Here is a 144,179-nt window from a genome sequence, read left to right as displayed (position 1 = left end):
ACAGTATTTTGGTATTTGTGTTACCATAATAAAAAACCTTTATTTTTGTAACACTGTGTGGCTCTTTCATGTATGTAAGTGCTGTGTGACTAGAATAGTATTGCATATGTTTTGCATGTCTCCTAGATGAGCCTTGGCTGCTCATCCACACCTACCTCTAGAGAGCCCTGGCTTTCTAGACACTGACTATAACTCACTAGTCGGGGATACCTGGACCTGGTATAGGGTGATAACATCATAGGTGTCCACCACACACCAGGCCAGCTTCCTACAGTGGCCCTGATGCTTTGAATCGGCTTGCATATGTCAACTGTTTTACTTTTCATTTTTCCCTTTGTGTGTCTTCTTCGCGATCACGCTCATGGTGGCAGTGGCGCTTTGTATCGGCTTGCCTATGTCAACTGTTTTACTTTTCATTTTCAATGTATATGGCAAGAAAAGTCCAGTTAGGAATTTACAACCCCAATAGCTCTAACTCGAGCAAACACAAGACCCATTGCATTGCAAATGCTTGCTAATACATGTGTCACCCCTAGGACTGGCCCTGGGCAGCTCAAAGGGCAGGGAGCAATATATTTAATAAAAAGTAGGATATGTACGTTTAAGATTTACATGTCCTGATAGTGAAAAAGTCTTGTATTCGTTTTTCACTACTGCAAGGCCTATCTCTTCCATAGAGTTCCCTTATTATATTTTTATAAGTGTAATTTCCAAATGGGAAGAGATAACCTCTTCAAGTTTGGTGTCTCTAGAATTCTAATTTAAAATCCTAACTTGGGAAGTTGGATTTTAAGTTACAATTGTGAAAATGCCACATATAGAAAGTTGTTTATAAAAGGAAGAGCAACCCAATTTTCCCTGTGGAACTGGATAATCTAATAAATAAGACAATAGTGTTCCAAGAGAAATTATTTCTATAGATATTCATAATATTGAGTGTTGGTCAACATAGTGATCCAACCAGAAACATGGCAAAAGCAACATATAGGGCCTGATTATGACCGCCGTCCGCCTCGCGGGAACCGCCATATGGCCGCTCCGCGGTCGAAAGACCGCGGAGGCCATTCAGGCTTTCCCGCTGGGCTGGCGGGCGACCGCCAGAAGGCCGCCCGCCAGCCCAGCGGGAAACCCCTCCCCACGAGGAAGCCGGCTCCGAATGGAGCCGGCGGAGTGGGTATGTGCGACGGGTGCAGTGGCACCCGTCGCGTATTTCAGTGTCTGCATAGCAGACACTGAAATACATAGTGGGGCCCTCTTACGGGGGCCCCTGCAGTGCCCATGCCATTGGCATGGGCACTGCAGGGGCCCCCAGGGGCCCCGCGGCACGCCACCATGGGGGATTCACACGGGCAGCGGAAAACCGGCGGGAGACCGCTGGTTTTCCGCATCTGACCGCGGCCGAACCGCCGCGGTCAGAATGCCCTGCGGGGCACCGCCGGCCTGTCGGCGGTGCTCCCGCCGACCCTGGCCCCGGCGGTCTCAGACCGCCGGGGTCAGAATGACCCCCATAGACTTTTAATCAAGCATGAGAAACAACAAACAAGGATTAACACAAACATCAATGTACAGTGTCATGTATAAATAAAAACAATTTACTTTTTATATATACAGTAGAAAATATCACAATCTTTTAAACTTATAAAGATTGCAACCTCTTTTTGACTCTCAAATCGTGACCAAGTATCCGAAGAAAAATAAAGTCCTAATCATGAGGAATACAAATCATTAGTCCAAAGTAGTCAGTGTCCTTATCTTCAGGCTTTCCAACATTAGAGCACACAAACATATGATGAAATAACTGTAGTTAGGACCCACAGTTGACGTTTCGGTCCCACATGGCCATACGGCCCACGAGACCATCATCAGGACTCTGTGTCAGCAGCTCCATGTGTATATTAATACCGAAGTGCTGAACAATGAAGATGTTAGTGGACAGCTGTACCACCAAAATATGTACTGATCCATAATTAGCTCATCATGTGCACCTAAAGAACAGTCAGGGCCATTTAAGAAATACAAACTCCAACCTGTGTTACTATTCACTTTACAAATGAAATACAAAGAAACCAAAATACTTCACAAATCAGGGTTAATCTCAGAAACTGCTCACAGGGGAGGGTGCTTCTTCTGCCTGCCTAGCCCCCTCACCCTGGTGCCAAGCGTGTCTGCCTATTGCCAACCCACTTGCACTCCTGTGCGCCATGGGCAAGGACAGGACTGCCAGGGGCGTCCAGCAGACTAGGATAGACCAGTACACTGCACCGAACACTGGTTGTTGCCCTCAGCCTGAGCTAATGGAGCATTAGGGGACATGCATGAGCCCTCAGGGGCCTAGATCCTGACAGCAATTGAGGCCTCTGGCCAGGCGGTGCAGGCAAAGATCGCAGCCATGGTAGTAGATGTCAACTTAGATCGGATCTACCTGGAGTGGCCGAGGGATCCATAGCCACTGAACAACAGGTGAATACAATGCAGGCAGACTTGGATGTCTTGAAAGCCACTGTGACCAACCTTGAGGTTGTGTCGTGCAAGCTAAATGCGAGGGCAGAGGATGTGGAAGGTAGGTCCCTTAGGTGTAATCTGAGATTTGTGGTGTTCCCTAAGGGACCAGAGGGGAACACACTGGAACTATTCCCGGAAGGTTGGATCAAGAGGTCGCTGCCCTCTGCAGACTTGTCGCTGGTGTTTGCGTTGGAGTGGGCACACAGGGTGCTGGTCCCTAGGGCACCACCTGGTGCCCCCGAGGACTATCATCGCTAAGATCCACAACTCTAGAGATCGCGATACCATACTGCAGGAAGCACGCAAACATGGAGACCTGTCCTATGAGAATCACACCATACGCATTTTCCCGGACTACACTAGGTCCATTCATCTCCAAAGTGTGAGAGAGGGCCTCTTTTTGACATGGGTATCCCCCACTTTTTGTCTGGTGTAGATGTGTCCTAGAAATTGTAGCACCCAGGGCCTCTGCTAACCAGGTTCCCTGGGCCACAGCTCTTTCCTTAAATCTGTTGTGATCATTGGCACAATTGGATATACCCTTAACTACCACTTTAAATCCCTAGTTAGTGGGTACCTATGTACCCAGGGCATGGAGTACTAGGGGTAGGCTCCTGAGAGCAGGAAAACTGATTGTGCCACCCTCTAGGGCCTTGCATCCAGATGCACCCAGCACTGCCACTGCAGGCTGAGTGTTCTGGTGCAAACCTAAAAATACAAACTCGACATTGGCACATGGCCTGTGTGCCTGTCCACCATACACTGCATTTACTATGGGTAAGACACCCCTCTGGCAGGCCTTACTGCCCTAAGGCAGGGTGTTTCATATTATATATGAGGGCATAGCTGCATGAGAAATATGCCCCCACTTGTGTCCTTGCCAAACTTGGTATATAGTGAGTGAACAGAGCAGCCATTTTAATACATGTGCTGGACACTGGTCAACATGAGTTTCCCAGCTACATGATGACCACTCTGAACCCTGGGTTATTTGGTATCAAACAACTCAGACCGATAAATCCAAACTGGTGCCAGTCTTGGATTTATCCCTAAATGTACCCAGGGGCAACCTTAGAGGTGCCCCCTGTAAAAGCTAACTATACAGGCTTGATTGCTGACTGGTCCTATCCAGCTGCCACCTCAAGGCAGCCAATATACAAGCCTTGGGGGAGAGCCCTGCCTCTCCGGTTTGTAAGACAGTGCCCTTCCTGGGTGGAGGAGCTAACACCCGCTCCCTCAGGAATGTGCACAGTCCTGGCGGTGCAAACCCTCACTTTATGCAGGAGCAAAGGCAGGAAACCTAACAAAGGGTAGGAGGAGTGGCCTCACCTGACATGCAACATCCCTAGGGTGTTGCCTGCGAGGTGGACCTTCTTTTTCATTTTCCTCCATTTTGAATAGAGAGAAAGTAGCCAATTAGGTTTAGGGCAGTGACCCTTCCCACAGGAAGTGGTCACTGTAGTGGGTGTTGCCACCTAAATGTAAGTGTCCCATTGGACACTACCAGGTTCCCTGTAAAATGCCCACTAAATTCAGTATTTAGTGGGCGTCCCTAGACCAGATAATCAGATTTGAAAGGACAAAGAAGACCAGCCCAAAGAAGAACCAAGGCACGAGAACTGTGGACCTGCTGTACAAGAAAAAGGCATCAAACCCTGCCTGCGGCACCTAGGACCGACAATCACCACTGCGGAGGAGCTGAACACTGAACTGACATCAAGAAACCCAGAGGACCTCCAGGCTGCACAAATCACCTAAGATCTCTTTTCGGAGTAGAGGTACAACTCTGCAACCAACAAAGAACCAGCAACCCAGTGAGGGTCACTTCACTGACCAGCTGATATCTTCAGGACCAGAAGTCTCAGCCAGACCCGTTGACCTCCAGGACAAATCCTGCAAGTGTGCCAAGTTTAGTGGCACTGCGTCCCCTGGTGGCCGGACCACACCAATACCCTGGGTACTGGTCAGTGAATGTCAGACACTCCAGAAACCAACTCCCCCAGAGCTGAAAAAGGATTAGGAGGAAGCCCTAGTCGAGGGACTTCAGGAACACCCCGGACGTCCCCCCAGAGTGCCCCTGTTGTCCTGTAAGCAGCCCTCAAAGAGACTTACCTCCAGCTCCAAAGGACTTCGTTGCGCACAGCTCCTGGATCAACAACTCGCTCTGCACCCGGCACCCTGCAACGAGGAACCAGCTGTGCCCCCAGGGTCTCACATCCTCTGTGACCTCAGCACCCTAAGGGAACCCCAAGGCACCACCTTTAAATCTGGAAGAACACCCCTTTTCCAAGTGGTCCCTCTGAGTGGCCCTGTACCTGCTCCAAGAGACTTTCGAACACTGCTCCTGCCAGAACTGGGAGCCGCCTGAGCCTCTCCAGCTGGCACAGTGTGCCTACCAACCTCGACCAACCGGCAAAAGGGGAACCAGGTAACATAACTGCAATTTTGTATGCATTTTTAAAGTGACTGCCCATTGATTCCTATGGTGTGTAATTACACACAGAAAGACTGCATTTATTAAAACTTCAAAAATTCATAACTTAAAAACGTACATAACCAATTTTGATAATCTTGGTCTTAAAATGTATATAAAAATTTGAAGTATTGTTATAATTGGTCTCAAGTTATTCCTTCGAATGTGTGAGATGCATGATTGATACTGTGAGTGCAACAGATGCTTTGCACCTCTCCAAGATTAGCCAACTGCTCAACCAAGATACCAAAAAATTAGAGTATTAATTGATCTAGTTTTTGCCTCTGAAAACCAACATGTGGTTGCCTGGACCCCCTACACAGTGTGCCTATTTTTTTACACTACATAGAGGGCCAGCCTCCTACACAAAGACAATCCTTTAGTGGAGTCAAACAAAAGTTGAAAAGAATGGGACTCACATATATGCTGCTGTCCTCTGATATACTGAAGGTTCTCCATGCAGGCCGCTCACATTTTTTCCAGACGCCAGAAGCTGTGTGAGACTGGCTGGAACTAAGAGGAAGGCGGCGACTCCCTGCAACGCCCTCAAGGGAAGTCCACAGTGACACCCAGGAGGATGGGGGCATGATGACCACTACGCGGAGAAAGAGCAGGCGTCTGTGTCGTTCGTGGGAGGCTCATTGAAGACTAAGTAATACTTGAATGGTGCTTTACATAGTGCTGTTTATTGTGCCTTGACCCCCCCCCCCCCCTCTTAGGGAGGGACATTTCAACCTTGAGCTCCTGTTGGGTTCTGAGGGCTCCTCTTCTCTCCTTTCTCCCCCTCCCCCCCCAACCTACTCATATCCCCTTGGGGTTGCGGGGCTCCGGGGCTGCACTATGGATGGGGCTTAGACCTTGTATAGTGAACACCCCTTTCATCTTTTTTTTCCTTTCCTCTTTTCTTACCTGCCTTGCTACCCCACTCTTTTTCTCCTTTCTTTAAATACTGTTGCTGTTCAGATTGTTGAGGGAAGGTGTGAGTGTAAACCAGGTGTTCGTTGGGAGTGTTCTTGGGAGCTCAGATTGCACACTACCCTGTGACACCTTAATCTCTAGGACATAGTGGAATGAAATCTAACATGCTGCTTCCCTTATAGGTTTGTAATTGGGTGGGCTACATGGTTTCGTACACAAGTTGGGGAGACTCTAGTTTAGTTGAGTGGTGTGGGAGGATACGGGAGGTCGGTGCAGTTTTTTCCTTGGAGATGTTCTCTAAACAATTGGCAAGTTACATGCTTTGCACCTACAGACACTCTAGCAGAGACCGTAGGGGGAATGCTCTCCTTTCTTGCTCATTTGTCGATATGGCGGGCACTGTGCCGGTGTGCGGAGGGGACGGAAGTGGGGGAGATTGGCTGACGGGGGAGGAGGAGTGCCACCATTGTGGACCGCAATACCTAGAGATGGGTGATTCAATATGTTTTCTCATGTGGAATGCGAAGGGACTGAACACCTTTGTCAAACGTTTTAGAGTGCACATATACCTCATGCAGGTCGGAGCACAAATTACACTCCTGCTGGAGACACACTTACTGAACGGTAAAGCCCAAAAACTGCAAAAGAAGTGGAGAGGACAGTTCTATTCGTCCACATATTCCTCTTATGCTAGGGGAGTCTCGGTTTGGGTTGCTCCTGGGGTACCACTGCAATTAAGAGGTCAAGTGGCAGATGTGGTGGGTCGCTATGTGATCCTTCTTGGGATACTCGATAGGTGAGAGCTCTGTATATTAAACGTCTATGCCCCTAACTCTGACGATGACAGGTCCTTTAATGACCTGGAACAAGAACTTCTGCCCTACGTTGGGATCCCCATTATCTGGGCTGTATACTTCAATTTTATCCTTAATGGCTGTCTGGATAGGTGTCCACCTAAGCTGGGCACTAAGCCCTGCATAATAGCTAGACCGTGGCCAGGCTTCAATTAATTAGTGGATGTGTGGCGAGACCTCCACCCCACGTCTGAAGTGTACTCGTGCTATATGCCTACTCATGGGGCATATAGCAGGCTGGACCACTTTCTATTGGGAAATTATACCACTTTAAATGTTCAGAAGGCAGCCTATCAGGTGTGGTTTTGTATCAGATCAAGCCCCGCTGTTGGAATGTAGGATCCACGCCAATAGACCAGCAATCCTTCTGTGGCGTCTGAGACCCGAGACACTTGAGGACCCTGAGTATAGAACAGATGTGCTCGGAGCACTGCAGGGTTATTTTGTCCAAATTGGAACACCTCCCAGACGCGAGGTGCAAAGTATGGAGCTTCTGATTATAAGAAGCCAGAGCCTTGGCAAGTCCTATGGCAAGAACTTACACAACAGGAGGAAGCCCTCATCCAGTTGCAGAGCCGGGGAGGAGATTGCACATTGGCGAGGCAGAGTTTCTGGAGGCACGTGGGTAGGTTGAGGCCACCTGGAATAGACTGGGTTGTTATGTACTTAAGGATTATAGACAGTGGCTGCACCAGGATGGTGATCGGTCAGGGCGCATGCCAGCCTGGTTGCTTGAGCTTGAGAGACACCCCACCACTGGTCCTGTCACTTCGCGGACCAACTGGTGAGCTGGTAGTGGGACAAATGCCAGTCAATTCGCTGTTTCGGGACAACCTAATGAAAGTAGACATGTCCCCAGCGCGTGCGGATAGCCCTATGGTGGGTGAGTTCCTTTGTTGTCTTTTAATCTCCAGGTTGATGGCAACACAGGCTGAAAGTCTTGAGGGAGACATACAGTTTGAGGAGCAACAAGAGGCACTCTGGGCAAAGTCCCATGGTAAATCCCCAGGACTTGATGGACTCCCGGCTGAATTTTTTCAGGCGTACTCGGCCTCTCTCCTCCCTGGCTTATTGTAGACGCTTTGTGAGGCGCATGGGGAGGATATGCTACCAACGCATCTGCTGGAAGCTTTAATAGTTATGATACTAAAGCTAGATAAGGACCCAACTGACACTGGCTCTTATTGGCCACTGTCTGTGCTCAACAAACTCCTAAAATTACTCACAAAAGTACTAGCAATGCGCTTAGGCTGATTGATTACCCACCTGGACCATGAGGACCAGTGTGGATTCATGCCAGGGAGGGGCACCCATATGAACCTGCAGAGGCTCTCTCACGTTATACATGAAACCCGGGGCTCAACAGTGCGGGCCGCATTGATTGCCCTATACATTGAAAAGGCATTGGACACCCTGTCCTGGGAATATATGTGGGAAGTGATGGGCCGATTGGGCTTTGGGTCAAGCTTTCTTTTGTGTGTGCGTCTATTATACATGGCACCAAGAGCCAGGGTACGCACGCAGTTGGTGATATCTGACTCCTTTTGTATTGAACGCGGCACACAGCAGGGATGCCCTTTGTTGCCCCTCCTGTTCGCGCTCACCAAGCAGCCATTTATCAATACATCTCAGGATGGGCCTTCGAGACTGGGGTATACCAGTGGGCACTACGACGCATATAGTGACCTTGTATGCTGATGCGTCCAACTCGGAGCATTCATACCCTCTCCTCATGCGCCTTATGGGTGAATTCAGAACAGTTTCTGGTCTCCATGTCAACCGACACAAGAGTGTGCTTTATCCCATGGTATCACTGGCTGGACTTGCAGCTCTTGATCTTCTGCAAGTTGGTCTGGCATGAGAGACCTATGCTTTTCAACATCTAGGGATTTGGGTGACTCATTCCCCTCAGCTGCAGTATGATTTGAATATGGGCAGTGTGCTAGATGGTCTCAAAGCTTCTGTTCAATTCTGGACCATGCTTCTGCTCTCTGTTATGGTTAGAGTCATGCTAACTAAGATGATCCTGCTCCCTCGCTGCCTATACGTCATGCAGAATCTGTTCTGCAAGTTGCCATTGTCTTTATTTCACCAGCTCGACAAACTACTGATGTCTCTGATCTGCACTGGGAAGAGATGTAGAGTCTGCCTCGCAGTCTTGAAACTGGACTTAATGGAGGGAGGGCTGGGGCTCCCGGATCTCCATTTATATTAGATGGCAGGCCCGCTCCAGTATGCAGCCTTGTGGTCTGATGACAACCCCAATTGGGAGAAAAAAACTACTGGAGGGCTCAGTGTGCCTACTTAAGCTCCCGAAACTGCTTATGTGTGGCTCTAGACTCCCAGCAGACACCCCCTTCGTAGTATCACATGTGACCCGGATATGGGAGCAGGCAGTCACACAGATGCTGTAACAATCACCCTACGCTCGTCTTCTTCCCACTTGGTGGCTGCGCTCCTTTGCGCGCATCAACAACGCAATGGACATCTCGAGATGGCGGACAGGTGGCTGTAATAGGGCAGGTGACCTATACCAGTACGGCTTCTTTGTAACCCTGGAGAAGGCCGGGACCCATTTTGGAATTGGCCAGGGACAATTCTTACAATATGCCAGCATATCAACAACAGCTCGGGAGATCTGGGTATCCTTCCCAGAGGAGACAGTCAAGTCTCATCTGTTACCGATGCTGCTGGACCCGGGCTCTGCCAGGGGTGTCCTTTCCCGACTATATGCCGCCCTTAAAAGCGACAGACAGATGTATGTGTTGATGACACATGGGGCCTGGGATGCAGATCTGGAGATGCCGCTCACAGATGGGGAGTGGACCAGGGCCCATGTGCTGGTACAGGACGGGTCTAGTAATGCTAGGTTTAAACTGATGCAATTTTACTACTTACATAGAGCGTACATGACATTGCAGCGACTCAATAGAATTTATTCAACACGTCCAGGCACATGCACACACTGCGGCACGGCCCCAGCCACATTTGGCCATGTCACATGGGTATGCAGGTCTCTGCAGCCCTTTGGCATGAAATAACACAGGTGCTAAAAAGAAAAACAACAGTTAAAGTGAAATTAACAATGCAGCTCTGTATACTAGGATTGCCACCTCTTCCTAAGAAAAGCCGTAAAATGTCATATCTGTTTGCGCAGCTGGGGTTGATACATGCAAAGCGGTGTATCGCCATTCACTGGGCCAGCCCAAACCCCCAACCAAAGACAAATGGTTGACAGATCTCTTAGAATGGTCAACGGCCGAGGAATGCCAGCTCCATAAAGTCGGTGCGGACGATCGTGCAGAATGCGATGTGGAGCTCTGGGGCAGCAAGGTGGAACACTGGAGGGAGGGGAATGCAGTTGAGGTGGCTGTCGACTCACTGACAGAGGTCCCACACGAACCCGAAACTGGCCACTCCCCAGGCGTTCTGTATAGTGGAAACACCTAGGTGGGATGGAGATAACAGTTAAGGTCACTAGAAGACGATCGACTCCTGTATGCAAGAGGGTTGGATGGATCAAAGTGGAAGATATCGTAGGTTCTCTGCCCCGGTCCTGAGATTTTACTGAGGGTCCATGTGGCAATCACATGGGCATAGACTTGCGGCTCATGCTCTGGAGTGTGAGGTGTTGCTCTCCCACCTTCTCATCTCCTTATGCCCCCCGAATCAATTGACTTGCATGATTGCTGTTTGCTCCCTTTTTCCTCCCTCCTACTCACCCCTCTTTTCTTCTGGGCCAGATCGCTGAGAGACTAATGATGTTTCCCCCTATTATTGGTTCTGCGAGACTGTATGTTAAAAAATCTGCCATACTGTTATTGATTATCGTTCTAGCTTCGCAGAGTTTTTTTTGCACTGTTTGCAACACTTTATTTAAATGTGAATAAACACATTTCCCCCCCAAAAACCTCAGAAACTGCACAACCATATGTCAGAGAAAGCCACGAGCTCATGAACCTATAGTGTGGCCAATGTATGCCATTCCACCTGCTGATTCAGTCCCTTGTTAACTGTACAACTGTACTGGACAACCAGATCTACCTATTCTCCTTTATTGTAAGGAGATGATGCACATCATGTCTGCGTCTCAAGCATTAAACTAATTCCAAAACAAACCATTTCATAGCATTCAGTGCATGAGACATCATAAAATAATGATCAACAAGTGGTGCATTTTGAAAATTTCAACAAATGCATGCCTGATGTTGTATAATGCGTTTTCATACTTCTTGATTGCCTTTACCAATATAGAACAAGGCACGGGGGCATTCACTACAATATATTACATTCTTAGATCCACAATTGGATACATTTATCGAATTCCGTGTTCTTTCATTTAAAGTACATGTTTTTGTCACACTCTTAGTGGCACACACTGTGAAATTCCCACAGCGATAGTGCCAAAATACAGGTCCCAAGCCCCATAGTTGATTCAATGAGACTGGCTCGAGTTAGACGATCGTTCACATTTCTTCCTCTTCTAAAGGCAAATAAAGGTCTTTCCCAGTTAGTATCAGTCGACATTATGAAGTGGAAATTTTGTAGTATGATTCTTTTGATCTCATTGGATTCACTCCCAGATGTGCTTACACAAGTTACTCTTATATGAGCCTGACTTTCTCTAACTTGCAACAAGTAATTTCTGTCATAATACTAAGGCCTGTTTCATTGATCGTTAACCAAGCGATATGGGTAATCTCTAGTTACCAGTTTGGAAAGTAGAATCTTTGCCTCTGTAAAATAGTATTCCTTCCTGGTGCAGTTACATAAAAACTGCACAAAAGGGAGATTATCTCTTAAATTTATTTTATGGTAACTAGTAGATTTGAAGAGTGTGTTCCTTGAGGTAGGTTTTGTGCATAGACTAAGAAAGAGACAACCATCATCTTTAATAATTTTCAAATCCAGAAAATTAATGGAATGATTGTTATAGTTCACCGTATACTGGAGATTATTGTCCTTATTTGTAGGAAAGTAGCCTCTTTCTAGATTGGTTTCCCCCACGTTTGGCCTGTTTGTCAGTGTGTTTCACTGTGTTCACTGGGATCCTGCTAACCAGGACCCCAGTGACTGTGCTCTCTCTTCTAAATTTGGTTGCTGGTAACTTTTTGTCCCCACAATTGGCATACTGGTGCCCCCATGTAAGTGCCTGGTATATGGTACGTAGGTACCCAGGGCCTATGGGCTGCAGCAGTTATTCTGCCACCCATAGGAGCCCATGCAAAAGGTTCTCCAGGCCTGCCATTGCAGTCTGCGTGAACCGGATGCACGCACCCATTTTCACTACAGGTCACTGCACCATGTCACTGTAAGTCACCCCTATAATAGGCCCTCTCAGCCCAGAGGGCAGGGTGTAGGTACCTGTGTGTGAGGGCACCCCTGCACTAGCAGAGGTGCCCCCATGAACTCCAGCACCATTTTACTGGACTTCGTGAGTGTGGGGACACCATTTTACGTGTGTACCAGACATAGATCATTACCTATGTCCAGCTACATAATGATAACTCTGAACCTGGGCATGTTTGGTATTAAACATGTCGGAATCATACCCCAAAACTGTTGCAAGTATTGGAAGTATGATTCCAGGCACTGTGGGGGCTCCTTAGAGAACCCCCAGCATTACTACCACCAGTCTTACAGTGTTTTCTGGGCAGCCCAGCTGCTGCCACCCCTCAGACAAGTTTCTGCTCTCCCGCTGCTTGATCTGATCAAGCCCAGGAAGGCAGAACAGAGAATTTCCTTTGGGAGAGGGAAGCAACTCCTATGCAACCTTTTGGCATCCGGAACCGCAACTGAACCCTCCAGGAACCTACAAGCTGCAGATCCACCAGGAAGACTCTTCTGCAACATTGTATCCAGAATTCCTGCCAGCTTTGCAACATTTCCCTGGCCGTGCATCCTCAGAAGACTGCAACTCTTCAGCCTGCACAAGAAGAAAGGGAATCTCCCTTAGGTTGAAGGCATCAGTCCCCTGCATCTGCAGGTACTTGGCTGCATCGACAACCGGCTGCGTGGACCTCCCCTCATCCTGAGTGGCGTGGGTCCTGCATCACGGGTGGTGGTCCGGAGAGTCTCCCATGGTCCTCTCTCCCAGCTGTCACACTTTTGTGGTGGTAAGTCCTTTCCACTCCACGCAAGACAGCACCCCCATGCACCGCGTCCTTTGCAGCCGCGAAGGCATGTTTGCTTCAGCTCCAAGGAGACCTTCAAGCCACATGTAGCTGCAAACCCCAGCACTCCCTCCTGCAACTCCTCGGCCTCTGCATGGTCCTCCGGAGATGTGGGAGCAACTTCTATGGTGCTGCGTGGGCTGCATCAGCTACTTCTGTGTCCTTGTCTTGTGGGACTCCTGTGGGTGCTGCCTCTGCTCCTGTGGTCCTCCTGCGATGCGGAGGGCCCGTGTGACTTCCCCTCCTGGGTAGAGTCCTCCTGGATCCCAGAGTGACTCAAAGGGCTAGTCTGCTGGCCTCCAGATCTGAGCCTCGGGAGATAACAGGCACCCCAAAGCTCCTGGATCTGTCTTCAATGAGTTTCTGCCCCCCAAAAGGCACCTCTCATGTCTTGGACTCTTAGTGTGGCTCTCGATCTCCTAATGTCAAGCTTTGGGCTCTGCGCGACCGCGAACTAGCCTGTTCGCACTGGAACCATTGTTCATGTTTTAATAGCAAGCAAAGGCCCCAACCTGATACATAAAGAGAACTGCACATAGAGTCATATGTTCACTTTCAACGTAACGTTTTGTTTTTTGTTTATTTTATTTATCAGTTGGGGAGCATTACTGGTAGATCTAGAGTAGGTTTAAATTGCTTTAATCTTTATATTTGCTGTTTGGCATACATGCCAAGAAGGAGGAAAAATGTCTGCTTTCTGTGATTTTTCTATTTGTTTCTACCGGCTGGTAAATTAAAATACTGGACATGTAGAAAACCAACCAGGTTGCAACTCTAATTTGAAGCCAGTCACCAGCACTCCTCTGCAGCTGCCTTACAGGGACATCTTAAGATTTTGGGGGCCCTGGGCCAACCATATTTGAGAGCCCCTCTTGGCAACAGCTTTGAATTTATGATGCAGTAGCAACTCTTTCATGCCTTTTTTTTGGCCAGGTCACTGACAGTGCACAGGCACACTCGTTCAAATCCTACATGTTCAGGGATTGTGACATGTTATTTCAATAATGTAAAGCAGCAGCTCACTAATATACTGCAAATAATCTCTGTGACACACTCCCTTTCTCATATGTATCCAAGAGTCTGGAGCAGTCTTTGGTGCTCTCAGTGACCAAGAAGAGGAAGCAGAAGCCTGCCTTTGTGCGCACTACCAATCCCCTGAGCTCCCATGCTTTGCCTCATGTCATGATTTGTTGTACTTGGTCCTCACAGGGGCCTCGCCCATCCTGACCTGAGCTGCAGTGTTGAGCCACTGAGCTGCAATACATTGCATGCTGCCTCAACTACCTTACAACTGTATAAACCCGTGCAGGCGCCAGTGTACTCGGAGCCGCTAACGATTTGGAGTGCAGGCTCTGGCTTTGCGAACTCTGACTATGGAGGATTGGCGCTTGGCTGTGCAAGGGGAGATGGCAGGTGAGGTGAGCCAGAGTAACACGCTGTTACTTGCACCACGATTGTTCACTGTATTAAAATATGTCCATTGTCTTATTCTTTGAATGTGTTATCTTGTGCGAGGAGCCTTGACAGTGTCGGCTGCATTCTAGGTTCAAGAGTGTTTAGCGGATGGCAGTTGCCTGCTGTCTCTCAACCTGGAAGGTTGTCGTTGCAATCGTGGGTCCATTCTTATAATAAATAAACTTACTGAAAACTACAACGTGTTCCTGTAGGATTTTGTCACTTGGAAGTACTACCTTTGTTGGAGTCCACTCAGCGCGCTACATTATATGCTACCAGGAGTGGGGTACAAGTTTCTTTGCCTGAGGGAAAAAAAAGAAGGACCCACCGACCTGGATTTTATTATGTTTGGAACAGTTGCGGTTTAAGCGGTCGTCTAATTTCCTGGTTAGTGGCAGATTTTATTTCAGAGGACGCCCTCTTGCCAGAACTGGTTGCCTGGCTGTCACGTGACGCTGGGGGCGTGAGCTGGTTCCTTGGATACCTCGCAACACACTGTACGTGACTACGTGCGTGGTATGAGCTGGTTGCTGGGTTACCTGATGACGCGTTTCACACGATTCAATGCATGAAATCTACTAGGACAATGTGAGCGTGTTTGTTTCTCTTGCAACAATTTGCCGGTTGCTTGGATACCCCGATGCTTCAAGTTCTTGGCTACTACATGCTTACGGAAGGAAGATGCCTGCACATATCGTTATGAGATGGTTTTGAATGAAAGCAAAAAACATTATTGACTGGATACGCCTGCTCACAGAGGAAGATGCCCGGACACATCATTACAAGTTTGTTCAAGGAAAATAAAGTAAGACATAAATAATATTTATAATACTGGCTGGAAACGTGTTTTATATGCTGAGATATTTCAGTAAACGCTGAGATATTTCAATTAACAATTTAGGACATCTAGTAAATTAAGGAACATCTGCAGTTGTTTTCCTAGACGTTTGGGGGGTGTTATTGCAACAGTATAAGGTATTTACTGTGTTTTCCTGTTTTGGCTGTATGGTTTAAGGGATTAGTGCGGCTTTACTTACATATTCAAGTATTGTGTTTGTTAAGTCATTTATATTTTATCTTGGGATATGACATCAACTCAAGGGGTTGTTCAACCTCCATCTTTCTTACAGAAGGTTGAAAACCAGACTTAAAGTGGTCTGAATGGTTAATTAGCTTACAGCAATTGATGCTAATGATTTTTCACCAGTTAGGAAAATGGCCCTATTGTTTAACCATTTAGGTGTTGCTGGACAGCACATTTTTGACAACGTGCCACCTATTCCTGCGCCTCATAGTGAAGATTCTGTGTGGAATGTGTATGTAGAAGGAAAAGAAAGAATGAAAATGCAATATTCAGATGAAACCAGTATTCTATTAGAAAAGTTTAATCTTGCCATGAGCAGGCAGTAAGCTGAAGAATCTGTTGAATATGTTGCTATGTTACATGTAGTAGCAGCCAAATGTGATTTTGGTAACAATGTAGATATGTATATATAAGAGACCAATTTGCTTTTTATTGTTCTTCCAAAAAAATAAAAGAACGTCTTTTAGCTTGTCGCAACCCCACATTGGCAAAGATGACTGATATTGCGAGAAGCATTGAGAGGTCTATTGTCTCCTCTAAAGTTTTATCTAAACATGGCTCTCACTTAGCGGTTAGCTGTGTAACAGAAGATGATTCGATTTGCGCTGTTAATGATAAGACTTCAAAATTTAGAAAAGGTCCGGTCCAAAAGACAAGTGTTTGTTTCTGGTGTGGCTTGCACAATCATATTGGGAATAGTTCTTTCTGTCGGGCCATAGGGAAAAAATTTACAAAGTGTCACAAATCAGGACACTTTCAAAAAGTGTGCAGAGGCACAAAGTTCAATCCGGGCCTAACGAACAATTTACAAATTATCAATGTATGTACAAAGGGTTCCGAGGATGATGTCCAGGAGTGTACTAGTAGGTTGTCTAATGTAATTCTGACTGTGGATTTACCCAGTCATCCAACTGTAGGGACAAAAAGGGAATGTGTCAAGGGACCTATATGTGAAGCTTTGACAGATGACAAACGAGTGACTGTCATGGCAGATTCTGGAGCGCCAGTGATGATTTTGTCAGAAAGTACTTATTCTTGCTTATGGTCCAAATCTAATATTTTTGAATGCCCTGCTATAAATCCAAAGGCATTTGGTGACCAAGATATAGATCTACTTGGGTTTTTCTGGACAAAATTAGAGATCGTGGCAGACATGTTATTACCAAAGTATATGTTGCAATCAATGGGAGAGATATTGTGGGCTAGAAGGATCTACCAAAGCTTGGAATTATTTTATGTCCTGGTCAAGACATACCAATTGTCCTAGGAGACCTGCCAGGTGATGCTGATTCAGTTTTGTCTGTTTTGTCTCCTAATTCAATATTTGAAGAACTGAAAACTACATTTCCCAAAGTCTTCTTAGATAAAGTAGGTAATGTTCAAGTTTTGAACATTATATTAATCTCAAGGAAGGAGCTTTACCAGTAATACATAAAGTTAGACAAATTCCTTTGCGCATCAGGCAAAACTTGAAAGAATTATTGAACAAATTGGTTTCTGAGGGAAAAGTTACGCCTACTGACTCTTCAGAATGGGTTTCACCTATTGTTCTTACTAAAAAGAGGTCTGGTGACCTTAGATTGTGTGTTGACTTAACCTCCCTCAACAAAAATATATTAGTTGACTGTCATCCCCTTCCCCACACCCAAGAGATGATTACAAGTATAGGCAACTCTAAAATCTTTTCAACCATAGATCTACACTCAGCATATCACCAAATTCCACTTAGTGAAGATTCTCAGATGCTTATCACGTTTATTACTCATTTTGGTGTATTTAAATATTGTAGGCTTCCATTTGGGTTAGCATCCACTGCAAGCGTCTTTCAGAAGATGATGGACACATTTTTCTGGGATATAGGTAATAGTTTGGCATTTCAAGATGATATACTTGTTCATATTGAGACGGCTGCTGAGCATGTATTAGTCTTGAAGATAGTTTTTGACATTATACAATCCTGTGGTATGACAGTTAAAATGGACAAGAGAAAGCTTATGGTTGGAGAGGTTGAGTATTTAGGTCATACTGTATCAGGTGATGGTATAAAACTAAAGCTTTGCAATTTAGAAGCTATCAAAGATGCTCCTCCTCCCACTGATAAAGATGCCCTACGTTTGTTTTTTGGGTTTGTGCGAGTGCAATGCACGCTTCGTGCCAGGATATGCATTAATGGTTCAAGCTTTAAGATCTTTACTTAAAAAAGGCCATAAGTTTGGCATGAGCAGGTTAATACAACGTTTCAAAATGTCAAATAATTAGTCTTATCTGCTCCTTCTCTAAAAGCTTTCATTCCTTTTGGAAAATCCTTTATAACTGTGGATGCCAGTTTAAAAGTCTAGGTGCCATATTTGGACAGTGGATCAAAGGACAGGAAAATACTGTGGCTTTTGCATCCAGGAAACTTTCTGCAGTGGAAAGCAAGCATAGTACCATTAAAAGCGAGGCTCTAGCTTGTGTGTGGGTCGTACAAAAATGTAAAACTTATATATGGGGAAATAGCTTTGACACATATACTGACCACACACCATTAGTGTATCTACTCAGTGGGAATGGTCTGAGAAAGGCTTCTGGTCACCTTGTACGGCTACTGTCTAAGTTACAGGAATATGATCTAAGAGTAAAGTATGTACAAGGGGGGGAAGAAGACTCGGGCTGATTGTCTTTACGGTATGCCATTACAATATTTCGATGATGGGAAAGAAAAGCAAGATACTGAATATGTGGTTGGGCTAGTTGATGCTATTTCAGCCTGTGATGGTAATATAACAATGTATGAATGGAATATAGCTATCTCAGAAGACAAAATATTATAACAGGTTTCCCAATACATCAACAGTGGTGGTCTTCAGAAAAGAATCTCAGTAGTGAAATGAGAACTTTCAATCAAATAGCCAGTGAATTATCATTTGAAAATGACATATGTATGAGAGGTAACCTGTTTGTTCCACCTAATGGTCTAAGAAACAAAATTGAGAAAATTGCTCATGAAGGGCATTTGGGAATTTCTGCTACTGTTAAAAAATTGAAAGGAGCGTATTGGTGGCCGGGTTTAGATAAACTGGTTTCTCATTTTGTGAAAAGTTGCTCACATTGTGTAGTTTCCGATAAACATTGGAAATGCATAACTAAATGCTTGGTTCCTTTTCCAGTTAAAGCTTGGGATAATATAGCCATTGATTTTTCAGGTCCATTTTATATCTTGCCAAAGGACATGAGACATTTAATTGAAGTAATAGATTATTTTTCCAAATGGATTTATTATTCATTTGTTGAATATGCTAATTCTGACTCTGTGATTTCATTTCTTGAAAAACTCTTTTATTTAGAAGTTTCGCCTTCTTCGATTGTTACTGATAATGGAGTACACTTTACTTCAAAGAAAATGGAAGATTTGTTGAGGAAATATAATATTAGGCATTCTCCAGTGGCATTGTACAGTCCTGCATCCAATGGCTTGGTAGAAAGAGCAAACCGTATTTTGAAAGAGGGTATACAAACTGCTGTTGCCACCAATGTTGTTTTCTTCAAGAGAAAATATGGGCATACCCCACTACTCCCCATTTTACTACTGAGGTGTCTCCATTTATCCTACTTAGAGGGAGGAAAGCAAGAACCAATCTGTTACCATCCTCGCTTATTCAAAAGAGTAATTACAAATTTAATGGAATGGAAGACATTGATTTAACCAAATTGAAGAACACAGTGTCAAATAAACAAATGATACAAAAGATGAACTATGACATTAGAAATAGGGTCAAAGAAACTCAAGCGAATGTGCAAGACCATGTGTTGATTAAAAAAAACCGCAAAGGGTACTGAAAGGGGAATCCAAGTTTTCTATGTCCATTAAAGTTATTAAAGCGACCAAGAGTTCTCTGTTGTTCGAAGGAAAGGGATGGTGGATTAGAAATAGCGTAGTACCGATTTCTACAGATCAAACTGAAATATTTAGGAGAGTATGGGCCAGACGTAGCAAAAGACAATTTTGCGAGTTGCAAATTGCGAGTCATACCGACTCGCAATTTGCAACTCGCAAAATTGTATGCAGAAAGATGTCTCAGACTCCTTCTGCGACTCGCTATGGGGTTGCAAAGACCCACCTCATGAATATTAATGAGGTGGGTCGCATTTTGCGACCCCATAGCGAGTCCATGCACTCACACGGATGGTGGCCTGCTGGAGACAGCAGACCTCCATGTCTGTGACTGCTTTTTTAATAAAGCAGTTTTTTTTTTATTTTTGCAGCTCGTTTTCCTTAAAGGAAAACGAGTTGCAAAAAGAAAAAACTTCCGAAACCATTTGGTTTCGTTTTTTTCAGAGTAGGCAGTGGTCCATAGGACCACTGCTTGCTCTGAAAAAATATTATTTTCGACATTCACAAAGGGGAAGGGGTCCCATGGGGACCCCTTCTCTTTTGCGAATGTGTTACCACCAGTGTGACACTGGTGGTAACTGCGAGTTGGTTTGCGACCGCATTCGTGGTCACAAAGCAACTCAGCATGGCGATGCGGTTGCAAATAGGAAGGGAACACCCCTTCCTATTTGCGAGTCGCATCCTCAAATTGCGAGTCGGTACCGACTCGCAATTGGAGGATGTGCATCGCGTTAGGCCTTTTGCATGCCGCAAACTGCGTTTTTCGCACTTTGCGACATGCAAAAGGCTTCCTACATCTGGCCCTATATTCTGACCGAGATATCCAATTGAACACAGACAATATGATTTCTACTGACAATTCTATTGGGGAAAAATAATCAAACTGGTGAGCATGTTGCTTCGGTTGTTCCAGAGATTTCTTCAAATTATGGAAAGGATAGTATTGAAGGAGTTTCTAGTTCTGGTATTATTCAGAAAGAGGATTCCATTGAAAGTCAAAAGACGTGTGATGTATTATATACACGCTCTAACCATACAGTTAGATTGCCTTCTAGGTTTGGCGATTTTCTGCTAAACTAAATATCTTCTGCAATTCTGTAAAATGTATTTTGTTGTTATGTTGTTTTGTGAGGAGGGAAGCTGATGTAATATGCTGTTACTTGCACCACGCTTGTTCACTGTATTAAAATATGTGCATTGTGTTATTCTTTGAATGTGTTATCTTGTGCCAGGAGGCTTGACAGTGTTGGCTGCATTCTAAGTTCGAGAGTGTTTAGATGATGGCAGGTGCCTGCTGTCTGTCGACCCAGAAGGTTGTCGTTGCGGTCATGTGTGCATTCTTATAATAAAAAAACTTACTGAAAACTACAAAGCGTTCCTGGAAGATATTGTTATTTGGAAGTACTATCTTTGTTGGAGTCCACTCAGCGCGCTACAGCCAGCGGTGTGGAAAGAAATGGGAAGAATGGTACGAGAGCTCTCCGTTGGTGGGACCGTATGCCCTAGGTTAACCTGCTCTTGCACATCTTGAGGGGGAGGAGGTGGCCATATCCATACCACATTCGCGCTTACTGTACCCCGCTGAGCAAGACTTTCTTCAGGGGTACTCTTTGTTCCAGGATAATTCACGCCAGAAGGTGCCTTCACACATTGAGGAGGAGTGCTGAAGTGAATTGTGCTAGCAGAGGTGAGATTGGCTGCGGTGTTAGAGCTGTGATCGAGAGCTAGGATAGAGCCGGAGTGGCACGGAAGCGGCCGGGCTGGGATTCGCAGTGCAGCTTGCTCTACTCTGTGAGCTCCCCTACTCCCCTGTTTATCCCTCCAGCCCCTCCACTAACTGCCCTCCACCGCCGCCCTCTACAGTCTGATTAATCTTTCGGGCGCATTTTAAAAAGTAAGACTTGCCTTCTTTATCCTCCGACGCTTGCAAGCAAACCCTGGCAGGCTTTTGTCGGCACACAGGGTGACCCATAACGAGGGCGAGTCAACTTGGAATACAATATATACCCTAAAAATAAAAGGGGGTGGGTCCATTTGCTCACTAAAACAACATCGACAAAGCTACTCAGAGTATTATATTCATCCTTTATAATACCCTTTGCTCTTAAAAGGCTGTTATCTGTACTGTAGGGCAACATGCATTCTGGGCAGGTGAGGGCACTGCCACCCAAGTTGCAGAGGAAGAAGCTACAAGCTCCTGCCGTTTAAAAAACTAACTAACGCGAAAGTCGGACGGGAGGCCCAGTGTCTAATCTCCCTGGTGCCACGGCATGTTTGATAAACGCTCCCGATTACCTTCCACTTTTGACTGTTTAAAAGACCCAGCTGTATCTTTACTCTCAGCGACAGTTGACATAGTAGGCCTTCCAACACCGTTCTCCCCGACAATAAGCCTCACCGGCCACAAGAGCACGTCCCATGCGGCTCCTCCTGATGCAAGGGCTCAAGAGGCGGTTGGTGGTATAGCAATATCGCCAATTAAACCAGTCAATAAAGAAATGGTTTGGGGTCCGGTAACTGACATGGAGCTACTTTCCTTTAGATCAACATCATCCTGCACACACCCTAAACTATTGCTATTGTGTGGAGCCCCAGTACCAATAGAGGTTAAAACCCTTGTGGTGACAGGTCCAGATCACTTGAACAAACACTCAATAAGAATGCCTAAAACACAAGGAATATCTCTACAGGAGTCAGCTGAGCTCCAGCAGCACTACCCCTGCGTATAGACTCTAGTCTCTGCTCCGCTCAAGTCGTACACCTCTCAGTCTCTGTTCTGAAACATCAGGATCAATTCAAGATACAATCTTGTACGCACATCTAAATTAAAACAGAGGGGAACAGAGGCTCAACAATAGGGCCAGCATCTGTGGGAGACCTAAAAAAAAACATAACTCTCCCACTAATGGATCCCAACCTCTTGCCCGGAGCTCTGCAGTAGTAGGGACCCAAACAGGATCAGCCAAAAAAAAGCCTGGTACATCCCATGAATATCCCTCAGACACCCTTTCACAGGGGGTTCAGTGGCCAAATGGGACCAGGGATATATGGGATCTGCTCCTCAGAACTTCACAGCTGGCCACAGATGCCCTATCCTACTATTGACATAAAATGGACGTTCAAGCGGACTTGTTAAGCACCTTAGCAGTATTCGTTTCTCTGTGATTAATAATAAGTTGTCAGACCTAAATAAGTTAATAATTAGGGCCCAAAACTACGCAGTGTTACAAACTGAATGCTCCTGCACACTACTGATCGACAAACTCTGCACAATGCCAAATGCTTTAGGAACACTAATTGAGGACCAGAAAGATAATCTAGTCCTCCCATTTTCTACACGGAATGTAAGGTCACCAGAGCAACATACCGGGCAAGACACTGACATAAGGGTAGTCGGTGAAAATAATAATAGTTCTCTTTCCGGGACAATTAAAGAGCTCCATGGGCCAACAAAAACTAGGACCAGCCTAAGGGGGTACAGATTCAGCCTGTTTCCAGGCCAACAGACCTATCTCAGGTGCAAAACACACCAGAAGCCCTGGTGTGTTACCTACTCTAAAGCCAAGAGTACCCAACGAGATGAATAAATTGACTGCCCAAACACCATTGGAAAAGGGAATGTCAAAAAAACAAAGAAAGAAGCAGCGTAAGTCCAGGAACAAAGTTAAACACAGATTGGTTCTTCTACCCTGCACAAGTAAAAATCAACCCACAATACATAGGGGGTCATTCTGACCCTGGCGGTCATGGACCGCCAGGGCCAACAACCGCGGAAGCACCGCCAACAGGCTGGCGGTGCTTCCATGGGCATTCTGACCGCGGCAGTACAGCCGCGGTCAGAAACGGGAAACCGGCGGTGTCCCGCCGGTTTCCCGCTGCCCCAGGGAATCCTCCACGGCGATGCTGCAAGCAGCGCCGCCATGGGGATTCCGACCCCCTTCGTGCCAGCCTGGTTCTGGCGGTTTTCACCGCCAGAACCTGGCTGGCGGGAACGGGTGTCGTGGGGCCCCTGGGGGCCCCTGCAGTGCCCATGCCAACAGGGCCCCACATAGATTTTCAGTGTCTGCGTGGCAGACACTGAAAATCGCGACGGGTGCAACTGCACCCATCGCACCCCTTCCACTCCGCCGGCTCCATTCGGAGCCGGCATCCTCGTGGAAGGGGGTTTCCCGCTGGGCGGGCGGGCGGCCTTCTGGCGGTCGGCCGCCAGCCCAGCGGGAAACTCAGAATGACCGCCGCGGTCATTTGACCGCGGTGCAGTCATTCGGTGGCTCCCGCCAGGCGTTCGGTTACCGCCGCCGGCGGGAGTCAGAATGACCCCCATAATATGGTGTCAGATGAGGAAGCGACCAATCGGGCATCCCCAGCTAGTAAGGATTCCTCCCCCAAGGAGAAGAAGACCTTCCCCATATTTATAAATAGACCAGGAAATACAAAGCAACTCTGTGAAATCACTCCCTCAAAGCTGCAGGAACCAAATTTAAGTGGCCAATTAATTTCAAATCCAGCTATGACAAAACCAAATCTGTTCGGCACAGAGTCAACATCGATAGAACCACTTCCCACAGACATGTCCACAAGTGAAGCTGCAGGCATAATCATGTGCTTAGGATCAAGGAGTATGGAACCTTGGGTGATACATCCCAAATCATACAAATGCAAGTTCCTGTTCACCTTCCTACACTTTAGAGAGAGACCGGCCTCATACCGAAAAATCACGATATGCCAGTCCCTCTATACAAGCAGACTGCTGCATGTACCCAAAATACAAAAGGTACTGCATGTCCAAATACTGTCCACCATCTCCAGTGCCCTATATATTGCAGACACATTTCTGCATACATGCAGGGGAACTCAACCCACAGCATGTACATGGTCATAATCCCAGAATATCAATCTAGGGGCAGGCAGGACATATTGGACATATTTTAAAACTAGTTTGCCCTATTCCAGCCCTATCAAACATGTCTTCGGAAGACATTGAGTCAATTGAATTCCTAGATCCTGCAGAAAGCAACTTCCGGGAAGCCACCCTTGTGGCATGTGCCTCATGTGAAACGGCATGAAAATTTCTCTCCTCCAGGAAACTGACTGCTTCCGCAAACTGGGAATTAAGATAAGCCTACACATGCCAACATTATACTCATTCTCGCTTCAATACCAGAAAAAGCCAGCACCTCTACTAATTGAAATCCAGTTTCTTCTGCTCTTAAATCAAACACAGCCTTACTTTCTCTTAAGAATAATATTCAACCATCAATAGATCAATTCAAACGAATGCAATTAGAATTTGGTTGCCTCACAACGGCTCTGCACCGTGGTAGGCAATATTGACCTATGGACAACCGAAACAGCAGGACAGACCAATCACTGGATTCAATAAAACTCTGTGCTTGGAATATAAATTAATATAAACAGCTTCCAGAGCAAAGACGACAAGAAAGGAGTGGCTGATTACTGAAGGGGTTTTCATATCATATTGCTGCAAGAAACTTGGCTGTCCCAGCCCTTCCCTCTTGAAGGATTCGTGGACTATATAACCAAGGGTATAAAACTAAGAGGTTCTTCTGCTCAAAAGGAGTCTTGGCAATCTTTGTGGCTGCTTTTCTCAACCAAGAGAGACAATTGGTGGAATCAGGTGATGAAAACATACAGCAGGGATGTGGAATTCCTATAGCCTGATGCCCAGGACATATTATTTGGGGTCCAGGATGACAAGTCTTCATGTTTAATTTGTCCTTGGGACAAGCAGGCCCAAATCCCTGCAGCAGAACCCCTTTGGCTGCCAGTTGACAGTACCACATGGCATGATGGAGCTGGAAAGGGAATTGTCTGCAGTTGATGTAATATTTGTGTCCATATGTTTATTCTGTTCGAGCTTGTATTGGTGGTTTATTAATGCAAAGCCTTTATAATTAGGGTGAGTGCTCTAAATGCATGTTGTAGGCTCGGACTGAACCACTTACTGGTTCCAGTAAACAAATGTGTGCACACATTTGCAAAGTTTAACAATATGAGGCTACAAGTAATGCCCTCAGAATGCTCTCTGATTAGATGCATATATTTACAGAAGTTTGAAAGCAAGACTAGTGATTCTTTGCGTTCAAAACAGAATGTTCACAAAACAATACAACCAGTAAAAAAATGTTTTGCTAAATTACTGTGAAATTTCAAGTACCATTTCTTTGAAGCACCCTTCCGGTAAATGTTTTGATGAATGCTAGTATTTCCCAAAAATATTCATAATGGAAAATCATCAAAACCCGTTTCAACAAGTTTATGGCAAACATGAAAATAAACAAGCATTGGCAAAGCCAATAGATCTGAAATTGGTGGTCAGTGTTTTGGTTTTGTCAATGCATGACTTATTTTGACATGGCTTTTGTAAAACGTTATTGTTGTGAGCGCAAACCTTCCCCCCACCCCACTTTTTTCGTGTGGCACACAGACTCTGGGCACACTGCAGCTACGCTTGGCAGCCCCCTCCCTCCCAGGGCTTCGGAGGTCACCAGAGTGTGAAGGGCTGCACATGCTGCTCACCTTGTGGTGTGTAAGCGGGTCCTGGGCACCTCCTGTGGCACTGACTGTAACCACGTGATTGGACCTATGTAAAAGAGCTCCCGTTGGGGGGCCAGAGCAAGGCACTGAGATTGGGAACCACCTCGGGCCCTCCCCGGCCCACCTGGGGGGCTGGAGGTTGCCTTGGCGGTCTGCCTCTGGGGACTCCCGGTGGGGCGCAGAGGCGACTCCAACATCACAACAACTCCTGAAACACACATGGGGGTGGTCTCGCCTTCCCACAAGACCGGAGAGGATAACAATTCCAGGCCTATGCATCATGGTATGCTTTGAAAGACACTAACCGCATGGCCAGGACCCAGACGTGAAGTGTCATTCTTCCCGCACTCAACCGCAGCGCTCGACTGCTGACACCAGGCGAACATGAGAGACACATCATGGCTAAATGCAAAGACAGAGACCCTAACTGCACCCGCGACATGGACGGATCCGGCTGGCCAGAACATTCCAGATAATGCAACCATACTACAGGCAATCCATTCTTCCAGAGAGGCATTTAAGGGAATGATTGGGGGAGTGAGGTCAGATATATCCCTGATTAGACAAGATTTAAAGAACATATCTGAGCGAGTCACCACGGCAGAGAAAAGGAGGACACACCTCAAAACCTCAGACAGGAAGTCTTGGAAATCTCGCAGCATGGCAAAAGACCTGCACTGGAGGATGGAGGACGCAGAAAACTGCACCAGGAGAAACAATCTTTTGTGGGCTTCCAGGATGGGGCAAGGGCCCCAATACTGGGGCTTTTTTAACCAAATAGCTGTGGGGCTCCCTCGCAGTGGAACAGTTCTCCTCTGGTTTCATTATAGAGCGTGCACACAGGTCCCTGAATGGAGCAATTTCTAAATTTTATAGACAGAGATATGATATTAAGGAAAGTTCATCACTGGGGGGAGATCCGCTTTGAAAACACTAAAATCATGGTGTTCCTGCATTACTCATGTGGCGTACAGACGCAGAGCTGCACCTTCAACTCTGTCAAGGCCAAACTGCAATCTATGAAGCTGAACTATTTGCTGCTATTCCCAGCAAAACTGAAGGTCATATTTGAGGGAAAGGCCTTCTTCTTTCAGTCTCCAGAGGAGGCCTGGGAGTGGCTGGATGAGCACCCCCCCCTTGAGGCAAAATAAAAAGGGACTGTCAGGAAGCAGTGCTCCCTTCTTGGGGGGAGCGAGGCCCAAGACGCAGCAGTCCAGGCGGGGGGGGGATGAAACTGGGAGGGAGGCCACAGGGATGGAGGCACACTGTGGGAGCTAAGGGAACGGAGAGAGGAACTAGAACTATCCTCAGAAGCAGAGGGGGACGCAACCATACACATGAAAGAACCCAAGCACACCCAGAAGCGCAACAACCTGACCCCCGGAGATCCTGAAAGAGACTTGTCCTTAGAGTCAGAGGACGCTCATCCAGTGGCCCAGGAGATATCACACAATTAACTAGACCAAGCTGATGCGGCCTCTCTGGTTGGGGATGGTGCGGTACGAGGGAACGGATCGAACGATGAACGGCGATGGCGACATGTAAAAACTAATAAAGTCAAGGGGGAAATCAGGAGCCCCTTTAACACTCCTTCTCAGATTTAGATCCCTGATACCCCTTTTTCCCCCTTTTTTCCCCTTTTTTCTCCTTGTTTTGGTTGGTTTAGACAACTGTTACCATTCCTACGTCGGGGAAATTGTAAATAATGATGGGTGAAGGGCTACAGACCTCTCATACTCTCTCAAAACTGTGACTTGATACGGGGAGGGCTTGGGAGGTGGGGTGGTGGGAAGCCGGTTGTGGAAATGTTTAATGTGTTCTGGTTTCAGCTGTTTAATGTTGTTCGAAGGTGTGCAGCTGCAGTTTTATTATATGAGAGCCACACACAGACTCACAGAAATGCATACAACGACCCACCAGGGATGGCACAGCCTAACACAGTAGAGGACCAGCCCTTTACACCTTTGACCTGGAATGTCAACGATCTGGGTAATAAAATTAAAAGGGGGCTAGTGACAAAATAAATTAAGCACATGCAGCCTGATATAGTCTTCTTGCAGGAAATCCACCTGCAGGGGTCACACTTTGTTTTTTTGGGATGGGGAGCTTACACCACCCTTGCTCACGCAGGATTTTCCAGGGAGCATGGGGTGTTGCTATTCTGATGAAGAAAAACCTTCCTTTCTGGGAGGCGCGGACCTAGATAGACCCTGACAGCAGATAATGGGGGGGTTCAGGGACGTAGGGGACAGCCCGAAATTACTTTATTGAGTGTATATGCCCCACCAAGACTTCAAACGCCCATCCTGGCCAAAGTGACAAAAATCCTTCTGAAGACTACCTTTGCGCTACATATAGTGGCTGGGAACTTTAATGACGTGATGACCCCTGAGCTCGATCGCTCAAGAATGCAGGTGACGCCCCCACAGGCTACCCCCTTGGGGCTGTTCTTGGATGAGTTGGGGTTGGTCGATCTTTGGAGAAATGTGCACCCGATGGATAGAAAGTACACTTACTTCCCGGGGCCCCACAAGGCTTACTCAAGGCTGGACTACATCTTTATACCCCAGAGGGAAATAGGAGAAATACAGAGGGTAGAATATCTGGCCAGAGGTCTGTCAGATCATTCTCCCTTGGTTGCCCAGATAGGGCGCATCAGAGGGAGGAAACAGACAGAATGGAGGCTAAATGCGTGGGAACTGCGGAACAGGAACATAGCACATGAGCTGAAAACAGATGCAAAACTCTACTTTAAGGAAAATGAAGGGAGAGTGGAGTTTAAAACAACATTGTAGGAGGCATACAAAAGTGCTACAAGATAGGGCCCAAAGTAGAATAGGGTACTAAAAGAAGAGGGAGTTGGCAGAACTTGATGGATTAGAGAATCAAATACTCCAACTTGAAGAGTCCCCAGAGGTGGAAACCAACCCTCTAGCACTCTGACAAATTACTGCCTTGCAAGCTGAATATAGAGTCTTAGCACAAGAAGGGGCAAAAACACAGATGATGACTATGGTGCACTGCCTCTACGATGCAGGAGATAAGGCCAGCAGGCTTCTAGCATGGCTGAACAGGAAAGAGCTAGAAGCCTGTTCGATACACACCATCCTCAATCCACTCAGGGTTGCACTAGACACAGACACCCTCATTGTCCAAGAATTTGCTTGCTACTACAAGATCACTAGACCTCTCCACACTGCGGAGGACGTAACCCACTATTTGGCCACAATTACCACCCAGTCCTGAACAAAGATGCCCATGACTTGCTAGAAGAAGAACTTACTTTGACCGAAGGACAGCCTGCCATATCTAGACTGCGACCCGGTAACTGGATTCCTGCAGAACTATACAAAAGCTATATATATGTACTTGGGCCCCATCTCCTGAATCTATTTATAGAGGCTAGAGACGTGGGGGACTCCCCCAAGACCTGCGCAAAGCCGCCATCATGGTTCTTCTAAAGGAAGGGGTACCCAGGATCCTGCTTCCTGATCTCCCTACTAAATGTTGAGACTAAATAGTTGGCCACAATCCTGGCCACCAGATTGTTAAAAGTTATCACCCCCCTGATACACAGGGACCATTTGGGATTTATGTCGGGGAGGTAAACTCGCCACAATTTGACACACACACATAACTGGCTAAATATAGTGCAAATATGTCCGGCCCCACATGTCTTCCTCTGCTTAGATGCAGAGAAGGGGTTTGATGCGATCCACTGGCACTTCTTTGAACAGACACTATGGAGATTTGGATTCAGGCCTCATGTCCGGCAGCGTGTGGCATTACTTTCTAAAAACCCGGTGGCGGCGGTCAGAGTAAATGGGAGAGTGTCAGCAGAGTTCTCCATCATAAGGACAGCCCCCTGTCCCCTCTCCTATCTGCCCTGACGGTGGAGCCCTTGGCAAGTGAGGTAAGACTTCACCCTGGAATCAGCGGGTTCCATACTTCAGAGGCGGATGGACGGGAGGAAAAAAATCTCAGTGTACGCCAATAATGTCCTTCTGTGCGTTATCAATCCAGGCCTCAATCCCAACACTTTTTCAACTACTAAGTGAATATGGGGCACATTAGGGGTATACAATCAAACTGAAACAAATCAGTACTATATGTGCGGACTCCAGGCCCAACTGTCATTACCACAGGGGCTCTGGGTAACAGACAAGTGGTTTCAATACCTGGGGATGTTCACCACAATACACAGAGAACCGTGCGCAAGGCGCAATGTGGGGAAAACTCTTGCAGATTTTCAAGCAGATGTGACAAGGTGGAGGGGGTTACCACTTACCCTGATGGGGTGGGTGGAGATGTTTAAAATGATGACGCTCCCCAAATATCTATATGTGTTACAGAACATGTTACCTGGTGCCTCAGACACAGTTTACCAAAATAAACAGGGAACTGCAGAGCCTGCTGTGAGACGGGGACCACACGAGAGTTGCGCTCAAAACTCTGCAACACAACCCTTTACCTGGGGACTTGCTCTCCCAGATATCGAGGGATACTACTGGGCAGCTCATCTGATTAATATTAATGACTGGATCTATGCCTCACAGGACCACCCAACATTTCGACTCAAAACACATCTACACTATTTATACGGATGGGCGCTCAGGTGCTCCTGCCAGCAACACGTGTGGCGCTGGAAGCCTGGGGTAATGCCACCAAAACGTTGGGCTGGGATCACAAAACTATTAAAGAATCACCCCTGTGGCAAGGGACCTGGCTTCGGGAGATCACTAAACTACAGGGCTTTGAGCAACGGGACACCATCTGTATCTCTAAGGTGAGAGATATCAGAACACAGGAAGATTTTACGCCCTTCCCAGCACCACAGAAGGAATTTAATATTCACGTGTCCCAATTCCTAAAATATACATTACTGAGACATGCCTGGCAGGCGGAGAAACTGGTAGATAAAGAAATACCCGACTGTGCCCCATTGGAGGGCAGAATACTGCTGGACGAGTTAGGCAAAGGGGCAATCTTCGCCACATATAGAACGATTAATAATAACATGTAAGATATACTAGGCCACCCACGTGCAAGGTGGCAGAAGGACATAGGAGAACCTGAAGAGTGACTGGGAGGCAGCACTGATGCATCCACGGGTAGCTGCAATCAAATCACATGTCTAGTTTATACAATTTAAAATCCTACATAGGACCTACGACTGTATTAAGCTACACATAATGGGGAGGGCGTCGGCCCGAATCTACCTAAACTGCAGAGAAGCAGTGGGGACATCCATGCACATGAAAAGGGACTAACCCTGTATTAAAACATATTGGACTACAATCCTTCAGAAACTTTTAGCCATTTTGGGGGTTCCCCTAACACTCGAACCATGGTTTGTGTTGCTGGGTATTCCAACTGGCGTAGATTTACCATGTTTCAAGCTACTTTTTAGCTCCCTGGCCTCGGTAGTGGCCAAGAAGGACAGTGCCAAATATTAGAGAGGAGCAGAAGGGCCTGCCCTGCAGGAAGGCAATGAGGAATGGATTTTTATATGGCAGCAGAGAAAGTGACATACAGTAGCAGAGGCTACCCGCGTAAGTTTGGCAAGATTTAGGGGTGGTGGAGAACTTACTATGAGCTAGGGGTCCCTGGAAGGAGTCACCACCTCAACGCTGGATCAACCCCCCCCCCCCCCCCGGGAGTAGATGTCAACAGACTGGTCATCATCAACAGTACTCATTTTGATATATACATGGAGCGTGTGAAGTATGAGTGTCTTATTTATGAAATTCCAACATCAATTTGATGTAATGCTGGATCTTAGCGGGCAATGTAATTTGATTGTATTTCATACGAAGAGTGTCTGCATCGCCTTGGTGTAGGAGGCTGGCCTGGCTTATAGTGGGTACCTGATGGTACTTACACCTTGTGCCAGGTCCAGTTATCCCTTTTTAGTAGATTAGTAGTGTTCTAGCAGCTTAGGCTGAACTAGGAGACATGCAAAGCTCCTACTATACCACTTACATCATATAGGTACTATATCATAAGAAACACAATACTCAGAGTTACTAAAAATAAGGGTACTTTATTTTAGTGACAATGTACCAAAAATATCTCAGAGGATATACTCCCTTAGGAGGTAGGTAAAATACACAAAATATACACACAAACCAAAATCAGGTAAGTAAAAAAAGTCAGAAAGTAGTGCAGACACTGTAGAATACAATAGGATGCAATAGGCCTAGGGGAACACAAACCATATACTAAGAAAGTGGAATGCGAACCACGAAGAGACCCCTGTGCTAGTGTAGTGTGTAGAGGGTCACTGGGAGTGTAAGAAAACACTAAGGGTGTCCAAGATACCCCAGCCAAAGACCCTGAAAAGTAGGAGTGAAGTACTAATGTTTCCCCAGAAACACACTAAGCTTGTGATAGAGTGTTCTGCAAAGACCACAACAGACTGCAAAGCACTGAAGACGCATTCCTGGACCTGTGGACCTCCAAAGGAATGGGACCAAGTCCAAGAGTCGTGAAAGTGTCCAGGGGGGGCAGGAGCCCACTAAACCCCGGATGAAGGTGCAAAATGGCTGCTTCCAGATGGAAGAAGCTGAAGATTCTGCAACAACGAAAGGCGCTAGGAACTTCTCCTTCATGCAGAAGATGTCCCACGGAGTGCTGGAGGATGCAGAGTTGTTTCTTTGGAGAAAGACCGCAAACAGTCTTGCTAATGCAAAGGTCGCGTTTGAAGAAAAAGGGTGATGCCCAGGCCCAGGAAGGACCAGGATGTCGCCACTTGGGAGAGGAGACAGAGGGGACCCTCAACAATACAGAGAGCCCATGCACACGAAGGTAGCACCCACAGAAGTCCCTGAACACGGGTTCAAGAAGACTGAGCACAGCAGTCATCTCAACACAACAGTAGAGGGTCCCACGAAGCCAGAGGTCAACTCAGGGAGTTTAGCAAATCAGGAAGGAGTGCTGGGGAACTGGGCTTGACTGTGCACAAAGGATTCCTTGCAAAAGTGCACAGAAGCCCTAGTAGCTGCAGTTCACGCGGTGCACAGGATTACTGTCTGGAGAAGGGAGGCAAGGACTTACCTCCTCCAAATTTGGACAGCTGGACCACTGGACAGTCTGGGTCACTTTGGTCCACCACCTGTGTTCCAGGGGCCACGCTCGTCAGGATGAGAGGGGTCCAAGAGTATCGGTGACATTGAAGTTTGGTGTCTGCTGGAGCAGGGGGAAGATTCCGTCAACCCACAGGAGATTTCTTCGTGGCTTCCAGTGCAGGATGAAGGCAGGCAGCCCCCAAAGCATGCACCACCAGGAAACAGTTGAGAAAGCCGGCAGGATTAGGCGCTACAATGTCGCTGGTAGTCTTCTTGCTACTTTGTTGCAGTTTTGCAGGCGTCCTGGAGCAGTCAGCAGTCAGTCCTTGGCAGAAGTTGAAGAAAGAGGTGCAAAGGAACTCCAGTGAATGCTTGCAAGTCGTTATCTGAGGAATAGCCCACAGGAGAGACCCTAAATAGCCCTCAGAGGAGGATTGGCCACCTAGTGAGGTAAGCACCTATCAGGAAGGGTCTCTGATGTCACCTGCTGGCACTGGCCACTCAGACGCCTCACACCTCTGGATTCAAAATTGCAGAGGTCTGGGACACACTAGAAGAGCTCTGGGCACCACCCCTGGGGTGGTGATGGACATGGGAGTGGCCACTCCCCTTTCCTTTGTCCAGTTTCGCACCAGAGCAGGGACTGGGGGTTCCCTAAACCAGTCTAGATTGGCTTATGCACAGAGGGCACCATCTGTGCCCTTCAAAGCATTTCCAGAGGCTGGGAGAGGCTACCCCTCCCCAGCCTTTAACACCTAGGGCCATATGTACGAACACTTTTTCCCATAGACACAGAATGGGTAAAAACCTTTGCTACATCTGGCCCCTATTTCGAAAAAGGGAGAGGGTGTAACACCCTCTCTCAGAGGAAATCCTTTGTTCTGCCTTCCTGGGACTGGGCTGCCCAGACACCAGGAGGGTAGAACCCTGTCTGTGGGGTGTCAGCAGTGGTAGCTGCAGAGAAAACCCCAGAGAGCTGGTTTGGCAGTAACCGGGGTCCATAGTGGAGCCCCAGGGATGCATGAGATTGGCACCCCAATACCAGATTTGGCATGGGGAGACAATTCCATGATCTTAGACATGTTACAAGGCCATATTCGGAGTTACCATTGTGAAGCTACATACAGGTATTGACCTATATGTAGTGCACGCATGTAATGGTGTCCCCGCACTCACAAAGTCCGGGGAAATTGCCCTCAACTATGTCGGGGCACCTTTGCTAGTGCAAGGGTGCCCTCACACTTAGTAACTTTGCACCTAACCTTCAGCAAGTGAAGGTTAGACATATAGGTGACTTATAAGTTACTTAAGTGCAGTGAAAAATGGCTGTGAAATAACGTATGTGTTATTTCACTCAGGCTGCAGTGGCAGTCTTGTGTAAGATTTGTCTGAGCTCCCTATGGGTGGCAAAAGAAATGCTGCAGCCCATAGGGATCTCCTGGAACCCCAATATCCTGGATACCTAAGTACTATATACTAGGGAATTATAAGGGTGTTCCAATGTGCCAATTAGAATTGGAGAAAATGATCACTAGCCTATAGTGACAATTTTAAAGGCAGAGAGAGCATAATCACTGAGGTTCTGATTAGCAGAGCCTCAGTGACACAGTTAGTAACTACACAGATACATACATCCAGGCCACCTACTATGAGCACTGGGGTCCTGGCTAGCAGGATCCCAGTGAGAGAGGCAAAAACAAACTTACATACATGTAAAAATGGGGGTAACATGCCAGGCAAGATGGTACTTCCTTACACTTGGTTGGTTGGTTTAAACATGTTTATGAAAAACAAATAAATATATAATTTTTAAAAACTATATAGCAAAAAAGAAAGGAAAGCAATCATGCCCTGCAAAATAACAGAGCTAAATGTCATCAACAAGCAAGTACCCTGTCAGGGGATATAGGAACAGTAAATTACAAGAAAATCAGGTGGTCCGGAGAATCTATTGGAGCCATTGGAAAAGTTGCATTTGATCTTAATGAACTTTGTATTACTATAAAAATCTAAACCTGATTTCCAAATGGGAGTGTTGTGCTAAAAATATAATGAATAAATACCCATCTAAAAATGGTACAAGGACATGCCAAATTATAAAGGATTACCAAGGCCAAAAGAGGAATTGAATATCTGCCATGTGTTTAAAAGCAAAGAGGGATCTCAGTAGAACTCTAAGAAGAGCACTGAAGCAGTCCAGTAACCAATCGATCCAAGCCAAAGTGAGGTGCCTAAAAAAGCATTACAGGAAGATGATATGGGAGGAAAACCTTATAGCAAGACAGTCTTTCTGAACTAAAGCCCTGTACCGTAGCAGGAAGAACTCAAGAGATTTCTGGAGGTTGGTGAACAGTTTAACTAGCCTTCAAATGACATGAGTAATTCAAACATTAGGAAAATAGGTGACCGCTTTAACAGATATTGGGACAGACCTTCACTAATCGAAAATGAATTAAAAAGTCCAACATTTATCACATCATTGGATGTGTATAGTCTTTTCTTCTTAGAAGACCAGTCTGCAAACATATCCAGGAGAGTAGACGTGATGGAGGCCCTGGCCCAAACGGAGTACGCTAGGCTCTTTATAAAACCAACCCTACGTCCTGGGCTGACCTTTGTCTTCAATAGTTCATTTCAGCTAGAAAGCATACCTGGCTCATAAAAAAGTTCAATTATTAACTCCATATTCAAGGGAAGTGACTGAGCACAACCAGAAAACTATTGTCTGATCATCCTCATGGATACCGAAGCTAAACACCTCTCTGGCTGCCTACTAACCGAGCTAATATGCTGGGCAGAATGGAATAACATAAACCCTCCAAAGCAAACCAGGTTCATACAAGGTGGGGAAACGTCAATGAATACCCTGGCCTTATCAATCATAATAGATACATTAAAACTAATTAAACAACCATGACACCTCTGCATTATGGACATCAAGGTGCATTTGAATGTGTCCAGCGTAATCTGCTCTGGCAAAAACTGTCACAACGGGGAATACCATCAAGCCTTCTAAAAGCAATTCAGATGCTGTACAATGGCACTTGGACAAGAAAAAGAACTGGGAAAGGCTCTTACATATCCAGAAAAAAAAAATATACCTCCCAGGGCCTAAAACAAGGCTGCTGACTAGCGCCATATTTATTCTACATGTTTTTGGCAGATTTGACCACAGCCCTTGATGAAATAAATGCTCATGCCTCAATGCTAGGGGACCTTCACATCTCCAATCTTCTATATGAAGGGATGTGGAATTCCTATAGCCCAACGCCCAGGACATATTGTTTGGGGTCAAGGGAAACATGATTTGATGTTTATTTTGTCCTTGGGACAAGTGGGCCCAACCCCCTGCAGCATGCTGCCAGTTTACAGAGAGAACTATCTGCAGTTGAGGTAATATGTGTGTCCATATGTTAATGCGGTTCAAACTTGTATTCATGGTTCATTATTTAAAAGCCTTTATTATTAAAGTGAGTGCTGTAAATAAACGTTTTAAGGTCACACTACACTACAGACAGTGGTTCTAGTAAACAAAAAGTGTTCACAAATGTTTGAAAAGTTTAACAATGTGAGGCTAGGCATAATGCTCCCAGAATGCTCTCTAATTAGATGCAAATGTTTGCAGAAGCTTGTAAGAAAGAGTGATGATTCTTTGCTTTGAAAATGAAATGCTCAGAAAAAAAAAACATTTCGCTACTATGAAACTTTAGGTGCTATTTCTTTGAAGCATCATTTTAGTAAAATGTGTTGATGCATGCTAGTATTGCCAAAAAATATTTCTAAAGGAAATCCATTGTAGCCATTTTCAACACGATGATGGGAAGCATGAAAATAAAAAAGCACTAGCAAAGCCAACCAATCCGACATTTGTTATGAGTCTTTTGGTTTCATCAATGCGTGTCTCGTTTTGACATGACTTTTGTAACACTTTATTGTTGTGGAAGGTGTCAGTCTCTCACCATTGTAACGAACACTGGCATAAAGCAAAAAAAGTTTTTTTGTCTCAAAAAGCAGACATTGCCACCAGTGGTGTAACAACGGCCCCCACAGCCTTGCAGTGCGGGCCCTCAAGGGGGCCACGTTAGCACAGCACCTGCCCTGAGTGAGTCTGGAGGTGGGACCACAAGGTTCTTAGCAGGGGGGTTCCCTCAAGTTCATTATGCCACTGATTGCCACAGTAGTTCCTGGAACTGAGGAAAAACTACTTTGTGTGCCAATATGCTCCTTGTAGAAAAGCAGAATGTGATCACTCACAGTAAAGTCAGCCGATAGATAGAGAGAGAAATAGAGGTTTAATAAAACAAAATGTCTTGGTTAACACCAGACCTAATTATGGACCCAATTGTTAAAAAAATTCACAAAAGTGCACCCATTGTATATGTCTTTGAAGTAGTGGCTTTCATGAATTCACAAGAACTTACATAAGTAGACCAGGAAATTTTCCTCCTAGAAAATATTTCCGAGCTATATTTTAGCATAAGCAAATATGCCTGTGTAGATTTGCTCATGCGAAAATCTATTGAGTGCTTACAAGTTCACATTTCCTCCAATCACTTTTTTCCCAACCCTGGAAGAACTTCTACTTCTGCCCTGTCTGGAGTAAGTTTCCAACCTTTTTTCAGTATGGGAAAATATTGGGGAAGAGCTGGTGAAAATCCTTAAAACATGCAAGTTAGTAGGTTTGCAGACTCAAGGCATTTGCGCCCTGGAACTATTGCTTACTACGTCTTTCAGGCCCAGTATGTAGATCTGTGGAAAGGTGGCAAAATAAAGAAATTGCTATACTAGGGACTGACACTGCAAAGTATTCAAGCCCTACTATAGTTTTAGCCCTGGCATAATCAGAGAGGCTATTATCAGAGCTCCTACATAATGATATTGCTGCCATAATTTGTTGCCGCACTACATGGCACTAAAGGGACAAGTAGATTCTTTTTTGGCAGGACAAATAGATTTAGAAGCAACCTGTCCCATGGACAAGTAGATATTTTAATAAATTCAACACCCCTGATATACGGATGATGTGATTCTCCTTAGCCAAACAAAAGTTGGCTCATAGGTGGTCATTCTGACCTCGGCGGTAAAAGGCGCCTACCGCCGATCAGAAATCCTCCATAATTCCGCCGCGGTCGCGGTAATCCGCCACGGTCATTCTGACCCGCAGCAGCCAAACCTCCGAAAATCCGACAGCCACAACAGACCGCCAGACCAGCGGTCGGCGGAAAAGTGGAGGTGACCAAATCTCCACCGTCACGCCAACAAAAATACGCCCATGCCATTACGACCCACGAATCCACGCGGCGGTCTTTCAAACGCGGTTTTCCATTGGCGGTACACACCGCCGCGGTCAGAATACACACAAACGAACAAAACTCAGCCACATTGGACGATTTGAATTCCACACACCTGATACACATACACACACCACTCCCACACACACAATACAATATAAAACACACACCCACATCACCCACAAACCCCTTCGACCAAAATCCAAAAAAAAGCACTGAGAGACACAGCAGCGATCACAGAACACCATCACACAGAGGCACACTACACCATCACCCACACAATATCCACACACAAAACAACACACACCACCACACTCAACACACTTAACTACACATACTCCACCCCACACATCATACACACCACTCCATGGCACCCCAAAGACACCCCCGCTTCTCAGACGAAGAACTCAGGGTCATGGTGGAGGAAATCGTTCGGGTAGAGCCCCAGCTCTTCGGCACACAGGTCCAATACACCAGCATTGCCTGGAGGACGGAGCTATGGCAGAGGATTGTCGACAGGGTCAACGCTGTGGGACAGCACCCCAGAAATCGGGAAGACATCAGGAAGCGATGGAACGACCTACGGGGGAAGGTGCGTTCCATGGTATCCAGGCACAACATCGCCGTGCAGAAGACTGGCGGAGGACCCCCACCTCAACCCCCACAATTTACAACATGGGAGGAGGAAGTCTTGAACATCCTGCATCCTGACGGCCTCGCAGGAGTCGGCGGAGGAATGGATTCTGGTAAGTTGAAGCTTCAATACTGCTTCCCCCCCACCTGCATGCCAAATCATACCCCAACCCTCACCCCCATCCTCGAACCCCACCCTCACCCCCACCCCCATCCTCACCCCCACCCTCACCCCCACCACCATCCTCACCCCCACCCCCAGCACACCTATTCCCTGCCAATGTCTCACCATCACAACCCACACATCCCAAAACCTAGGCCTGCATGCGTCCACTAAGCATGGACACCCATCACCAAAGCATGCCCAATGCATATACACATCCCCCCCACAAGCCACCCTCACCAAAGCCCCCACACACGAATGCCAGCACTTGGGGACACGGGAACCCACAGATACACCCATATGGCACACATTGAAACTATAACCATACCTCTATACCCCTGCAGGACCCGACCGCCAACACACCGCCACAGAGGGCCCAGAATTCTCCACACCCCCCACCCAAGAGGCCGTCAGCGATGACAGCAGCTCTGTCGACCTGGACACTGATGACCAGCCCGGACCATCGGGGACCTCTGGACAGTCGGTTCCCCTCAGACAGCCACAGGCCACTACAGACCCAAACCCCTCTGGGAACACCAGCACAGCTCCCACCCAGCGGGCCCATGCCTCTGTCTCCAGGGCGCGTCAATCTGCGGTGTGTCTACCACTACAGGGCACCCAGGATAACCCACCACCCCAACAACAACAGGGACCTGGGGGCAGTGGTAGTGGGCACACCGGCCAGGGGGCAGAGGCCCAGGGAAACAGGGCAACTCGGAGGGCAGCTGTGCGACAGGGGGGGGACGGGCCCAGGGAACCCACTCTCCACGAGGCCCTCACCACCATCATGGGAGCATACAACCGCTCCCAGGAGACGATGGCGACGGTACTGGCCAGGTTCCAGGAGGTCCAGGTACTGCAGGAGGAACACTATCGGGGGTACAGGGAGGACATCAGAGCCCTCACCTCCACCCTGGTTACCATGGTAGGGCTGCTGCAGGAACTCATCAACACCAGGACGGACACTCAACAACAACAAAGGGCCCCTGCCACTAGCCTGGACCAAGAACAGCCAACCACCTCCGCCGGCGCTAGTGGACAGGAGGCCCCCGCACAACAGCAGCCCACCAGACCCCCACCTCCTGCAGGAGAAGAACCACCCCGCAAGAGGGCCCTGAGATCTCGCAAGAAGACAGAGTAGGATGTCAAGACCCCCGCCAGCAAAGGATACCACCTGATGTCATCCCACTGTCCCACATTGTCACCCTGTCCATCCTTGAACTGCCCATGCTCCATCTCTCCACAGGCCTATGGACAATGCACCTGTGTGACTGTTACCCTGGACTCTGCCATGGACATTCCTTCACCATAGCCCCCACCCACTTGAAACCACCCATCCCATTTTGAGCACTGAAATAAACACCTATTTTGCACAAAACTATCTGGAGTCTGGTTGTGATTTCAAAATATTGTAATTGACATGACAGTGCAAATATGTCCTTGTACATAGTGAAGTCAACAAACAGCTGCCACAAAGCTGTAGTCCATGGGGAAACGAAGCACAGGACTCGTAGTGGGGACCCCAGATCTGAAATAGGGAGGGAAAAGCCACAACTCAGTCATCATACACTGGGGCAAATAGACAGGCAGCAGAGATGCAGGAGAGTATTTTACATTTACTAAATTATGTTTGAATTGTTACCTGTGTCCTATTGGAAGTACTGTGCAATGATTCTGTCCCTGTTGTCTGTTTCATCCCCGTCGTCTTCCTCCTCTTCACTCTCCACAGGTTCCACAGCTGCCACAACACCACCATCTGGACCATCCTCCTGCAGGAAAGGCACCTGGCGGCGCAAAGCCAGGTTGTGAAGCATGCAGCAGGCCACGATGATGTGACACACCTTCTTAGGTGAGTACATTAGGGATCCACCTGTCATATGCAGGCACCGAAACCTGGCCTTTAGGAGGCCGAAGGTGCGTTCGATCACCCTCCTAGTACGCCCATGGGCCTCATTGTACCGTTCCTCTGCCCTGGTCCGGGGATTCCTTACTGGGGTCAGTAGCCACGACAGGTTGGGGTACCCAGAGTCCCCCAATAGCCATACACGGTGTCTCTCTAGCTGTTCCATCACGTAAGGGATGCTGCTATTCCTTAGGATGTCTAAGACAATTCCATGATCTTAGACATGTTACAAGGCCATATTCGGAGTTACCATTGTGAAGCTACATACAGGTATTGACCTATATGTAGTGCACGCATGTAATGGTGTCCCCGCACTCACAAAGTCCGGGGAAATTGCCCTCAACTATGTCGGGGCACCTTTGCTAGTGCAAGGGTGCCCTCACACTTAGTAACTTTGCACCTAACCTTCAGCAAGTGAAGGTTAGATATATAGGTGACTTATAAGTTACTTAAGTGCAGTGAAAAATGGCTGTGAAATAACGTATGTGTTATTTCACTCAGGCTGCAGTGGCAGTCTTGTGTAAGATTTGTCTGAGCTCCCTATGGGTGGCAAAAGAAATGCTGCAGCCCATAGGGATGTCCTGGAACCCCAATATCCTGGATACCTAAGTACTATATACTAGGGAATTATAAGGGTGTTCCAATGTGCCAATTAGAATTGGAGAAAATGATCACTAGCCTATAGTGACAATTTTAAAGGCAGAGAGAGCATAAGCACTGAGGTTCTGATTAGCAGAGCCTCAGTGACACAGTTAGTAACTACACAGATACATACATCCAGGCCACCTACTATGAGCACTGGGGTCCTGGCTAGCAGGATCCCAGTGAGAGAGGCAAAAACAAACTTACATACATGTAAAAATGGGGGTAACATGCCAGGCAAGATGGTACTTCCTTACACTTGGTTGGTTGGTTTAAACATGTTTATGAAAAACAAATAAATATATAATTTTTAAAAACTATATAGCAAAAAAGAAAGGAAAGCAATCATGCCCTGCAAAATAACAGAGCTAAATGTCATCAACAAGCAAGTACCCTGTCAGGGGATATAGGAACAGTAAATTACAAGAAAATCAGGTGGTCCGGAGAATCTATTGGAGCCATTGGAAAAGTTGCATTTGATCTTAATGAACTTTGTATTACTATAAAAATCTAAACCTGATTTCCAAATGGGAGTGTTGTGCTAAAAATATAATGAATAAATACCCATCTAAAAATGGTACAAGGACATGCCAAATTATAAAGGATTACCAAGGCCAAAAGAGGAATTGAATATCTGCCATGTGTCTAAAAGCAAAGAGGGATCTCAGTAGAACTCTAAGAAGAGCACTGAAGCAGTCCAGTAACCAATCGATCCAAGCCAAAGTGAGGTGCCTAAAAAAGCATTACAGGAAGATGATATGGGAGGAAAACCTTATAGCAAGACAGTCTTTCTGAACTAAAGCCCTGTACCGTAGCAGGAAGAACTCAAGAGATTTCTGGAGGTTGGTGAACAGTTTAACTAGCCTTCAAATGACATGAGTAATTCAAACATTAGGAAAATAGGTGACCGCTTTAACAGATATTGGGACAGACCTTCACTAATCGAAAATGAATTAAAAAGTCCAACATTTATCACATCATTGGATGTGTATAGTCTTTTCTTCTTAGAAGACCAGTCTGCAAACATATCCAGGAGAGTAGACGTGATGGAGCCCCTGGCCCAAACGGAGTACGCTAGGCTCTTTATAAAACCAACCCTACGTCCTGGGCTGACCTTTGTCTTCAATAGTTCATTTCAGCTAGAAAGCATACCTGGCTCATAAAAAAGTTCAATTATTAACTCCATATTCAAGGGAAGTGACTGAGCACAACCAGAAAACTATTGTCTGATCATCCTCATGGATACCGAAGCTAAACACCTCTCTGGCTGCCTACTAACCGAGCTAATATGCTGGGCAGAATGGAATAACATAAACCCTCCAAAGCAAACCAGGTTCATACAAGGTGGGGAAACGTCAATGAATACCCTGGCCTTATCAATCATAATAGATACATTAAAACTAATTAAACAACCATGACACCTCTGCATTATGGACATCAAGGTGCATTTGAATGTGTCCAGCGTAATCTGCTCTGGCAAAAACTGTCACAACGGGGAATACCATCAAGCCTTCTAAAAGCAATTCAGATGCTATACAATGGCACTTGGACAAGAAAAAGAACTGGGAAAGGCTCTTACATATCCAGAAAAAAAAAATATACCTCCCAGGGCCTAAAACAAGGCTGCTGACTAGCGCCATATTTATTCTACATGTTTTTGGCAGATTTGACCACAGCCCTTGATGAAATAAATGCTCATGCCTCAATGCTAGGGGACCTTCACATCTCCAATCTTCTATATGAAGGGATGTGGAATTCCTATAGCCCAACGCCCAGGACATATTGTTTGGGGTCAAGGGAAACATGATTTGATGTTTATTTTGTCCTTGGGACAAGTGGGCCCAACCCCCTGCAGCATGCTGCCAGTTTACAGAGAGAACTATCTGCAGTTGAGGTAATATGTGTGTCCATATGTTAATGCGGTTCAAACTTGTATTCATGGTTCATTATTTAAAAGCCTTTATTATTAAAGTGAGTGCTGTAAATAAACGTTTTAAGGTCACACTACACTACAGACAGTGGTTCTAGTAAACAAAAAGTGTTCACAAATGTTTGAAAAGTTTAACAATATGAGGCTAGGCATAATGCTCCCAGAATGCTCTCTAATTAGATGCAAATGTTTGCAGAAGCTTGTAAGAAAGAGTGATGATTCTTTGCTTTGAAAATGAAATGCTCAGAAAAAAAAAACATTTCGCTACTATGAAACTTTAGGTGCTATTTCTTTGAAGCATCATTTTAGTAAAATGTGTTGATGCATGCTAGTATTGCCAAAAAATATTTCTAAAGGAAATCCATTGTAGCCATTTTCAACACGATTATGGGAAGCATGAAAATAAAAAAGCACTAGCAAAGCCAACCAATCCGACATTTGTTATGAGTCTTTTGGTTTCATCAATGCGTGTCTCGTTTTGACATGACTTTTGTAACACTTTATTGTTGTGGAAGGTGCCAGTCTCTCACCATTGTAACGAACACTGGCATAAAGCAAAAAAAGTTTTTTTGTCTCAAAAAGCAGACATTGCCACCAGTGGTGTAACAACGGCCCCCACAGCCTTGCAGTGCGGGCCCTCAAGGGGGCCACGTTAGCACAGCACCTGCCCTGAGTGAGTCTGGAGGTGGGACCACAAGGTTCTTAGCAGGGGGGTTCCCTCAAGTTCATTATGCCACTGATTGCCACAGTAGTTCCTGGAACTGAGGAAAAACTACTTTGTGTGCCAATATGCTCCTTGTAGAAAAGCAGAATGTGATCACTCACAGTAAAGTCAGCCGATAGATAGAGAGAGAAATAGAGGTTTAATAAAACAAAATGTCTTGGTTAACACCAGACCTAATTATGGACCCAATTGTTAAAAAAATTCACAAAAGTGCACCCATTGTATATGTCTTTGAAGTAGTGGCTTTCATGAATTCACAAGAACTTACATAAGTAGACCAGGAAATTTTCCTCCTAGAAAATATTTCCGAGCTGTATTTTAGCATAAGCAAATATGCCTGTGTAGATTTGCTCATGCGAAAATCTATTGAGTGCTTACAAGTTCACATTTCCTCCAATCACTTTTTTCCCAACCCTGGAAGAACTTCTACTTCTGCCCTGTCTGGAGTAAGTTTCCAACCTTTTTTCAGTATGGGAAAATATTGGAGAAGAGCTGGTGAAAATCCTTAAAACATGCAAGTTAGTAGGTTTGCAGACTCAAGGCATTTGCGCCCTGGAACTATTGCTTACTACGTCTTTCAGGCCCAGTATGTAGATCTGTGGAAAGGTGGCAAAATAAAGAAATTGCTATACTAGGGACTGACACTGCAAAGTATTCAAGCCCTACTATAGTTTTAGCCCTGGCATAATCAGAGAGGCTATTATCAGAGCTCCTACATAATGGTATTGCTGCCATAATTTGTTGCCGCACTACATGGCACTAAAGGGACAAGTAGATTCTTTTTTGGCAGGACAAATAGATTTAGAAGCAACCTGTCCCATGGACAAGTAGATATTTTAATAAATTCAACACCCCTGATATTCGGATGATGTGATTCTCCTTAGCCAAACAAAAGTTGGCTCATAGGTGGTCATTCTGACCTCGGCGGTAAAAGGCGCCTACCGCCGGTCAGAAATCCTCCATAATTCCGCCGTGGTCGCGGTAATCCGCCACGGTCATTCTGACCCGCAGCAGCCAAACCTCCGAAAATCCGACAGCCACAACAGACCGCCAGACCAGCGGTCGGCGGAAAAGTGGAGGTGACCAAATCTCCACCGTCACGCCAACAAAAATACGCCCATGCCATTACGACCCACGAATCCACGCGGCGGTCTTTCAAACGCGGTTTTCCATTGGCGGTACACACCGCCGCGGTCAGAATACACACAAACGAACAAAACTCAGCCACATTGGACGATTTGAATTCCACACACCTGATACACATACACACACCACTCCCACACACACAATACAATATAAAACACACACCCACATCACCCACAAACCCCTTCGTCCAAAATCCAAAAAGAAGCACTGAGAGACACAGCAGCGATCACAGAACACCATCACACAGAGGCACACTACACCATCACCCACACAATATCCACACACAAAACAACACACACCACCACACTCAACACACTTAACTACACATACTCCACCCCACACATCATACACACCACTCCATGGCACCCCAAAGACACCCCCGCTTCTCAGACGAAGAACTCAGGGTCATGGTGGAGGAAATCGTTCGGGTAGAGCCCCAGCTCTTCGGCACACAGGTCCAATACACCAGCATTGCCCGGAGGACGGAGCTATGGCAGAGGATTGTCGACAGGGTCAACGCTGTGGGACAGCACCCCAGAAATCGGGAAGACATCAGGAAGCGATGGAACGACCTACGGGGGAAGGTGCGTTCCATGGTATCCAGGCACAACATCGCCGTGCAGAAGACTGGCGGAGGACCCCCACCTCAACCCCCACAATTTACAACATGGGAGGAGGAAGTCTTGAACATCCTGCATCCTGACGGCCTCGCAGGAGTCGGCGGAGGAATGGATTCTGGTAAGTTGAAGCTTCAATACTGCTTCCCCCCCACCTGCATGCCAAATCATACCCCAACCCTCACCCCCATCCTCGAACCCCACCCTCACCTCCACCCCCATCCTCACCCCCACCCTCACCCCCACCACCATCCTCACCCCCACCACCATCCTCACCCCCACCCCCAGCACACCTATTCCCTGCCAATGTCTCACCATCACAACCCACACATCCCAAAACCTAGGCCTGCATGCGTCCACTAAGCATGGACACCCATCACCAAAGCATGCCCAATGCATATACACATCCCCCCCACAAGCCACCCTCACCAAAGCCCCCACACACGAATGCCAGCACTTGGGGACACGGGAACCCACAGATACACCCATATGGCACACATTGAAACTATAACCATACCTCTATACCCCTGCAGGACCCGACCGCCAACACACCGCCACGGAGGGCCCAGAATTCTCCACACCCCCCACCCAAGAGGCCGTCAGCGATGACAGCAGCTCTGTCGACCTGGACACTGATGACCAGCCCGGACCATCGGGGACCTCTGGACAGTCGGTTCCCCTCAGACAGCCACAGGCCACTACAGACCCAAACCCCTCTGGGAACACCAGCACAGCTCCCACCCAGCGGGCCCATGCCTCTGTCTCCAGGGCGCGTCAATCTGCGGTGTGTCTACCACTACAGGGCACCCAGGATAACCCACCACCCCAACAACAACAGGGACCTGGGGGCAGTGGTAGTGGGCACACCGGCCAGGGGGCAGAGGCCCAGGGAAACAGGGCAACTCGGAGGGCAGCTGTGCGACAGGGGGGGGACGGGCCCAGGGAACCCACTCTCCACGAGGCCCTCACCACCATCATGGGAGCATACAACCGCTCCCAGGAGACGATGGCGACAGTACTGGCCAGGTTCCAGGAGGTCCAGGTACTGCAGGAGGAACACTATCGGGGGTACAGGGAGGACATCAGAGCCCTCACCTCCACCCTGGTTACCATGGTAGGGCTGCTGCAGGAACTCATCAACACCAGGACGGACACTCAACAACAACAAAGGGCCCCTGCCACTAGCCTGGACCAAGAACAGCCAACCACCTCCGCCGGCGCTAGTGGACAGGAGGCCCCCGCACAACAGCAGCCCACCAGACCCCCACCTCCTGCAGGAGAAGAACCACCCCGCAAGAGGGCCCTGAGATCTCGCAAGAAGACAGAGTAGGATGTCAAGACCCCCGCCAGCAAAGGATACCACCTGATGTCATCCCACTGTCCCACATTGTCACCCTGTCCATCCTTGAACTGCCCATGCTCCATCTCTCCACAGGCCTATGGACAATGCACCTGTGTGACTGTTACTCTGGACTCTGCCATGGACATTCCTTCACCATAGCCCCCACCCACTTGAAACCACCCATCCCATTTTGAGCACTGAAATAAACACCTATTTTGCACAAAACTATCTGGAGTCTGGTTGTGATTTCAAAATATTGTAATTGACATGACAGTGCAAATATGTCCTTGTACATAGTGAAGTCAACAAACAGCTGCCACAAAGCTGTAGTCCATGGGGAAACGAAGCACAGGACTCGTAGTGGGGACCCCAGATCTGAAATAGGGAGGGAAAAGCCACAACTCAGTCATCATACACTGGGGCAAATAGACAGGCAGCAGAGATGCAGGAGAGTATTTTACATTTACTAAATTATGTTTGAATTGTTACCTGTGTCCTATTGGAAGTACTGTGCAATGATTCTGTCCCTGTTGTCTGTTTCATCCCCGTCGTCTTCCTCCTCTTCACTCTCCACAGGTTCCACAGCTGCCACAACACCACCATCTGGACCATCCTCCTGCAGGAAAGGCACCTGGCGGCGCAAAGCCAGGTTGTGAAGCATGCAGCAGGCCACGATGATGTGACACACCTTCTTAGGTGAGTACATTAGGGATCCACCTGTCATATGCAGGCACCGAAACCTGGCCTTTAGGAGGCCGAAGGTGCGTTCGATCACCCTCCTAGTACGCCCATGGGCCTCATTGTACCGTTCCTCTGCCCTGGTCCGGGGATTCCTTACTGGGGTCAGTAGCCACAACAGGTTGGGGTACCCAGAGTCCCCCAATAGCCATACACGGTGTCTCTCTAGCTGTTCCATCACGTAAGGGATGCTGCTATTCCTTAGGATGTAGGCGTCATGCACTGACCCAGAGAATTTGGCATTTACATGCGAGATGTACTGGTCAGCCAAACACACCACCTGGATGTTCATGGAATGGTAACTTTTTCTGTTCCTGTACACCTGCTCCCTGTCTCTTGGGGGAACCAAAGCCACATGGGTCCCATCAATGGCACCAATGACGTTGGGAATATGTCCAAGGGCATAGAAATCACCCTTCACTGTAGCCAATTCGCCCACCTCAGGGAAAAGGATGTAGCTCCTCATGTATTTCATCAGGGCAGACAGCACTCTGGATAACACCTTCGAAAACATGGGCTGAGACATCCCAGAAGCAATTCCCACTGTTGTCTGAAATGACCCACTTGCCAAGAAATGGAGTACTGACAGGACCTGCACCAGAGGGGGAATCCCTGTGGGTTGGCGGATGGGGGACATCAGGTCGGGCTCCAGCTGGGCACACAGTTCATGTATAGTGGCACGGTCAAGCCGGTAGGTCAGGATAATGTGGCGTGCTTCCATTGTCGACAGGTCCACCAGCGGCCTGTACACGGGAGGATTCATCCGTCTCCTCGCCAAACCCAGCGGACGGTGCCTAGGAAGGACAACATGGAGCACACAGTCAAGCAACCCACAGGTACGTACTCACAGCTTGCACAGTAAACGATTCTCTATGCAGTGAATGGCGTGTCTGAGTGGCTATGCAAGGCCTAGGCCTGTGTGACGCAGTTGAAATTGAGCCATGTGGACCCTCGAAATGGCGGCTGCCTGACCTGTGAAGTGTGACAATGGGATGTGAGGTCAATGCGCTGGCGTGGCACACCGCGGCGGTCGGCGGTCGAAGACCGCGGCGCGAAGCCGCATTGGTTAACATTGAAGCCTATGGGTTTCAGGAGCCAATGGCGAAGGGCGCCGGCGGTGGCGGTACGCACCGCCGCGGGCGTGACCGCCATTTTCTATCTACTTATTCACTCGCGACTTGAACTTTCACAGGAGAGGACCTATACTGCAAGTGTTGCTGTGACCTCGGTCTGGAAGGGACAATGGCTGCTGCGCCTGGGGAAAGGGCCCCTGCCTTCACTGGAGAAGAGTTGGAGAAACTTGTGGATGGGGTCCTCCCCCAGTATGCGCTACTCTACGGTCCTCCAGACCAACAAGTGAGTTTAATTCAATATGGATTTGGGGCCACTGGCTGGCTTGGGGGCCTGGCGGGGGGCCTGGCGGGGATGGGGGGCATGTTGGGCCTGGCGGGGGGCCTGGCGGGGGGCCTGGCGGGGATGGGGGGCATGTTGGGCCTGGCGGGGGGCCTGGCGGGGATGGGGGCCATGTTGGGCCTGGCGGGGGGCCTGGCGGGGGGCCTGGCGGGGATGGGGGGCATGTTGGGCCTGGCGGGGGGCCTGGCGGGGATGGGGGGCATGTTGGGCCTGGCGGGGGGGCCTGGCGGGGGGCCTGGCGGGGATGGGGGGCGTGTTGGGCCTGGCGGGGATGGGGGGCATGTTGGGCCTGGCGGGGGGCATGGCGGGGGGCCTGGCGGGGATGGGGGGCGTTGGGCCACTGGCAACGAAAATGCAGACAAACTTGAACGTGGTATTTCTCCCTCCCTGTACGTGTCACATAGGTCCGCGCCCATGAGAAGATCGGGATTTGGCGTGCCATCGCCAAGGAAGTCCGGACCCTGGGGGTCCACCATCGACGGGGCACCCACTGCCGCAAGAGGTGGGAGGACATCCGCCGCGGGACCAAGAAGACCGCCGAGTCTCTGCTGGGGATGGCCTCCCAACGTAGGCGGGGTGCCTGCCGTCAACTGACCCCCCTGATGTTCCGGATCCTGGCGGTGGCCTACCCTGATTTGGATGGGCGCGTGAGGGCAGCACAGCAGACACAAGGGGGTGAGTACAAGCATAATCTACTCTGTTGTCGCGCAGTGGAGGTGTCTGGGTGGGGGAGGAGGGCTGTGGGTCCCCCTAGGACAGGGCGATATCTGTAGGCTGGGCACCCCCGTAAGCCCCTGTGTCCCCAGCCACCACCCTCAGTAGTGTGCCAGTACAGCCATCCCTGGGCAGTGTCATCCATGGGTGCAGTTGTCAACTCTAGGCGTGTAGGGCATGTTCCACGGAATGCGTAGCGGACCCCAAGTGCGCAACTTAGTGCAGGGGGCATCTGTGTCTGTCATGTCCGCTAACTGTACCGGTGATCCATGTACTCAAAATCTCTTTATTTCTCTCTCCCCCCCCCTTTTTGTTTGTCTTTATGTGCTTGTGTGCATCAGCATCATCAGGCGGAGGAGAAGTGGCATCGGGGCAGGAGGGAGCTGCATCTCACATGGCCCAGGAGGGCCATGCCACAGAGTCTGACTGGACCAGTGAGACGGAGGGCGAGGGGAGCTCCACAACGGGGACGACTGGACCCTGCAGCGACACGGACACGTCCTCGGAAGGGAGCTCCCTTGCGGGGGTGGCACCATCCGTGCCCCCCGCCATTACAGGTACAGCCGCCACCCAGCGCACCATCTCCGCCCTCCCAGCAGCCCCTCAGCGTTCGCCCCGTGCCCGCTCTGTCAGGAAGCCGGCCATCTCCTTCGCCCCAGGCATCTCAGGCCCTGCCCCTGTTACCCCCGCTGCCCTCAGTGAGGAGGTCATTGACCTCCTCCGAACGCTCATTGTTGGGCAGACTACCCTTTTGAATGCCATCCAGGGGGTGGAGAGGGAGGTTCATCGCAGCAATGCGTACCTGGAGGGCATTCATTCGGGTCATGCTGCCCATCAGCGATCGTTCCAGGCTCTGGCCTCAGCACTGACGGCAGCCATTGTCCCTGTCTCCTGCCTCCCTCTACTAACTCCCTCCTCCCAGTCTCCTGTTCCTCTGCCTGTCCCACCCACACCATCAGACCAGCCTGCACACACCTCAACACCCAAGAGCAGCTCATCCAAACATAAGCACCACAGATCACGCAGACATTCACACAAGCAACATTCCGATGCAGACATGCCAACAGTCACTACCACCTCTGTGACCCCCACCTCCTCGTCTCCCTCCTCCCTCCCTGTGACGTCTACACTCACACCTTCATTCACCTCACCATCAGCCAGTGTTTCCATCACCAGCACACCCTCCAGTACAGTCCGCACACGTGCAGTCACCACCCCCACTGCCATTTACACGTCCCCTGTGTCCTCTCCCACTGTGTCTGTCACCCCCTCTTCCACACCACACAAACGCAGCCACCCACCCACCCAACAGCCATCCACCTCACGACAGCCTCCCGCTCCTGCACCTGCACCCAAAGACAGCAAACTTGTCTCGCCTACAACCACATCCTCTCCCTCCACTCCCATACCCACTGTACCTACCACTATCCATTGTCCCAAGAAAATCTATCTCTCTACTGCTACCTTCTTTCCTGACCCTGAGCCCCCCCCCTCCTTCTCGTCGGGGTAAGAAGAGCACCTCAGCCACCACCAGCCCTGCAGCCCCCTTGACAAGGGTGCAGGGGTATTGGAGCCCACCAGCCCGCAGGTCTGGATCTTCGCCCAGCAGCAAGGGGACAGCCAGCCCACCCCCTGGGAAGAGGAGCAGAAGGCGGAAGGGCCGCCGCAGGAGCCCGGGTTCTATATCCCCCCAGGACACTAGCCAGCCACCGTCAACAGCCACAGCTCCAAAGGGAGGAAAGGGCCACAGACTCCCGACTAAGGAGGGCAAGGGCAGCAAGGCGGAGAAGTCAGGCAGCAGGCCTGCTGCCCATGGAGGACCCGTCACAGCTGCCCAGGAGGAGCCCGCAACCCCCATAGCCGCTGCCCATGGAGGACCCGTCACAGCTGCCCAGGAGGAGCCCACCACCCCCATAGCCGCTGCCCAGGGAGGACCCAGCCCAGCTGGCCAGGAGGGCCCCACCACCCACAGCCCAGGTGGGCATTGAAGGAGCACCATCCCCGCTGCCCAGGAGGGCACCACCAGGCAATGAGCAGTTGGCCATAGAATGGCCGCCGTCTCCAGCACCGCTCCGCTGGGGACCGCCGTCTCAAGATCCGCTGAACTGGGCCCTTCAAGGCAAGAACCGCTGAACTGGGCCCTTCAAGGCAAGAACCGCTGAACTGGGCCCTTCAAGGCAAGAACCGCTGAACTGGGCCCCGCCGTCTCCAGCACCGCTCCGCTGGGGACCGCCGTCTCAAGAACCGCTGAACTGGGCCCTTCAAGGCAAGAACCGCTGAACTGGGCCCTTCAAGGCAAGAACCGCTGAACTGGGCCCTTCAAGGCAAGAACCGCTGAACTGGGCCCTTCAAGGCAGGAACCGCTGAACTGGGCCCTTCAAGGCAGGAACCGCTGAACTGGGCCCTTCAAGGCAAGAACCGCTGAACTGGGCCCTTCAAGGCAAGAACCACTGAACTGGGCCCTTCAAGGCAAGAACCGCTGAACTGGGCCCTTCAAGGCAAGAACCGCTGAACTGGGCCCTTCAAGGCAGGAACCGCTGAACTGGGCCCTTCAAGGCAAGAACCGCTGAACTGGGCCCTTCAAGGCAAGAACCGCTGAACTGGGCCCTTCAAGGCAAGAACCGCTGAACTGGGCCCTTCAAGGCAAGAACCGCTGAACTGGGCCCTTCAAGGCAAGAACCGCTGAACTGGGCCCTTCAAGGCAAGAACCGCTGAACTGGGCCCCGCCGTCTCCAGCACCGCTCCGCTGGGGACCGCCGTCTCAGGAACCGCTGAACTGGGCCCTTCCAGGCAAGAACCGCTGGCCCTTTGGCAGACGTGGCAGGGCAGGATCTGTCTCGGGCAGGGCTGCAGGATGTCCTCTGGCCAACATGCCTCCTCCAGTGGCAGTGGAGTCTGTTATGGACTGTTTGGACTGTGGCTTTGCACTCCCCAGGATGGGCCAGTGGGCAGGCCACCCACTGTATGGACTGTATGAACTGTGGCTTTGCACTCCCCAGGATGGGCCAGTGGGCAGGCCACCCACTGTATGGACTGTATGGACTGTGGCTTTGCACTCCCCAGGATGGGCCAGTGGGCAGGCCACCCACTGTATGGACTGTATGGACTGTGGCTTTGCACTCCCCAGGATGGCCCAGTGGGCAGGCCACCCACTGTATGGACTGTATGGACTGTGGCTTTGCACTCCCCAGGATGGCCCAGTGGGCAGGCCACCCACGGTATGGACTGTATGGACTGTGGCTTTGCACTCCCCAGGATGGGCCAGTGGGCAGGCCACCCACTGTATGGACTGTATGGACTGTGGCTTTGCACTCCCCAGGATGGGCCAGTGGGCAGGCCACCCACTGTATGGACTGTATGGACTGTGGCTTTGCACTCCCCAGGATGGGCCAGTGGTCATGGAGTCCCCTCGTGGATCTGGCGTCGTGTACTCAAGTGGCTGAGGTGCCCCCCCTTCCCTTCCCCCTGAGGTGCCTGTCCTTTTTTCTTTCTGATGCCCCTGCAGTGTTCTCTCCGTGGAGTTCTTGTCGTGGGACTGGGCCTTGCCCCTTTGCTCAGGACCCCTGTGGTCCACGGACAGTGGTTGGACTACATATAGTAGATGTATATATTTTGTACATAGTTTATTTATTTATTTGGATTACTGCTGTCCATTTTTCAATATATCTGCCCGTTTAAGATCTCTTCTTTTGGTCTTTGCATTATTTCGGAGGGGGGGATTTGTGGGTTGTGACAGTGATCTGTGGGAATGCATTGATGTGTGTGTTGTAGTGGGTGTGGGTGGGTGGGTGTGTGCCGGTAATCTTTTCCCTCCCCTGTGTCGTAGGTGCAGTACTCACCGATGTCTTCTGCGCCGCCGGGCGTGCTCCTGGTACAGGAGCAGGTATAGGAGTGCGGGGATGACCTGTAACTCGGGTTCCATACAGCCGGAATCTCGCGTGGAGTATGTGGAGGTGAGCGTTTTCCCGTTCGTAGTCTGTTTCCGCCGTGTTTTTATCGGCGGTGCTCCCGCCCCGGAAAAGGTGGCGGATTGGTGGGTCGTGATAGGGTGGGCGGTACATTGTCTGCCGCCTGGCTGTTGGCGGTGACCGCCGCGCTGTTTGTTTGTTCCGCCGTGGCGGTCGGAGTGTTAATGCGGCGGGCTGTGTTGGTGGTTCCCGCCAGGGTCAGAATTGCATATTTTGGACCGCCGGCCTGTTGGCCGGTTGGCCGCCGCTTTATCACCGACCGCCAGGGTCAGAATGAGGGCCATAATGTCTTATTAACAAATTAGCCAACTATACAGAGAATAACGGCATGACCATAAATAAAAATAAAATTAAGGTTATGGTAATGAGTAGTAAGATTCACAGACAAATCCAATAATATCTACAAGGTCACTGGGTGGAATTGGTTAAAACCTACAGATATCTTGGGATCCTGATAGACAATAAAGGCAGCTTCAACTAACACAGGCCAGAGCTACAAAGGAAGGCCAGTGCATTAACCCTTACATTTCAAAAATTAAGAAGGTCAGTGAATGGCCCAACTTTCACACCTCTCCTGAAGGTAACAGCTGCAAAACTAGTTCCAAGTCTATCATATGGGAGCGAAGCCTTATGTGGCAAAGATGCCATGACTCTGAAGGCACTTTTCACAAAAACCTATAGGCTTCTTCCCCCATCACCCCCCAAAATGCATCCCAGGTCCAGATTAGACTTACGTTTGGCCAAGTAAACCAACAACTTGCCAGGAAGGGGCCTATATCAAAACCTGGAAAAGAATAAACAACCCACTGAACAACACCCTTCTGCATGAAATACAAAATAATCCAAGTGCTCTAGCTGGTCACTATCTAAATACTATTCACAACTTGGTAGTTTGAAACCTACATGAATTAACACTCTTGCAAAGGGCCTTCAAAAAAACGAATAAATGGGATAATTAAAAAGGTCTTTGTTGTCATTGATGAAGAGTCTTTATCCAACATATCAAACGCCTGGATAGTTATAAATCAATGTAAAATCCTTAAATCTTAGCCGTACTTGGATGCTGGATTGTCCATGCAGTTCAAGTCATTCATTAGGTACCAATTAGGACTTCTCCCCGGTCACGCTCACACTGTGCCCTGACTTTGGAACAAACAACTATGGCCCTCATTACAACCCTGGTGGTCGGTGTTAAAGCGGTGGTAATACTGCAAACAGGCCGGCGGAAAAAAAAATGGGATTACGACCGTGGCGAAAACCGCCAACATAGACAGCCACTTTAACACTCCGACCGCCACGGCGGTACAAACAAACAGCGCGGCGGACACCGCCAACAGACAGGCGGAACACAATGTACTGCCCACCCTATCACAACACGGCTATCCGCCACCTTTTCCAGGGCGGAACCAACGCGAATAAAAACACGGCGGAAACAGTACACAGAAGGGAAAACACTCACCTCTCCACACCCCACGAGAAACCAGGACGCCATGGAGCCCGAACTGCAGATCCTGCCGGCGATGGTCTTCCTGCTCCTCTATCAGGAGCTCCAACGACGGCGGCGACGACCACGGTGAGTACTGCACCTACAACACAGGGGAGGGGGGAGGGAAAAGAGAGTGACACACACGCAACACGCAACACCCCCACCCCCACCCTCACCCACAACACCATACACACAAACACATGCTGCAACATTACATATACACTACCCCACCCCCCTTGAATAACTCAAGGACAAAAGGAAATGATTGTAACGATTGTAATAACAAAATCCATCAGTCAAAACTCAAAATACAGTATATACAATTATGTACACCAACTAAACAGGTCCGGATAGTGCACCAATCATTGTCCGTGGACCACTGGGCCCAAAATGCATGGGCGAGGCCCACACTAGATACCTGACTCCAAACGGAGAGAACACTGGAGGGGCATCACATCGAAAATATACAGGCACCTCAGGGGGAGTGGGAGGGGGGGGCACCTCAGCCTGATGAAGGCACGACGCCACTGCTCCACGAGGGGGCTCCATGCCCATTGATGTATCCTAGGGAGTGCAAAGCCACAGTCTCTCAAGTCTCTCCAGTGGGTGGTTTGCCCACTGCTTTATCCTGGGGAGTGCAAAGCCACAGTCACTCAAGTCTCTCCAGTGGGTGGTTTGCCCACTGCTGCATCCTGGGGAGTGCAAAGCCACAGTCTCTCAAGTCTCTCCAGTGGGTGGTTTGCCACTGCTTTATCCTGGGGAGTGCAAAGCCACTGTCGCGCTGTGACGCACGGCACGAGCAGAACACTCGGCTCGGGCCGCGGTGCGCGGCGGTGCGACGCGCTGCACCCCCAGCCTCTCCTGCATAACTCAAGGCCCCAAATTAGGCATGGGGCCTCGTTTCTCTTCTGGCGAGGTGCGCTGATAGCGTTTCCCCCACTTACCTTCTTTTTATTTATTTCTCTTGCTGTCGCCCTCGTTTTTTTCTCCCTTTTTAAAAATGTTTTTCCCTTTTTTCCATCATTCCCCTCTCTTCCTAGCATACCTTGGTTCCCTACTCACTATGGTGCCTTGTCTATTGCCTTCTGTGTCTTGTTTCCCTATCCAATATGGTGTCCATTACTTCCTGCCGGTTGTTTCCTGTTCTGTGGGTATTTAAGGGCTGTGATTCTTTTTCTTCTTGAGCTGCAACACTTCCTTTTGGATGGTGGTCTTCGCTCCTTCTCCTTTGCATCAGATACTGGTTCCGATTTTTGTTCCAGTTTTTTCCTGTTTATTTTTGGTCTTGTGTTCTGAAATTATTGATCTTTTTGCTCTTATTACAGGAGGTCCTTTTTGAGGTTTTTTCCCCTTTTTAGTTTTTTTTCCCTCTGGCAATCCTTCTGAAGGTCACGGACTGCCCTTGACGTTCCCATCGCCTGCAGCACCATGGCTACCAGGAAGAGTCGCCCCTATCTGGGCCCAGGCAGAACCTACAAGAACAAGAACCTCATTACTCGTTCAGCGGACTCCAGGCTCAAGCAACAAGTGAGTCGTGACAGCCACAGTCTCTCAAGTCTCTCCAGTGGGTGGTTTGCCCACTGCTTTATCCTGGGGAGTGCAAAGCCACAGTCTCTCAAGTGGATAACAGTCTCCACTGGTTCTGGAGGGGGCTTTGTGCTCAGAGTGCTTCATCCTGCCAAGGGCTGAGGTAGTAGATGCCTTTCTCCACTGGTTCTGGAGGGGGCTTTATGCCCAGAGTGCTTCATCCTGCCAAGGACTGAGGTAGTGGATGCCTTTCTCCACTGGTTCTGGAGAGGGCTTTGTGCCCAGAGTGCTTCATCCTGCCAAGGTCTGAGGTAGTGGATGTAATACTCCACTGGTTCTGGAGGGGGCTTTGTGCCCAGATTGCTTCATCCTGGCAAGGACTGAGGTAGTGGATGCCTTTCTCCACTGGTTCTGGAGGGAACTTTGTGCCCAGAGTGCCCCACGTGCATTGTGGCCGCAACAATACACTCGCCTGGGTGTGTGTGCCACAAGATTGCTGAGGTACAGGTAGGTTGATACGCCATGGAGGCAGAGACATACCCCACACTGCTGCGGTTTCACATTACATATGCAGGTGACAACTGTGATGACAGTGATGCTTCATGGAAGCTGGCCAGGCTCCTGAAATTCACCACCAGCCTCGGACGACTGACCACTGAGGATGGCAGCCATGTCTGCGGTGGTGCCACTGGCTAAGGATGTCGCGGGGCCGCTGGCGGTGCTTGCAGCGATGTCAGTCGCGGCGGGCTCTGTGGCGGCGGTGCTGGCTGCGGTCTCTGTGGCGGCGGTGCTGGCTGCGGGCTCTGTGGCAGTGGTGCTTGCGGCGGGCTCTGTGGCGGCGGTGCTGGCTGCGGGCTCTGTGGCAGCGGTGCTGGCGGCGGGCTCTGAGGCGGTGCAGGTGGCGGTCTTCTCCGCCGTACAGGTTGGCGTCGACGTGGACAGAAGGTGTGACACCGGTCCCTCAGTCGGTGCCACCATGCCCTCTCCTGACCTGCCCTTCAGTTTCTGGCCCTTCCCCACCTTTGATGGTGGCGCAGCTGTCTTGCCACTATCCCCTTTTGTTTTCCCTGACCCCTTGGTGGCAGGTGTTTTCGGCTTTTCCCTCCGGGATGTGGGTAAGTTTTTCACCTTGGCAGGTGGCGGAATGTCCTTGCCCTCGCTCCGTGGCACACAGGCAGCCCTGATGGTTGGCGCACTCCATGACCCCGCAGATGCTAGCACCACTGTGCCTGGGGATGTGGTGGCTGAGGTGCTGGGCTAGGACCTGGAAAGTCTGGCCCTAGGGGAAGGAAGGGGAGGGAGGTGTAGGGAAGAGGTCAATATTAGCCAGGAAAAGTTTTTTAGACACACTGGGATGGGTAGATGGAGGGGGTTTGGGAGTGGAGGTAGAGGTAGTGGTTGTAGGAGGTGTACGTTTGCTGAATTTGGGTGAAGGTGCATGGGCTAGAGGCTGTTGTGAGGTGGATGGCTGTTGGGTGGGTGTTTGCCTGCGTTTGTGTACTTTGGGAGGAGGGCTCACAGACACTGGGAGAGGACACTGGGGATGTGTGCATGGTAGTGGGGGTGGTGAGTGCACGTGAGTGGTGTGTGGTGATGGGCGTGCTGGTGATGCAGGTAGTGGCTGAGGATGTAGTGCATGCAGGTGTGAGTGGAGACAAGACAGGGAGGGAGGAGGGAGACGTGGCGGAGGGGGACACAGTAGAGGCAGTGGAAGTTAGTATGTGTGCGTGGGTATGATGCTTGTGTGAGTGCCTGTGGGATGTGTGGTGCTTATGTTTGCCTGAGCCACCCTTGTGTGTTGAGGTGTGTGCATGCTGGTCTGATGGTATGCTTGGGATAGGCTGAGGTACAGGGGATTGGGTCTGGGTGGAGGAAGTTGGAGGGGGTAGGCTGGACACAGGGACAATGGCTGCCATCAGTGCCGAGGCCAGAGCCTGAAATGCTCTCTGTTGGGCTGCCTGCCCAGAATGAATGCCCTCCAGGTATGCATTTGTTTGTTGCAAATGCCTCTCAACACCCTGGATGGCATTCAGAATGGTAGACTACCCAACAGTGAAGGATCTCAGGAGGTCAATAGCCTCCTCACTGAGGGCAGCAGGGCATACTGGGGCAGGGCCTGAGGCGAAGAAGATGCCCACCCTCCTGGGTGAGCCAGCACGGGACACACGCTGAGGGGCTGCTGGGAGGGCGGTGCTGGTAGGGGGGGTGGCAGCTGTACCTGTTGATGCGGGTGCACAGAGGGGCCCGCCACCGCAAGGGAACTCCCATCAGAGGAGGAGTCACTTTCACTGCTGTCTGCTCCTGTCCCCGTTGTGGAGCTCCCCTCGCCCTCCGTCCCACTGGTGGCTTCAGACTCTGTTGTTTCACCCTCCAGGGCCAAGTGCGATGCAGCTCCCTCCTGCTCCGGTGCCACTGCTCCTCCGCCTGATAATGCTATTGCACACAAGAACAGGGAGACCACAAAAAGGGGGGGGGAGACAGAAGAAGGACATGTTCAGTGCATGCAACACCACTACCGTTGGCGGACACAACAGACACAGCAGCCCTCTGCACTACGCCATGCACTTATAGTTCCTAGATTTATCACATGCCCATGGGGTACAAGGCCTAAGCCCGATTGCTGCAAACCTGGAAGTCACAGGAGCCTGACTATGTGTAGATGGCACCAACCACTAGTGGGGTTGGGGTGCCACAGAGCCTGCCCCACAAGGGACCTTGCCTACAAAGCTCGCCCTGGCCTAGGGGAACCCACTACCCACCTCTCCCGCCCAGACACCTTGTAATGCGCACAAAGTCAGCAGAATGATAGTGTACTCACCCCCATGTGGCTGCTGTGACGCCCTCAAGCGCCCATCCAACTCTGGATATGCCACCGCCAGGATCCGGAACATCAGGGGGCTCATGGTGCGACGGGCACCCTTCCCACGTTGGGAGGCCATCCCCAGCTGGGCCTCCGCCGTCTTCTTGCTCCAGCGGCGAAGGTCCTCCCATCTTTTCCAGCAGTGGGTGCTTTGTCTGTGGTGGACCCCCAGGGTCCGGACGTCCTTGGCGATGGCACGCCAAATATCCTTCTTCTGGTGGGCGCTGACCTAGAGGAATAGTACAGGGGAAAATGAAAATCTTTACCCGTCCGGACCGTCATCCTCTTTGGCCCATGTTCCCACCCTTGCCCTGACGCACATACACTCACCGTCCGCACATGCAGGCCTCAGTCCCCCCCTCCATTTTTCTTCCATCCACACCACTCCAAACAGGCATTGCCCATGCAGCATTCTCACAGTGTACTCACCTGTTTGTCTGGAGGACCGTACAGTTGTGTGGACTGGGGGAGGACCCCATCCAATAGTTTCTCCAATTCCTCTGAAGTGAAGGCAGGGGCCCTTTCCCCAGACACTTGAGCCATTGCCGCTTCCAGACTGAGGTCACAGCAGCACTTGCAGTGTAGGTCCTCTCCTGTTGAAGGTCAGGTATCAAGTGAGGGAACAGACAGAAAATGGCGGTCACGTCCGTGGGGGTGCGTACCGTCATCGTCGGCATACATCGTCATTGGCTCCTGGGACCCATAGGGTCCAAGGTTAACCAATGCAGGATTGCCCCGCGGTCTGCGACTGCCTACCGCGACGGTGTACAACGCCAGCGCAGTTACCTCATATCCCCTTGTCCCACCTTACAGGTCAGGCAGCCGCCATTTCAGGGGGCCACATGGCATTAATTTTAACTGCGTCACACCAATGTAGGCCTTGCATACACGCAGTAACAGGCACATTGCGGATTAATAAATGTGTGCAAATGACATTTTGTGATACCTCAGTGTTGGCTGACTCTCTGCTCGCTGTTCTCGTCCATAGGGCACGTCCGCTGGGGCAGGTGATGAGATGGCGGCATCCTCCGGTGTACAGACCGCTGGTGGACATGTCGACAATGGAAGAGAGACACGTAATAGTCACCTACAGACTTGATCGTGCAACAATCCATGAACTCTGTGCACAGTTGGAGCCAGACCTGATGTCAGCTATCCACCATCCCACAGGGATACCCCCTCTGGTGCAGGTCCTGTCAGTACTCCATTTCCTGGCAAGTGGTTCCTTTCAAACAACAGTGGCCATTGCATCAGGGATGCCCCAGCCAATGTTCTCTAACGTGTTGTCCAGAGTGTTGTCTGCCCTGCTGAAACACATGCGCAGCTACATCGTGTTCCCTCAGGTGGAGGATTTGCCCACAGTGAAAGGTGACTTCTATGCCCTGGGGCATAACCCCAACATCAAAGGTGCCATTGATGGGACACATGTGGCCTTGGTACCCCCCGCAGGAGTGAACAGGTGTACAGAAACCGGAAGAGCTACCATTCGATGAATGTGCAGATGGTGTGTTTGGCCGACCAGTACATCTCCCATGTGAATGCCAAATTTCCTGGCTCAGTGCATGACGCTTACATTTTGTGGAATAGCAGCATCCCTTATGTGATGGGGCAACTCCAGAGGCATGGTGTGTGGCTAATAGGTGAGGACAAGGACCCTATACACTCTGAATAATTGTCTGGGTCTGGAGTTGTCCCTACCGGTTAGTGTGTGTCTAACAGTTGTCCCTCGACATTTGCAGGTGACTCTGGTTTCCCCAACCTGTCATGGCTACTGACCCCAGTGAGAAATCCCAGGACAAGGGCAGAGGAACGCTACAATGAGGCACATGGCTGAACTAGGAAGGTGATTGAACAGACCTTCGGCCTCCTGAAGGCCAGGTTCCGGTGCCTCCATATGACAGGTGGTTCTCTCTACTACTCCCCAAAGAAGGTGTGCCAGATCATCGTGGCCTGCTGTATGCTGCACAACCTGGCTTTGCGACGGCAGGTGCCTTTTCTGCAGGAGGATGGTCCAGCTGGTGGTCTTGTGGCAGCTGTGGAGCCTTTGGACAAGGAAGAAGAGGAGGCAGAAGAAGAGGATATCGACAACAGAAACAACATTATCCAGCAACACTTCCAGTGAGACACAGGTAAGAAGATGTCACTGCCTCACACATCTCATACTATTGTTGGAGCTAGCATAAGTCTGTCATTTTCACTCAGTGTATGGACCCTGACTTGTCACTTTGCCTTGCCATTTAACAGATGTGGGTCCCACTTTGTGCCCTCTGCTATATTTCCTGCAGCCCTACAGCTGTGTTTCATCGGTATTTGAACAATTAAATTGACATTGCTATATTCCATAGTTATTGCAATTACACATTTGTTAAAGCACAGACTGACTCCAGAGTGTTTTGTGATTGAAGTGTGTTCATTTCTGTGCAAATAAGTGGAGGGGGTTGTAAAACGGGCAGGGGTGATGGTGGAGGAATGTCCATGGCAGAGTCCAGTCTATTTGTTTCCTAGGTGCATTGTCCAAAGGGGCATAGGAAGTGGAGCAAGGGCAGTTGATGGATGGACAGGGTGACAAAGTGGGACAGAAGGGTGACATTCAGGGGGGTCTCATTTCCTTGCGGGGTCTTGGCAATGTTCTCTGTTTTGTTCCTGGATCTCAGGGACCGTTTGCGGGGTGGCTCTCCATCTGCAGGGGGTGGGGTGTTGGTCCAGTGGCGGTCCATCCTGTCCACTAGCGCCGGCGGAGGTGGAGGGCTGTTCATTATCCAGGCTAGTGTCAGGGGCCCCTTGTTGTGCCACAGTGTCCCTCCTGGTGTTGACAAGGTCTTGCAGCACCCCTGCAATGATGACCTGGGTGGTGTTCATGGACTTCAGTTCCTCCCTGATCCACAGATAGTGTTCCTCCTGCAGCCGCTGGGTCTCCTGAAACTTGGCCAGTACCGTTGCCATTGTCTCCTTGGAATGATGGTACGCTCCCATGATGTTGGAGAGGGCCTCGTAGAGAGTGGGTTTCCTGGGCCTGTCCTCCCCATGTCGCACAGCAGTCCTCCCAGTTCCCCTGTCTTCCAGTTCCTCTGTCCCCTGAACTGTGTGTCCACTGCCACTGCCCCCAGGTCCCAGATTGTCTTGGGTTGGTGGGTTTGCCTGGGTTCCCTGTAGTGGTGGACACACTGCTGATTGACGTGTCCTGGGGACAGAGGGATGGGCCCGCTGGGTGGGTGCTGTGCTGGTGTTTCCTGAGGGGGGAGGCTCTGTGGTGGTTTGGGACTGTGGCAGGGGAACCAACTGTCCTGAGGTCCCTGATGTGCCGGGCTGGTCATCTTGATCCAGTTGTGCAGAGCTGCTGTCATCACTGTGGGTCTCTTCTGTGGGGGGACTGGATATGTCTGGTACCTCCTGTCCGGTGACGTTGGGTAGGGGTCCTGCAGGGGTGTAAATGCATGATTATTGCATCTGTGTGTGCCATCGTGTGCAATGGGTGAGTGACCCTGTACTCCAGTGCTTGCATTCTTGTCTAGGTCCTTGTGTGATAATTGGTTTGGGGTCTGTGTGGGTATCTGTGGTGGACATGTTTGGGTGATGGGTATCCATACATTGGTGTTACATGCAGGGCTTGGTTTTGGGATGTGTGGGTTGTGTTGGTGGGGTATCTGTGAGTTGTTGGGGTGATGGGAGTGAGGGTATGGGTGGGAGTATGTGATGGCATGCAGGTGGGGTGGGGGGATAAGGTAGTAAAGATTTGCCTCACCAGAGTCCAGTCCTCCTCCTACTCCTGCGAGGCCCTCAGGATGCAGTATTGCCAAGACTCCCATGTTGTTAGTTGTGGGGGAGGAGGTGGGGGTCCACCGCCAGTCCTCTGTACAGCAATCTGGTGTCTGGAGACCACCGAACGCACCTTCCCCCTTAGGTCGTTCCACCTCTTCCGGATGTCATCCCTAGTTCTTAGGTGCTGTCCCACTGCTTTGACCCTGTCGACGATTCTGCGCAATAGCTCTATCTTCCTAGCAATGGAGGTGTGCTTCTCCTGTGATCCGAATAGCTGTGGCTCTACCCAGACGATTTCCTCCACCATGACCCTGAGATCCTCCTCAGAGAACCTGGGGTGTCGTTGAGGTGCCATGATGTGGTGTGGGTGATGTGTGAGGTAGTGTGTGTTGTGATGTGTGAGGGGATGTGTTGTTATGTGTTGTTTGAGGTGTATGGATATTGTGTGAATGATGATGTTGTGTGTCTGTGGATGCTGCTCTTGTTTAAGGCAGTGTATCTCTCTGGCCTGCTTTCAATTTCTGGTAGTAAAGGTTTGTGGGTGATGTGGGTGTGTGCTTTATATTGGATTGGGTGTATGGGTGTGGTGTGTGTACAGTATGTGTATCAGGGGTGTGTATTTCGAATTGTCCAATGTGGTTGTGTTTTGTAAATGTGTGTGTATTTTGAGCGCGGAGGTGTGTACCGCCAATGGAATACCGCGGTTAAAAGACCGCCACGTGAATTTGTGGGTCGTGATAGTGTGGGCGTATTCCTGTTGGCGTGACGGTGTCGGTTTTGTTATCGCCAGTTTATCACTGACCTTTGGTGTGGCGGACTTGTGTGGGTGTCTGAATTATGGCGGATTCCGAGTTATGGGTCGTAATAGCTGTAGTGGAATTCCGCCGCCGCAGCGGTGTGTTGGCGGTCTTCTGCACGGCGGTAAGGCGGATTTACTGCCAGGGTTGTAATGAGGGCCTATGTACAGACCGTGCCATACAGCTGATGAGAATGTCGTTCATTTACTCAATATCTGTCCGGACCTCATGAGGGAAAGGAGGAACTTGCTGATATCGCTATTGAACCAACGAGGAATTAGTTCCCGCAGACAAGCAGTCATTGTACGTTTTAAATCGATGGACACAGTCCTGAATTGTTGTTTTTCAAATTTTTTAATTCAAGCAGCCCAAACACTGAAGGAGTTCGAACCCTCCTGAATGACGCAGCAATATCGTGTGTATACATACTTTCTGTTTCTAACGGTTTTATGTAAATTCACTGAGGGAGCGATACACATAGGGCCTCATTATGACCCTGGCGGGCGGCGGAGGCCGCCCGCCAGGATGCCGCCCTCCATAATACCGCTCCGCGGTCAGAAGACCGCGGAGGGTATTATGAGTTTTTCCCTGGGCTGGCGGGCGGTCTCCAAAAGACCGCCCGCCAGCCCAGGGAAAAACTCCCTTCCCACGAGGATGCCGGCTCGTAATCGAGCCGGCGGAGTGGGAAGGTGCGACGGGTGCTACTGCACCCGTCGCGTATTTCACTGTCTGCTACGCAGACAGTGAAATACTAGCGGGGCCCTCTTACGGGGGCCCCTGCAGTGCCCATGCCATTGGCATGGGCACTGCAGGGGCCCCCAGGGGCCCCACGACAATCCCTACCGCCATCCTGTTCCTGGCGGGCGAGCCGCCAGGAACAGGATGGCAGTAGGGATTGTCAGAATCCCCTCGGCGGCGCAGCGAGCTGCGCCGCCTTGGAGGATTCTTACGGGCAGTGGAAAACCGGCGGGAGACCGCCGGTTTTCCCGTTCTGACCGCGGCCAAAGCGCCGCGGTCAGAATGCCCAAGGGAGCACCGCCGGCCTGTCGGCGGTGCTCCCGCCCCCGTTGGCCCTGTCGGTTCTCTACCGCCAGGGTCATAATGAGGCCCATAATATTGTTTTAAGGTATGTTATGGATTTTAATAACTTGCATAATAGATATTTATTTACCTGATTTCATCGTGCACAAGAGTGCCTCTGTTTGCCTACAGTCCTCTTTGCCATGCCCCTAACGAAGGAATCTGAATAATCAAATTGTGTTGTGACATGTGATAGATTTCAATGTGACTTGTTATACCTTTCATAAAACAATACACATTGTTTATCAAATTGTGTCTGCCCAAGACGACCATCCCAAAGCTCTGTTACTTTAATAGATAACCATATTGTTCTTACCCTGTGATGCCAATTTTACAATTGATTCATCATTTGTCTAAGATATATGCCGAGCTGTTGTTCAATAAAAATATTTTTTTTAATAGATAAGTAGCCACATTGATGAATCTGCACATTTGCAAAGTGAACTTTACCCTTTAATGAGATTTCAGCATTTCATTTCTATCTTTAAGGCTTCTTTTATTGAGAACAAATGAGAAATAGATATGTAATGGCAAGACTGTTTTGAGAAAGTAGAACATGACAAATTTGCACAATAACCCAGTGAATTGTACCCATTTATGAGCACTTGAGTATTTTATTCCTAACATAATGCTTCTTGATGAAAAACATGAGAAACTGTTATGCAAATGACAAGATTGTTTTGAAAATGTTGTAGTTTATTGTTAATTATTTTTTCAGGTGTTATCACTGTAATAATTTTAATTAAATATGCACTTTACAACTACATTTGAAACTTTATATGTGAGATCGTGTTTTGATCTAAAAGAAACGTTTTATGGATGTTGCATTAAACATAAAACCAACATTTCTCTTAAACATGTCTGTAATAGACTTTCACACTTCACCTGCATTAAAAAGAAAGGAAAGCAGCATTTAAAACGTCTCTGCTGCCTTAGCCTGTTGCCTGCAATTATAGCACCCACTTCAGTATTGCGGCCTCAAGCCCAATACGAAGAGGCTCTCAGCAAGCCACCACTCACATTTGTATAGGCGGTATTGGCACAGTCAGTAGTGACAAGTGAGATGCAGTGAAGAAGTTCAGTAATGACAAGGGTGATCTCCGGCTCAAAATGAAGTGAAATATGCCTGCTCTATGCACCCTACCTCCATCATTTCTGCCCCCTGAAGTCTCAGCCTGTCTCATCTTCCTCAGTGCTGTATGCCCTCATCCTATATACTATCCTTGCTCTGTGGCTCCATTCTGCTCCAGCCTAATTATCTTTTACACCATTATGGGCCCTGTAACACTGCATTTATATCCCCACAGGTATGCCAGCCAATGTCACCGGAGAAGAGGTGCCAGCAACATCCAGTCCCCCCACAGAAGAGGCCCACAGTGATGACAGCAGCTCTGGTCGCCTGGATCTGGATGACCAACCTGGCCCATCAGGGACCTCCGGACAGTCGGTTACCCAGGCACAGTCTCACACCACCACAGAGCCTCCCCCCTCAGGAAACACCACCACAGCACCCACCCAGCGGGCCCACAACTCTGTCCCCAGGACACGTCATTCAGCAGTGTGCCCACCACTACAGAGACCCCAGGGCACCCCAGAAACCCAGGACAATCAGGGACCTGGGGTCAGTGGCAGTGGGCACACGGTTCAGGAGATAGAGGCACAGGAAAACAGGGAAGCTGGGAGGACTGCTGTGTGCCAGGGGGAGGACAGGCCCAGGGAACGGACTCTCCAGGAGGCACTCACCGCGATACTGGGAGCATACCAACATTCCCAGGATACGCTGGGCCACATCCTGGACAAGTTGCAGAAGAACATGCGGCTGCAGGAGGGACAGAACCTGGGGATCAGGGAGGACTTGAAGTCCATTAATAACACCCTGGTCTCCATTGCAGGGGTGCTGGCAGACATGGTCAACAGTATGAGGGAGGCAGTGTCACACCAGCGGGCCCCTGCCACTAGCCAGACTACTGAACAGCCCTCCACCTCCGCTGCCGCTAGTGGACAGGAGGCCCCACCACAAGACCAAAAGGACACCAGCACCCCTCCCCCTGCAGAAGGAAACCACCCCACAAATGTTTCCTGCGATCCAGGAAGAAGCCAGAGACTATTGCCAAGACCCCTCCAGGAAATGAGACTCTCCTGATTGTCACCATTGTGTCCCACTGTGTCACCCTGTCCACCTTGAACTGCCATTGCTCCCCTTCCTATGCACCCTTGGACTATGCACCTGTGCTACCAATAGACTGGACTCTACCCTGGACTTTCCTCCATCATCGCCCCAGCCCATTGCACTTCTCCCTTTTCTTCATAGCACAGCAACAAACACACTTTTAAAAAATACAAGTATGGAATATGTCAAATGATTTAAGTATGTATTCGTGTAACAAAGTTTAAACATTGCAATTCAACTGTACAGTAATGTTTACATAGGAAAGACCTGTAGTTGGCTGCAGTGAACACACCAGGAGCGATAGTGGGGCACCAACCTCTGCAAAAAGAGATGCCAAAGGGTACAGTGAGTGGACGTAAAAGTAAGGAATTCACAGCCTGCCAGTGACAATGTCAAACATTAAACTGTCAATGAAATGTGCAGGGTGTGGCAGCATTAAGACCTGCAGGCACTGAAGGCAAGACTCAGTAACAGAAGCAAGGCTGAAGAGTATGACAAACATCAGAGTTGTGGTAACAGCAGGACTCAAGGTGACAACTTCAGAAGTTTCAGGATATGTCAGAAGCATGTCTAACAGTGTCGTAAGTAAACAACTGTGTCTACACATTGTTGGGTCTTCCCCAGCCCAGTAGCATGCAAGAACACACCACACACGGAGCTCGTAGTCAACGTCTTTACTCATCAGTGTACAACATGTAACTAGCTCTCAATATACTAATAACCATGAAGACCACACCTTGACACCTCACAGATTTATTACGTGCTTTCCTTCTCAGTCCACGTACTGAGAATATGTACAGTTCTAAAAAGTACATCTCCCCCTTTGTTTAATAAAAAGACACAAACAAAAGATATGAAAAAACAGCAGCATCATATTTCTTCGATCAGCCATCTAGGTGCTCATACAGTTCGACCAGACCATGTGGTATGAGGTAGCTGAGCTGTACTCCAGGTGGACCCCAGGGGTACAGGGTTCAATATTTGATCAGCATCTTTAGGTGGGAAAGTTTCCTCTGAATCAATAGGGACTGATGATCGACAAGACAGACGTTTGAAGTGCGATGAGTTTCTTGTGATGGAGTTGCTGGGACGATGCACCATTATCATGTCCTTTTCGTGTTGCAACTTTTAAAGTTTCATCATTAAGCAATAGATCTGTCTTTCGCTTTTGTTTGACGAGAAGCAAATCACACTTGTTGAACACGGCCTCTTGGGTTTGATGCAGTCGATCAGCATACGTCTTCATCTGATGCTTCCGAGCAGCGTCAGTAGCACAAATCACATCATCATGGAAGCTTCGCTGAGGGGTCAACTGTAGTAGTTTGGTTCTCAAGGCTCTCCTGAACATCAGAGTGGCAGGACTGTCTATCAAATCAATCAATCATAGCATTTGTAAAGCGCAGCACTATCAACCCTAAGGGTATCTGGGAGCTGAGGGTGCGGTGTCTCTGTTGAAAAGCCATGTCTTGAGTCTCCTTCTAAAGTCTGCCAGGGAAGGAGCTGTTCGGCGGTGGAGGGGCAGGCTGTTCCAGGACTTGTCTGCTGTGTAGGAGAAGAAGCAAACTCCACTGAGGCTGCGATGGATGCGGGTGTGTGTGCGAGTAGTAGTTGTAGTGGGGTAGTTGTCTTGCTTGGATGTTGAAGCTCAGTCGATGCTTGATGTAGGATGGACCTAGGTTGTGGAGAGTCTTGTATGCGAGTGTGAGGATTTTGAATTGGCACCTCTTCTGGACGTGGAGCCAGTGGAGGTTCCTGAGGTGTGGGGTGATGCTCGAGCGCTTCGGGAGGTTGAAGATGAGTTTGGCTGCGTTCTGTAGAGTCTGGAGTCTTTTAAGTAGCTGGGAGGACACTCCAGCATAGAGAGGATTGCCATTGTCGAGGTAGCTGGTGACCACGGCATGGGTGACTGTCTTTCTGGTGTTGGTAGGGATTCATGTGAAGATTCAGCGGAACGTAAGTAGGATGTAGAAGCAGGAGGAGGTGACTGAGTTTACTTGTTTATTTATGAATAGTTGACAGTTGAAGATGATGCTGAGGTTTCATGTGTGGTTTGATGGAGAGGGCGTTGCTCTGAGTTCTGCTGGCCACCAGCTGTGGTCCCATACGGACATGTTCTTTCCAAATATCAGGACTTCTGTTTTGTCGGTGTTTAGTATGAGGTAGCTGTTTTTCATCCATGTTGCTACGTTGGTCATGGAGTTGTGAAAGCTGGCTTTAGCGTTGGGGTGAGAGGATTAGTTGAGTGTCATCGGCATAAGAGACTATATTGAGTCCATAGGATCTGACGATGTCTGCGAGGGGAGTCATGTAGATGTTGAATAGGTTTGGGCTGAGGGAGGATCCTTGGGGTATGCCGTAGGTGATGTTCTTGGGTATGGAAGTGAAGGGAGAATGGCAAATGATCTGCTTGGGGTGCTCTCGCTGGTAGTGGAATAATGGGTTGACCGATAAGCATGGAGGGCTTGGCATAACGCCAGACTCAAATCCCTCTATCGATGCACATTGAATCTCCTGTTTGAGGGTTCCCATAAATCATTTCATGACATAGTTGGCTTTAGGCCACAAAGGTGTGATCTTCTGATGTTTCATATTAAGACAGGCTAAAACTCCTTGAACTTCTTGCTGTTGAATGGTGGACCATTGTCAGACTTGAGAATGTCCGGTATGCACCACACTGCAAAGATGTTATCTAGAGCTAATTGACTTTGTCCTGGGTTGTGAATGACATGTCTTCTACCAGAGGAAACCAGGAATGCTTGTCAATGATCACTATACTATAAGTTGATGTCCACTGGACAGAGGCCCAAATATATCAACAGCAATTATTTTGCACTCATGTGCAAGGAGATCTGACATTGTCAGAGGATGCTGGGTCATCTTGGAAGACTAGCAGTCGCATGAATGAGACTCCTTTAGTTTCTTCTCTACTTTCTCATCCAAGCAAGAGAACCACACACAATCCCTTAATGTCCCCATGGTTGCCACAATGGCCTTTATAGGCGAGTTCAATAACTTGCTGTCTCAAACTCACAGGTATGACAATCCGGGATCCTCTTAGTACAATCCCTTCTATAGTGACAGACAGTTCATCTTGGACATTGAAATATTTTTTTAATTTAATATTGTCACTTAAAGGTTAAACACTCTCTCTCAACGACCCGGCTGCAATAATATCTTTAAGGGCACACATGTCCTTATCAGCCTTGATAAACTGCAATGATCTGCTCAATGGATAGAGCTGCAGACATCCTGGACTAATCAAAGTTGATGTATTCTTCAGCAGCTTTCAATATTGAACTATGCCGCTGTAGGGGTACTTGTGAAAAATAATCAGCAGAGTTTTGATTTTTTGCCTAGCCTGTGCACAATGTATAGCTGTACTCTTGTAGGCACAACTTCCACCTCTCTACGCAAGGTGGGTATCTTGGCTTTCACAGTCGCATTTTCAACTGCATGTTTTATATTTTTGAAACTGCTGTCCCATTCAGCGAACCATCAGAACGGGACATTTAGGCCCTCATTACGAAACCGCGGTGCCAAAATACCACCAGTGCTGGCGTATTGGTGGATCCCTATTATGACATTTCCGCTGGGCCAGCGGACAGAAACAGCGTTTCCGTCCTCTGGCCCAGTGGAAAAGTCACATCAGCATTGCAGCCGGCTCATAATAGAGCCGGCGGCAATGTTGATGTGCAGCGGGTGCAGCAGCACCCATCGCGAATTTCACTGCCGGAAATTCGGGCAGTGAAATGCACGATGGGGCTGTGCCTGAGGGCCCCTGCACTGCCCATGCCAAGTGCATGGGCAGTGCAGCGGCCCCCAGAGGCACCCGGAGTCCCCCTTACCGGCAGCCTTTCCATGGTAGTGTTTACGGCCATGGACCAGCTGGCGGTTGGGGATTATGACAGCCTGGCGGTCAAGTGGAGGGGCCGACAGTATGGCCGTGGCTAATGCACCACAGTCATAATACACTGGTGGAACACCGCCAGCCTGTTGGCGGTGTTACTGCCAGTGTACCGCCGGTGGCCAGGGTCATAATGAGGCCCTTAGTTTTGTCAGGTCTCGCAAAGGGGCACTCACTGTGGCAAAGTCACAATAATACCTTGATGGCCATGCCCATGAAAGGCCATACCATGGTGACATCTTGTGGAGGGCTGGCGGCTGATAGTGCTCGTACTTTGTCAGGCTCAGGAATCATGCCTCCATCAGAAAATACATGTCCAAAGAACATGGCGAAATTCACACTTTTCGGCATTTAAAGTGAGGCCTGCATCTGCAAGTAATTGATACACTTGTTTGAGGGCTTTATCATGATCCTTCCGTGTTGCAACAAAAACTGGTATTTCACCACTGTAATTGAGGGCATGTGTCACAAGCTGAATAGTCCTACGTATAACATCAGGCCTCCAACACCCTCCAAACTCGTAATGAGGGCCTGAATGTCTCTCCCAACATGCATCTTCTGAATGAGTCTGACAAACAACCATCAATAACTTTGAGGCGCATGGCTTCTTCATCACTAAATTTGCAGTGTTTGATGAGCACATTAAGGGGGTCATCACAACATTGGCGGTAAAAGCCGCTTACCGCCGTGCAGAAGACCGCCAACAAACCGCTGCGGCCGCGGAATTCCGCCACAGCTATTACGACCCACATCCCGAAATCCGACAAAATTCAGACACCCACACAAGTCCGCCACACCAAAGGTCAGTGATAAACTGACGAAAACAAAACCTCCACTGTCACGGCAACAGAAATACGCCCATGCTATCACGACCCACGAATCCACGTGGCGGTCTTTCAACCGCGGTATTCCATTGGCGGTACACACTGCCGTGCTCAAAATACACACACTCTTACAAAACACAGCCACATTGGACAATTCAAAATACACACACCTGGTACACATACACACACCACTACCACACACACAATACAATATAAAACACACACCCACATCACCCACAAACCCCTACGACCAAAAATTCAGAAAGAAGGCCAGAGAGAGACACCACCATCCACAAACTAGCAGCCACAGGCACACAACACCATCACCCACACTACTTCCACGCACAAAACACCACACACCACTACATATCACCACACTTATCACCAAATACACCACCCCACACATCACCTACACCACCCCATGGCACGGCAAAGACACCCCAGGTTCTCTGAGGAGGAGCTCAGGGTCATGGTGGAGGAAATCGTACGGGTAGAGCCACAGCTATTTGGATCACAGGTGCAGCACACCTTCATAGCTAGGAAGATGGAGCTATGGCGAAGAATTGTCGACAGCGTAAACGCAGTGGGACAGCACCCAAGAAATCGGGACGACATCAGGAAGAGGTGGAACGACCTACGGGGGAAGGTGCGTTCCGTGGTCTCAAGACACAACATCGCGGTACAGCGGACTGGCGGCGGACCCCCACCTCCTCCCCCACAACTAACAACATGGGAGGAGCAGGTCTTGACTATTCTGCATCCTGAGGGCCTCGCAGGAGTCGGTGGAGGAGTGGACTCTGGTAAGTCAAATCTTAACCATCATATCCTCCACCCTACCTGCATGCTATCACAGACCCCACCCTCGCCCCCTCCCCCTCCCCATCACTCCAACTCCTCACAAATGTACTAATAACACAAACCACCCATCCCAACATCAAGCCCTGCATGACACAACAAAGCATGGACACCCATCAATAAAGCATGCCCACTGCACATACCCATAACACCCCCCTCAACCATCATCACACAAGCCCCCACACAGGAATGCTAGCACTGGGGTACACGCTCACCCACCCATTGCCCACCATGACACACACAGATGCAATAATCATGCTTTTATACCCCTGCAGGACCACTACCCAACGTCACCAGACAGGAGGGTCCAGACATCTCCACCCCACCCACAGAAGAGGCCCACAGTGATGACAGCAGCTCTGTCCAACTGGATCCAGATGACCAGCCCGGACCTTCGTGGGCCTCAGGACAGTCGGTTCCCCACACCCAGTCACAGGCCACCACAGACCTTCCACCATATCTAGACTGCGACCCGGTAACTGGATTCCTGCAGAACTATACAAAAGCTATATATATGTACTTGGGCCCCATCTCCTGAATCTATTTATAGAGGCTAGAGACGTGGGGGACTCCCCCAAGACCTGCGCAAAGCCGCCATCATGGTTCTTCTAAAGGAAGGGGTACCCAGGATCCTGCTTCCTGATCTCCCTACTAAATGTTGAGACTAAATAGTTGGCCACAATCCTGGCCACCAGATTGTTAAAAGTTATCACCCCCCTGATACACAGGGACCATTTGGGATTTATGTCGGGGAGGTAAACTCGCCACAATTTGACACACACACATAACTGGCTAAATATAGTGCAAATATGTCCGGCCCTACATGTCTTCCTCTGCTTAGATGCAGAGAAGGGGTTTGATGCGATCCACTGGCACTTCTTTGAACAGACACTATGGAGATTTGGATTCAGGCCTCATGTCCGGCAGCGTGTGGCATTACTTTCTAAAAACCCGGTGGCGGCGGTCAGAGTAAATGGGAGAGTGTCAGCAGAGTTCTCCATCATAAGGACAGCCCCCTGTCCCCTCTCCTATCTGCCCTGACGGTGGAGCCCTTGGCAAGTGAGGTAAGACTTCACCCTGGAATCAGCGGGTTCCATACTTCAGAGGCGGATGGACGGGAGGAAAAAAATCTCAGTGTACGCCAATAATGTCCTTCTGTACGTTATCAATCCAGGCCTCAATCCCAACACTTTTTCAACTACTAAGTGAATATGGGGCACATTCGGGGTATACAATCAAACTGAAACAAATCAGTACTATATGTGCGGACTCCAGGCCCAACTGTCATTACCACAGGGGCTCTGGGTAACAGACAAGTGGTTTCAATACCTGGGGATGTTCACCACAATACACAGAGAACCGTGCGCAAGGCGCAATGTGGGGAAAACTCTTGCAGATTTTCAAGCAGATGTGACAAGGTGGAGGGGGTTACCACTTACCCTGATGGGGTGGGTGGAGATGTTTAAAATGATGACGCTCCCCAAATATCTATATGTGTTACAGAACATGTTACCTGGTGCCTCAGACACAGTTTACCAAAATAAACAGGGAACTGCAGAGCCTGCTGTGAGACGGGGACCACACGAGAGTTGCGCTCAAAACTCTGCAACACAACCCTTTACCTGGGGACTTGCTCTCCCAGATATCGAGGGATACTACTGGGCAGCTCATCTGATTAATATTAATGACTGGATCTATGCCTCACAGGACCACCCAACATTTCGACTCAAAACACATCTACACTATTTATACGGATGGGCGCTCAGGTGCTCCTGCCAGCAACACGTGTGGCGCTGGAAGCCTGGGGTAATGCCACCAAAACGTTGGGCTGGGATCACAAAACTATTAAAGAATCACCCCTGTGGCAAGGGACCTGGCTTCGGGAGATCACTAAACTACAGGGCTTTGAGCAACGGGACACCATCTGTATCTCTAAGGTGAGAGATATCAGAACACAGGAAGATTTTACGCCCTTCCCAGCACCACAGAAGGAATTTAATATTCACGTGTCCCAATTCCTAAAATATACATTACTGAGACATGCCTGGCAGGCGGAGAAACTGGTAGATAAAGAAATACCCGACTGTGCCCCATTGGAGGGCAGAATACTGCTGGACGAGTTAGGCAAAGGGGCAATCTTCGCCACATATAGAACGATTAATAATAACATGTAAGATATACTAGGCCACCCACGTGCAAGGTGGCAGAAGGACATAGGAGAACCTGAAGAGTGACTGGGAGGCAGCACTGATGCATCCACGGGTAGCTGCAATCAAATCACATGTCTAGTTTATACAATTTAAAATCCTACATAGGACCTACGACTGTATTAAGCTACACATAATGGGGAGGGCGTCGGCCCGAATCTACCTAAACTGCAGAGAAGCAGTGGGGACATCCATGCACATGAAAAGGGACTAACCCTGTATTAAAACATATTGGACTACAATCCTTCAGAAACTTTTAGCCATTTTGGGGGTTCCCCTAACACTCGAACCATGGTTTGTGTTGCTGGGTATTCCAACTGGCGTAGATTTACCATGTTTCAAGCTACTTTTTAGCTCCCTGGCCTCGGTAGTGGCCAAGAAGGACAGTGCCAAATATTAGAGAGGAGCAGAAGGGCCTGCCCTGCAGGAAGGCAATGAGGAATGGATTTTTATATGGCAGCAGAGAAAGTGACATACAGTAGCAGAGGCTACCCGCGTAAGTTTGGCAAGATTTAGGGGTGGTGGAGAACTTACTATGAGCTAGGGGTCCCTGGAAGGAGTCACCACCTCAACGCTGGATCAACCCCCCCCCCCCCCCCCCGGGAGTAGATGTCAACAGACTGGTCATCATCAACAGTACTCATTTTGATATATACATGGAGCGTGTGAAGTATGAGTGTCTTATTTATGAAATTCCAACATCAATTTGATGTAATGCTGGATCTTAGCGGGCAATGTAATTTGATTGTATTTCATACGAAGAGTGTCTGCATCGCCTTGGTGTAGGAGGCTGGCCTGGCTTATAGTGGGTACCTGATGGTACTTACACCTTGTGCCAGGTCCAGTTATCCCTTTTTAGTAGATTAGTAGTGTTCTAGCAGCTTAGGCTGAACTAGGAGACATGCAAAGCTCCTACTATACCACTTACATCATATAGGTACTATATCATAAGAAACACAATACTCAGAGTTACTAAAAATAAGGGTACTTTATTTTAGTGACAATGTACCAAAAATATCTCAGAGGATATACTCCCTTAGGAGGTAGGTAAAATACACAAAATATACACACAAACCAAAATCAGGTAAGTAAAAAAAGTCAGAAAGTAGTGCAGACACTGTAGAATACAATAGGATGCAATAGGCCTAGGGGAACACAAACCATATACTAAGAAAGTGGAATGCGAACCACAAAGAGACCCCTGTGCTAGTGTAGTGTGTAGAGGGTCACTGGGAGTGTAAGAAAACACTAAGGGTGTCCAAGATACCCCAGCCAAAGACCCTGAAAAGTAGGAGTGAAGTACTAATGTTTCCCCAGAAACACACTAAGCTTGTGATAGAGTGTTCTGCAAAGACCACAACAGACTGCAAAGCACTGAAGACGCATTCCTGGACCTGTGGACCTCCAAAGGAATGGGACCAAGTCCAAGAGTCGTGAAAGTGTCCAGGGGGGGCAGGAGCCCACTAAACCCCGGATGAAGGTGCAAAATGGCTGCTTCCAGATGGAAGAAGCTGAAGATTCTGCAACAACGAAAGGCGCTAGGAACTTCTCCTTCATGCAGAAGATGTCCCACGGAGTGCTGGAGGATGCAGAGTTGTTTCTTTGGAGAAAGACCGCAAACAGTCTTGCTAATGCAAAGGTCGCGTTTGAAGAAAAAGGGTGATGCCCAGGCCCAGGAAGGACCAGGATGTCGCCACTTGGGAGAGGAGACAGAGGGGACCCTCAACAATACAGAGAGCCCATGCACACGAAGGTAGCACCCACAGAAGTCCCTGAACACGGGTTCAAGAAGACTGAGCACAGCAGTCATCTCAACACAACAGTAGAGGGTCCCACGAAGCCAGAGGTCAACTCAGGGAGTTTAGCAAATCAGGAAGGAGTGCTGGGGAACTGGGCTTGACTGTGCACAAAGGATTCCTTGCAAAAGTGCACAGAAGCCCTAGTAGCTGCAGTTCACGCGGTGCACAGGATTACTGTCTGGAGAAGGGAGGCAAGGACTTACCTCCTCCAAATTTGGACAGCTGGACCACTGGACAGTCTGGGTCACTTTGGTCCACCACCTGTGTTCCAGGGGCCACGCTCGTCAGGATGAGAGGGGTCCAAGAGTATCGGTGACATTGAAGTTTGGTGTCTGCTGGAGCAGGGGGAAGATTCCGTCAACCCACAGGAGATTTCTTCGTGGCTTCCAGTGCAGGATGAAGGCAGGCAGCCCCCAAAGCATGCACCACCAGGAAACAGTTGAGAAAGCCGGCAGGATTAGGCGCTACAATGTCGCTGGTAGTCTTCTTGCTACTTTGTTGCAGTTTTGCAGGCGTCCTGGAGCAGTCAGCAGTCAGTCCTTGGCAGAAGTTGAAGAGAGAGGTGCAAAGGAACTCCAGTGAATGCTTGCAAGTCGTTATCTGAGGAATAGCCCACAGGAGAGACCCTAAATAGCCCTCAGAGGAGGATTGGCCACCTAGTGAGGTAAGCACCTATCAGGAAGGGTCTCTGATGTCACCTGCTGGCACTGGCCACTCAGACGCCTCACACCTCTGGATTCAAAATTGCAGAGGTCTGGGACACACTAGAAGAGCTCTGGGCACCACCCCTGGGGTGGTGATGGACATGGGAGTGGCCACTCCCCTTTCCTTTGTCCAGTTTCGCACCAGAGCAGGGACTGGGGGTTCCCTAAACCAGTCTAGATTGGCTTATGCACAGAGGGCACCATCTGTGCCCTTCAAAGCATTTCCAGAGGCTGGGAGAGGCTACCCCTCCCCAGCCTTTAACACCTAGGGCCATATGTACGAACACTTTTTCCCATAGACACAGAATGGGTAAAAACCTTTGCTACATCTGGCCCCTATTTCGAAAAAGGGAGAGGGTGTAACACCCTCTCTCAGAGGAAATCCTTTGTTCTGCCTTCCTGGGACTGGGCTGCCCAGACACCAGGAGGGTAGAACCCTGTCTGTGGGGTGTCAGCAGTGGTAGCTGCAGAGAAAACCCCAGAGAGCTGGTTTGGCAGTAACCGGGGTCCATAGTGGAGCCCCAGGGATGCATGAGATTGGCACCCCAATACCAGATTTGGCATGGGGAGACAATTCCATGATCTTAGACATGTTACAAGGCCATATTCGGAGTTACCATTGTGAAGCTACATACAGGTATTGACCTATATGTAGTGCACGCATGTAATGGTGTCCCCGCACTCACAAAGTCCGGGGAAATTGCCCTCAACTATGTCGGGGCACCTTTGCTAGTGCAAGGGTGCCCTCACACTTAGTAACTTTGCACCTAACCTTCAGCAAGTGAAGGTTAGACATATAGGTGACTTATAAGTTACTTAAGTGCAGTGAAAAATGGCTGTGAAATAACGTATGTGTTATTTCACTCAGGCTGCAGTGGCAGTCTTGTGTAAGATTTGTCTGAGCTCCCTATGGGTGGCAAAAGAAATGCTGCAGCCCATAGGGATCTCCTGGAACCCCAATATCCTGGATACCTAAGTACTATATACTAGGGAATTATAAGGGTGTTCCAATGTGCCAATTAGAATTGGAGAAAATGATCACTAGCCTATAGTGACAATTTTAAAGGCAGAGAGAGCATAATCACTGAGGTTCTGATTAGCAGAGCCTCAGTGACACAGTTAGTAACTACACAGATACATACATCCAGGCCACCTACTATGAGCACTGGGGTCCTGGCTAGCAGGATCCCAGTGAGAGAGGCAAAAACAAACTTACATACATGTAAAAATGGGGGTAACATGCCAGGCAAGATGGTACTTCCTTACACTTGGTTGGTTGGTTTAAACATGTTTATGAAAAACAAATAAATATATAATTTTTAAAAACTATATAGCAAAAAAGAAAGGAAAGCAATCATGCCCTGCAAAATAACAGAGCTAAATGTCATCAACAAGCAAGTACCCTGTCAGGGGATATAGGAACAGTAAATTACAAGAAAATCAGGTGGTCCGGAGAATCTATTGGAGCCATTGGAAAAGTTGCATTTGATCTTAATGAACTTTGTATTACTATAAAAATCTAAACCTGATTTCCAAATGGGAGTGTTGTGCTAAAAATATAATGAATAAATACCCATCTAAAAATGGTACAAGGACATGCCAAATTATAAAGGATTACCAAGGCCAAAAGAGGAATTGAATATCTGCCATGTGTTTAAAAGCAAAGAGGGATCTCAGTAGAACTCTAAGAAGAGCACTGAAGCAGTCCAGTAACCAATCGATCCAAGCCAAAGTGAGGTGCCTAAAAAAGCATTACAGGAAGATGATATGGGAGGAAAACCTTATAGCAAGACAGTCTTTCTGAACTAAAGCCCTGTACCGTAGCAGGAAGAACTCAAGAGATTTCTGGAGGTTGGTGAACAGTTTAACTAGCCTTCAAATGACATGAGTAATTCAAACATTAGGAAAATAGGTGACCGCTTTAACAGATATTGGGACAGACCTTCACTAATCGAAAATGAATTAAAAAGTCCAACATTTATCACATCATTGGATGTGTATAGTCTTTTCTTCTTAGAAGACCAGTCTGCAAACATATCCAGGAGAGTAGACGTGATGGAGCCCCTGGCCCAAACGGAGTACGCTAGGCTCTTTATAAAACCAACCCTACGTCCTGGGCTGACCTTTGTCTTCAATAGTTCATTTCAGCTAGAAAGCATACCTGGCTCATAAAAAAGTTCAATTATTAACTCCATATTCAAGGGAAGTGACTGAGCACAACCAGAAAACTATTGTCTGATCATCCTCATGGATACCGAAGCTAAACACCTCTCTGGCTGCCTACTAACCGAGCTAATATGCTGGGCAGAATGGAATAACATAAACCCTCCAAAGCAAACCAGGTTCATACAAGGTGGGAAAACGTCAATGAATACCCTGGCCTTATCAATCATAATAGATACATTAAAACTAATTAAACAACCATGACACCTCTGCATTATGGACATCAAGGTGCATTTGAATGTGTCCAGCGTAATCTGCTCTGGCAAAAACTGTCACAACGGGGAATACCATCAAGCCTTCTAAAAGCAATTCAGATGCTGTACAATGGCACTTGGACAAGAAAAAGAACTGGGAAAGGCTCTTACATATCCAGAAAAAAAAAATATACCTCCCAGGGCCTAAAACAAGGCTGCTGACTAGCGCCATATTTATTCTACATGTTTTTGGCAGATTTGACCACAGCCCTTGATGAAATAAATGCTCATGCCTCAATGCTAGGGGACCTTCACATCTCCAATCTTCTATATGAAGGGATGTGGAATTCCTATAGCCCAACGCCCAGGACATATTGTTTGGGGTCAAGGGAAACATGATTTGATGTTTATTTTGTCCTTGGGACAAGTGGGCCCAACCCCCTGCAGCATGCTGCCAGTTTACAGAGAGAACTATCTGCAGTTGAGGTAATATGTGTGTCCATATGTTAATGCGGTTCAAACTTGTATTCATGGTTCATTATTTAAAAGCCTTTATTATTAAAGTGAGTGCTGTAAATAAACGTTTTAAGGTCACACTACACTACAGACAGTGGTTCTAGTAAACAAAAAGTGTTCACAAATGTTTGAAAAGTTTAACAATGTGAGGCTAGGCATAATGCTCCCAGAATGCTCTCTAATTAGATGCAAATGTTTGCAGAAGCTTGTAAGAAAGAGTGATGATTCTTTGCTTTGAAAATGAAATGCTCAGAAAAAAAAAACATTTCGCTACTATGAAACTTTAGGTGCTATTTCTTTGAAGCATCATTTTAGTAAAATGTGTTGATGCATGCTAGTATTGCCAAAAAATATTTCTAAAGGAAATCCATTGTAGCCATTTTCAACACGATGATGGGAAGCATGAAAATAAAAAAGCACTAGCAAAGCCAACCAATCCGACATTTGTTATGAGTCTTTTGGTTTCATCAATGCGTGTCTCGTTTTGACATGACTTTTGTAACACTTTATTGTTGTGGAAGGTGCCAGTCTCTCACCATTGTAACGAACACTGGCATAAAGCAAAAAAAGTTTTTTTGTCTCAAAAAGCAGACATTGCCACCAGTGGTGTAACAACGGCCCCCACAGCCTTGCAGTGCGGGCCCTCAAGGGGGCCACGTTAGCACAGCACCTGCCCTGAGTGAGTCTGGAGGTGGGACCACAAGGTTCTTAGCAGGGGGGTTCCCTCAAGTTCATTATGCCACTGATTGCCACAGTAGTTCCTGGAACTGAGGAAAAACTACTTTGTGTGCCAATATGCTCCTTGTAGAAAAGCAGAATGTGATCACTCACAGTAAAGTCAGCCGATAGATAGAGAGAGAAATAGAGGTTTAATAAAACAAAATGTCTTGGTTAACACCAGACCTAATTATGGACCCAATTGTTAAAAAAATTCACAAAAGTGCACCCATTGTATATGTCTTTGAAGTAGTGGCTTTCATGAATTCACAAGAACTTACATAAGTAGACCAGGAAATTTTCCTCCTAGAAAATATTTCCGAGCTGTATTTTAGCATAAGCAAATATGCCTGTGTAGATTTGCTCATGCGAAAATCTATTGAGTGCTTACAAGTTCACATTTCCTCCAATCACTTTTTTCCCAACCCTGGAAGAACTTCTACTTCTGCCCTGTCTGGAGTAAGTTTCCAAACTTTTTTCAGTATGGGAAAATATTGGGGAAGAGCTGGTGAAAATCCTTAAAACATGCAAGTTAGTAGGTTTGCAGACTCAAGGCATTTGCGCCCTGGAACTATTGCTTACTACGTCTTTCAGGCCCAGTATGTAGATCTGTGGAAAGGTGGCAAAATAAAGAAATTGCTATACTAGGGACTGACACTGCAAAGTATTCAAGCCCTACTATAGTTTTAGCCCTGGCATAATCAGAGAGGCTATTATCAGAGCTCCTACATAATGATATTGCTGCCATAATTTGTTGCCGCACTACATGGCACTAAAGGGACAAGTAGATTCTTTTTTGGCAGGACAAATAGATTTAGAAGCAACCTGTCCCATGGACAAGTACATATTTTAATAAATTCAACACCCCTGATATTCGGATGATGTGATTCTCCTTAGCCAAACAAAAGTTGGCTCATAGGTGGTCATTCTGACCTCGGCGGTAAAAGGCGCCTACCGCCGGTCAGAAATCCTCCATAATTCCGCCGCGGTCGCGGTAATCCGCCACGGTCATTCTGACCCGCAGCAGCCAAACCTCCGAAAATCCGACAGCCACAACAGACCGCCAGACCAGCGGTCGGCGGAAAAGTGGAGGTGACCAAATCTCCACCGTCACGCCAACAAAAATACGCCCATGCCATTACGACCCACGAATCCACGCGGCGGTCTTTCAAACGCGGTTTTCCATTGGCGGTACACACCGCCGCGGTCAGAATACACACAAACGAACAAAACTCAGCCACATTGGACGATTTGAATTCCACACACCTGATACACATACACACACCACTCCCACACACACAATACAATATAAAACACACACCCACATCACCCACAAACCCCTTCGACCAAAATCCAAAAAGAAGCACTGAGAGACACAGCAGCGATCACAGAACACCATCACACAGAGGCACACTACACCATCACCCACACAATATCCACACACAAAACAACACACACCACCACACTCAACACACTTAACTACACATACTCCACCCCACACATCATACACACCACTCCATGGCACCCCAAAGACACCCCCGCTTCTCAGACGAAGAACTCAGGGTCATGGTGGAGGAAATCGTTCGGGTAGAGCCCCAGCTCTTCGGCACACAGGTCCAATACACCAGCATTGCCTGGAGGACGGAGCTATGGCAGAGGATTGTCGACAGGGTCAACGCTGTGGGACAGCACCCCAGAAATCGGGAAGACATCAGGAAGCGATGGAACGACCTACGGGGGAAGGTGCGTTCCATGGTATCCAGGCACAACATCGCCGTGCAGAAGACTGGCGGAGGACCCCCACCTCAACCCCCACAATTTACAACATGGGAGGAGGAAGTCTTGAACATCCTGCATCCTGACGGCCTCGCAGGAGTCGGCGGAGGAATGGATTCTGGTAAGTTGAAGCTTCAATACTGCTTCCCCCCCACCTGCATGCCAAATCATACCCCAACCCTCACCCCCATCCTCGAACCCCACCCTCACCCCCACCCCCATCCTCACCCCCACCCTCACCCCCACCACCATCCTCACCCCCACCCCCAGCACACCTATTCCCTGCCAATGTCTCACCATCACAACCCACACATCCCAAAACCTAGGCCTGCATGCGTCCACTAAGCATGGACACCCATCACCAAAGCATGCCCAATGCATATACACATCCCCCCCACAAGCCACCCTCACCAAAGCCCCCACACACGAATGCCAGCACTTGGGGACACGGGAACCCACAGATACACCCATATGGCACACATTGAAACTATAACCATACCTCTATACCCCTGCAGGACCCGACCGCCAACACACCGCCACAGAGGGCCCAGAATTCTCCACACCCCCCACCCAAGAGGCCGTCAGCGATGACAGCAGCTCTGTCGACCTGGACACTGATGACCAGCCCGGACCATCGGGGACCTCTGGACAGTCGGTTCCCCTCAGACAGCCACAGGCCACTACAGACCCAAACCCCTCTGGGAACACCAGCACAGCTCCCACCCAGCGGGCCCATGCCTCTGTCTCCAGGGCGCGTCAATCTGCGGTGTGTCTACCACTACAGGGCACCCAGGATAACCCACCACCCCAACAACAACAGGGACCTGGGGGCAGTGGTAGTGGGCACACCGGCCAGGGGGCAGAGGCCCAGGGAAACAGGGCAACTCGGAGGGCAGCTGTGCGACAGGGGGGGGACGGGCCCAGGGAACCCACTCTCCACGAGGCCCTCACCACCATCATGGGAGCATACAACCGCTCCCAGGAGACGATGGCGACGGTACTGGCCAGGTTCCAGGAGGTCCAGGTACTGCAGGAGGAACACTATCGGGGGTACAGGGAGGACATCAGAGCCCTCACCTCCACCCTGGTTACCATGGTAGGGCTGCTGCAGGAACTCATCAACACCAGGACGGACACTCAACAACAACAAAGGGCCCCTGCCACTAGCCTGGACCAAGAACAGCCAACCACCTCCGCCGGCGCTAGTGGACAGGAGGCCCCCGCACAACAGCAGCCCACCAGACCCCCACCTCCTGCAGGAGAAGAACCACCCCGCAAGAGGGCCCTGAGATCTCGCAAGAAGACAGAGTAGGATGTCAAGACCCCCGCCAGCAAAGGATACCACCTGATGTCATCCCACTGTCCCACATTGTCACCCTGTCCATCCTTGAACTGCCCATGCTCCATCTCTCCACAGGCCTATGGACAATGCACCTGTGTGACTGTTACCATGGACTCTGCCATGGACATTCCTTCACCATAGCCCCCACCCACTTGAAACCACCCATCCCATTTTGAGCACTGAAATAAACACCTATTTTGCACAAAACTATCTGGAGTCTGGTTGTGATTTCAAAATATTGTAATTGACATGACAGTGCAAATATGTCCTTGTACATAGTGAAGTCAACAAACAGCTGCCACAAAGCTGTAGTCCATGGGGAAACGAAGCACAGGACTCGTAGTGGGGACCCCAGATCTGAAATAGGGAGGGAAAAGCCACAACTCAGTCATCATACACTGGGGCAAATAGACAGGCAGCAGAGATGCAGGAGAGTATTTTACATTTACTAAATTATGTTTGAATTGTTACCTGTGTCCTATTGGAAGTACTGTGCAATGATTCTGTCCCTGTTGTCTGTTTCATCCCCGTCGTCTTCCTCCTCTTCACTCTCCACAGGTTCCACAGCTGCCACAACACCACCATCTGGACCATCCTCCTGCAGGAAAGGCACCTGGCGGCGCAAAGCCAGGTTGTGAAGCATGCAGCAGGCCACGATGATGTGACACACCTTCTTAGGTGAGTACATTAGGGATCCACCTGTCATATGCAGGCACCGAAACCTGGCCTTTAGGAGGCCGAAGGTGCGTTCGATCACCCTCCTAGTACGCCCATGGGCCTCATTGTACCGTTCCTCTGCCCTGGTCCGGGGATTCCTTACTGGGGTCAGTAGCCACGACAGGTTGGGGTACCCAGAGTCCCCCAATAGCCATACACGGTGTCTCTCTAGCTGTTCCATCACGTAAGGGATGCTGCTATTCCTTAGGATGTCTAAGACAATTCCATGATCTTAGACATGTTACAAGGCCATATTCGGAGTTACCATTGTGAAGCTACATACAGGTATTGACCTATATGTAGTGCACGCATGTAATGGTGTCCCCGCACTCACAAAGTCCGGGGAAATTGCCCTCAACTATGTCGGGGCACCTTTGCTAGTGCAAGGGTGCCCTCACACTTAGTAACTTTGCACCTAACCTTCAGCAAGTGAAGGTTAGATATATAGGTGACTTATAAGTTACTTAAGTGCAGTGAAAAATGGCTGTGAAATAACGTATGTGTTATTTCACTCAGGCTGCAGTGGCAGTCTTGTGTAAGATTTGTCTGAGCTCCCTATGGGTGGCAAAAGAAATGATGCAGCCCATAGGGATGTCCTGGAACCCCAATATCCTGGATACCTAAGTACTATATACTAGGGAATTATAAGGGTGTTCCAATGTGCCAATTAGAATTGGAGAAAATGATCACTAGCCTATAGTGACAATTTTAAAGGCAGAGAGAGCATAAGCACTGAGGTTCTGATTAGCAGAGCCTCAGTGACACAGTTAGTAACTACACAGATACATACATCCAGGCCACCTACTATGAGCACTGGGGTCCTGGCTAGCAGGATCCCAGTGAGAGAGGCAAAAACAAACTTACATACATGTAAAAATGGGGGTAACATGCCAGGCAAGATGGTACTTCCTTACACTTGGTTGGTTGGTTTAAACATGTTTATGAAAAACAAATAAATATATAATTTTTAAAAACTATATAGCAAAAAAGAAAGGAAAGCAATCATGCCCTGCAAAATAACAGAGCTAAATGTCATCAACAAGCAAGTACCCTGTCAGGGGATATAGGAACAGTAAATTACAAGAAAATCAGGTGGTCCGGAGAATCTATTGGAGCCATTGGAAAAGTTGCATTTGATCTTAATGAACTTTGTATTACTATAAAAATCTAAACCTGATTTCCAAATGGGAGTGTTGTGCTAAAAATATAATGAATAAATACCCATCTAAAAATGGTACAAGGACATGCCAAATTATAAAGGATTACCAAGGCCAAAAGAGGAATTGAATATCTGCCATGTGTCTAAAAGCAAAGAGGGATCTCAGTAGAACTCTAAGAAGAGCACTGAAGCAGTCCAGTAACCAATCGATCCAAGCCAAAGTGAGGTGCCTAAAAAAGCATTACAGGAAGATGATATGGGAGGAAAACCTTATAGCAAGACAGTCTTTCTGAACTAAAGCCCTGTACCGTAGCAGGAAGAACTCAAGAGATTTCTGGAGGTTGGTGAACAGTTTAACTAGCCTTCAAATGACATGAGTAATTCAAACATTAGGAAAATAGGTGACCGCTTTAACAGATATTGGGACAGACCTTCACTAATCGAAAATGAATTAAAAAGTCCAACATTTATCACATCATTGGATGTGTATAGTCTTTTCTTCTTAGAAGACCAGTCTGCAAACATATCCAGGAGAGTAGACGTGATGGAGCCCCTGGCCCAAACGGAGTACGCTAGGCTCTTTATAAAACCAACCCTACGTCCTGGGCTGACCTTTGTCTTCAATAGTTCATTTCAGCTAGAAAGCATACCTGGCTCATAAAAAAGTTCAATTATTAACTCCATATTCAAGGGAAGTGACTGAGCACAACCAGAAAACTATTGTCTGATCATCCTCATGGATACCGAAGCTAAACACCTCTCTGGCTGCCTACTAACCGAGCTAATATGCTGGGCAGAATGGAATAACATAAACCCTCCAAAGCAAACCAGGTTCATACAAGGTGGGGAAACGTCAATGAATACCCTGGCCTTATCAATCATAATAGATACATTAAAACTAATTAAACAACCATGACACCTCTGCATTATGGACATCAAGGTGCATTTGAATGTGTCCAGCGTAATCTGCTCTGGCAAAAACTGTCACAACGGGGAATACCATCAAGCCTTCTAAAAGCAATTCAGATGCTATACAATGGCACTTGGACAAGAAAAAGAACTGGGAAAGGCTCTTACATATCCAGAAAAAAAAAATATACCTCCCAGGGCCTAAAACAAGGCTGCTGACTAGCGCCATATTTATTCTACATGTTTTTGGCAGATTTGACCACAGCCCTTGATGAAATAAATGCTCATGCCTCAATGCTAGGGGACCTTCACATCTCCAATCTTCTATATGAAGGGATGTGGAATTCCTATAGCCCAACGCCCAGGACATATTGTTTGGGGTCAAGGGAAACATGATTTGATGTTTATTTTGTCCTTGGGACAAGTGGGCCCAACCCCCTGCAGCATGCTGCCAGTTTACAGAGAGAACTATCTGCAGTTGAGGTAATATGTGTGTCCATATGTTAATGCGGTTCAAACTTGTATTCATGGTTCATTATTTAAAAGCCTTTATTATTAAAGTGAGTGCTGTAAATAAACGTTTTAAGGTCACACTACACTACAGACAGTGGTTCTAGTAAACAAAAAGTGTTCACAAATGTTTGAAAAGTTTAACAATATGAGGCTAGGCATAATGCTCCCAGAATGCTCTCTAATTAGATGCAAATGTTTGCAGAAGCTTGTAAGAAAGAGTGATGATTCTTTGCTTTGAAAATGAAATGCTCAGAAAAAAAAAACATTTCGCTACTATGAAACTTTAGGTGCTATTTCTTTGAAGCATCATTTTAGTAAAATGTGTTGATGCATGCTAGTATTGCCAAAAAATATTTCTAAAGGAAATCCATTGTAGCCATTTTCAACACGATTATGGGAAGCATGAAAATAAAAAAGCACTAGCAAAGCCAACCAATCCGACATTTGTTATGAGTCTTTTGGTTTCATCAATGCGTGTCTCGTTTTGACATGACTTTTGTAACACTTTATTGTTGTGGAAGGTGCCAGTCTCTCACCATTGTAACGAACACTGGCATAAAGCAAAAAAAGTTTTTTTGTCTCAAAAAGCAGACATTGCCACCAGTGGTGTAACAACGGCCCCCACAGCCTTGCAGTGCGGGCCCTCAAGGGGGCCACGTTAGCACAGCACCTGCCCTGAGTGAGTCTGGAGGTGGGACCACAAGGTTCTTAGCAGGGGGGTTCCCTCAAGTTCATTATGCCACTGATTGCCACAGTAGTTCCTGGAACTGAGGAAAAACTACTTTGTGTGCCAATATGCTCCTTGTAGAAAAGCAGAATGTGATCACTCACAGTAAAGTCAGCCGATAGATAGAGAGAGAAATAGAGGTTTAATAAAACAAAATGTCTTGGTTAACACCAGACCTAATTATGGACCCAATTGTTAAAAAAATTCACAAAAGTGCACCCATTGTATATGTCTTTGAAGTAGTGGCTTTCATGAATTCACAAGAACTTACATAAGTAGACCAGGAAATTTTCCTCCTAGAAAATATTTCCGAGCTGTATTTTAGCATAAGCAAATATGCCTGTGTAGATTTGCTCATGCGAAAATCTATTGAGTGCTTACAAGTTCACATTTCCTCCAATCACTTTTTTCCCAACCCTGGAAGAACTTCTACTTCTGCCCTGTCTGGAGTAAGTTTCCAACCTTTTTTCAGTATGGGAAAATATTGGAGAAGAGCTGGTGAAAATCCTTAAAACATGCAAGTTAGTAGGTTTGCAGACTCAAGGCATTTGCGCCCTGGAACTATTGCTTACTACGTCTTTCAGGCCCAGTATGTAGATCTGTGGAAAGGTGGCAAAATAAAGAAATTGCTATACTAGGGACTCACACTGCAAAGTATTCAAGCCCTACTATAGTTTTAGCCCTGGCATAATCAGAGAGGCTATTATCAGAGCTCCTACATAATGGTATTGCTGCCATAATTTGTTGCCGCACTACATGGCACTAAAGGGACAAGTAGATTCTTTTTTGGCAGGACAAATAGATTTAGAAGCAACCTGTCCCATGGACAAGTAGATATTTTAATAAATTCAACACCCCTGATATTCGGATGATGTGATTCTCCTTAGCCAAACAAAAGTTGGCTCATAGGTGGTCATTCTGACCTCGGCGGTAAAAGGCGCCTACCGCCGGTCAGAAATCCTCCATAATTCCGCCGTGGTCGCGGTAATCCGCCACGGTCATTCTGACCCGCAGCAGCCAAACCTCCGAAAATCCGACAGCCACAACAGACCGCCAGACCAGCGGTCGGCGGAAAAGTGGAGGTGACCAAATCTCCACCATCACGCCAACAAAAATACGCCCATGCCATTACGACCCACGAATCCACGCGGCGGTCTTTCAAACGCGGTTTTCCATTGGCGGTACACACCGCCGCGGTCAGAATACACACAAACGAACAAAACTCAGCCACATTGGACGATTTGAATTCCACACACCTGATACACATACACACACCACTCCCACACACACAATACAATATAAAACACACACCCACATCACCCACAAACCCCTTCGACCAAAATCCAAAAAGAAGCACTGAGAGACACAGCAGCGATCACAGAACACCATCACACAGAGGCACACTACACCATCACCCACACAATATCCACACACAAAACAACACACACCACCACACTCAACACACTTAACTACACATACTCCACCCCACACATCATACACACCACTCCATGGCACCCCAAAGACACCCCCGCTTCTCAGACGAAGAACTCAGGGTCATGGTGGAGGAAATCGTTCGGGTAGAGCCCCAGCTCTTCGGCACACAGGTCCAATACACCAGCATTGCCTGGAGGACGGAGCTATGGCAGAGGATTGTCGACAGGGTCAACGCTGTGGGACAGCACCCCAGAAATCGGGAAGACATCAGGAAGCGATGGAACGACCTACGGGGGAAGGTGCGTTCCATGGTATCCAGGCACAACATCGCCGTGCAGAAGACTGGCGGAGGACCCCCACCTCAACCCCCACAATTTACAACATGGGAGGAGGAAGTCTTGAACATCCTGCATCCTGACGGCCTCGCAGGAGTCGGCGGAGGAATGGATTCTGGTAAGTTGAAGCTTCAATACTGCTTCCCCCCCACCTGCATGCCAAATCATACCCCAACCCTCACCCCCATCCTCGAACCCCACCCTCACCCCCACCCCCATCCTCACCCCCACCCTCACCCCCACCACCATCCTCACCCCCACCCCCAGCACACCTATTCCCTGCCAATGTCTCACCATCACAACCCACACATCCCAAAACCTAGGCCTGCATGCGTCCACTAAGCATGGACACCCATCACCAAAGCATGCCCAATGCATATACACATCCCCCCCACAAGCCACCCTCACCAAAGCCCCCACACACGAATGCCAGCACTTGGGGACACGGGAACCCACAGATACACCCATATGGCACACATTGAAACTATAACCATACCTCTATACCCCTGCAGGACCCGACCGCCAACACACCGCCACAGAGGGCCCAGAATTCTCCACACCCCCCACCCAAGAGGCCGTCAGCGATGACAGCAGCTCTGTCGACCTGGACACTGATGACCAGCCCGGACCATCGGGGACCTCTGGACAGTCGGTTCCCCTCAGACAGCCACAGGCCACTACAGACCCAAACCCCTCTGGGAACACCAGCACAGCTCCCACCCAGCGGGCCCATGCCTCTGTCTCCAGGGCGCGTCAATCTGCGGTGTGTCTACCACTACAGGGCACCCAGGATAACCCACCACCCCAACAACAACAGGGACCTGGGGGCAGTGGTAGTGGGCACACCGGCCAGGGGGCAGAGGCCCAGGGAAACAGGGCAACTCGGAGGGCAGCTGTGCGACAGGGGGGGGACGGGCCCAGGGAACCCACTCTCCACGAGGCCCTCACCACCATCATGGGAGCATACAACCGCTCCCAGGAGACGATGGCGACGGTACTGGCCAGGTTCCAGGAGGTCCAGGTACTGCAGGAGGAACACTATCGGGGGTACAGGGAGGACATCAGAGCCCTCACCTCCACCCTGGTTACCATGGTAGGGCTGCTGCAGGAACTCATCAACACCAGGACGGACACTCAACAACAACAAAGGGCCCCTGCCACTAGCCTGGACCAAGAACAGCCAACCACCTCCGCCGGCGCTAGTGGACAGGAGGCCCCCGCACAACAGCAGCCCACCAGACCCCCACCTCCTGCAGGAGAAGAACCACCCCGCAAGAGGGCCCTGAGATCTCGCAAGAAGACAGAGTAGGATGTCAAGACCCCCGCCAGCAAAGGATACCACCTGATGTCATCCCACTGTCCCACATTGTCACCCTGTCCATCCTTGAACTGCCCATGCTCCATCTCTCCACAGGCCTATGGACAATGCACCTGTGTGACTGTTACCATGGACTCTGCCATGGACATTCCTTCACCATAGCCCCCACCCACTTGAAACCACCCATCCCATTTTGAGCACTGAAATAAACACCTATTTTGCACAAAACTATCTGGAGTCTGGTTGTGATTTCAAAATATTGTAATTGACATGACAGTGCAAATATGTCCTTGTACATAGTGAAGTCAACAAACAGCTGCCACAAAGCTGTAGTCCATGGGGAAACGAAGCACAGGACTCGTAGTGGGGACCCCAGATCTGAAATAGGGAGGGAAAAGCCACAACTCAGTCATCATACACTGGGGCAAATAGACAGGCAGCAGAGATGCAGGAGAGTATTTTACATTTACTAAATTATGTTTGAATTGTTACCTGTGTCCTATTGGAAGTACTGTGCAATGATTCTGTCCCTGTTGTCTGTTTCATCCCCGTCGTCTTCCTCCTCTTCACTCTCCACAGGTTCCACAGCTGCCACAACACCACCATCTGGACCATCCTCCTGCAGGAAAGGCACCTGGCGGCGCAAAGCCAGGTTGTGAAGCATGCAGCAGGCCACGATGATGTGACACACCTTCTTAGGTGAGTACATTAGGGATCCACCTGTCATATGCAGGCACCGAAACCTGGCCTTTAGGAGGCCGAAGGTGCGTTCGATCACCCTCCTAGTACGCCCATGGGCCTCATTGTACTGTTCCTCTGCCCTGGTCCGGGGATTCCTTACTGGGGTCAGTAGCCACGACAGGTTGGGGTACCCAGAGTCCCCCAATAGCCATACACGGTGTCTCTCTAGCTGTTCCATCACGTAAGGGATGCTGCTATTCCTTAGGATGTCTAAGACAATTCCATGATCTTAGACATGTTACAAGGCCATATTCGGAGTTACCATTGTGAAGCTACATACAGGTATTGACCTATATGTAGTGCACGCATGTAATGGTGTCCCCGCACTCACAAAGTCCGGGGAAATTGCCCTCAACTATGTCGGGGCACCTTTGCTAGTGCAAGGGTGCCCTCACACTTAGTAACTTTGCACCTAACCTTCAGCAAGTGAAGGTTAGATATATAGGTGACTTATAAGTTACTTAAGTGCAGTGAAAAATGGCTGTGAAATAACGTATGTGTTATTTCACTCAGGCTGCAGTGGCAGTCTTGTGTAAGATTTGTCTGAGCTCCCTATGGGTGGCAAAAGAAATGATGCAGCCCATAGGGATGTCCTGGAACCCCAATATCCTGGATACCTAAGTACTATATACTAGGGAATTATAAGGGTGTTCCAATGTGCCAATTAGAATTGGAGAAAATGATCACTAGCCTATAGTGACAATTTTAAAGGCAGAGAGAGCATAAGCACTGAGGTTCTGATTAGCAGAGCCTCAGTGACACAGTTAGTAACTACACAGATACATACATCCAGGCCACCTACTATGAGCACTGGGGTCCTGGCTAGCAGGATCCCAGTGAGAGAGGCAAAAACAAACTTACATACATGTAAAAATGGGGGTAACATGCCAGGCAAGATGGTACTTCCTTACACTTGGTTGGTTGGTTTAAACATGTTTATGAAAAACAAATAAATATATAATTTTTAAAAACTATATAGCAAAAAAGAAAGGAAAGCAATCATGCCCTGCAAAATAACAGAGCTAAATGTCATCAACAAGCAAGTACCCTGTCAGGGGATATAGGAACAGTAAATTACAAGAAAATCAGGTGGTCCGGAGAATCTATTGGAGCCATTGGAAAAGTTGCATTTGATCTTAATGAACTTTGTATTACTATAAAAATCTAAACCTGATTTCCAAATGGGAGTGTTGTGCTAAAAATATAATGAATAAATACCCATCTAAAAATGGTACAAGGACATGCCAAATTATAAAGGATTACCAAGGCCAAAAGAGGAATTGAATATCTGCCATGTGTCTAAAAGCAAAGAGGGATCTCAGTAGAACTCTAAGAAGAGCACTGAAGCAGTCCAGTAACCAATCGATCCAAGCCAAAGTGAGGTGCCTAAAAAAGCATTACAGGAAGATGATATGGGAGGAAAACCTTATAGCAAGACAGTCTTTCTGAACTAAAGCCCTGTACCGTAGCAGGAAGAACTCAAGAGATTTCTGGAGGTTGGTGAACAGTTTAACTAGCCTTCAAATGACATGAGTAATTCAAACATTAGGAAAATAGGTGACCGCTTTAACAGATATTGGGACAGACCTTCACTAATCGAAAATGAATTAAAAAGTCCAACATTTATCACATCATTGGATGTGTATAGTCTTTTCTTCTTAGAAGACCAGTCTGCAAACATATCCAGGAGAGTAGACGTGATGGAGCCCCTGGCCCAAACGGAGTACGCTAGGCTCTTTATAAAACCAACCCTACGTCCTGGGCTGACCTTTGTCTTCAATAGTTCATTTCAGCTAGAAAGCATACCTGGCTCATAAAAAAGTTCAATTATTAACTCCATATTCAAGGGAAGTGACTGAGCACAACCAGAAAACTATTGTCTGATCATCCTCATGGATACCGAAGCTAAACACCTCTCTGGCTGCCTACTAACCGAGCTAATATGCTGGGCAGAATGGAATAACATAAACCCTCCAAAGCAAACCAGGTTCATACAAGGTGGGGAAACGTCAATGAATACCCTGGCCTTATCAATCATAATAGATACATTAAAACTAATTAAACAACCATGACACCTCTGCATTATGGACATCAAGGTGCATTTGAATGTGTCCAGCGTAATCTGCTCTGGCAAAAACTGTCACAACGGGGAATACCATCAAGCCTTCTAAAAGCAATTCAGATGCTATACAATGGCACTTGGACAAGAAAAAGAACTGGGAAAGGCTCTTACATATCCAGAAAAAAAAAATATACCTCCCAGGGCCTAAAACAAGGCTGCTGACTAGCGCCATATTTATTCTACATGTTTTTGGCAGATTTGACCACAGCCCTTGATGAAATAAATGCTCATGCCTCAATGCTAGGGGACCTTCACATCTCCAATCTTCTATATGAAGGGATGTGGAATTCCTATAGCCCAACGCCCAGGACATATTGTTTGGGGTCAAGGGAAACATGATTTGATGTTTATTTTGTCCTTGGGACAAGTGGGCCCAACCCCCTGCAGCATGCTGCCAGTTTACAGAGAGAACTATCTGCAGTTGAGGTAATATGTGTGTCCATATGTTAATGCGGTTCAAACTTGTATTCATGGTTCATTATTTAAAAGCCTTTATTATTAAAGTGAGTGCTGTAAATAAACGTTTTAAGGTCACACTACACTACAGACAGTGGTTCTAGTAAACAAAAAGTGTTCACAAATGTTTGAAAAGTTTAACAATATGAGGCTAGGCATAATGCTCCCAGAATGCTCTCTAATTAGATGCAAATGTTTGCAGAAGCTTGTAAGAAAGAGTGATGATTCTTTGCTTTGAAAATGAAATGCTCAGAAAAAAAAAACATTTCGCTACTATGAAACTTTAGGTGCTATTTCTTTGAAGCATCATTTTAGTAAAATGTGTTGATGCATGCTAGTATTGCCAAAAAATATTTCTAAAGGAAATCCATTGTAGCCATTTTCAACACGATTATGGGAAGCATGAAAATAAAAAAGCACTAGCAAAGCCAACCAATCCGACATTTGTTATGAGTCTTTTGGTTTCATCAATGCGTGTCTCGTTTTGACATGACTTTTGTAACACTTTATTGTTGTGGAAGGTGCCAGTCTCTCACCATTGTAACGAACACTGGCATAAAGCAAAAAAAGTTTTTTTGTCTCAAAAAGCAGACATTGCCACCAGTGGTGTAACAACGGCCCCCACAGCCTTGCAGTGCGGGCCCTCAAGGGGGCCACGTTAGCACAGCACCTGCCCTGAGTGAGTCTGGAGGTGGGACCACAAGGTTCTTAGCAGGGGGGTTCCCTCAAGTTCATTATGCCACTGATTGCCACAGTAGTTCCTGGAACTGAGGAAAAACTACTTTGTGTGCCAATATGCTCCTTGTAGAAAAGCAGAATGTGATCACTCACAGTAAAGTCAGCCGATAGATAGAGAGAGAAATAGAGGTTTAATAAAACAAAATGTCTTGGTTAACACCAGACCTAATTATGGACCCAATTGTTAAAAAAATTCACAAAAGTGCACCCATTGTATATGTCTTTGAAGTAGTGGCTTTCATGAATTCACAAGAACTTACATAAGTAGACCAGGAAATTTTCCTCCTAGAAAATATTTCCGAGCTGTATTTTAGCATAAGCAAATATGCCTGTGTAGATTTGCTCATGCGAAAATCTATTGAGTGCTTACAAGTTCACATTTCCTCCAATCACTTTTTTCCCAACCCTGGAAGAACTTCTACTTCTGCCCTGTCTGGAGTAAGTTTCCAACCTTTTTTCAGTATGGGAAAATATTGGAGAAGAGCTGGTGAAAATCCTTAAAACATGCAAGTTAGTAGGTTTGCAGACTCAAGGCATTTGCGCCCTGGAACTATTGCTTACTACGTCTTTCAGGCCCAGTATGTAGATCTGTGGAAAGGTGGCAAAATAAAGAAATTGCTATACTAGGGACTCACACTGCAAAGTATTCAAGCCCTACTATAGTTTTAGCCCTGGCATAATCAGAGAGGCTATTATCAGAGCTCCTACATAATGGTATTGCTGCCATAATTTGTTGCCGCACTACATGGCACTAAAGGGACAAGTAGATTCTTTTTTGGCAGGACAAATAGATTTAGAAGCAACCTGTCCCATGGACAAGTAGATATTTTAATAAATTCAACACCCCTGATATTCGGATGATGTGATTCTCCTTAGCCAAACAAAAGTTGGCTCATAGGTGGTCATTCTGACCTCGGCGGTAAAAGGCGCCTACCGCCGGTCAGAAATCCTCCATAATTCCGCCGTGGTCGCGGTAATCCGCCACGGTCATTCTGACCCGCAGCAGCCAAACCTCCGAAAATCCGACAGCCACAACAGACCGCCAGACCAGCGGTCGGCGGAAAAGTGGAGGTGACCAAATCTCCACCGTCACGCCAACAAAAATACGCCCATGCCATTACGACCCACGAATCCACGCGGCGGTCTTTCAAACGCGGTTTTCCATTGGCGGTACACACCGCCGCGGTCAGAATACACACAAACGAACAAAACTCAGCCACATTGGACGATTTGAATTCCACACACCTGATACACATACACACACCACTCCCACACACACAATACAATATAAAACACACACCCACATCACCCACAAACCCCTTCGTCCAAAATCCAAAAAGAAGCACTGAGAGACACAGCAGCGATCACAGAACACCATCACACAGAGGCACACTACACCATCACCCACACAATATCCACACACAAAACAACACACACCACCACACTCAACACACTTAACTACACATACTCCACCCCACACATCATACACACCACTCCATGGCACCCCAAAGACACCCCCGCTTCTCAGACGAAGAACTCAGGGTCATGGTGGAGGAAATCGTTCGGGTAGAGCCCCAGCTCTTCGGCACACAGGTCCAATACACCAGCATTGCCCGGAGGACGGAGCTATGGCAGAGGATTGTCGACAGGGTCAACGCTGTGGGACAGCACCCCAGAAATCGGGAAGACATCAGGAAGCGATGGAACGACCTACGGGGGAAGGTGCGTTCCATGGTATCCAGGCACAACATCGCCGTGCAGAAGACTGGCGGAGGACCCCCACCTCAACCCCCACAATTTACAACATGGGAGGAGGAAGTCTTGAACATCCTGCATCCTGACGGCCTCGCAGGAGTCGGCGGAGGAATGGATTCTGGTAAGTTGAAGCTTCAATACTGCTTCCCCCCCACCTGCATGCCAAATCATACCCCAACCCTCACCCCCATCCTCGAACCCCACCCTCACCCCCACCCCCATCCTCACCCCCACCCTCACCCCCACCACCATCCTCACCCCCACCACCATCCTCACCCCCACCCCCAGCACACCTATTCCCTGCCAATGTCTCACCATCACAACCCACACATCCCAAAACCTAGGCCTGCATGCGTCCACTAAGCATGGACACCCATCACCAAAGCATGCCCAATGCATATACACATCCCCCCCACAAGCCACCCTCACCAAAGCCCCCACACACGAATGCCAGCACTTGGGGACACGGGAACCCACAGATACACCCATATGGCACACATTGAAACTATAACCATACCTCTATACCCCTGCAGGACCCGACCGCCAACACACCGCCACGGAGGGCCCAGAATTCTCCACACCCCCCACCCAAGAGGCCGTCAGCGATGACAGCAGCTCTGTCGACCTGGACACTGATGACCAGCCCGGACCATCGGGGACCTCTGGACAGTCGGTTCCCCTCAGACAGCCACAGGCCACTACAGACCCAAACCCCTCTGGGAACACCAGCACAGCTCCCACCCAGCGGGCCCATGCCTCTGTCTCCAGGGCGCGTCAATCTGCGGTGTGTCTACCACTACAGGGCACCCAGGATAACCCACCACCCCAACAACAACAGGGACCTGGGGGCAGTGGTAGTGGGCACACCGGCCAGGGGGCAGAGGCCCAGGGAAACAGGGCAACTCGGAGGGCAGCTGTGCGACAGGGGGGGGACGGGCCCAGGGAACCCACTCTCCACGAGGCCCTCACCACCATCATGGGAGCATACAACCGCTCCCAGGAGACGATGGCGACAGTACTGGCCAGGTTCCAGGAGGTCCAGGTACTGCAGGAGGAACACTATCGGGGGTACAGGGAGGACATCAGAGCCCTCACCTCCACACTGGTTACCATGGTAGGGCTGCTGCAGGAACTCATCAACACCAGGACGGACACTCAACAACAACAAAGGGCCCCTGCCACTAGCCTGGACCAAGAACAGCCAACCACCTCCGCCGGCGCTAGTGGACAGGAGGCCCCCGCACAACAGCAGCCCACCAGACCCCCACCTCCTGCAGGAGAAGAACCACCCCGCAAGAGGGCCCTGAGATCTCGCAAGAAGACAGAGTAGGATGTCAAGACCCCCGCCAGCAAAGGATACCACCTGATGTCATCCCACTGTCCCACATTGTCACCCTGTCCATCCTTGAACTGCCCATGCTCCATCTCTCCACAGGCCTATGGACAATGCACCTGTGTGACTGTTACTCTGGACTCTGCCATGGACATTCCTTCACCATAGCCCCCACCCACTTGAAACCACCCATCCCATTTTGAGCACTGAAATAAACACCTATTTTGCACAAAACTATCTGGAGTCTGGTTGTGATTTCAAAATATTGTAATTGACATGACAGTGCAAATATGTCCTTGTACATAGTGAAGTCAACAAACAGCTGCCACAAAGCTGTAGTCCATGGGGAAACGAAGCACAGGACTCGTAGTGGGGACCCCAGATCTGAAATAGGGAGGGAAAAGCCACAACTCAGTCATCATACACTGGGGCAAATAGACAGGCAGCAGAGATGCAGGAGAGTATTTTACATTTACTAAATTATGTTTGAATTGTTACCTGTGTCCTATTGGAAGTACTGTGCAATGATTCTGTCCCTGTTGTCTGTTTCATCCCCGTCGTCTTCCTCCTCTTCACTCTCCACAGGTTCCACAGCTGCCACAACACCACCATCTGGACCATCCTCCTGCAGGAAAGGCACCTGGCGGCGCAAAGCCAGGTTGTGAAGCATGCAGCAGGCCACGATGATGTGACACACCTTCTTAGGTGAGTACATTAGGGATCCACCTGTCATATGCAGGCACCGAAACCTGGCCTTTAGGAGGCCGAAGGTGCGTTCGATCACCCTCCTAGTACGCCCATGGGCCTCATTGTACCGTTCCTCTGCCCTGGTCCGGGGATTCCTTACTGGGGTCAGTAGCCACAACAGGTTGGGGTACCCAGAGTCCCCCAATAGCCATACACGGTGTCTCTCTAGCTGTTCCATCACGTAAGGGATGCTGCTATTCCTTAGGATGTAGGCGTCATGCACTGACCCAGGGAATTTGGCATTTACATGCGAGATGTACTGGTCAGCCAAACACACCACCTGGATGTTCATGGAATGGTAACTTTTTCTGTTCCTGTACACCTGCTCCCTGTCTCTTGGGGGAACCAAAGCCACATGGGTCCCATCAATGGCACCAATGACGTTGGGAATATGTCCAAGGGCATAGAAATCACCCTTCACTGTAGCCAATTCGCCCACCTCAGGGAAAAGGATGTAGCTCCTCATGTATTTCATCAGGGCAGACAGCACTCTGGATAACACCTTCGAAAACATGGGCTGAGACATCCCAGAAGCAATTCCCACTGTTGTCTGAAATGACCCACTTGCCAAGAAATGGAGTACTGACAGGACCTGCACCAGAGGGGGAATCCCTGTGGGTTGGCGGATGGGGGACATCAGGTCGGGCTCCAGCTGGGCACACAGTTCATGTATAGTGGCACGGTCAAGCCGGTAGGTCAGGATAATGTGGCGTGCTTCCATTGTCGACAGGTCCACCAGCGGCCTGTACACGGGAGGATTCATCCGTCTCCTCGCCAAACCCAGCGGACGGTGCCTAGGAAGGACAACATGGAGCACACAGTCAAGCAACCCACAGGTACGTACTCACAGCTTGCACAGTAAACGATTCTCTATGCAGTGAATGGCGTGTCTGAGTGGCTATGCAAGGCCTAGGCCTGTGTGACGCAGTTGAAATTGAGCCATGTGGACCCTCGAAATGGCGGCTGCCTGACCTGTGAAGTGTGACAATGGGATGTGAGGTCAATGCGCTGGCGTGGCACACCGCGGCGGTCGGCGGTCGAAGACCGCGGCGCGAAGCCGCATTGGTTAACATTGAAGCCTATGGGTTTCAGGAGCCAATGGCGAAGGGCGCCGGCGGTGGCGGTACGCACCGCCGCGGGCGTGACTGCCATTTTCTATCTACTTATTCACTCGCGACTTGAACTTTCACAGGAGAGGACCTATACTGCAAGTGTTGCTGTGACCTCGGTCTGGAAGGGACAATGGCTGCTGCGCCTGGGGAAAGGGCCCCTGCCTTCACTGGAGAAGAGTTGGAGAAACTTGTGGATGGGGTCCTCCCCCAGTATGCGCTACTCTACGGTCCTCCAGACCAACAAGTGAGTTTAATTCAATATGGATTTGGGGCCACTGGCTGGCTTGGGGGCCTGGCGGGGGGCCTGGCGGGGATGGGGGGCATGTTGGGCCTGGCGGGGGGCCTGGCGGGGGGCCTGGCGGGGATGGGGGGCATGTTGGGCCTGGCGGGGGGGCCTGGCGGGGGGCCTGGCGGGGATGGGGGCCATGTTGGGCCTGGCGGGGGGCCTGGCGGGGGGCCTGGCGGGGGGCCTGGCGGGGATGGGGGGCATGTTGGGCCTGGCGGGGGGCCTGGCGGGGATGGGGGGCATGTTGGGCCTGGCGGGGGGGCCTGGCGGGGGGCCTGGCGGGGATGGGGGGCGTGTTGGGCCTGGCGGGGATGGGGGGCATGTTGGGCCTGGCGGGGGGCATGGCGGGGGGCCTGGCGGGGATGGGGGGCGTTGGGCCACTGGCAACGAAAATGCAGACAAACTTGAACGTGGTATTTCTCCCTCCCTGTACGTGTCACATAGGTCCGCGCCCATGAGAAGATCGGGATTTGGCGTGCCATCGCCAAGGAAGTCCGGACCCTGGGGGTCCACCATCGACGGGGCACCCACTGCCGCAAGAGGTGGGAGGACATCCGCCGCGGGACCAAGAAGACCGCCGAGTCTCTGCTGGGGATGGCCTCCCAACGTAGGCGGGGTGCCTGCCGTCAACTGACCCCCCTGATGTTCCGGATCCTGGCGGTGGCCTACCCTGATTTGGATGGGCGCGTGAGGGCAGCACAGCAGACACAAGGGGGTGAGTACAAGCATAATCTACTCTGTTGTCGCGCAGTGGAGGTGTCTGGGTGGGGGAGGAGGGCTGTGGGTCCCCCTAGGACAGGGCGATATCTGTAGGCTGGGCACCCCCGTAAGCCCCTGTGTCCCCAGCCACCACCCTCAGTAGTGTGCCAGTACAGCCATCCCTGGGCAGTGTCATCCATGGGTGCAGTTGTCAACTCTAGGCGTGTAGGGCATGTTCCACGGAATGCGTAGCGGACCCCAAGTGCGCAACTTAGTGCAGGGGGCATCTGTGTCTGTCATGTCCGCTAACTGTACCGGTGATCCATGTACTCAAAATCTCTTTATTTCTCTCTCCCCCCCCCTTTTTGTTTGTCTTTATGTGCTTGTGTGCATCAGCATCATCAGGCGGAGGAGAAGTGGCATCGGGGCAGGAGGGAGCTGCATCTCACATGGCCCAGGAGGGCCATGCCACAGAGTCTGACTGGACCAGTGAGACGGAGGGCGAGGGGAGCTCCACAACGGGGACGACTGGACCCTGCAGCGACACGGACACGTCCTCGGAAGGGAGCTCCCTTGCGGGGGTGGCACCATCCGTGCCCCCCGCCATTACAGGTACAGCCGCCACCCAGCGCACCATCTCCGCCCTCCCAGCAGCCCCTCAGCGTTCGCCCCGTGCCCGCTCTGTCAGGAAGCCGGCCATCTCCTTCGCCCCAGGCATCTCAGGCCCTGCCCCTGTTACCCCCGCTGCCCTCAGTGAGGAGGTCATTGACCTCCTCCGAACGCTCATTGTTGGGCAGACTACCCTTTTGAATGCCATCCAGGGGGTGGAGAGGGAGGTTCATCGCAGCAATGCGTACCTGGAGGGCATTCATTCGGGTCATGCTGCCCATCAGCGATCGTTCCAGGCTCTGGCCTCAGCACTGACGGCAGCCATTGTCCCTGTCTCCTGCCTCCCTCTACTAACTCCCTCCTCCCAGTCTCCTGTTCCTCTGCCTGTCCCACCCACACCATCAGACCAGCCTGCACACACCTCAACACCCAAGAGCAGCTCATCCAAACATAAGCACCACAGATCACGCAGACATTCACACAAGCAACATTCCGATGCAGACATGCCAACAGTCACTACCACCTCTGTGACCCCCACCTCCTCGTCTCCCTCCTCCCTCCCTGTGACGTCTACACTCACACCTTCATTCACCTCACCATCAGCCAGTGTTTCCATCACCAGCACACCCTCCAGTACAGTCCGCACACGTGCAGTCACCACCCCCACTGCCATTTACACGTCCCCTGTGTCCTCTCCCACTGTGTCTGTCACCCCCTCTTCCACACCACACAAACGCAGCCACCCACCCACCCAACAGCCATCCACCTCACGACAGCCTCCCGCTCCTGCACCTGCACCCAAAGACAGCAAACTTGTCTCGCCTACAACCACATCCTCTCCCTCCACTCCCATACCCACTGTACCTACCACTATCCATTGTCCCAAGAAAATCTATCTCTCTACTGCTACCTTCTTTCCTGACCCTGAGCCCCCCCCCTCCTTCTCGTCGGGGTAAGAAGAGCACCTCAGCCACCACCAGCCCTGCAGCCCCCTTGACAAGGGTGCAGGGGTATTGGAGCCCACCAGCCCGCAGGTCTGGATCTTCGCCCAGCAGCAAGGGGACAGCCAGCCCACCCCCTGGGAAGAGGAGCAGAAGGCGGAAGGGCCGCCGCAGGAGCCCGGGTTCTATATCCCCCCAGGACACTAGCCAGCCACCGTCAACAGCCACAGCTCCAAAGGGAGGAAAGGGCCACAGACTCCCGACTAAGGAGGGCAAGGGCAGCAAGGCGGAGAAGTCAGGCAGCAGGCCTGCTGCCCATGGAGGACCCGTCACAGCTGCCCAGGAGGAGCCCGCAACCCCCATAGCCACTGCCCATGGAGGACCCGTCACAGCTGCCCAGGAGGAGCCCACCACCCCCATAGCCGCTGCCCAGGGAGGACCCAGCCCAGCTGGCCAGGAGGGCCCCACCACCCACAGCCCAGGTGGGCATTGAAGGAGCACCATCCCCGCTGCCCAGGAGGGCACCACCAGGCAATGAGCAGTTGGCCATAGAATGGCCGCCGTCTCCAGCACCGCTCCGCTGGGGACCGCCGTCTCAAGATCCGCTGAACTGGGCCCTTCAAGGCAAGAACCGCTGAACTGGGCCCTTCAAGGCAAGAACCGCTGAACTGGGCCCTTCAAGGCAAGAACCGCTGAACTGGGCCCCGCCGTCTCCAGCACCGCTCCGCTGGGGACCGCCGTCTCAAGAACCGCTGAACTGGGCCCTTCAAGGCAAGAACCGCTGAACTGGGCCCTTCAAGGCAAGAACCGCTGAACTGGGCCCTTCAAGGCAAGAACCGCTGAACTGGGCCCTTCAAGGCAGGAACCGCTGAACTGGGCCCTTCAAGGCAGGAACCGCTGAACTGGGCCCTTCAAGGCAAGAACCGCTGAACTGGGCCCTTCAAGGCAAGAACCACTGAACTGGGCCCTTCAAGGCAAGAACCGCTGAACTGGGCCCTTCAAGGCAAGAACCGCTGAACTGGGCCCTTCAAGGCAGGAACCGCTGAACTGGGCCCTTCAAGGCAGGAACCGCTGAACTGGGCCCTTCAAGGCAAGAACCGCTGAACTGGGCCCTTCAAGGCAAGAACCGCTGAACTGGGCCCTTCAAGGCAAGAACCGCTGAACTGGGCCCTTCAAGGCAAGAACCGCTGAACTGGGCCCTTCAAGGCAAGAACCGCTGAACTGGGCCCTTCAAGGCAAGAACCGCTGAACTGGGCCCCGCCGTCTCCAGCACCGCTCTGCTGGGGACCGCCGTCTCAGGAACCGCTGAACTGGGCCCTTCCAGGCAAGAACCGCTGGCCCTTTGGCAGACGTGGCAGGGCAGGATCTGTCTCGGGCAGGGCTGCAGGATGTCCTCTGGCCAACATGCCTCCTCCAGTGGCAGTGGAGTCTGTTATGGACTGTTTGGACTGTGGCTTTGCACTCCCCAGGATGGGCCAGTGGGCAGGCCACCCACTGTATGGACTGTATGAACTGTGGCTTTGCACTCCCCAGGATGGGCCAGTGGGCAGGCCACCCACTGTATGGACTGTATGGACTGTGGCTTTGCACTCCCCAGGATGGGCCAGTGGGCAGGCCACCCACTGTATGGACTGTATGGACTGTGGCTTTGCACTCCCCAGGATGGCCCAGTGGGCAGGCCACCCACTGTATGGACTGTATGGACTGTGGCTTTGCACTCCCCAGGATGGCCCAGTGGGCAGGCCACCCACGGTATGGACTGTATGGACTGTGGCTTTGCACTCCCCAGGATGGGCCAGTGGGCAGGCCACCCACTGTATGGACTGTATGGACTGTGGCTTTGCACTCCCCAGGATGGGCCAGTGGGCAGGCCACCCACTGTATGGACTGTATGGACTGTGGCTTTGCACTCCCCAGGATGGGCCAGTGGTCATGGAGTCCCCTCGTGGATCTGGCGTTGTGTACTCAAGTGGCTGAGGTGCCCCCCCTTCCCTTCCCCCTGAGGTGCCTGTCCTTTTTTCTTTCTGATGCCCCTGCAGTGTTCTCTCCGTGGAGTTCTTGTCGTGGGACTGGGCCTTGCCCCTTTGCTCAGGACCCCTGTGGTCCACGGACAGTGGTTGGACTACATATAGTAGATGTATATATTTTGTACATAGTTTATTTATTTATTTGGATTACTGCTGTCCATTTTTCAATATATCTGCCCGTTTAAGATCTCTTCTTTTGGTCTTTGCATTATTTCGGAGGGGGGGATTTGTGGGTTGTGACAGTGATCTGTGGGAATGCATTGATGTGTGTGTTGTAGTGGGTGTGGGTGGGTGGGTGTGTGCCGGTAATCTTTTCCCTCCCCTGTGTCGTAGGTGCAGTACTCACCGATGTCTTCCGCGCCGCCGGGCGTGCTCCTGGTACAGGAGCAGGTATAGGAGTGCGGGGATGACCTGTAACTCGGGTTCCATACAGCCGGAATCTCGCGTGGAGTATGTGGAGGTGAGCGTTTTCCCGCTCGTAGTCTGTTTCCGCCGTGTTTTTATCGGCGGTGCTCCCGCCCCGGAAAAGGTGGCGGATTGGTGGGTCGTGATAGGGTGGGCGGTACATTGTCTGCCGCATGGCTGTTGGCGATGACCGCCGCGCTGTTTGTTTGTTCCGCCGTGGCGGTCGGAGTGTTAATGCGGCGGGCTGTGTTGGCGGTTCCCGCCAGGGTCAGAATTGCATATTTTGGACCGCCGGCCTGTTGGCGGGTTGGCCGCCGCTTTATCACCGACCGCCAGGGTCAGAATGAGGGCCATAATGTCTTATTAACAAATTAGCCAACTATACAGAGAATAACGGCATGACCATAAATAAAAATAAAATTAAGGTTATGGTAATGAGTAGTAAGATTCACAGACAAATCCAATAATATCTACAAGGTCACTGGGTGGAATTGGTTAAAACCTACAGATATCTTGGGATCCTGATAGACAATAAAGGCAGCTTCAACTAACACAGGCCAGAGCTACAAAGGAAGGCCAGTGCATTAACCCTTACATTTCAAAAATTAAGAAGGTCAGTGAATGGCCCAACTTTCACACCTCTCCTGAAGGTAACAGCTGCAAAACTAGTTCCAAGTCTATCATATGGGAGCGAAGCCTTATGTGGCAAAGATGCCATGACTCTGAAGGCACTTTTCACAAAAACCTATAGGCTTCTTCCCCCATCACCCCCCAAAATGCATCCCAGGTCCAGATTAGACTTACGTTTGGCCAAGTAAACCAACAACTTGCCAGAAAGGGGCCTATATCAAAACCTGGAAAAGAATAAACAACCCACTGAACAACACCCTTCTGCATGAAATACAAAATAATCCAAGTGCTCTAGCTGGTCACTATCTAAATACTATTCACAACTTGGTAGTTTGAAACCTACATGACTTAACACTCTTGCAAAGGGCCTTCAAAAAAACGAATAAATGGGATAATTAAAAAGGTCTTTGTTGTCATTGATGAAGAGTCTTTATCCAACATATCAAACGCCTGGATAGTTATAAATCAATGTAAAATCCTTAAATCTTAGCCGTACTTGGATGCTGGATTGTCCATGCAGTTCAAGTCATTCATTAGGTACCAATTAGGACTTCTCCCCGGTCACGCTCACACTGTGCCCTGACTTTGGAACAAACAACTATGGCCCTCATTACAACCCTGGTGGTCGGTGTTAAAGCGGTGGTAATACTGCAAACAGGCCGGCGGAAAAAAAAATGGGATTACGACCGTGGCGAAAACCGCCAACATAGACAGCCACTTTAACACTCCGACCGCCACGGCGGTACAAACAAACAGCGCGGCGGACACCGCCAACAGACAGGCGGAACACAATGTACTGCCCACCCTATCACAACACGGCTATCCGCCACCTTTTCCAGGGCGGAACCAACGCGAATAAAAACACGGCGGAAACAGTACACAGAAGGGAAAACACTCACCTCTCCACACCCCACGAGAAACCAGGACGCCATGGAGCCCGAACTGCAGATCCTGCCGGCGATGGTCTTCCTGCTCCTCTATCAGGAGCTCCAACGACGGCGGCGACGACCACGGTGAGTACTGCACCTACAACACAGGGGAGGGGGGAGGGAAAAGAGAGTGACACACACGCAACACGCAACACCCCCACCCCCACCCTCACCCACAACACCATACACACAAACACATGCTGCAACATTACATATACACTACCCCACCCCCCTTGAATAACTCAAGGACAAAAGGAAATGATTGTAACGATTGTAATAACAAAATCCATCAGTCAAAACTCAAAATACAGTATATACAATTATGTACACCAACTAAACAGGTCCGGATAGTGCACCAATCATTGTCCGTGGACCACTGGGCCCAAAATGCATGGGCGAGGCCCACACTAGATACCTGACTCCAAACGGAGAGAACACTGGAGGGGCATCACATCGAAAATATACAGGCACCTCAGGGGGAGTGGGAGGGGGGGGCACCTCAGCCTGATGAAGGCACGACGCCACTGCTCCACGAGGGGGCTCCATGCCCATTGATGTATCCTAGGGAGTGCAAAGCCACAGTCTCTCAAGTCTCTCCAGTGGGTGGTTTGCCCACTGCTTTATCCTGGGGAGTGCAAAGCCACAGTCACTCAAGTCTCTCCAGTGGGTGGTTTGCCCACTGCTGCATCCTGGGGAGTGCAAAGCCACAGTCTCTCAAGTCTCTCCAGTGGGTGGTTTGCCACTGCTTTATCCTGGGGAGTGCAAAGCCACTGTCGCGCTGTGACGCACGGCACGAGCAGAACACTCGGCTCGGGCCGCGGTGCGCGGCGGTGCGACGCGCTGCACCCCCAGCCTCTCCTGCATAACTCAAGGCCCCAAATTAGGCATGGGGCCTCGTTTCTCTTCTGGCGAGGTGCGCTGATAGCGTTTCCCCCACTTACCTTCTTTTTATTTATTTCTCTTGCTGTCGCCCTCGTTTTTTTCTCCCTTTTTAAAAATGTTTTTCCCTTTTTTCCATCATTCCCCTCTCTTCCTAGCATACCTTGGTTCCCTACTCACTATGGTGCCTTGTCTATTGCCTTCTGTGTCTTGTTTCCCTATCCAATATGGTGTCCATTACTTCCTGCCGGTTGTTTCCTGTTCTGTGGGTATTTAAGGGCTGTGATTCTTTTTCTTCTTGAGCTGCAACACTTCCTTTTGGATGGTGGTCTTCGCTCCTTCTCCTTTGCATCAGATACTGGTTCCGATTTTTGTTCCAGTTTTTTCCTGTTTATTTTTGGTCTTGTGTTCTGAAATTATTGATCTTTTTGCTCTTATTACAGGAGGTCCTTTTTGAGGTTTTTTCCCCTTTTTAGTTTTTTTTCCCTCTGGCAATCCTTCTGAAGGTCACGGACTGCCCTTGACGTTCCCATCGCCTGCAGCACCATGGCTACCAGGAAGAGTCGCCCCTATCTGGGCCCAGGCAGAACCTACAAGAACAAGAACCTCATTACTCGTTCAGCGGACTCCAGGCTCAAGCAACAAGTGAGTCGTGACAGCCACAGTCTCTCAAGTCTCTCCAGTGGGTGGTTTGCCCACTGCTTTATCCTGGGGAGTGCAAAGCCACAGTCTCTCAAGTGGATAACAGTCTCCACTGGTTCTGGAGGGGGCTTTGTGCTCAGAGTGCTTCATCCTGCCAAGGGCTGAGGTAGTAGATGCCTTTCTCCACTGGTTCTGGAGGGGGCTTTATGCCCAGAGTGCTTCATCCTGCCAAGGACTGAGGTAGTGGATGCCTTTCTCCACTGGTTCTGGAGAGGGCTTTGTGCCCAGAGTGCTTCATCCTGCCAAGGTCTGAGGTAGTGGATGTAATACTCCACTGGTTCTGGAGGGGGCTTTGTGCCCAGATTGCTTCATCCTGGCAAGGACTGAGGTAGTGGATGCCTTTCTCCACTGGTTCTGGAGGGAACTTTGTGCCCAGAGTGCCCCACGTGCATTGTGGCCGCAACAATACACTCGCCTGGGTGTGTGTGCCACAAGATTGCTGAGGTACAGGTAGGTTGATACGCCATGGAGGCAGAGACATACCCCACACTGCTGCGGTTTCACATTACATATGCAGGTGACAACTGTGATGACAGTGATGCTTCATGGAAGCTGGCCAGGCTCCTGAAATTCACCACCAGCCTCGGACGACTGACCACTGAGGATGGCAGCCATGTCTGCGGTGGTGCCACTGGCTAAGGATGTCGCGGGGCCGCTGGCGGTGCTTGCAGCGATGTCAGTCGCGGCGGGCTCTGTGGCGGCGGTGCTGGCTGCGGTCTCTGTGGCGGCGGTGCTGGCTGCGGGCTCTGTGGCAGTGGTGCTTGCGGCGGGCTCTGTGGCGGCGGTGCTGGCTGCGGGCTCTGTGGCAGCGGTGCTGGCGGCGGGCTCTGAGGCGGTGCAGGTGGCGGTCTTCTCCGCCGTACAGGTTGGCGTCGACGTGGACAGAAGGTGTGACACCGGTCCCTCAGTCGGTGCCACCATGCCCTCTCCTGACCTGCCCTTCAGTTTCTGGCCCTTCCCCACCTTTGATGGTGGCGCAGCTGTCTTGCCACTATCCCCTTTTGTTTTCCCTGACCCCTTGGTGGCAGGTGTTTTCGGCTTTTCCCTCCGGGATGTGGGTACGTTTTTCACCTTGGCAGGTGGCGGAATGTCCTTGCCCTCGCTCCGTGGCACACAGGCAGCCCTGATGGTTGGCGCACTCCATGACCCCGCAGATGCTAGCACCACTGTGCCTGGGGATGTGGTGGCTGAGGTGCTGGGCTAGGACCTGGAAAGTCTGGCCCTAGGGGAAGGAAGGGGAGGGAGGTGTAGGGAAGAGGTCAATATTAGCCAGGAAAAGTTTTTTAGACACACTGGGATGGGTAGATGGAGGGGGTTTGGGAGTGGAGGTAGAGGTAGTGGTTGTAGGAGGTGTACGTTTGCTGAATTTGGGTGAAGGTGCATGGGCTAGAGGCTGTTGTGAGGTGGATGGCTGTTGGGTGGGTGTTTGCCTGCGTTTGTGTACTTTGGGAGGAGGGCTCACAGACACTGGGAGAGGACACTGGGGATGTGTGCATGGTAGTGGGGGTGGTGAGTGCACGTGAGTGGTGTGTGGTGATGGGCGTGCTGGTGATGCAGGTAGTGGCTGAGGATGTAGTGCATGCAGGTGTGAGTGGAGACAAGACAGGGAGGGAGGAGGGAGACGTGGCGGAGGGGGACACAGTAGAGGCAGTGGAAGTTAGTATGTGTGCGTGGGTATGATGCTTGTGTGAGTGCCTGTGGGATGTGTGGTGCTTATGTTTGCCTGAGCCACCCTTGTGTGTTGAGGTGTGTGCATGCTGGTCTGATGGTATGCTTGGGATAGGCTGAGGTACAGGGGATTGGGTCTGGGTGGAGGAAGTTGGAGGGGGTAGGCTGGACACAGGGACAATGGCTGCCATCAGTGCCGAGGCCAGAGCCTGAAATGCTCTCTGTTGGGCTGCCTGCCCAGAATGAATGCCCTCCAGGTATGCATTTGTTTGTTGCAAATGCCTCTCAACACCCTGGATGGCATTCAGAATGGTAGACTACCCAACAGTGAAGGATCTCAGGAGGTCAATAGCCTCCTCACTGAGGGCAGCAGGGCATACTGGGGCAGGGCCTGAGGCGAAGAAGATGCCCACCCTCCTGGGTGAGCCAGCACGGGACACACGCTGAGGGGCTGCTGGGAGGGCGGTGCTGGTAGGGGGGGTGGCAGCTGTACCTGTTGATGCGGGTGCACAGAGGGGCCCGCCACCGCAAGGGAACTCCCATCAGAGGAGGAGTCACTTTCACTGCTGTCTGCTCCTGTCCCCGTTGTGGAGCTCCCCTCGCCCTCCGTCCCACTGGTGGCTTCAGACTCTGTTGTTTCACCCTCCAGGGCCAAGTGCGATGCAGCTCCCTCCTGCTCCGGTGCCACTGCTCCTCCGCCTGATAATGCTATTGCACACAAGAACAGGGAGACCACAAAAAGGGGGGGGGAGACAGAAGAAGGACATGTTCAGTGCATGCAACACCACTACCGTTGGCGGACACAACAGACACAGCAGCCCTCTGCACTACGCCATGCACTTATAGTTCCTAGATTTATCACATGCCCATGGGGTACAAGGCCTAAGCCCGATTGCTGCAAACCTGGAAGTCACAGGAGCCTGACTATGTGTAGATGGCACCAACCACTAGTGGGGTTGGGGTGCCACAGAGCCTGGCCCCACAAGGGACCTTGCCTACAAAGCTCGCCCTGGCCTAGGGGAACCCACTACCCACCTCTCCCGCCCAGACACCTTGTAATGCGCACAAAGTCAGCAGAATGATAGTGTACTCACCCCCATGTGGCTGCTGTGATGCCCTCAAGCGCCCATCCAACTCTGGATATGCCACCGCCAGGATCCGGAACATCAGGGGGCTCATGGTGCGACGGGCACCCTTCCCACGTTGGGAGGCCATCCCCAGCTGGGCCTCCGCCGTCTTCTTGCTCCAGCGGCGAAGGTCCTCCCATCTTTTCCAGCAGTGGGTGCTTTGTCTGTGGTGGACCCCCAGGGTCCGGACGTCCTTGGCGATGGCACGCCAAATATCCTTCTTCTGGTGGGCGCTGACCTAGAGGAATAGTACAGGGGAAAATGAAAATCTTTACCCGTCCGGACCGTCATCCTCTTTGGCCCATGTTCCCACCCTTGCCCTGACGCACATACACTCACCGTCCGCACATGCAGGCCTCAGTCCCCCCCTCCATTTTTCTTCCATCCACACCACTCCAAACAGGCATTGCCCATGCAGCATTCTCACAGTGTACTCACCTGTTTGTCTGGAGGACCGTACAGTTGTGTGGACTGGGGGAGGACCCCATCCAATAGTTTCTCCAATTCCTCTGAAGTGAAGGCAGGGGCCCTTTCCCCAGACACTTGAGCCATTGCCGCTTCCAGACTGAGGTCACAGCAGCACTTGCAGTGTAGGTCCTCTCCTGTTGAAGGTCAGGTATCAAGTGAGGGAACAGACAGAAAATGGCGGTCACGTCCGTGGGGGTGCGTACCGTCACCGTCGGCATACATCGTCATTGGCTCCTGGGACCCATAGGGTCCAAGGTTAACCAATGCAGGATTGCCCCGCGGTCTGCGACTGCCTACCGCGACGGTGTACAACGCCAGCGCAGTTACCTCATATCCCCTTGTCCCACCTTACAGGTCAGGCAGCCGCCATTTCAGGGGGCCACATGGCATTAATTTTAACTGCGTCACACCAATGTAGGCCTTGCATACACGCAGTAACAGGCACATTGCGGATTAATAAATGTGTGCAAATGACATTTTGTGATACCTCAGTGTTGGCTGACTCTCTGCTCGCTGTTCTCGTCCATAGGGCACGTCCGCTGGGGCAGGTGATGAGATGGCGGCATCCTCCGGTGTACAGACCGCTGGTGGACATGTCGACAATGGAAGAGAGACACGTAATAGTCACCTACAGACTTCATCGTGCAACAATCCATGAACTGTGTGCACAGTTGGAGCCAGACCTGATGTCAGCTATCCACCATCCCACAGGGATACCCCCTCTGGTGCAGGTCCTGTCAGTACTCCATTTCCTGGCAAGTGGTTCCTTTCAAACAACAGTGGCCATTGCATCAGGGATGCCCCAGCCAATGTTCTCTAACGTGTTGTCCAGAGTGTTGTCTGCCCTGCTGAAACACATGCGCAGCTACATCGTGTTCCCTCAGGTGGAGGATTTGCCCACAGTGAAAGGTGACTTCTATGCCCTGGGGCATAACCCCAACATCAAAGGTGCCATTGATGGGACACATGTGGCCTTGGTACCCCCCGCAGGAGTGAACAGGTGTACAGAAACCGGAAGAGCTACCATTCGATGAATGTGCAGATGGTGTGTTTGGCCGACCAGTACATCTCCCATGTGAATGCCAAATTTCCTGGCTCAGTGCATGACGCTTACATTTTGTGGAATAGCAGCATCCCTTATGTGATGGGGCAACTCCAGAGGCATGGTGTGTGGCTAATAGGTGAGGACAAGGACCCTATACACTCTGAATAATTGTCTGGGTCTGGAGTTGTCCCTACCGGTTAGTGTGTGTCTAACAGTTGTCCCTCGACATTTGCAGGTGACTCTGGTTTCCCCAACCTGTCATGGCTACTGACCCCAGTGAGAAATCCCAGGACAAGGGCAGAGGAACGCTACAATGAGGCACATGGCTGAACTAGGAAGGTGATTGAACAGACCTTCGGCCTCCTGAAGGCCAGGTTCCGGTGCCTCCATATGACAGGTGGTTCTCTCTACTACTCCCCAAAGAAGGTGTGCCAGATCATCGTGGCCTGCTGTATGCTGCACAACCTGGCTTTGCGACGGCAGGTGCCTTTTCTGCAGGAGGATGGTCCAGCTGGTGGTCTTGTGGCAGCTGTGGAGCCTTTGGACAAGGAAGAAGAGGAGGCAGAAGAAGAGGATATCGACAACAGAAACAACATTATCCAGCAACACTTCCAGTGAGACACAGGTAAGAAGATGTCACTGCCTCACACATCTCATACTATTGTTGGAGCTAGCATAAGTCTGTCATTTTCACTCAGTGTATGGACCCTGACTTGTCACTTTGCCTTGCCATTTAACAGATGTGGGTCCCACTTTGTGCCCTCTGCTATATTTCCTGCAGCCCTACAGCTGTGTTTCATCGGTATTTGAACAATTAAATTGACATTGCTATATTCCATAGTTATTGCAATTACACATTTGTTAAAGCACAGACTGACTCCAGAGTGTTTTGTGATTGAAGTGTGTTCATTTCTGTGCAAATAAGTGGAGGGGGTTGTAAAACGGGCAGGGGTGATGGTGGAGGAATGTCCATGGCAGAGTCCAGTCTATTTGTTTCCTAGGTGCATTGTCCAAAGGGGCATAGGAAGTGGAGCAAGGGCAGTTGATGGATGGACAGGGTGACAAAGTGGGACAGAAGGGTGACATTCAGGGGGGTCTCATTTCCTTGCGGGGTCTTGGCAATGTTCTCTGTTTTGTTCCTGGATCTCAGGGACCGTTTGCGGGGTGGCTCTCCATCTGCAGGGGGTGGGGTGTTGGTCCAGTGGCGGTCCATCCTGTCCACTAGCGCCGGCGGAGGTGGAGGGCTGTTCATTATCCAGGCTAGTGTCAGGGGCCCCTTGTTGTGCCACAGTGTCCCTCCTGGTGTTGACAAGGTCTTGCAGCACCCCTGCAATGATGACCTGGGTGGTGTTCATGGACTTCAGTTCCTCCCTGATCCACAGATAGTGTTCCTCCTGCAGCCGCTGGGTCTCCTGAAACTTGGCCAGTACCGTTGCCATTGTCTCCTTGGAATGATGGTACGCTCCCATGATGTTGGAGAGGGCCTCGTAGAGAGTGGGTTTCCTGGGCCTGTCCTCCCCATGTCGCACAGCAGTCCTCCCAGTTCCCCTGTCTTCCAGTTCCTCTGTCCCCTGAACTGTGTGTCCACTGCCACTGCCCCCAGGTCCCAGATTGTCTTGGGTTGGTGGGTTTGCCTGGGTTCCCTGTAGTGGTGGACACACTGCTGATTGACGTGTCCTGGGGACAGAGGGATGGGCCCGCTGGGTGGGTGCTGTGCTGGTGTTTCCTGAGGGGGGAGGCTCTGTGGTGGTTTGGGACTGTGGCAGGGGAACCAACTGTCCTGAGGTCCCTGATGTGCCGGGCTGGTCATCTTGATCCAGTTGTGCAGAGCTGCTGTCATCACTGTGGGTCTCTTCTGTGGGGGGACTGGATATGTCTGGTACCTCCTGTCCGGTGACGTTGGGTAGGGGTCCTGCAGGGGTGTAAATGCATGATTATTGCATCTGTGTGTGCCATCGTGTGCAATGGGTGAGTGACCCTGTACTCCAGTGCTTGCATTCTTGTCTAGGTCCTTGTGTGATAATTGGTTTGGGGTCTGTGTGGGTATCTGTGGTGGACATGTTTGGGTGATGGGTATCCATACATTGGTGTTACATGCAGGGCTTGGTTTTGGGATGTGTGGGTTGTGTTGGTGGGGTATCTGTGAGTTGTTGGGGTGATGGGAGTGAGGGTATGGGTGGGAGTATGTGATGGCATGCAGGTGGGGTGGGGGGATAAGGTAGTAAAGATTTGCCTCACCAGAGTCCAGTCCTCCTCCTACTCCTGCGAGGCCCTCAGGATGCAGTATTGCCAAGACTCCCATGTTGTTAGTTGTGGGGGAGGAGGTGGGGGTCCACCGCCAGTCCTCTGTACAGCAATCTGGTGTCTGGAGACCACCGAACGCACCTTCCCCCTTAGGTCGTTCCACCTCTTCCGGATGTCATCCCTAGTTCTTAGGTGCTGTCCCACTGCTTTGACCCTGTCGACGATTCTGCGCAATAGCTCTATCTTCCTAGCAATGGAGGTGTGCTTCTCCTGTGATCCGAATAGCTGTGGCTCTACCCAGACGATTTCCTCCACCATGACCCTGAGATCCTCCTCAGAGAACCTGGGGTGTCGTTGAGGTGCCATGATGTGGTGTGGGTGATGTGTGAGGTAGTGTGTGTTGTGATGTGTGAGGGGATGTGTTGTTATGTGTTGTTTGAGGTGTATGGATATTGTGTGAATGATGATGTTGTGTGTCTGTGGATGCTGCTCTTGTTTAAGGCAGTGTATCTCTCTGGCCTGCTTTCAATTTCTGGTAGTAAAGGTTTGTGGGTGATGTGGGTGTGTGCTTTATATTGGATTGGGTGTATGGGTGTGGTGTGTGTACAGTATGTGTATCAGGGGTGTGTATTTCGAATTGTCCAATGTGGTTGTGTTTTGTAAATGTGTGTGTATTTTGAGCGCGGAGGTGTGTACCGCCAATGGAATACCGCGGTTAAAAGACCGCCACGTGAATTTGTGGGTCGTGATAGTGTGGGCGTATTCCTGTTGGCGTGACGGTGTCGGTTTTGTTATCGCCAGTTTATCACTGACCTTTGGTGTGGCGGACTTGTGTGGGTGTCTGAATTATGGCGGATTCCGAGTTATGGGTCGTAATAGCTGTAGTGGAATTCCGCCGCCGCAGCGGTGTGTTGGCGGTCTTCTGCACGGCGGTAAGGCGGATTTACTGCCAGGGTTGTAATGAGGGCCTATGTACAGACCGTGCCATACAGCTGATGAGAATGTCGTTCATTTACTCAATATCTGTCCGGACCTCATGAGGGAAAGGAGGAACTTGCTGATAGCGCTATTGAACCAACGAGGAATTAGTTCCCGCAGACAAGCAGTCATTGTACGTTTTAAATCGATGGACACAGTCCTGAATTGTTGTTTTTCAAATTTTTTAATTCAAGCAGCCCAAACACTGAAGGAGTTCGAACCCTCCTGAATGACGCAGCAATATCGTGTGTATACATACTTTCTGTTTCTAACGGTTTTATGTAAATTCACTGAGGGAGCGATACACATAGGGCCTCATTATGACCCTGGCGGGCGGCGGAGGCCGCCCGCCAGGATGCCGCCCTCCATAATACCGCTCCGCGGTCAGAAGACCGCGGAGGGTATTATGAGTTTTTCCCTGGGCTGGCGGGCGGTCTCCAAAAGACCGCCCGCCAGCCCAGGGAAAAACTCCCTTCCCACGAGGATGCCGGCTCGTAATCGAGCCGGCGGAGTGGGAAGGTGCGACGGGTGCTACTGCACCCGTCGCGTATTTCACTGTCTGCTACGCAGACAGTGAAATACTAGCGGGGCCCTCTTACGGGGGCCCCTGCAGTGCCCATGCCATTGGCATGGGCACTGCAGGGGCCCCCAGGGGCCCCACGACAATCCCTACCGCCATCCTGTTCCTGGCGGGCGAGCCGCCAGGAACAGGATGGCAGTAGGGATTGTCAGAATCCCCTCGGCGGCGCAGCGAGCTGCGCCGCCTTGGAGGATTCTTACGGGCAGTGGAAAACCGGCGGGAGACCGCCGGTTTTCCCGTTCTGACCGCGGCCAAAGCGCCGCGGTCAGAATGCCCAAGGGAGCACCGCCGGCCTGTCGGCGGTGCTCCCGCCCCCGTTGGCCCTGTCGGTTCTCTACCGCCAGGGTCATAATGAGGCCCATAATATTGTTTTAAGGTATGTTATGGATTTTAATAACTTGCATAATAGATATTTATTTACCTGATTTCATCGTGCACAAGAGTGCCTCTGTTTGCCTACAGTCCTCTTTGCCATGCCCCTAACGAAGGAATCTGAATAATCAAATTGTGTTGTGACATGTGATAGATTTCAATGTGACTTGTTATACCTTTCATAAAACAATACACATTGTTTATCAAATTGTGTCTGCCCAAGACGACCATCCCAAAGCTCTGTTACTTTAATAGATAACCATATTGTTCTTACCCTGTGATGCCAATTTTACAATTGATTCATCATTTGTCTAAGATATATGCTGAGCTGTTGTTCAATAAAAATATTTTTTTTAATAGATAAGTAGCCACATTGATGAATCTGCACATTTGCAAAGTGAACTTTACCCTTTAATGAGATTTCAGCATTTCATTTCTATCTTTAAGGCTTCTTTTATTGAGAACAAATGAGAAATAGATATGTAATGGCAAGACTGTTTTGAGAAAGTAGAACATGACAAATTTGCACAATAACCCAGTGAATTGTACCCATTTATGAGCACTTGAGTATTTTATTCCTAACATAATGCTTCTTGATGAAAAACATGAGAAACTGTTATGCAAATGACAAGATTGTTTTGAAAATGTTGTAGTTTATTGTTAATTATTTTTTCAGGTGTTATCACTGTAATAATTTTAATTAAATATGCACTTTACAACTACATTTGAAACTTTATATGTGAGATTGTGTTTTGATCTAAAAGAAACGTTTTATGGATGTTGCATTAAACATAAAACCAACATTTCTCTTAAACATGTCTGTAATAGACTTTCACACTTCACCTGCATTAAAAAGAAAGGAAAGCAGCATTTAAAACGTCTCTGCTGCCTTAGCCTGTTGCCTGCAATTATAGCACCCACTTCAGTATTGCGGCCTCAAGCCCAATACGAAGAGGCTCTCAGCAAGCCACCACTCACATTTGTATAGGCGGTATTGGCACAGTCAGTAGTGACAAGTGAGATGCAGTGAAGAAGTTCAGTAATGACAAGGGTGATCTCCGGCTCAAAATGAAGTGAAATATGCCTGCTCTATGCACCCTACCTCCATCATTTCTGCCCCCTGAAGTCTCAGCCTGTCTCATCTTCCTCAGTGCTGTATGCCCTCATCCTATATACTATCCTTGCTCTCTGGCTCCATTCTGCTCCAGCCTAATTATCTTTTACACCATTATGGGCCCTGTAACACTGCATTTATATCCCCACAGGTATGCCAGCCAATGTCACCGGAGAAGAGGTGCCAGCAACATCCAGTCCCCCCACAGAAGAGGCCCACAGTGATGACAGCAGCTCTGGTCGCCTGGATCTGGATGACCAACCTGGCCCATCAGGGACCTCCGGACAGTCGGTTATCCAGGCACAGTCTCACACCACCACAGAGCCTCCCCCCTCAGGAAACACCACCACAGCACCCACCCAGCGGGCCCACAACTCTGTCCCCAGGACACGTCATTCAGCAGTGTGCCCACCACTACAGAGACCCCAGGGCACCCCAGAAACCCAGGACAATCAGGGACCTGGGGTCAGTGGCAGTGGGCACACGGTTCAGGAGATAGAGGCACAGGAAAACAGGGAAGCTGGGAGGACTGCTGTGTGCCAGGGGGAGGACAGGCCCAGGGAACGGACTCTCCAGGAGGCACTCACCGCGATACTGGGAGCATACCAACATTCCCAGGATACGCTGGGCCACATCCTGGACAAGTTGCAGAAGAACATGCGGCTGCAGGAGGGACAGAACCTGGGGATCAGGGAGGACTTGAAGTCCATTAATAACACCCTGGTCTCCATTGCAGGGGTGCTGGCAGACATGGTCAACAGTATGAGGGAGGCAGTGTCACACCAGCGGGCCCCTGCCACTAGCCAGACTACTGAACAGCCCTCCACCTCCGCTGCCGCTAGTGGACAGGAGGCCCCACCACAAGACCAAAAGGACACCAGCACCCCTCCCCCTGCAGAAGGAAACCACCCCACAAATGTTTCCTGCGATCCAGGAAGAAGCCAGAGACTATTGCCAAGACCCCTCCAGGAAATGAGACTCTCCTGATTGTCACCATTGTGTCCCACTGTGTCACCCTGTCCACCTTGAACTGCCATTGCTCCCCTTCCTATGCACCCTTGGACTATGCACCTGTGCTACCAATAGACTGGACTCTAGCCTGGACTTTCCTCCATCATCGCCCCAGCCCATTGCACTTCTCCCTTTTCTTCATAGCACAGCAACAAACACACTTTTAAAAAATACAAGTATGGAATATGTCAAATGATTTAAGTATGTATTCGTGTAACAAAGTTTAAACATTGCAATTCAACTGTACAGTAATGTTTACATAGGAAAGACCTGTAGTTGGCTGCAGTGAACACACCATGAGCGGTAGTGGGGCACCAACCTCTGCAAAAAGAGATGCCAAAGGGTACAGTGAGTGGACGTAAAAGTAAGGAATTCACAGCCTGCCAGTGACAATGTCAAACATTAAACTGTCAATGAAATGTGCAGGGTGTGGCAGCATTAAGACCTGCAGGCACTGAAGGCAAGACTCAGTAACAGAAGCAAGGCTGAAGAGTATGACAAACATCAGAGTTGTGGTAACAGCAGGACTCAAGGTGACAACTTCAGAAGTTTCAGGATATGTCAGAAGCATGTCTAACAGTGTCGTAAGTAAACAACTGTGTCTACACATTGTTGGGTCTTCCCCAGCCCAGTAGCATGCAAGAACACACCACACACGGAGCTCGTAGTCAACGTCTTTACTCATCAGTGTACAACATGTAACTAGCTCTCAATATACTAATAACCATGAAGACCACACCTTGACACCTCACAGATTTATTACGTGCTTTCCTTCTCAGTCCACGTACTGAGAATATGTACAGTTCTAAAAAGTACATCTCCCCCTTTGTTTAATAAAAAGACACAAACAAAAGATATGAAAAAACAGCAGCATCATATTTCTTCGATCAGCCATCTAGGTGCTCATACAGTTCGACCAGACCATGTGGTATGAGGTAGCTGAGCTGTACTCCAGGTGGACCCCAGGGGTACAGGGTTCAATATTTGATCAGCATCTTTAGGTGGGAAAGTTTCCTCTGAATCAATAGGGACTGATGATCGACAAGACAGACGTTTGAAGTGCGATGAGTTTCTTGTGATGGAGTTGCTGGGACGATGCACCATTATCATGTCCTTTTCGTGTTGCAACTTTTAAAGTTTCATCATTAAGCAATAGATCTGTCTTTCGCTTTTGTTTGACGAGAAGCAAATCACACTTGTTGAACACGGCCTCTTGGGTTTGATGCAGTCGATCAGCATACGTCTTCATCTGATGCTTCCGAGCAGCGTCAGTAGCACAAATCACATCATCATGGAAGCTTCGCTGAGGGGTCAACTGTAGTAGTTTGGTTCTCAAGGCTCGCCTGAACATCAGAGTGGCAGGACTGTCTATCAAATCAATCAATCATAGCATTTGTAAAGCGCAGCACTATCAACCCTAAGGGTATCTGGGAGCTGAGGGTGCGGTGTCTCTGTTGAAAAGCCATGTCTTGAGTCTCCTTCTAAAGTCTGCCAGGGAAGGAGCTGTTCGGCGGTGGAGGGGCAGGCTGTTCCAGGACTTGTCTGCTGTGTAGGAGAAGAAGCAAACTCCACTGAGGCTGCGATGGATGCGGGTGTGTGTGCGAGTAGTAGTTGTAGTGGGGTAGTTGTCTTGCTTGGATGTTGAAGCTCAGTCGATGCTTGATGTAGGATGGACCTAGGTTGTGGAGAGTCTTGTATGCGAGTGTGAGGATTTTGAATTGGCACCTCTTCTGGACGTGGAGCCAGTGGAGGTTCCTGAGGTGTGGGGTGATGCTCGAGCGCTTGGGGAGGTTGAAGATGAGTTTGGCTGCGTTCTGTAGAGTCTGGAGTCTTTTAAGTAGCTGGGAGGACACTCCAGCATAGAGAGGATTGCCATTGTCGAGGTAGCTGGTGACCACGGCATGGGTGACTGTCTTTCTGGTGTTGGTAGGGATTCATGTGAAGATTCAGCGGAACGTAAGTAGGATGTAGAAGCAGGAGGAGGTGACTGAGTTTACTTGTTTATTTATGAATAGTTGACAGTTGAAGATGATGCTGAGGTTTCATGTGTGGTTTGATGGAGAGGGCGTTGCTCTGAGTTCTGCTGGCCACCAGCTGTGGTCCCATACGGACATGTTCTTTCCAAATATCAGGACTTCTGTTTTGTCGGTGTTTAGTATGAGGTAGCTGTTTTTCATCCATGTTGCTACGTTGGTCATGGAGTTGTGAAAGCTGGCTTTAGCGTTGGGGTGAGAGGATTAGTTGAGTGTCATCGGCATAAGAGACTATATTGAGTCCATAGGATCTGACGATGTCTGCGAGGGGAGTCATGTAGATGTTGAATAGGTTTGGGCTGAGGGAGGATCCTTGGGGTATGCCGTAGGTGATGTTCTTGGGTATGGAAGTGAAGGGAGAATGGCAAATGATCTGCTTGGGGTGCTCTCGCTGGTAGTGGAATAATGGGTTGACCGATAAGCATGGAGGGCTTGGCATAACGCCAGACTCAAATCCCTCTATCGATGCACATTGAATCTCCTGTTTGAGGGTTCCCATAAATCATTTCATGACATAGTTGGCTTTAGGCCACAAAGGTGTGATCTTCTGATGTTTCATATTAAGACAGGCTAAAACTCCTTGAACTTCTTGCTGTTGAATGGTGGACCATTGTCAGACTTGAGAATGTCCGGTATGCACCACACTGCAAAGATGTTATCTAGAGCTAATTGACTTTGTCCTGGGTTGTGAATGACATGTCTTCTACCAGAGGAAACCAGGAATGCTTGTCAATGATCACTATACTATAAGTTGATGTCCACTGGACAGAGGCCCAAATATATCAACAGCAATTATTTTGCACTCATGTGCAAGGAGATCTGACATTGTCAGAGGATGCTGGGTCATCTTGGAAGACTAGCAGTCGCATGAATGAGACTCCTTTAGTTTCTTCTCTACTTTCTCATCCAAGCAAGAGAACCACACACAATCCCTTAATGTCCCCATGGTTGCCAGAATGGCCTTTATAGGCGAGTTCAATAACTTGCTGTCTCAAACTCACAGGTATGACAATCCGGGATCCTCTTAGTACAATCCCTTCTATAGTGACAGACAGTTCATCTTGGACATTGAAATATTTTTTTAATTTAACATTGTCACTTAAAGGTTAAACACTCTCTCTCAACGACCCGGCTGCAATAATATCTTTAAGGGCACACATGTCCTTATCAGCCTTGATAAACTGCAATGATCTGCTCAATGGATAGAGCTGCAGACATCCTGGACTAATCAAAGTTGATGTATTCTTCAGCAGCTTTCAATATTGAACTATGCCGCTGTAGGGGTACTTGTGAAAAATAATCAGCAGAGTTTTGATTTTTTGCCTAGCCTGTGCACAATGTATAGCTGTACTCTTGTAGGCACAACTTCCACCTCTCTACGCAAGGTGGGTATCTTGGCTTTCACAGTCGCATTTTCAACTGCATGTTTTATATTTTTGAAACTGCTGTCCCATTCAGCGAACCATCAGAACGGGACATTTAGGCCCTCATTACGAAACCGCGGGTGCCAAAATACCACCAGTGCTGGCGTATTGGTGGATCCCTATTATGACATTTCCGCTGGGCCAGCGGACAGAAACAGCGTTTCCGTCCTCTGGCCCAGTGGAAAAGTCACATCAGCATTGCAGCCGGCTCATAATAGAGCCGGCGGCAATGTTGATGTGCAGCGGGTGCAGCAGCACCCATCGCGAATTTCACTGCCGGAAATTCGGGCAGTGAAATGCACGATGGGGCTGTGCCTGAGGGCCCCTGCACTGCCCATGCCAAGTGCATGGGCAGTGCAGCGGCCCCCAGAGGCACCCGGAGTCCCCCTTACCGGCAGCCTTTCCATGGTAGTGTTTACGGCCATGGACCAGCTGGCGGTTGGGGATTATGACAGCCTGGCGGTCAAGTGGAGGGGCCGGCAGTATGGCCGTGGCTAATGCACCACAGTCATAATACACTGGTGGAACACCGCCAGCCTGTTGGCGGTGTTACTGCCAGTGTACCGCCGGTGGCCAGGGTCATAATGAGGCCCTTAGTTTTGTCAGGTCTCGCAAAGGGGCACTCACTGTGGCAAAGTCACAATAATACCTTGATGGCCATGCCCATGAAAGGCCATACCATGGTGACATCTTGTGGAGGGCTGGCGGCTGATAGTGCTCGTACTTTGTCAGGCTCAGGAATCATGCCTCCATCAGAAAATACATGTCCAAAGAACATGGCGAAATTCACACTTTTCGGCATTTAAAGTGAGGCCTGCATCTGCAAGTAATTGATACACTTGTTTGAGGGCTTTATCATGATCCTTCCGTGTTGCAACAAAAACTGGTATTTCACCACTGTAATTGAGGGCATGTGTCACAAGCTGAATAGTCCTACGTATAACATCAGGCCTCCAACACCCTCCAAACTCGTAATGAGGGCCTGAATGTCTCTCCCAACATGCATCTTCTGAATGAGTCTGACAAACAACCATCAATAACTTTGAGGCGCATGGCTTCTTCATCACTAAATTTGCAGTGTTTGATGAGCACATTAAGGGGGTCATCACAACATTGGCGGTAAAAGCCGCTTACCGCCGTGCAGAAGACCGCCAACAAACCGCTGCGGCCGCGGAATTCCGCCACAGCTATTACGACCCACATCCCGAAATCCGACAAAATTCAGACACCCACACAAGTCCGCCACACCAAAGGTCAGTGATAAACTGACGAAAACAAAACCTCCACTGTCACGGCAACAGAAATACGCCCATGCTATCACGACCCACGAATCCACGTGGCGGTCTTTCAACCGCGGTATTCCATTGGCGGTACACACTGCCGTGCTCAAAATACACACACTCTTACAAAACACAGCCACATTGGACAATTCAAAATACACACACCTGGTACACATACACACACCACTACCACACACACAATACAATATAAAACACACACCCACATCACCCACAAACCCCTACGACCAAAAATTCAGAAAGAAGGCCAGAGAGAGACACCACCATCCACAAACTAGCAGCCACAGGCACACAACACCATCACCCACACTACTTCCACGCACAAAACACCACACACCACTACATATCACCACACTTATCACCAAATACACCACCCCACACATCACCTACACCACCCCATGGCACGGCAAAGACACCCCAGGTTCTCTGAGGAGGAGCTCAGGGTCATGGTGGAGGAAATCGTACGGGTAGAGCCACAGCTATTTGGATCACAGGTGCAGCACACCTTCATAGCTAGGAAGATGGAGCTATGGCGAAGAATTGTCGACAGCGTAAACGCAGTGGGACAGCACCCAAGAAATCGGGACGACATCAGGAAGAGGTGGAACGACCTACGGGGGAAGGTGCGTTCCGTGGTCTCAAGACACAACATCGCGGTACAGCGGACTGACGGCGGACCCCCACCTCCTCCCCCACAACTAACAACATGGGAGGAGCAGGTCTTGACTATTCTGCATCCTGAGGGCCTCGCAGGAGTCGGTGGAGGAGTGGACTCTGGTAAGTCAAATCTTAACCATCATATCCTCCACCCTACCTGCATGCTATCACAGACCCCACCCTCGCCCCCTCCCCATCACTCCAACTCCTCACAAATGTACTAATAACACAAACCACCCATCCCAACATCAAGCCCTGCATGACACAACAAAGCATGGACACCCATCAATAAAGCATGCCCACTGCACATACCCATAACACCCCCCTCAACCATCATCACACAAGCCCCCACACAGGAATGCTAGCACTGGGGTACACGCTCACCCACCCATTGCCCACCATGACACACACAGATGCAATAATCATGCTTTTATACCCCTGCAGGACCACTACCCAACGTCACCAGACAGGAGGGTCCAGACATCTCCACCCCACCCACAGAAGAGGCCCACAGTGATGACAGCAGCTCTGTCCAACTGGATCCAGATGACCAGCCCGGACCTTCGTGGGCCTCAGGACAGTCGGTTCCCCACACCCAGTCACAGGCCACCACAGACCTTCCACCCTCTGGTAACACCAGCACAGCACCCACCCAGCGGGCCCATACCTCCGTCCCCAGGACACGTCAATCAGCTGTGTGTCCACCACTACAGGGAGCACAGGATAACCCACCACCCCGACAACAACAGGGACCTGGGGGCCGTGGTAGTGGGCACACGGTCCAGGGGACGGAGGCACAGGAACACAGGGGAACTGGGAGGGCTGCCGTGCGACATGGGGCGGACAGGCCTAGGGAACCTACTCTCCACAAGGCCCTCTCCTCCATCATGGGAACATACCACCACTCCCAGGAGACAATGGCAACGGTACTGGCCAAGTTTCAGGAGACCCAGTGCCTGCAGGAGGAACAGTATGTGGGCTTCAGGGAGGAACTCAGAACCATCAGCTCCGCCCTGGGCACCATCGTAGGGGTGCTGAAGGAGATACTTAACACCAGGAGGGACACTGTGGCACTACAAGGGGCCCCTGACCCTAGCCTGGACGATGAACTGCCCACCACCTCCGCCGGCGCTAGTGGACAGGACGCCCCGCCACAGGACCACCACACCAGCCCCCCACCCCCTGCAGACGGAGAACCACCCCGCAAACGGTCCCTGAGATCCAGGAACAAGACAGAGCACGATGCCAAGACCCCCGCCAAGAAATGAGACCACCCTGATTGTCATCCTACTGTCCCACTTTGTAACCCTGTCCATATTGGAACTGCCCCAGCTCCACTTCCTATGCCCATATGGGCAATGCACCTGTGAGACTAATAGACTGGACTCTGCCATGGACATTCCTCCACCATCACCCCTCACCATTTTACAACCCCCCTCCAATATTGAGCACTTCAATAAACACCCTTGAACCACAAAACAATCTGGAGTCAGTCTGTGATTTCGAAAATGTGTATTAGCAAGACAGTGATAAAATGCGTTTTCAAATGTAATGTCAACATACCTATGTCACACAATTCAAGTCCATGAGGAATCTAAGCAGATGACACACGTTGTAAACCACACCTGTGAAACCGTAAGGGAAATGTACAACTCAGTTACCATATACTGGGTGTAATCGACAGACAGGATAGAGGTAGAAGTGTGAAAGTACTTGTAGTAGGCAGGAATGTGTTCTCACCTATGTGTCACTGGAAATATTGCTGGATAACTGAGTCCCTGTTGTCAATGTGTTCTTCCTCTGCCTCCTCCTCATCACTGTCCACAGGCTCCACAGCTGCCACAACACCGTCATCTGGACCATCCTCCTGCAGAAAAGGCACCTGTCATCGCAAAGCCAAGTTGTGAAGCATACAGCAGGCCACGATGATCTGGCACACCTTCCTTGGTGAGTAGAATAGGGAACCACCTGTCATATGGAGGCACCTGAACCTGGCCTTCAGGAGGCCGAAGGTGCGTTCGATCACCTTCCTAGTCCGCCCATGGGCCTCATGGTAGCGTTCCTCTGCCCTGGTCCTGGGATTCCTCACTGGGGTCAGTAGGCATGACAGGTTGGGGTAACCAGAGTCCCCTAATAGCCACACCCGGTGCCTCTGGAGTTGACCCATCACATAAGGAATGCTGCTATCCCGCAGGATGTAGGCGTCATGCACAGAGCCAGGGAACATAGCATTTACCTGGGAAATGTACTGGTCTGCCAAACATACCATCTGTACATTCATCGAATGATAACTCTTCCAGTTCCTGTACACCTGTTCACTCCTGTGGGGGGGGACCAGAGCTACATGGGTCCCATCAATGGCACCTATGATGTTGGGGATATGTCCAAGGGCATAGAAGTCACCTTTAACTGTAGGCAAATCCTCCACCTGAGGGAAAACGATGTAGCTCCGCATGTGTTTCAGCAGGGCAGACAACACTCTGGACAACACGTTGGAAAACATAGGCTGGGACATCCCTGATGCCATGGCCACTGTTGTTTGAAATGACCCACTTGCAAGGAAATGGAGCACTGATAGCACCTGCACTTGAGGGGGGATCCCTGTGGGATGGCGGATTGCTGACATCAGGTCTGGCTCCAACTGGGCACACAGTTCCTGGATTGTGGCACGGTCAAACCTGTAGGTGATGATCAAATGTCTTTCCTCCATTGTCGACAGGTCCACCAGCAGTCGGTACACCGGAGGATTCCGCCATCTCCTCACATGTCCCAGCAGATGGTGCCTAGGAATGACAACAGTGACCACAGAGTCAAACAACTCAGAGGTGTGTCCCCACAGTCTACACAGAACACCATTCATACACAAAATCTGGCCTGTATTTGTGTTGCGCGACAAGGCCTAGGTCTGTGTGACGCAGTTGGTAATGAGGCCATGTGGGCCCCTGAAATGGCGGATGCCTGACCTCTACAGTGGGACAATGGGATGTGAGGTAACTGCGCTGACGTTGTACACCGTCGCGGTAGGCGGTCGAAGACCGCGGCGCAATGCTGCATTGGTTAACATTGGACCCTATGGGTCCCAGGAGCCAATGACGATGTACGCCGGCGGTGATGGTACGCACCACCGCGGACGTGACCGCCGCGGATGTGACCGCCATTTTCTACCTGTTCAATCAATCGATACCTGATCTTCGACAGGAGAGGACCTACACTGCAAGTGCTGCTGTGACCTCGGTCTGGAAGAGAGAATGGCTTGTGCGTCTGGGGAAAGGGCCCCTGCCTTCACTGCAGAGGAGTTGGAGAAGCTCGTGGATGGGGTCCTCCCCCAGTACACTCTACTCTACGGTCCTCCAGACCAACAGGTAAGTACACAGAGAGCACGTTGTATGGGCTATGCCTGTGTGGAGAGGGCTGGTTGTAAGAATGAAGGGGGCACAGTTCTGCGTGCATGAAGGACTGTGAATGCATGTGCCACATGGCAAGGGTAGGGATGTGGGCCACTCACTTCGACGGTGCAGTTGGTAATTACTTCTCTTCTTCCCCTGTACATGTCATGTAGGTCAGCGCCCACCAGAAGAAGGATATTTGGCGTGCCATCGCCAAGGACGTCCGAACCCTGGGGGTCCACCACAGACGGAGCACCCACTGCTGGAAAAGATGGGAGGACATTCGCCGCTGGAGCAAGAAGACGGCGGAGGCTCAGCTGGAGATGGCCTCTCAACGTGGGAGGGGTGCCCGTCGAACCATGACCCCCTGATGTTCCGGATCCTGGCGGTGGCCTACCCTGAGTTGGATGGGCGCTTGAGGGCATCACAGCAGACACAAGGGGGTGAGTACAACATCATTCAGTGGACTTTGCGCGCAGTGAAGGCGTCTGGGTGGGGGAGGAGGGCTGTGGGTTTCCCTAGGCCAGGGCGAGTTCCGTAGGCTAGGCCCCTCCGTAATGCAGGCCATGTGGCACCCCACCCCACCTCTGTAGAGTGCCAAGTACAGGTATACATGCCCCTGTGTCATCTATGTGTGCAGATGTGGACGATAGCCATGTAGGACATATCCCAGGAATTGCATCTGTAGAGCCCAACAGCGCGACGTAGTGCAGGGGGCTGCTGTGTCTGTATTGTCCGCCAACGGTAGCGGTAAGCCATGCACTCAACCTGTCTTTCTTCTGTCGTCCCCCCCTTTTTGTGGTCTCCCTGTTCTTGTGTGCATCAGCATCATCAGGCGGAGGTACAGTGGCACCGGAGCACGAGGGAGCTGCATCCCACATGGCCATGGAGGGCCACACCACAGACTCGGAATACACCAGTGGGACGGAGGGCGAGGGGAGCTTCACGGCGGGGACAGGATCAGCAACCAGCGACACAGACTCGTCCTCCGATGGGAGCTCCCTTGTGGTGGCGGCAAAATCTATGCCCCCCACTTCTACAGGTACAGCCGCCACCCCCCCTACCAGCACCGCCCCCCCAGCAGTCCCTCAGCCTTCGCCCTGTGCCCGCTCACCCAGGAGGGTGGGCATCACCTTCACCCCAGGCACCTCAGCCCCTGCCCCTATCACCTCTGCTGCCCTCAGTGAAGAGGCCATTGACCTCCTCAGGTCCCTCAAGGTTGGGCAGTCTACCATTTTGAATGCCATCCAGGGTGTAGAAAGGGAATTGCAACACACAAATGCATTCCTGGAGGGCATTCATTCTGGTCAGGCTGCCCTTCATCGAACCCTGCAAACTCTGGCCTCAGCACTGATGGCAGCCATTGTCCCTGTGTCTAGCCTCCCCTCTCCAACTTCCTCCACCTGTACCCGAGCCTATCCCAAGCACACCATCAGACCAGCCTGCACACACCTCACCTCACAAGGGAAGCTCAGGCAAACATAAGCACCACACATCACACAGGCACTCACGCAAGCATCACACACATACAGACACACCAACATCAACTGCCTCCACTGTGTCCCCCTCCTCGTCGTCTCCCTCCTCCCTCTCAGTCTCGTCTACACTCTCACCTGCATGCACTACCACTACAGCCACTACGTCCTGCACCAACACACCCACCACCACACCCCGCTCACGTGCAGTCACCACCCCCACTCCCATTTACACATCCCCTGTGTCCTCTCCCAGTGTGTCTGTGACGCCCCCTCCGAAGATACACAAACGCAGGCACACACCCACCCAACAGCCATCCACCTCACGACAGCCTCCAGCGCATGCACCTTCACCAAAAGTCACCAAACGTACACCTCCTACAACCACTACCTCTTCCTCCACTCCCAAACCCCCTCCAGCTACCCGTCCCAGTGATCCTAAGAAACTTTTCCTGGCCAACCTTGACCTCTTTCCCACCCCGCCCCTCCAACTCATAGGTCCCGTACTAGCACCTCAGCCAAAAAATCACCGGGAACAGTGGTGCCTGTTACAGGTATGTGTCGTGCACCGGCCACCAGGCCAGCCAGTGTGGCACGGAGCCACAGCACAGCCAGTCCCCCCCCTGTGAAGCACCAGAAGTTGGACAGTGCCCGGCGGGAGAGGGGGAAGACTCCAGCCAGCAAAGCCGCTCACAAGGGTCCCGGGGGTAGTGTCGACTCAGCTGTGACTCCTCCCAAGGTGGGGAAGGGGCAGAAGAAATCTCCAAAGTCTGGGAGGAGCAGCACGGTGGAGAAGACCACCATCATCCCCGCTGCCCAGGAGGCCACAGCCAGCCCAATTGTCACTGGCCAGGAGGCCACCGCCGCCTAGGAGGCCAGCCCAATCGTCACTGGCCAGGAGGCCACCGCCAGAGTCACTGCCCAGGAGGCCAGCCCAGTCATCACTGGCCAGGAGGCCATCGCCATGGTCACTGCCCAGGAGGCCAGCCCAATCGTCACTGGCCAGGAGGCCACCGCCAGAGTCACTGCCCAGGAGGCCAACACAATCGTCACTGGCCAGGAGGCCAGAGTCACTGCCCAGGAGGCCAGAGTCACTGCCCAGGAGGCCAGCCCAATCGTCACTGGCCAGGAGGGCCCGCAAGCCACAGCCCAGCTGACCCATGAAGGACCGCCAGCCACAGGCCTGCTGGGCAATGAAGGACCGCCTTGGCAAGCACCGCTGAACAGGCCAGGGACCGCTGAACAAGGCAAAGGCCGCCATGGCTAGCACTGCTGAACAAGGCAAAGACCGCCATGGCAAGCACCGCTGAACAGGGCAAGCACTGCTGAACAGGGCAAAGACCGCCATGGAATGCACCGCTGAACAGGGCAAGCACCGCTGAACAGCTCAGAAACTGCCAACTCAAGCACCGCTGAACAGGGCAAAGACCGCCAAGGCGAGCACCGCTAGCCCATTAGCGGCAGGGGCAGTGACGCAACTGGGACCGTCACGGGGTGAGTGCTGCACTCTGGGCACCAGTTCCCCTCCAGAACCAGTGGAGACATGCATCCACTCCGTCTGTCCTGCACAGGATGAAGCACTCTGGGCACCAGTCCCTCTCCAGAACCAGTGGAGACATGCATCCACTCCATCTGTCCTGCACAGGATGAAACACTCTGGGCACCAGTCCCCCTCCAGAACCAGTGGAGACTGTTATCCAATTGAGAGACTGTGGCTTTGCACTCCCCAGCATGGTACAGTGGGCAACCCACCCACTGTAGAGACTTGAGAGATTGTGGCTTTGCACTCCCCAGGATGGTACAGTGGGCAAGCCACCCACTGTAGAGACTTGAGAGACTGTGGCTTTGCACTCCACAGGATGGTACAGTGGGCAAACCACCCACTGTAGAGACTTGAGAGACTATGGCTTTGCACTCCCCAGGATACATCAATAGGCATGGAGCCCCCTCGTGGATCTGGCGTGGTGCACTCATCCGGCTGAGGTGCCCCCCATTCCCTTCCCCCTGAGGTGCCTGATGTATTTCTATCTGATGCCCCTGCAGTGTTCTCTCCGTTTTGATCAGGTATCTAGTGTGGGCCTCGCCCAGGCCTTTTGGTCCACGGACAATAAATGGTGCATTACCTGCACTACTAATCGTGGTGTATATTTTGTTTAATGTCTATATATATATGTATATATTTGGTTACTGTATTTTGATATATTACAATGGTTCAACTCATTTCCTTTTGTCTTTGCATTCTTCCGGGGGGTTGGGGGTTGTTACTGTAATGTTTGGATATGCATTGGTGTGTGTGTTGTAGTGGGTGAGGGTTGGGGTGGGGGTTGTGATGTTGGTTGTGTGTGTCTCTGTGTTTTTCCCTCCCCCTCCCCTATGTCGTAGGTGCAGTACTCACCGTTGTCTTCGCCGCCGGCGTTGTTGATCCTCGTATAGGAGCAGGAAGACTATTGCAGGGAGAATATGGAGTTCCGGCTCCATGGTGTCGTCGTTCCTCGTGGGGTGTGTAGAGGTGAGCGTTTTCCCTCTGAAATGGCTGTTTCCGACGTATTTTTATCCGCGGTGAATCCGCCCCGGAAAAGGTGGCGGATTCTGTCTGTTGGCAGTGACCGCCGCGCTGTTTGTCTGTACTGCCGTGGCGGTCGGAGTGTTAAAGTGGCTGTCTTTGTTGGCGGTTTCCGCCACGTCATAATTCCAAATTTTTTACTGTTGGCGGTTTTACCGCTGCTTTAACACCGACCGCCAGAGTTGTAATGACCACCCAAGTCTTTCAACAAACTTGTCCATTATCTCACCAACTTGTTGTCTTGCTTGATTGAAAATGTACCTTTCATAGTCCACTTTCTGCATCGGGCTGAACTTGGCTCCTAGTACTTCTCTGATTTGATGGTAAGACACTGTTTCAGTCTGTGGGAGTTTCATTATCAGTTCTTTCACTCCTTCATCAGCGCAATTCTTTAAGTATTAAATTATTTTTTCATCATTTACTTTTTCTAGAGCATATATGAAATCATCGAAAGTGTCGATCCGTGTGGTCTATCTAGCGTCAATATTCTGGTGGTCATTATGACTTTGGCGGTCTTCCTTGAAGATCGCCAAAGCCACGGGCGCCAGAAGACCGCCTGCACCAGGTTTTCCGGCCACCATATTATGGGTACTGCTGGATTTCCACTACACTTTGGGTGGAAATCCAGCAGTAGTCATGCTGGCGGATGGAGGCGCTGGGGCGGTTCCACCAGCAGCCCCACCATGCCAGAAGGACACCGCCTGCCATGTTATGTGCAATAATACGGCATGGCAGTGTCCTGAGGACGGGGCACTGCCAGAGGTCAAAGCGCCCGTTCCCATTACCTGCCGGACAACCTCCTCCCCGGACCAGGTAAGTTGATTGTCCAACAGGGAGGGGTGTGGTAGGGTAGAGGGTATGAGTGTGTGTGTACATAAATGTGTGTATGCATGGCTTTTTGCGTTTCTGAATGTAGAAGTGAGTGCGTGAATGCATGTAAGTGTGTATCTGTGTGTGTATGCGAGCATGAGTGTTGTGGTGAATATGTGTCTGTATGTGTGTGAGTATGCATGTTTGGATGGGTGTGAGTATGTGTATGAGTGCTGAGATGAATGCGAGTATGGATGTGTGTGAGTGAATGCGTGTATGTAAGTGTAGGTGAGTGAGTGTATCTGAGGTGCGTGTGGGTGTCTGTGTGCTGTGCATGTATGCGGGGTGGGGGGCACGCTGTGTCTGGGGGGTGGGGGGGATTTAGTGCTTGCTGGGGAAGAAATTCCCTGTCATCGGTACCCTTTCACCCAGGATTTTCGTGGCGGTGCTAATACCGCCACAATCTTCTGTGGACCGCTAGGTCAGAGATGCACATCTCTGGCACAGCGGCTCCAACCTCCATGGTGGTATGAGTGGAGATGTGTGGGGTTGGCAGAGGCCAACCTGCCACACTCATAAGTGGCGGTCTTCACCACCAGCCTGTTGGCGGTGAAACCGACACCTTTGCCCTGGCGGTCAGGAGACTGCCAAGGTCATAATGACCCCCGCTGTTTTTTGGCAGTATCGAATGGCGGTGGAGGTTTCAGGAAAGCAGCTGCTGTGTACTTCACCTTTCTTTCTTCTGGGGTTGAGAGTATGTATATGCTGCTCAGGCAGCGCTTGTTGTGACCTGAATCCCTGAATCCACACCTTCTGAAAGTACCGGCTCCCCGGCATAATGGCCACCGCTGGAGTGCGGCCGCATTGGCGGCCGCACAGCGGTTACAACTTGGCGGGCGGCAAAGTTATAATGAGGGCCTATATCTGGTTGTCGCTGCCTGTGTTGTACCTGGTAGTCATTGCCTTTAGCGTTTTCTTTGTACGATTAATGGCTCAGTACCTTCGTTTTTCCTGGAGCCTGGCCGGCAAGTCTCCCAGATAGATTACATAATTTGATTCCCAAGTCCGCCCCTGGTCATGGGGTCCTAACATGTACAGTTCTAAAACACTACACCAGTGGTGGTTTGCAAGGTGCAGAAGGGGCGGGCGGTGCACAGAGAAGGGGAAAAAAAATTAAATTAAGAAGAAAAAAAAGTACCTCCTCCGTAGCGTTGCGCCGCTCCTCTACTCCTCTGCTGCACGCAGGCACAGGTTCACAGCCTGCCCTGCGGCCAATCCTGACGCTGCTCAGAGCAGTGTCAGGATTGCCTGGAGCACCCAACCAGGGCGTTCACAGGCAGACTGAGATCCTGTGCAGGCTCTCTCCAGCCCAGCCTGACATGGCCGGGCAAACATACATGTGCAGTGAGGGGGAGTGCTGTGAAGTCCCCCTCCGTGCACTTCACCCCCTTGGCCCTGCCCCTTTCTAAGAAAACAATAATAAACATAGTTCATTATTGTTTTCTTTGAAAGGTTTTGCAGCTGCCGCTGCTGGCGGGGGAGTGACGCCCCTCCGTCCTAATGGAGGAGCGGCCCCTGCACTACTGTCAGAATGCTACCGAAGTGAGAGTGGCAGCAGCAGTCTCACTTTAACCAGTATGCACATTAAATGGATTTAGGCCCACTCCAAAGAACTGGGTGTAACTTTCATCCTGTCCTGTACATGTCTTGTCAGTGCTAAATGTTTACGCTACAGGTGCCTTGTCTCTGTCCTAAATAGAGATTGGGCTTGCACTGCTGCTACCTACTGCAAGCAAAATGCTTGTTACTGTCAAGGAGTGCATGTTCTGAGAGGAAAAAAAAGCTTGCACTATATTGGCTCAATATGTAGTGAAGCTTACATTACTGCTGCCCAGGACCAGGACATGCATGTTCTGTAACAGAGGGAGGCTTGCAGTGCTGTCACCTAAGTTTCACATGTTCTATGAGGAAGCAAAGCTTGCACTGCTGCTGTCCCATCTGTACCAGTTCTGTGAAAGAGGCACATTTCTGCTGATCCTTGTCTTTCACCTGTTCTAGAGGGAAGCCTTCATAATAGCTGTCATTTTTGTACCTCCTCTGTTCGGGGGAACTGCGCTACCACTACTTATGCTGCCACATGTCCAATACTTATTTTGTGTGCTCCTCCTGACTCCATATCAAATACAGACTATGTCAGACACTAACCACTCCCACAGATTAGGAGCTATTGACTGCTATCCCAGTCCCCACAGAAGTTCAGCTTTTACACTGAAGGAATGAATACTGAAAGAGCTGAATGCTGCCTGTGAACTGGCTCAATGCAGGCTATGAGTTAGCACAACTCTTGCTGGGCATGGAGTCAGCTCTGTGTATACAGGGACTCTGCTCTGGTTGAGTGCAAGAAAGAAAATCAAAACTATATCTGTAGGAGCTCAGCTCCATCTTTATATATACTCTGCTGTATCTGTGCAGGGATACAGCACTATGAATGCAGGAACTAAGTTGTCTGACTGGAACTGAGAAACCAGGTTCAAGTCTTGGCGCCGAGGGCAAATCTCTTACTGTCCCCAGGCTGACCAAATGAATGTGACCTTGTGTAATATCATTGTGCTCCTTCAGGTCGAGTTTGTGCTATATAAAACTGCTAAAAAAAGTCCAATTTATCTGTGAACGAGCTCTACTCTTCAAGAGGACGGGGTCAGTTTATGACAGAGTCCTACTCTCTCTGCATGTGCATTGACTCACTTATGTCTTTTAGGTATTCAGACACATCTCTAGAAGTGCAACCAACTTCAATTTGGGTTCCTGGGAGCAGGAAAAAAGTAAGCAGTATGTGGGGAGTGTGACTACAGGGGCAGAGAGTGGTATGAAAGAATGAACAGTGCTGAAGCCTAGGTGACTGCCTATGGACAATGTGTTAGAAGTCAAAATAAACTGCAGTAGATGGGAAGGAAATTGCAGACCTTGGCAGAAAAGAAAAATACAAGAAACTAATATTAACAACGTTCATGTTGAAGCCACCAGCATTTAGGCAGGCGCCTGTGGGAGGATGGAGGTGGTGCCCAATGACATTTCTTGCCACCACATGTGGAAATTCAAACTTTCAGCAGGAGACAGGGAGCGGGTAACAAAGCCTGTGAAAACTATAAGGTCAGGTGAATTCTGTATTTGGTTCTGTTTATTACCCCATGGAGAGGTAGTGGAGCAGCAGTCTGCAAGCTGGTGCCGTTTGAGTGATACAATAACTATATTTTGGCTGCCAAAGGGTGCTTCTTTAACAATATCTTGGGGTGAGTTGGGAAATGATCTAGCAAAATAATCTCCCAAGCGTTCCAAGATACGACCAGGTTACCCTAGTCCATCTTCCAAAGGGTGGGGGGGTATCCAACTTTGGGCTGCTTCAGAATGGTTTAGGTTCTGACTTACAGGTTAACCCAAAAGGGCTTCCCTGGTATGAGAGGGAGGCTGACTTCACATTGGCAAGTATTAAGTAGAGATCATACTGTAAATCTGGGGGTACCAAATCACATTTTCTTGGGAATAGTGCTTGAATGGCCAGTCCAGTAGGCAACCACGATTTTGAGAATTTCAGACAGAAAATGTTATGACTACCATTGTGTTGATATGGATGTTCAATATATATGAAATAAGTACTTAGAAGTGTGTCAGTATTAAGAATTGTTATTTATATGGCTTTAGGAAAATGAACATTATTCAAGAATGTTTAGTTCTCAAACCCATGTTTGGCAGCCTCAGGCTACTTCATTGCTTTAATGCTGGGGTGGCAAATGGGGTTGGTTTATTGTATTCACACAGATGTCATTCTCAAGTCCTGCGCTTGTGTTAATGTGAACTCTTGTCTTTGGAACCAAGCTTGGACTTTAAAATATGCTCCTCAGGCAGACATTCAAAAGTTTAGAGGTATCTGGACTGTGTCTCAGCAGAAGGTGCATTAATGCACTAGACTACAGTTGCCAGACATAGGCCCTCACTACAGTTGCCAGACATAGGCCCTCATTACAACCCTGGCGGTCGGTGTTAAAGCGGCGGTAAGACCGCCAACAGGCCAGTGGTAAAAAAAAATGGAATCACGACAATGGCGGAAACCGCCAACATAGACAGCCACTTTAACACTCTGACCACCACGGCGGTAGAAACAAACACTTCGGCGGTCACCGCCAACAGACAGGCGGAAGACAATGTACCGCCCACACTATTATGAGAGGCCAATCCGCCACCTTTTCCGGGGTGGAACCAACGCATACACAAACACTGCGGAAACAGGACTTGGAAGGGAAGAAACTCAGCTCTCCATACCCCACGAGGAACCAGGACGCCATGGAGCCAGAACTCCAAATACTCCCTGCGATGGTATTCCTGCTCCTCTACCTGGAGCACAAAAGACGGTGGCGACGACCACGGTGAGTACTGCACCTACAACACAGGGGAGGGGGGAGGGAAAAGAGAGTGACACACGCACGCAACACTCAAAACCCCCACCCTCACCCACAACAACATACACACAAATACATGCAGCAACATTACATTTACACCCCCCACAATCCCCCTGGAAGAACATAAGGACAAAAGGAAATGAGTTGAACAAGTGTAATAAATAAAAATCCATTGGTCAAAACTTTAAATACAGTATATACAATTATGTACACCAACTACACAAGCCCTGATAGTGAACCATTCATAGTCCGTGGACCACTGGGCCCAAAAAGCATGGGCAAGGCCCACACTCGATACCAGACTTCAAATGGAGAGAACACTGCCGGGGCATCAGATCGAAATGAAACAGGCACCTCAGGGGGAAGGGAAGGGGGGGCACCTCTGCCGGATGAGTGCACGACGCCAGCTCCACGAGGGGGCTCCATGCCCACTGCTGTATCCTGGGGAGTGCAAAGCCACAGTCTCACAAGTCTTTACAGTGGGTGGTTTGCCCACTGCTCTATCCTGGGGAGTGCAAAGCCACAGTCTCACAAGTCTTTACAGTGGGTGGTTTGCCCACTGCTCTATCCTGTGGAGTGCAAAGCCACAGTCTCTCAAGTCTATACAGTAGGTGGTTTGCCCACTGCTGTATCCTGGGAGTGGCAAGCCACAGTCTCTCAAGTGGATGCCTTTCTCCACTGGTTCTGGAGGGGGCTTTGTGCCCAGAGTGCTTCATCCTGCCAAGGACTGGGGTAGAGTAGTGGATGCCTTTCTCCACTGGTTCTGGAGGGGGCTTGGTGCCCCGAGTGCTTCATCCTGCCAAGGACTGAGGTAGTAGATACCTTTCTCCACTGGTTCTGGAGGGAGCTTTTTGCCGAGAGTGCTTCATCCTGCCAAGGACTGAAGTAGTGGATGCCTTTCTCCACTGATTCTTGTTCTGGACGGGGCTTGGTGCCTAGAGTGCTTCATCCTGCCAAGGACTGAGGTAGTGGATGCCTTTCTCCACTGGTTCTGGAGGGGGCTTGGTGCCCAGAGTGCTTCATCCTGCCAAGAACTGAGGTAGTGGGTGCCTTTCTCCACTGGTTTTGGAGGGGGCTTTGTGCCCAGAGTGCTTCATCCTGCCAAGGACTGAGGTAGAGTAGTGGATGCTTTTCTCCACTGGTTCTGGAGGGGGCTTGGTGCCCAGAGTGCTTCATCCTGCCAAGGACTGAGGTAGTGGATACCTTTCTCCACTGGTTCTGGAGGGAGCTTTGTGCCCAGAGTGCTTCATCCTGCCAAGGACTGAGGTAGTGGATGCCTTTCTCCACTGGTTCTGGTTCTGGAGGGGGCTTGGTGGCCAGAGTGCTTCATCCCGCCAAGGACTGAGGTAGTGGATGCCTTTCTCCACTGGTTCTGGAGGGGGCTTGGTGCCCAGAGTGCTTCATCCCGCCAAGGACTGAGGTAGTGGATGCCTTTCTCCACTGGTTCTGGAGGGGGCTTGGTGCCCAGAGTGCTTCATCCTGCCAAGGACTAAGGTAGTGGATGTGATACTCCACTGACGGTGGTGCAACATGCAAGCTGCCCAGACTCCTGGAACTGACCACCAGCCTAGTACGACTGACCACTGGGGATGGCAGCCATGACTGCGTTGGTGTCACTGGCTCAGGATGTCGTGGGTCGCTGGCGGGGCTGGTGGCGGTGTCAGTGGCATCGGTGCTGGCAGCGGTGTCAGTGGCATCGGTGCTGGCGGCGGTCTCAGTGGCATCGGTGCTGGTGGCGGGCTCTATGGCATCGGTGCTGGTGGCGAGCTCTGTGGCATTGGTGCTGGCGGCGGGCTCTGTGGCATTGGTGCTGGTGGCGGGCTCTGTGGAATCGGTGCTGGCGGCGGTCTTTGTGGCGGCGGTGCTGGTGCCGGTCTTTGTGGCGGCGGTGCTGGTGGCGGGCTCAGTGACTGCGGTCCTGGTGGCGGGCTCAGTGACTGCGGTGCTGGTGGCGGTCTTGTCCGCCGTGCAGGTTGGCGTCAACGTGGACCTGCTCTTGATTTTCTGGCCCTTCCCCACCTTGGATGGTGGCGCAGCTCTCTTTCCACTATCCACTTTTGTTTTGCCTGAGCCCTTGGTGGCAGGTGTTTTTGCCGTGAATGTGGGCAACTTTTTGACTTTTGGAGGTGGCGGAATGCCCTTGCCCTCGCTCCGTGGAACACTGGCAGCCCTGAAGCTTAGCGCACTCCAAAAACCCGCAGTTGCTGCACCATGGTGCCTGGTGATGTGGTGGCTGAGGTGCTGGGTTGGGACCTGGAAAGGCAGGTCCTAGGGGACAGACGTGGGGGGAGGTGTAGGGAAGAGGTCAATAGTAGACAGGAAATGCTTTTTAAACACACTGGGATGGGTAGATGGAGTGGGTTTGGGAGTGGAGGAAGAGGTAGTGGTTGTAGGAGGTGTACGTTTGCTGACTTTGGGTGAAGGTGCATGGGCCCGGAGGCTGTTGTGAGGTGGATGGCTGTTGGGTGGGTGTGTGGCTGGGTTTGTGTACTTTGTGAGGAGGGCTCACAGACACACTGGTAGAGGACACAGGGGATGTGTGAATGGTAGTGGGGGCAGTGAGTGCACGTGAGCGGTGTGTGGTGATTGGCGTGCTGGTGATGGAGGTAGTGGCTGAAGATGTAGTGCATGCAGGTGTGAGTGGAGACGAGACAGGGAGGGAGGAGGGAGACGTGGAGGAGGGGGACACAGTGGAGGCAGTGGATGTTGGTATGTGTGCATGGGTATGATGCTTGTGTGAGTGCCTGTGGGATGTGTGGTGCTTATGTTTGCCTGAGCCACTCTTGTGTGTTGAGGGGCCCGCCACTGCAAGGGAGCTCCCATCAGAGGAAGAGTCGCTGTCGCTGATGTCACCTCTGGTCCCCGCTGTGGAGCTCCCCTCGCCCTCCGTCCCACTGGTGGCTTCAGACTCCATTGTCTCGCCCTCCAGGGCCATGTGGGATGCAGCTCCCTCCTGCTCCGGTGCCACTGCTCCTCCGCCTGATGATGCTAATGCACACAAGAACAGGGAGACCACAAAAAGGGCGGGGGAAAGACAGAAGAAAGACATGTTCAGTGCATGCAATACCACTACCATTGGTGGAGACTACAGACACAGCAGCCCTCTGCACTACGCCATGCACTTAGAGTTCCCTAATTGATCACAGGGACATGGGGTACAAGGCTTATGCCCTACTGCTGCACACATGGAAGTCACAGGAGCCTGACTAGGTGTAGTTGGCTCTTACCACTGGTGGGGTTGGGGTGCCACATAGCCTGCCTCACGAAGGGACCTTGCCTACAAAACTCGCCCTGGCCTAGGGGAACCCAGAGCCCACCTCCCCCACCCAGACACCTCTTAATGCACGCAGAGTCAGATGGATGTGACTTTATTCACCCCCTTGTGGCTGCTGTGATGCCCTCAAGCGCCCATCCAACTCCGGATAGGCCACCGCCAGGATCTGATACACCAGCTGGGCCTCCGCCGTCTTCTTGCTCCAGCGGCGAATGTCCTCCCATCTTTTACAGCAGTGGGTGCTCCATCTGTGGTGGACCCCCAGGGTCCGGACGTCCTTGGCGATGGCATGCCAAATATCCTTCTTCTGGTGGGCGCTGACCTACAGGAATAGTACTGGGGAAAAAGGAAAATCTTTAAGCGTCCGGACCGTCACAGTCATTGACCCACGTTCCCACCCTTGCCTTGACACACATACACTCACCGTCCGCTCATGCAGGCCTCAGTACCCCCCCCACAGTATCTTCCATCCACACCACTCCAAACAGGCATTGCCGATACAGCATGCTCACAGTGTACTCACCTGTTTGTCTGGAGGACCGTAGAGTAGCATGTACTGGGGGAGGACCCCATCCATTAACTTCTCCAACTCCTCCGAAGTGAAGGCAGGGGCCCTTTCCCCAGACACATGAGCCGTCGTCGCTTCCAGACTGAGGTCACAGCAGCACTTGCAGTGTAGGTCCTCTCCTGTTGAAGGTCAGGTATCAAGTGAGTGAACAGACAGAAAATGGTGGTCACGTCTGCGGCAGTACGTACTGTCACCGCCGGTGTACATCGTCATTGGCTCCTGGGACCCATAGGGTCCAATGTTAACCAATGCAGGATTGCGCTGCGGTCTTTGACCGCCTACCGCGATGGTGTACAACGCCAGCGCAGTTACCTCATATCCCCTTGTCCCACCTTACAGGTCAGGCAGCCGCCATGTCAGGGGACACATGGCATTAATTTTAAATGCGTAACACCTATCTAGGCCTTGCATACACACAGTGACACGCACATTGCGGATTGACAAATGTGTGCAATAAACAATTTTTAATACCTCAGTGTTGGCTGACTCTCTGCTCGCTGTTGTCGTCCATAGGGCACGTCCGCTGGGGCAGGTGAGGAGATGGCGGCATCCTCCGGTGTACAGACTGCTGGTGGACCTGTCGACAATGGAAGAGAGACACGTAATAGTCACCTACAGACTTGATCGTGCAACATTCCATGAACTGTGTGCCCAGTTGGAGCCAGACCTGATGTCAGCTATCCGCCATCCCACCGGAATCCCCCCTCTAGTGCAGGTCCTGTCAGTACTCCATTTCCTGGCAAGTGGGTCTTTTCAAACTACAGTGGCCATTGCATCAGGGATGTCCCAGCCTATGTTCTCAAACGTGTTGTCCAGAAAATTGTCTGCCCTGCTGAAACACATGCGCAGCTACATTGTTTTCCCTCAGCTGGAGGATTTGCCCACAGTGAAAGGTGACTTCTATGCCCTAGGACATATCCCCAACATCATAGGTGCGACTGATGGGACACATGTGGCCTTGGTAGCCCCCCGCAGGAGTGAACAGGTGTACAGAAACCGGAAGAGCAACCATTCAATGAATGTGCAGATGGTGTGTTTGGCCGACCAGTACATCTCCCACGTGAATGCCAAGTTTCCAGGCTCAGTGCATGACGCTTACATGTTGAGGAATAGCAGCATCCCTTATGTGATGGGGCAACTCCAGAGGCACTGTGTGTGGCTTATAGGTGAGGACAAGGACCCTATACCCTGTGAATAGTTGTCTGGGTTTGTCCCTAAGGGTTAGTGTGTGTCTAACAGTTGTCCCTCGATATTTTCAGTTGACTCTGGTTACCCAAACCTGTCATGGCTACTGACCCTAGTGAGAAATCCCAGACAAAGGCAGAGGACCGCTACAATGAGGCACATGGGTGAACTAGGAGAGTGATCGAAAGGACCTTCGGCCTCCTGAAGGCCAGGTTCCGGTGCCTTCATATGACAGGTGGTTCTCTCTACTACTAAGAAGGTGTACCAGATCATTGTGGCCTGCTGTATGCTGCACAACCTGGCTTTGCGACAACAGGTGCCTTTTCTGGAGGAGGATGGTCCAGAAGGAGGTCTTGTGGCAGCTGTGGAGCCTGTGGACAGTGAAGAAGAGGAGGCAGAAGAAGAGGATATCAACAACAGAAACAACTTTATCCAGCAATACTTCCAGTGAGACACAGGTAAGATGTCACTGGCTTACACATCTCATACGATTGTTAGACCTATCATTAGTCTGTCATTTTCACCCTGTGTATGGACCCTGACTTGTCACTTTGCCTTTCCATTTCACAGATGTGGGTCCTACTGTGTGACCTCTGCTACATTACCTCATGGACTAGAGCTGTGTGACATAGGTATGTTGACAATACAATCGACATTGCTATATTCCATAGTTATTGCAAATACACATTTGTGAAAGCACAGACTGACTCCAGATTGTTTTGTGATTCAAGGGTGTTTATTTCAGTGCAAATTAGTGGAGGGGGTTGTAAAATGGGCAGGGGTGATGGTGGAGGATTGTCCATGGCAGAGTCCAGTCTATTTGTTTCACAGGTGCATTGTCCAAAGTGGTATAGGAAGTGGAGCTAGGGCAGTTGATGGATGGACAGGGTGACGAAGTGGGACAGAAGGATGACATTCAGGGTGGTCTCATTTCCTGGCAGGGGTCTTGGCATTGTTCTCTGTTTTTGTCCTGGATCTCAGGGACCGTTTGCGGGACTCCATCTGCAGGGGGTGGGGTGCTGGTGTCGTGGTCCTGTGGCGGTGCCTCCTGTCCACTAGCGCCGGCGGAGGTGATGGGCTGTTCATCATCCAGGCTAGTGTCAGGGGCCCCTTGTTGTGCCACAGTGTCCCTCCTGGTGTCCACAAGGTCCTTCAGCACCCCTACAATGGGGACCAGGGTGGTGTTGATGGACTTACGTTCCTCCCTGATCCCCAGATACTGTTCCTCCTGCAGCCGCTGGGTCTCCTGAAACTTGGCCAGTACCGTTGCCATCGTCTCCTGGGAATGATGGTACGCTCC

This window comes from Pleurodeles waltl, chromosome 8 (genome assembly GCF_031143425.1).
Source record: "Pleurodeles waltl isolate 20211129_DDA chromosome 8, aPleWal1.hap1.20221129, whole genome shotgun sequence".
In the NCBI taxonomy this organism is placed as follows: domain Eukaryota; kingdom Metazoa; phylum Chordata; class Amphibia; order Caudata; family Salamandridae; genus Pleurodeles; species Pleurodeles waltl.
Note: the sequence above shows the minus strand (reverse complement) of the source record.